Source organism: Ovis aries, chromosome 14 (genome assembly GCF_016772045.2).
Source record: "Ovis aries strain OAR_USU_Benz2616 breed Rambouillet chromosome 14, ARS-UI_Ramb_v3.0, whole genome shotgun sequence".
NCBI classification, from domain to species: Eukaryota; Metazoa; Chordata; class Mammalia; order Artiodactyla; family Bovidae; genus Ovis; species Ovis aries.
In genome coordinates, this window is record NC_056067.1 from 65,147,300 (window position 1) to 65,248,808 (window position 101,509).

Here is a 101,509-nt window from a genome sequence, read left to right on the forward strand (position 1 = left end):
CATAAACCACACCAGTACACAGCTTGAGCACACTGAGCCACCCATTTGTGGGAAATCCTCCAAAATCTAAGGTCTCAAACCACAGCCCAGGGTAAACCTGCTAGCTCAAGAGAATATCGGTCTTGGGCCTGCTCTGTTAGGTCATCATAGCAACTTACATGGAACTAAGATGCTGATTAATAAATTCGGACTTCTGTAATGGTAAGCACAGTTCCCTAAAAGAGTCATAATTTTGAAGCAAAGTCATTATAACCAAAAAAATTTTTTAAGATATCACTAAGCCAAAGTAGAACTTAACAAACTAGCCAGATTTAATTTAGTGATGACAACATACAGAGGAAGTCTGGTGACAAGGACCTTGGCTCTTTCTGATAACTGATACACGTGTGTGTGTGTATACACCACTTGAGGCCATATATATGTACATAGATGTGTAGACACCCAGTACATGTGTATCTTTATAGGTGAATGGCTTCAAGTGGTCTGATGAGCAATATACCAGCTGTTTCCCTTTATAAAGATGTAAATGCCAGATCAGGGCTGTGTTTCTGAGGCACATGAGTCAGCAGTTGCTCATGTCTCTCTTCCTGCTGTTGATACTCTGCCTCTGTCTTCAGCAAAGAGAAATAAGGAATGTTTGCGTCATCCTGCGCGCCTCATTTGAAACTGGACTACCTTTTGTCAGGCTGGGTCACCTTCACCATCTGGGGGTTTCACCTGGAGCGAGGGGGGGCAGGTGGTTCCTGCAGGGACGGCTTCGCTAAAGAGGTGCTGGAGACGGGCAGGAACCTGGTCTCCAGGGGCATCTCCGCTCCCTGGGCGCTCGGGCTCTGACCCGCAGACCGCCTTTCCCTCTCAGTCCTGGGATGCCCGGCAGCCTCTGGGATGTTCAGTGATGTCATGCTTGAGGTTTGAGGGCTGAAGACTTGTCATGTCTGCTCACGGGTGTGTTACGGAAGTAAAGTATAAACAGGCAGCCTAGCAGGCCTCCCTCAGAGCCGTGTCAGGGCCATGGGCCCTCCTGTCATACTTCTGACCTCTGGCTTACCTGCTGGGAGACTTTAAAACCTTTCTGGCACTCTCCTCCTCCCCCTTATTTTGGATACTTAATGTTGAAGCATGTGTTTTTATTCTGAAGTTCTAGGATTTGGGACCCCGCTGATCCTGTGGAGACTGCCCCTAGAGCTAGCTAATCTCTCCGGATAATTTTCCCTGTGGCCTGTGCCCTCTGTAGACAAACCAGCCCTTCCAGAGCCAGAGCCCTCAACGACTGCCTTTATCATGTTCGCATGCTTCAAGACCCTTCCCCAGATAACCAGGCAGTTGAGGGCAGCCCTTGCCCCTTGAGCTGTGCCGGCATGAACCAAACTAGCAAATCCTGAACCTTTGGCTTGCCTGCGTCACCAGGCCCATGGCCTGCAGTGAAGATCACTATCTGCAGTCTCCACCCTCCCCTCCACCTCTTTGCCTCTGACTGTCCTCGGGGGTTGCCCTATGTGGCCCCGTGGAGCACAGCAGGCCCTTGTCTTAACTGGAGCCGTAAGTAACTCTTCAAAGGCCTCGTATCAGGATAGCAAATCCTACCCTTTAAAACAATGCCTGAAAGTGTTCATGAGATGATAAATACTAAGAATTTAGTGGCAGATCAGCCACTTCGAGAAGTGAGGGTGCCAGTGCACCCAGCCACATGCGATCTTTGAGTTGGACAGGTGTGGGGAGCCACGGACGAGAGCGCCAGCCAGGGGCTGTCCAGGTGAGCAAGTAGAAAGCAGGTATCCAGGGGGCCGAGAGGTCCCTTAGTAAGGTCACACTCAGTCTCCCCTGGTGTCTGTATTTTAGGAAGATGGTGTCAGATGCCTGCACAGCCCCACACGTCAGACGGTGACAAAGCGCGACTAACGGGGCCACAAACTCCTTAATGACAACTTAGTCTCCGTGTATCGTCTCCCAGGTTTCTGGGATGTGAAGGAAGAAGCGCCTCTCGTGTGCCGAGTGCCAGGTCCTGCTACGTCATTTGTTCTCTCGGCCATCTCCCAGCTGACGGGCACCATCATCACTCTCCTCCCTCCTCCCTCACGGCCTCTGTAGGTCCATGAGCAGCAGCTCTCACTCTTGCTTGTTCCAGCGTCATCTCGTGTGCTTGCTGTCAGGATAAGTCACACACGTTTGAAGTGCCTTGCTTGCACCTAGGCAGTTACCACCGTTTTCCCCACCACCGAGTGTGCCCATTGTTTGTGTCGCCTGTGACCTCACCTGCCTAAAGCCTGTTTTCCATCTGCTCTGTCCCTCACCCTTTCTGACTTGTCCTCATCCACTGCCCTGAGCGTCCAGCGCCACCGTCTTCGCCATGTCTCACTTATTCACCTCTTTATTCCTCCCTCTTCCTTTGAGGAGTGCCCTAGGGATGCTCTTCGTTTCCTTGTGATAATTGCACTTCACCGTTGCCTCATCCTGTCTTTTTCCTCCATTTCCCAAACCTCCCTGCCTTGTGAACCTCCTTCCTAGAGTCCTGCCGTCTTCATCACCCTGGCCAAGATCAGCAGTGACTCCCGTATTTATATAACATAAGCCCTGGTCTTGAGACTGAAAATCATCTCACAGACCATTCTTGAAAGACACTCTTTTTCTTTAGTTCCTTATCATCACTCTCCTGGCTTTCTCCCTCCTTTCTGTTTTCCTTCCATGCTGACTCATCCATTTCTAGCCACCCATGCAGTTTTGAGATTCCTAAACACTTTTCACAGTCCCTTTTCTTTCTCTGTGGTCTCTCCCTAGGCTTCATCCGCATCCTTCATCTGGCTTCGCTCATCTTCATTGTCGTCGTTTAGTGACTCAGCCTTGTCCAAGTCATTGTGACCCCGTGGGCTGCAGCACGCCAGGCTTCCCTGTCCTTCACCGTCCCCCAGGAACCTGCTCAAACTCACGCCCATCGAGGCCATCCGACCATCTCACCCTCTGTTGTCCCCTCTCCCACCTGCAGGCTTTCCCAGCATCAGGGTCTTTTCTAATGTGTCAGCTCTTTGCATCAGGTGGCCAAAGTACTAGAGCTTCAGCTTCATCGTCAGTCCTTCCAATGAGTATTCAGAGTTGATTTCCTTCAGGATAGACTGGTTTGATCTTGCAGTCCAAGGGACTCTCAAGAGTTTTCTAACACTAAAGTTCGGAAGCATCAGTTCTTTGGCGCTCAGCCTTCTTTGGCACTCAGCCTTCTTTATGGTCCAACACACACATCCGTACATGACTACTGGAAAAACCATAGTTTTGATTATACAGACCTTTGTTACTTTGAACAAATTGAAGTTTATTTTCCCCGTCCTGACTTCTTGGGGCTCTAGACCTGAATTCCTGATTACTGTTCCCACTGGAATGTTTCGAAGATGTCAGTCTCCACTTGACTCTTTAGAGCCCGAACACGGCTCCCACCTCTCCCTGACGCTGACCCACTCTTAGCTTTGCTTCTGCACTGCGTGGCGCTGTTTGGTGACCGAGGATGGAAACCCCTGGCTCAGCCTTGTACCCTCTGTTTCCTTACGCTCCACGTGCCAAGTTGCCAGTCTCACCTCTTAAATGCCTCTCAGGTGTGTCTTCTGTCATCTACCGCTTCCTTCTAGACCATAGCACATTATCTATCACTTCAGCTTCCGCTCAGTAACTAGGTCTTTTTTCACCTGTGTTTCTGCTCCAGTCCATTCCCCACACTGAAGCTAGAGGTGCAGCGCAGGTTAGACTGCCACCTGCCCGACGCACATGCCCTTCAGTCGTTTCATGACTCGCCTTACGAAGCCCATCCATGGGGCCCTACCTGGTGTGGGACACGTCTAATTGGCGGCCTTTTCTCTTGCACGATCCCACTGCTCTGCTCTTGACTTGTGTTTCCTTTTTTCTCCCCACCCGTTTCTAGGCTCTTCCCTACACTTTGGCTGGAGAATGAATGCTTACCCTTCACAGTTCAGTTCAGTTCAGTCGCTCAGTTGTGTTCAACTCCTTGCGACCCTATGAATCACAGCACGCCAGGCCTCCCTGTCCATCACCATCTCCCGGAGTTCACTCAGACTCACGTCCATCGAGTCCGTGATGCCATCCAGCCATCTCATCCTCAGTCGTCCCCTTTTCCTCCTGCCCCCAATCCCTCCCAGCATCAGAGTCTTTTCCAATGAGTCAACTCTTCGCATGAGGTGGCCAAAGTACTGGAGTTTCAGCTTTAGCATCATTCCTTCCCAAGAACACCCAGGACTGATCTCCTTGCAGTCCAAGGGACTCTCAAGAGTCTTCTCCAACACCACAGTTCAAAAACATCAGTTTTTAGGCATTCAGCTTTCTTCACAGTCCAACTTTCATATCCATACATGACCACTGCAAAATCACATCTTACAACAAATAGCAGTTCCCCAGGGAAGCCTTTACTGGTATTCCCATCTAGGTCAGTACTTTCCTTTTTCCAGGAGACTTTCATGTCTGCCCAAGACCACCTTCAGGCTTGGTGTCACCATAGAAAGACAGAGACCGTGATCCGCAAAGGGAAGAGGCAGCTAGAATAAAATGCAAGAGGAACCGAGCACCTCGCCCAGGTGACTCCCCCTGTGCAAATCCACAGAGCTGTGTGACAGCGTGTTCATCAACACTAACAAGGGAAGTCACCCCAGCTTCCCGGCCCACAGATGCCTTTATCGAGGCAGCGACCACAGAGACGCAGGATCCGCAGAAGGCAAAACGTAGTGTAGTCGCAGGTAGACAAAACCCACCCTTCACTGTGAGTCACACTGTTAGCATAGACTTTCTGGTCTTAATGATATAGTGGGGCCCACAGACATAAGCAGATAAACCACTCTTACCAGGCAAGACCGTCTAAGGATGCAGAGGGAAAAGGCAAGTCTTGTTTTTTTTCTGCCATGCCACATGGGATATTGGTTCCCTGACCAGGGATGGAACCCAGACCCCAACCGTGAAAGCACTGGTCCAGTAATGACCTCACTGGACCACCAGGGAGTTCCCCCACAGGTACATTTTAGAACATGTTCAGGAGCATACGAGAACCTCCCTACAGTGGCTGACAAGGTTCTGTACAGTTTGCCTCTGTTTTCTCTCCAAGTTTATCTCGCACCATTCTAATCCCTGCAAATTATGGCTAAGCCACACTAGCCTTGCTTTTACTCAAACACCCCAATACCCTCCCAACCCAGGAATGTCTTTCTCAAAGAGCCAGGGGTCCATTTCTATGAAATGAAGTCATCAAAGGAGATAGCATCTTTCTGTCCCAGTGGCTCAGCTGGTAAACAATCTGCCTGCAGTGCAGGAGACCTGGGTTCAATCCCTGGGTCAGGAAGATCCCCTGGAGAAGGGAATGGCAACTCACTCCAGTATTCTTGCTTAGAGGGTTCCACGGACAGAGGAGCCTGGCAGGCTAAGATCCATGGGGGTCGCAAAGAGTCAAACATGACTGAGCGACTGTCACTCACGCATCCCAGTTTCTTGTGGGGCAGGGGTGAGGGCAGGAGCCCAAATTGCTCCAAGTAGCAAAACTACCTCCCATCATATGAGAAGTTAGTTTTCCCCTATAGAAAGCCAGCGTAACAGCAAGTAATTACCCCCATTACTGGGTTAGTGTAGCATGAACTATGTGTAGCAAATGGTGCTGTTCTTACTTTATAGGACTAATTGTTTATTTGAAAACGTAGGTAATGGTTTGTGTCTGTTTGGCTATATGAAGGGGTGAGTGTTCTTCTTTGAAGTCTCAACAACCATCCACATCAGATTCTGGTCTAATACAACTTTAAACTTTTATTTCTTTACTGTCTTTGCAGTGACTTTTCTGAATGGGAAGGAGGCTTTTTCTTTTTAAATTGTAGTTCTCCAGCAATTTACCCTATTTCCTATCTTAAAGAGTTCAGTTGCAATTGTTTTGAAATTTCTGTATATGTCAAACAAATATGTGGGCTGATTTTACTAGTTGAGACCCAAAGTGGAAACCAATGACTGAGTCCAACAAATAGAGTTGACCCTTGAACAACAGGGGTTTGAACTGCATAGGTCCACTTATATGCAGATTTCTCTTCCAATATACTAGAGTACTATACCATCTGGGGTTGGTAGAGTCCCTCCCTAGATGCAGAAGCAAGGATACAGAGGAATGGCAAATGCTGATAAGATAGGCTGGAACTCTCCCTGCAGGACTTTCAGCTGGACAAACATCTCCTCCAGCAACAAAATACAAAGAAACTGTAAGAGACTAAAAACACCTGCTTGCATGTGCAGATTTAGAGCAATAAGATACAAAAAGACCAAAAACTCAACTGCCGTTTCTGATGAGCTGGGAACAAAAGGACCTTGACAGGAGCAAAAACAGTGTACTGGCATGCTCCCTGCACACAGCACCAGCCAGGGGGTGGCAGACAACCTAAGCCACGTCTCCATCCCCACCCCTGGGCCCACCCCGGGCCCACCCCTACCCTCACCTGGTTTAAGAGACCAACTCGGCCCCTGCCCTCCAGGCAGCGAGTCAGGGAACCTGTTACTTGTTTTCTCCCTCCTGCAGCAGGAATCTTGCCTGAATTTCTTCTCAAGCCTCTTTGTTATCGCCAAGGTTATGACTTTGTCTATACACCAATGCCAAATGAAAAATACAGAGATAGAGTTTAGAGGATATAGAAAGATGGTTTTAATTCTCTGCCTGGTGAGGGGAGAATACAGCAGGCTAGCACCTCAAGAGCTCTTTCAGGCCCATCCAAGTTTCTTCTCTAGACTATTCACTATTCCCTTTATTTTTCTGTTCTTAGAGGAGGAAAAACTTCATTTCTATTTTTTCTATAACACTCATCCATTTCTATTGATTAAGGCGTCCAAGAACCCTGGTGGTAAGACCAGGGGCTAACACTGCATGCCACATGAATAGTCCCCAATGAGGGATCGATCCTGTACCCCCTGCAGTGGAAGCACGGAGTCTTAACCACGGGACCTTCGAGGAAGTCCGACGTGTGGATTTTTGACAGTGCTGAATGTCAGCCCCACCCCAGCCTTCATTTAAGGATCAGCTGTACTGTAGTGAGTACATGAGAGGGGAGCAGTTAGTGCAGCTATGGGTCCCTGCCCCATGCCAATGGCCTGGGCAGTCCTGGGCTGGGGGAGGCCGGTGTGTTGAGAGGGGGCACACAAGCCATATGACATCTGGAGACAGAAGCAGATGTCAGGGAGCTCCACCGTGGTGACCCTCATGCATGTGAGTGGTTGAGGAGGAACCTGCGGAATGGCCTGAACAGGACAGGACCCTCAAGCTGGGGCAGCTTGAGTTGCACTTGGTCCTGGTGTGTGCCAACAGCATAACATGTCCCTGTTACCGAGTCTAAGCTCACTCTGCTCACCGCACAACAGGCCAATAAAATCAAAGACAGGTATTGAGGCAAGGAATACGACGTTATTTAGAAAGCTGGCTGACAGAGAGGATGGCAGACTAATGTCTCAAAATAATCATCTTATCTTGGTCTGGATGCCAGGTTCTTCTCTAAAACAGAGAGGGAGAGGATGTGAGGAAGTAAAGTAAACCGGCCTTTTATCTTGCAAAACAATACTGGATGTGTTCATTTCTTCTTTCAGTTCAGTTCAGTTCAGTTGCTCAGTCCTGTCCGACTCTTTGCGACCCCATGCATCGCAGCACGCCAGGCCTCCCTATCCATCACCATCTCCCAGAGTTCACTCAGACTCACGTCCATCAAGTCAGTGGTGCCATCCAGCCATCTCATCCTCTGTCGTCCCCTTCTCCTCCTGCCCCCAGTCCCTCCCAGAATCAGAGTCTTTTCCATTGAGTCAACTCTTCGCATGAGTGGCCAAAGTACTGGAGCTTCAGCTTTAGCATCATTCCTTCCAAAGAAATCCCAGGGCTGATTTCCTTCAGAATGGACTGGTTGGATCTCCTTGCAGTCCACGGGACTCTCAACAGCCTTCTCCAACACCACAGTTCAAAAGCGTCAATTCTTTGGTGCTCAGCTTTCTTCACATTCCAACTCTCACATCCATACATGACCACAAGAAAAACCATAGCCTTGACTAGACGGATCTTTGTTGGCAAAGTAATGTCTCTACTTTTCAATATGCTGTCTAGGTTGCTCATAACTTTTCTTCCAAGGAGTAAGCGTCTTTTATTTCTTTAGTGCAACCATTCACAGGTGGGCTGGGTCAGATTGTCTCTCTGTTAGCTGAATAAAGGTACTTTAGTTTAACAGTCAGGCTGAGGGGAGGGTTCCCCAAGGCAGGCTATTATGTATGATTATACTAACAAAAGCAAACACGCCAAAACAACTAAAAGCAAAGGTTAAAGTCAAAGAAACAGATCCAACACGGAGCCAAAACTGGCTCTTCTGTGCAACACTCTGGCAGCTTCCTGCAGTCAGTCACCCCGGCCATTTGGCTTCCCAGGTGGCACTAGTGGTAAAGAACAGGCTGACATTGCAGGAAACGTAAGAGACGCAGGTTTGATCCCTGGGTTAGGGGCGATCCCCTGGAGAAGGGATTGGTTACACATTCCAGTATTCTTGCCTGGAGAATCCTATGGACAGAGGAGCCTGGCGGGCTACAGTCCATGGGGTGGCGAAGAGTTGAATGAAGAATCTAAGCTACTCCATTTTGTAAGGTTCCGGGAAAAGAGCCTTTGGAAATCCCCTGACCTCACCCCACCACCTGAGAACCAATCAGAACCCTTGGCCAGCCCAGGAAATTCGAGTCAAGCCTGGGAAAGCAGGACCAATCAGAACTCAACACCTAACCCTTCACCAGAAGGTGACCAATCAGACCCGGAGACTCCCGTTTTTTGAATTTTTCGTGCGATTTAATACCCTATATAAGCAATGTAACCCGGAGCTCAGGGCTCCTCCCTATAGCTGCTGCGTGGGATCCCCACCTTGAGCTTGGTAATAAAAACTCTCTTGCTTTTGCATCGGTATCGGCTCCCTGGTGGTCATTGGGAGATTTCATGACTTGGGCATAACATTTGGGGGCTCGTCCAGGATCTCCCACCGGCTCCACGGGAAGACCAATCCGGAGAGTCATCTGCAGCCGGTAAGCTTTTTTCTGTCCTTCTTTTCACTCCTGGTAGGGCCTGGTTTCTGAGACCGGTATATGACTCAGGCGGACGCGCCGGAGGGTCACCGGTGGGGGTCGTTGGGAGACATCCCCGACCCCGGCGTGGGGGGACGGAGTACCCCTGTTCTCTGCAGATGATAGCGGGTCGCTCCCGCTGAATGGCCGGAGGCTGTCGTCATTCGGTTTTACCTCCGGACTCCCGGAGGTGTATTTCTCCTGTCTCTCTTTCTGTTTGTGTGGCTGTTCGTATTGTCTATGTTAATTTACCAACATCTGACTGACCCAGGGACGCTGGGGCAACGCCATTCTAGCCCCACACCTCTATCCTTGGTAACTGATAATTTTAAGGAGGTCAAGATGCGCGCTCATGACCTCAGTGTAGAAATTAAAAGGAATAAATTAATCACTTTTTGCAGCGCAGAATGGCCGACCTTCCACGTAGGCTGGCCCTCAGAAGGCACCTCTGACTTGGGAACTGTACACCGAGTCCGAGATATAATCTTCTGACCACGGATCGGACACCCTGACCAAGTTCCCTTTGTCAGCACATGTGTCTCCTCGGACAATTCATTTCCGAGTGTTAGACAAGAGCCCAGTTTCGGGCCCTGGAAGGGGTCCCTCTTCCTGCAACAAATGGTGACTCTGGCGGGGACTCTTCTTCGCCGAGACTGATATCCTGATCACTCGGGGTACTCAGGGGCCAGCTTGCCTGCCAATGGACCAGACCCAGCGGCCGCAACTGGGACCCTTTTGTCCCTGGTCTCCTCCTGACGCGGACAACTGGCCAGAGTGCCCCGACCGGTAAGGAACAAGAGACTTTATTGACCTCTCTCCCCTTCCCTCTCTCTTTCCTCTCCTTAACCCTTCCTATCCTTCCCTGTTTTTCTAGTCCCCCGGTCCTGGACGTAGGAATCTGGTCCAAGGGCCCTCAGCCTGAGCTGAGGATTGGAGACTGATCACCTCGTCTTGGCAGAGAACTCGAATTCTGGTCCTGATTTCTGGTAGGGCCGAGTTCCAGTCCTCCCTTCTGAGGCCCAGGGAAAAGTCCCGTGACGCCTGGGTATCTGTAGGTGGCAGGAGACGTCTGTAAGGCCACCCCTCTTGCCCCCCCTCTCCTGCCTCCTCTCCCTTCTTTTTCAACCTGGCTTCCTTTCCTTCCTTGAAATCTTTGATGTTAGTACTTGGATCTGAAGTTCTGTGTCTCTATAGGAGGTTTTCTGAGAGACTGTATTTTTGTATTTAATGGCTTCTCTGGTGGAGCCGAGGTTAAAGCGTCTGCCTGCAATATGGGAGACCTGGGTTTGATCCCTGGTTCGAGAAGATCCCCTGGAGAAGGAAATTTTGCTTTGTCTGGCAACCATGTGGTTTAGACCTGCTGCCATTTTGTTAGAACTTGATTTTCTTTCCCTGTGCCTTGAGACCAGGGCTCTCAGGAACACTTATCTAGACCATCTCTAACTCCTGACACTGAGGAAAAAAAAAAAAAAAAAAGCTAGATCTTACACTGTGTCTGTCTAAATATGTCTTGGTAATATTTTTGTATATGATCTCTATTTATTTGGCTTAAAAAAAGGTAAGCGCTTACAAATCAAGTAATTCTAAATTAAACAACAAATTCCAGGTTTATGTGAACTGGGAAATATTCAGTGTTAAATACCTGATATTAATGTTTGTTTGTTGACCTATTTAATATAGACATGTCTTAGAGTGCTTAACGTTAAGGAAAATATTTTCATTGTACCTAGGTTTAATATGAGTTAAATATTATATCTGTTACAAGTTTGTCAACAAGAAAATTACCTCAAGTAAAAAAACTTCTAAAAAATGTAAATGAGATATGAGCTTTTATATAAACTCTATTAAGAATAATTATTCTTTAAAAATATCCATCTAAAATAGTCTCTCCAGATTGGTGTAACTTAAAATCTGACCAAATGTTCTAAACCCTTTTAATTGATCTCTTTGATAAAACTTCCTAAATAGAACTCTTTTGAAGTTCTTATGATCTCTAGCTAACTTTGGGATGTTTCAGAGGGCCCCTGGAACATCTCAAAGAGAGATATTAAACCGTGCTTATTTGGTTGGTTAAATTACATGGAAAAGATTATCAGATGAGTAATAAATCCACTCAGGTTATAATGTATGGTAAAATTACTAATACAGATATCCTAAAAATTATATGGAGTTTTAAACATTCTGATATGTCCTGGTATTTTAATGGAAAACCTGATGACTTCACAAAAGTTAGCAAAAGGACTGAATGAACCAGTGAATATGCTTATAACTTTTATGGTTTCTATCTGAAAAATTATGGGGTTGAATCTTACGTTTTCAGGGAGTAGGGGAAATCTTCCTCTCAAACTAATTATGACAACACTTTGGTAAAATTAAACATTATAAACAAAACAATTATATTTTCTATCTGACTCCTCCAAAAATTGGAAGTTCTTAGGTTTCCAGTAAGTTTATCAAATGAGTTAGGAAGGTTATCTCACGGATACAAAAATCTCAAGAAATTTTTGAGACCTTAGAAAGGGAAGAATTCACCTAGATTTGTTAGGCAAAATCTGTGATAAGCCTTTGGTGTGAGTTTCCCAGCCCTGTTTTATTTTAAAAGTTCAGTCTGAGACTCTATAAATGTTTCAGCAAAATAAAAAGCCTATGATCAATTATGGTTATAAAAATCATCAGACCAAAATCAGTGATAACAGACCTATTTTGCAAACAAACTAGCCTTAATTTGGTTATATTTAATAAAAATAAGGGTCACTTTAAGGAGAAAAAGATATTTCAAAACGTTAAATACCAGTTTGTTAATGGAGGTCTGCATCTAGTAAGACTCATCTCTTAGACAGTTCTTTGCTGTTATGTGATATTGATGTAAAATTTAATTGAATTCTTGAAGCACACCCTAAGTTTGTTTCTGAAGCTTATCTCAGTAAGCTATCTTTGGATGAAGATCAGATGCCTCATGACCTGCAGCCAGGACTGGAAAAAGACATAATTTAAGGGACTGTCTCCAACATGGATGGAAGGACTTTTTTATCAGGAGAAACTACACTACACGAGGATGAGAAGACGACGACATCGGAGGGAGACAGCTTCCCCGAGATGCGGGACCTGACTCGTATGATCATTTATGTTTTCTTGACTTCTTAGACCTTTGCATATAAGTCAAATGCTTTTCTATCATAGGCCTGATCCTATGCTAGTTTTAAAAATCAATCCAATTGTTGGGTTTGTGGCCAATAACCTGTGTCTAGTTCTGGGTTACCTTGGTAAATTTCTCTACTACCAGACTCTAACTGGTTGGCCCTGAGAAAATTTACTTAAAAATTAAATCATACTAAAGATAATCAGTCTAGTGACACTAGAAAACTGGGCTATGTTCCTTATAGATGGTGCCAATATATAATTTCCCTGGAAGATAAAGATTCTACAGGGCAGACTAAGTCAGATGACCTGAAGATATACTGGGCTACATCTAATGGAAGTTCTTAACATAAGTCTTCCTTGTGACTTTACTAATACTGCTGGCTATGTTATTTGTATTTCACCTGTTTTACAAAATTGCTGTTTCTTACACTGTATGTGTGTGAGGCCTCTAATAAAATAATGTATAGTCCCATATGAGATCGATGATGGTAACAGTGTAACTCTGGATATGGCAAGAAGAAATAGGGAATATTTTCCTGGACCAAAAAGCTAGTAAGACAGGTGGTCCAGAGAATTTTAGATACTGTTTTATGGCCTAGTCCAGTAACAGCACACTGAGTGGCCTGTTTACCTGAGAATGGACACTCTCAGCACCATGGGATAAAATGGTCATGAAGTGCCCCCCTCATAATCATGGTCAAGTTTATGAGCAAAATGGGGCTCTGCCAACTGAAGACTGACACTCGCCATCTGCATCTACAAAGATTAAATCATGGCTGCTGCAACTGCTGACTTTCAACGCCCCTGAAAGGAGTTCAGGGTGAAAATCAGGAATGAGGCACTCTGTGCTCTGGGAAAAACTGGCAGAACAGGCCTTCAGATAGATCTTTTCAGGAGAAGATTTTATGAGTCCCAATTCTTGCATCTTCTCATACCTAGAGAAACACTGACGTCATTAACGGTGAAATCTGCTTTGGCTATTAAGGAAAAGTTTACAATTAAAAGTCAAAATAGAGTAGCTATGGTTCAGATATCCTGGGAAATAACTAGGTGATGCTATGGGTGTACTTTCAGATTAGACCTTGTATTGCTAAACACTTGAGTTTTCTGAGTCGTGTCAGGCTTGGATGCCACCATTTTCAAAACAATGTCTGCTGGAAGCTAGTAACCTTACTTTTTATAAAACTAGGCAACTGGCTACATGGCTACAAGTCTCCCTGAAGTGCCAGGTCCAGACTGGGTTTCAGACCTATTCTTCTAAAAAGAAATGAGATTAAGATTTTAATCATACAAGACTCAGATCTAAAACTTGGAACTCAGAAATACTTCCAATTCAGTGTCTATACTCCAAGCTGGGGCAGTCCTATGCCCCATTTTGACAGGAAGTTATCACAGTCATAGCTGCCTAGTTCCTAAAATTAAACCTGAGCGGGACTCTGTGGGGCTCTGGAGTGCAGATCTGTTCTGTGTTCTCCATTTCTTATCTGTAGGATATAGACTTTGTTCAGCCTCCTTGGCCTTCCCTGAATTCTAAAGCATGGATTCAAACAATTGCTAATCAGGGAAGGGAAGGTCTACAAAACCAGAAACAATCAAAGGTTGGTACAGCCTCCAGACAGAGTCCTGGTTCCTACTCAAAGAAATATGCATAACAATGTCTTTGAGCCCCCACCCAGGTGGAAGATGGTAACTTCAGACTGAACACAAGATTCCTGGAGCACAGCTCTGTTGCCTCACCACCAGCCAATCAGAAGGGGTCACAAACCCTACAACCCTCACCCCAAATGTTGCCTTCTGTTTCCGGAGACCAGAGATGACCATCCTGTTAGGTCTCCTGTTTGGCCCTTGTCTATTTCATCTCTGAGAGGGCCAACTAAATTGCTGTTACTACAAGGGTAGAAGCTGGTTTCAGATGTGGAAAACCGCAACTTAGATCAGGTAGAGAGAGACTTCTGCTCTGCTAGGCAGGCCTACGCCCATGCACAGCAGGAAGAAGTTAGAGAAGAAAGAGACCTCCGCCCCAATTCCCAAGAAGTATCTTGAGTATGAAGTCTCTCAGAGGGCCTATGTGCTGTGTTAGGGGAAGAACGTTGTTTTTATGTGAATCACTCAGGGGTAGTCAAGGAGTCCCTGGCCAAGATAAGAAAAGGGCTGAGTCAGAGAAAAAGAAAAAGAAAAATATCTCAAACCTGGATTGAATCCTGGTTCAACTCATCCCCCTGGTTCACAACTCTCATATCCTCTTTGGTGGGGCCCCTGATTATCTTGTTACTGCTACTCACCCTCAGGCCATGCTTACTAAACTAACTAGTGGCCTTCATTAAAAACTGCATCAACACGGTGCAGCTCATAGTACTCAGATCCCAATATGCAGCCCTGCCAACGGTCCCCTTAGCAGGAGACAATATAGAGCTGACCTCAGACCCATGATTGTGTCTGTCCTGGATCCTAGAGAAGGGGGGAATGAAGAATCAAAGCTACTCCATTTTGTAAGGTTCCGGGAAAAGAGCCTTTGGAAATCCCCTGACCTCACCCCACCACCTGCAAACCAATCAGAACCCTTGGCCAGCTCAGGAAATTCGAGTCAAGCTTGGGAAAGCAGAACCAATCAGAACTCAACACCTAACCCTTCACCAGAAGGTGACCAATCAGACCCGGAGACTCCCGTTTTTTGAATTTTTTGCGAGATAATACCATATATAAGCAATGTAACCCAGAGCTCAGGGCTCCTCCCTATAGCTGCTGCATCGGTATCGGTGGGAGCCCCAGCTTGAGCTTGGTAATAAAAACTCTCTTGCTTTTGCATCGGCTCCCTGGTGGTTGTTGGGAGATTTCACGACTTGGGCATAACATTGAACACAACTGAAAGGACTTAGCACACATACCTCCTTATGTCACTGACTTTCTTAACTCAGTCAGAGATTTATATACATGTTCATTCATTCAGATAGTATACAGTCCATGGAATTCTCCAGGCCAGAATACTGGAGTGGGTAGTCTTTCCCTTCTCCGGGGGATCTTCCTGACCCAGGGATCGAACCCAGGTCTCCCACATTTCAGGTGGATTCTTTACCAGCTGAGCCACAAGGGAAGCCAAAATCAGATACTATGCCTTCCATGGAATATTCTTAGGTTCTTAAAGAGATGGGAATACCAGACCACCTGACCTGCCTCCTGAGAAATCCATATGCAGGTCAGGAAGTAACAGTTAGAACCGGACAAGGAACAGTGGACTGATTCCAAATTGGGGAAGGAGTCTGTCAAGGCTCTAAGTACATCATGCAAAATGCCAGGCTGGATGAAGCACAAGCTGGAATCAAGATTGCCAGGAGAAATATCAATAACCTCAGATACACAGATGACACCACTCTTATGGCAGAAAACAAAGAAGAACTAAAGAGCCTCTTGATGAAAGTGAAAGAGGAGAGTGAAAAAGGTGGCTTAAAACTCACATTCCTAAAGCTAAGATCATGGCATTTGGTCCCATCACTTCATGGCTAATAGATGGGGAAACAAAGGAAACAGTGAGAGACTTTATTTTTTTGGACTTCAAAATCACTGCAGATAGTGGCTGCAGGCAAAAAACAACAACAAAAAAAAACCCCAAAAAACAAAAAAAACAACCTACAAAGAAATATCTCTTAGGAATAGGATGAAAAAACCCTGCACAAAATATTAGCAAAACAAATTAAGTACCATATCAAAAGGATCATATACCATGACCAAATGCAGTTTACTCCTGTAATGGAAGGACAACAGAATGAAAGATAAAAGCCCACATGATCATCTCAATTGATGTCATAAAAGCCTTTGACAGATTCATGATTAAAAAAAAAAATCCACAAACTAGGAGTAGAAAGAAAGTACCTGAACATATGACAGACTTTATTTTCTTGAACTCCAAAATCACTGCAGAGGGTGAGCGCAGCCATGAAATTAAAAGACACTTATTCCTTGGAAGAAAAGCTATGAGCAACCTAGACAGCATATAAAAAAGCAGAGACATTACTTTGCCAGCAAAGGTCTGTCTAGTCTAAGCTATGATTTTTCCCATAATCATATATGGATGTGAGAGTTGCACTATAAAGAAAGCTGAGCGCCAAAGAATTGATGCCTTTGAACTGTGGTGTTGGAGAAGACTCTTGAGAGTCCCTTGGACTTCAAGGAGATCCAGCCAGTCAATCCTAAAGGAAATTAATCCTTAATATTCATTGGAAGGACTGATGCTGAAGCTGAAGCTCCAATACCTAGGCCACCAGATGAGAAGAACTGACTCATTTGAAAAGACCCCGATGCTGGGAAAGATTGAAGGCGGAGGAGAAAGAGACGGCAGAGGATGAGATGCTTGGATGGCATTACTGACTCGACGGACGTGAGTCTGAGTGAACTCCGGGAGTTGGTGATGGACAGGGAGGCTTGGCGTGCTGCGAGTCATGGGGTCGCAAAGAGTCAGATACGACTGAGCGACTGAACGGAACTGAACTGAACAGCACAGACTCTGCACACCACTCCCCGCTTGATGCCTTTCTCTCCACTTGTGCCTTTCTGGGGCGTTTCCCGCTTTCTTGGCTCCATGCCCGGCCCTCTCATTGGCCCAGTGCCCTAAGTCCCGCCCCCAATCACCGGACCGGAAGCTCTCATTGCCTCTTCCATAGAGCATGCTTCCTAATCGTCAGAAATTTTAACCAATGGGAGCCAACCAGGAACTACCCGCTCGGCCAATGGGGCCAGCGCACTTAGTATAAAGAGCCTAGCCTTCGTAGCCAGAAAGTCGCCCCGATTCAGTCCCTGAGAGGCTCTCCCGAGAGTAGGTTGTCGCGCAGCTGGTTCCCCGAGTCTGTGAGGGAGCAAGTGGCGACTACAGGAGCCTCAACCTGAATGTTACCTCCTGCCTGGACACCCAGCTCCGCAGGGCGTTCTCCTCCGCACCGTCTCTGGTCATGAGCCATCGAGGAACTTCGAGGAAGGCGGGCGGGATGCAGCCCGCAGGTGGAAGGGTAGAGGGTGTTTAGAAGACAGGCCTGGGGTCGGCTTTTGGGGGTGAGGGGTGCACAGAACAAAGGATGGACATCTCTTTTCTCTTTTCCGTAGCTGCAGCAGGTCAATCGGTGCCCGGAGCCCCAGCCGCGTGAGCGCCTTTGCTTTTTTATCAGGAAGAGGAAGGGAAGTGGGACCGAGGGTTGAAGAGCTAGCCGCACGTGTGAAGTGTTGCCTTAGGGGACCGACAGTTACGGACCCAACTCCCTGACTGAACCCTTAAGAAGGAAAAGGCGCCCGGGGAGGGAAACCGTGAAAGCAGAAGGCGAGCACGAGGGACCCCTGACTCTCCACCCACCTCCGAAACAGGCGCTCTGCTTTCTTTCCTGTCAGGCGGCGTTTCACAATTGATGATTTTGAAATCGGGCGTCCTCTAGGCAAGGGAAAATTTGGGAATGTGTACCTGGCTCGCCTGAAGAAAAACCATTTCATCGTGGCCCTGAAAGTCCTGTTCAAGTCCCAGATAGAGAAGGAAGGCCTGGAACACCAGCTGCGCAGGGAAGTTGAAATCCAGGCTCATCTCCAGTAAGGAGTCTTACGAGTTTCCTGTGCCGGTTCTTATTTTTTTCTCTTTCTAGTTTTCCTGTTCGGTCTCTGACATCTGAACTCAGCGTTTCCCCCAGTACTACCTCCAAATAAGCCCTTTGCTTTCATCTTAAAGTTTTTTCCCCCTCTGCAGTTCATTCCAGTTATACCATGTAAAGCTCCCTGCATCAGACACTCGAATTCTGACACCCGCTTCGTTTTCCGCTCACAAATTTACAGATGGAGCAGTTCCTATACTGGTCCCAGAACAATTTGCCCCGCTGTGTGACCACTTATAATAGCATCATGAGTTGGGCCTCGGGGAGTTGTGTTTTGTTTTTTTTTAGGGAGCAGTCTTGACACTTACTCCTTCTGTCCTCCAGACACCCCAATATCCTGCGCCTGTACAACTACTTCCATGATGCGCGCCGGGTGTACCTGATTTTAGAATATGCCCCGAAGGGCGAGCTCTACAAGGCGCTGCAAAGGAGTCACACGTTTGATGAACAGCGTACAGCCACGGTGAGGCGGGGGGAGGGGCGGGGGCTCAGGTTCACGAGTTTACTATGGGCTGGTGTGGGGGTCATTGCTTGAGGCTTTCATGAGTGTCCACGTGGCTTCTTTCTTTATTTCATTCTATAAATTATATATAGTGACTCTATATATATAGTGACACTAAATTATATATAGTGACTTACATCCTACAACTTCATATTTGGATACCCTAATGCTCAGTCGTGTCCAATTCTTTGCGACCCCATGGACTGTAGCCCCCACCAGACCCCTCTGTCCAAGGGGTTTCCCCAGCAAGAATACTGGAGTGAGTTGCCATTTCCTCCTCCAGGTGGATGCCCTAATAATTACCCCCAGAATATTAATAAGTACTGTGTATAAGTTTGGATTCTTTGGTTGTGAGCAACAGAATCTAACTGCACTACCTTATGGAAAGAAACGTGAAATGCTCTGAGGGAGTTCACTGAACAAATGAGTGGAACTGACCTAGAGATAGGAAGCAAGAAATTTTGGGAGGGCTCCAGATGGGTAATCAAGCATCAGTCATCATCGTCTTGTGGCTGGCTTCATTTCCAGACTGCCTTTTCATTTGTCACACAGATAATAGAGGAGTTGGCAGACGCTCTGATCTACTGCCATGAAAAGAAGGTGATTCACAGGGACATTAAGCCAGAGAACCTGCTGCTGGGGCTCATGGGTGAAGTGAAGATCGCAGACTTCGGCTGGTCTGTGCACACCCCCTCTCTGAGGTAGGTCCGGTGGGTGCCAGTTAAGATGGTCTAGTTTAAGTCATCTCACATGTAAGACTCAGACACAAACTGAGTTTGTATTTAAATACTGCCTTTTGAAATGCATATTCTAATATATGTTGACTTAAGAATGGGGTTCCACTATACCTTTTGTTTTAAATCCTCTTAACATTTAAGTTTATCAATAAATTTCCATGTAAATACATCAAGAACTATTGTGCCCTAATTCCACAAATTTTACTCTATCAACAAAGCATAATTATACATGTATATAGGGTTTCACAGGTGGCGCTAGCGGTAAAGAACCTGCCTACCCATGCGAAAGATGTGGGTTTCATCCCTGGGTCGTGAAGATCCTTTGGAGGAGGGCATGGCGACCCACTCCAGTATTCTTGCCTGGAGAATCCCATGGACAGAGGAGCCTGTCAGGCTACAGTCCATGGAGCTGCAAAGAGCTAGAAGTGACTGAAGTGACTTAACACACACACACACATGCACATAAATACATGTATACATATGGTTGGGTCCCTTCGATGTTCACCTCAAACTACCACAACATTGTTAACCAGCTATATGAGTGAAAGTCACTCAGCCGTGTCTGACTCTTTGCAACCCCATGGACTGTAGCCCGCCAAGCTCCTTTGTCCATGGAATTCTCCAGGCAAGAATACTGAAGTGAAGGTTGATATTTCCTTTTCCAGAGGATCTTCCTGACCCAGGAAGTGAAGCCAGGTCTCCTGCATTGCAGGCAGATTCTTTAATCAGCTATACCCCAGTACAAAATAAAAAGTTTAAAATTTGAAAAAGAAAAAAAAAAGCATAACTAATTTACTTGGTCTCTCTTGTTGCACCATCAGTTTGTTCCAAATCTTCCTTGTGAAAACTTCCTGGATCATGAGCTAAATATAAATAATTGTAGAAAGAATCTCAGAATATGGAATTGATGGGTCCCAGTACTTGTGTTCTCCAAACCTTGATGCATGTTAATTCCTGTGCTTGGGAGGGGACTGCCTGGGCCTGGAAGCTGGGCACGGACAGCTTCTCTTGTACTTAGTGCCCCTTTCTCTGCAACTCTCTAGGAGAAGGACCACGTGTGGGACGTTGGACTACTTGCCCCCAGAAATGATCGAGGGGAGAACATACGATGAGAAGGTGGATCTATGGTGCATTGGGGTGCTCTGCTACGAGTTGCTGGTAGGAAATCCACCCTTTGAGAGTGCCTCCACTAGTGAGACCTACAGACGCATCCTCAAGGTGGGATGGCCACACTCTCGGCATTCATGTGGCAGCTGGCTGGTAGGGCGTGGGGAGGTGGGCGGGCCTGTGGAGCCTGGGGCACACACAGTGGTGGTCTACTAACATCTAGGACAGTGCCTTGAGTGGATCAAGGAAATTAACCACACTTCTCCTTCTCTGGCCTCATCAGGTAGATTTAAGGTTTCCTCCATCAATGTCTTCAGGGGCTCGGGACCTGATCTCCAAGCTTCTCAGATTCCAACCCTTGGAGAGGCTGCCCTTGGTCCGGGTCTTGGAGCACCCATGGATCCGGGCCCACTCTCAGAGGGTGCTGCCCCCATCGGTTCAGAGGGCTTTCTGAGCCCCGTCCAGCCCTATCCCTTTGGTATTGCTCATGGAGCACTGTTGGCTCTGGTATCTCACTTGCCTTTTGTTTCTTCTCTTTTAAGATGCATCATTTTATTATCATACTTAATAAAAGTTGAATCATTTTGTACCAAGTCTCTTTAAAACATCCGTTTGGCTGCGTCTGGTCTTAGTTGCACCAACTCCCAGAGTCCACCCAAACCCATGTGCATTGTGTCAGTGACGCCATCCAACCATCTCCTCCTGTCATGCCCTTCTCCTCCTGCCCTTAATCTTTCCCAGCATCAGGGTCTTTTCAAATGAATCAGCTCTTCACATCAGGTGGCCAAAGTATTGGAGTTTCAGCTTCAACATCAGTCCTTCCAATGAACACCCAGGACTGATCTCCCTTAGGATGGACTGGTTGTGTCTCCTTGCAGTCCAAGGATGCATTACCTACCCCCTATCTCAGGAGCCCCTAGGTTCACTTTACTCGTCCCCAGGTTTTCAGGAGAATGTCCTTTGTAAAACAGGACTAATTAACCCAGTGATCACACATTCCACTCTCTTTATACTGACATCCAACATGCTGCCGTCTCTAAGAGAAAATGTGTTGCTGCACATCAGTGCCACCCGATTCTCAAATGAATTCACTAGCATTTGTATGCTGTTGTCATATTCTGATTCCATTAGGAAAAACCAATCTCCAGACTCTTCTGAAATCTAACCTCTGCGTGCAGCAGTTGCAGAAGTGCTCTTCCAGCCTCGCCGCCTCGTCCTCCTGGTGGCAGCTCCTCCCTCCATCTACCAAAAACTGACTGTTGTTCAGTTGCTAAGTCATGTCTGACTCCTTGTGACTCCATGGACTGCAGCACACCCGGTCTCCCTGTCCTCCACCATCTCCCAGGGTTTGCTCAGATTCATGTCCATTGAGTCAGTGATGCCATCCAACCATCTCATCCTCTGTCACCGCCTTCTCCTCCTGTCCTCTCCATCTTTCCCAGCATTCGGGTCTTTTTCAGTGAGTTAGCGCTTCAGATCAGATGGCCAAAGTACTGGAGCTTCAGCATCAGTCCTTCTGATGAATATTTACAGTTGATGTTCTTTAAGATTGACAGGTTCGATCTTGCAGTCCAGGGGACTCTCAGGAGTCATCCTCAGCACCACAATTCGAAAGCAAGAGTAAATATCCAGACTACCTAGTGGGGAGCTCAAACATGTTCTTTGCTCACTGCAGGTGCTTTTTTCCCCCTAAATAATTGTTTATTTGGCTGTGGCAGGTCTTAGGGCACTCAGGATCTCTGATCTCCTTGGGGCATTCAACCTCTTAGTTACAGCTGTGGGATCTAGTTCCCTGACCAGGGATGGAATCCCGGGTCCCCTCCATTGGGATCGCCAAGTCTAAGCTACTGGACCACCAGGGAAGTCCTCCACCCTTGCAGGCATCTTTTTCACCTCTGTGTCTTCTGACTAAAAATCACTCCATGTAGAGTTTGCCCTGTTATTCCCACCACCATATTCAATATTCTTCTCAATATGAAATGTCCAGCAGAGGCGGGACCACATCTCTGTAAGACTAGAACCACTAAGGAAATACAAACAATTCGGCCACTCCTCTCTCGGATGAACAGTCCCATCATTGCAGATTTATCATTTAAATGCTCCAAGGGAATTCCTTGGCGGTCCAGTAGTTAGGACTCTGAACAGTGTGCCCAGCCAAAAAAAGAAAAAAGAAAAAAAATGCTCCAATACGTTGATTCATGGTTTTTCACCTGCACCTCGCTCCTCCCGAGCTGTGCGCGCTGTGAAGCGGGTCTGATTCGGGGCTTCGGATCTCCTAAATATTTTACATCGAGGTAGAGTGGCTCTTTTTGCCTTTTCATACTGTTCATGGGGTTCGCCGATTCGATGGACATAAGTTTGAGCAAGCTCTGGGAGTTGGTGATGGACAGGGAAGCCTGGCGTGCTGCAGTCCGTGGGATCGCAGAGTGGAACACTGGGAGCAGCTTTGGAACACGCTCCACTGCCTATTGTCTGCACAGAAAAAACTACATTACCCAGAAAGTGCTACACGGCGCGACTGCAGCAGGCGCTGGGCCAATGACGGCCCAGGGAGGGGACATTTCCTGAGGAGAGGTGGGACTTCCGGCCCCACCGGTGGCGGACGTCATTTGCGTGCGACGGCTCGGTCCACGCCAGCTGTCGGGAGGGGTAAAGCTATTCTGTGGCCTCTTCCAGTGCCGTCTTCGCAAATGAGCAGAAAGGTGGCTTGGGTTCCCTTGCGCGCGTTCGAGCTGGCTGTGAGCCTCCGCGTGATCGGCCACCTCACCCAGAGCAAGGAACGAGCGGCGGTCGGCTGAACCCGCGGGACTCGCCTCTGTCGCCGCCTCTCCGGGTCCCGCGATCTCCTCAGGGGCCCATGATGGCGGCGGCGTGGATGGACCCGGCGCGGGTGAGTGGACGGTGTTTCTGGCGTTGCTGATTCGGAGAGAGCTCCTGAGCTGGGTGGAATTCAGGAGAGGCATTGAGTTTCTCTGCAGTTGTGTTTGTGTGAGACCAGTGGAGCTGGCTCGTCACTCACTTTATCTCTAGTCCTAGAACGCGCAAGCCTGAATATACAAATGGGAAACAGATGGCGTATAAAATTGAAGCTTTGGCAAATAACCTGCCTAGGAACCCAGCCCGTCATCTACAGTCAATAACCCAGGAGTCCTGCCCAGTCTAAGTCAGACTTGCCTGAAGTCAAATTCCTATCTCTAGAGAGAGCTTCCAGGAGGAGAAGCAGTGACAGTTGTATCCCCACTTCTAACTTAGACCAACCAGAGAAAGCCCATCCATAGGTGCACGCTTAAACAATCATGGAGGGTGCTGTTGGATTATATGCCAGAGAGTTTTGAGTTATTTTTTTATTTAGGTACACCAGCATGTGGGATCACAGTTCCCTAGCCAGGGATGGAACTTGCATTGGGAGCACTGAGTCTTAGCCACTGGACCACCAGGGAAGTCCCCTGTCCCCTTCCTTAGAGAGTTTTAATTAATTAAACATATCATCTGATAGTCATTGTTGAGGCCCAGGTTAATTTTGTTTCTCTTTACCTACCTGCCCCAAATGTCCCTAGTGATCACAGTTTATCTAACACCAGCAATGAGTAATATTGCAGGATTCCTATGTATGAACAGTTTATTAGGAATTTCCACATCTTTAATTGAAGTATTAACTCAAGAAAACTAATGGGATTCCCTGCTGGTCCAGGGGTTAGGACTCCGCGCTCTCATTGCCAAGGGCCTGGGTTTGATCCCTGGTTGGGGAGCTAGGGTCTCACAAGCTGAGCAGTGCGGCAAACAAAACACAACACTTGATACACAAAGATGTGAGCACTGAATGTGTAAGGTGAAAAAACCGTGAGCCAATGTCTTGGAGCGTTTAAATGGTGGGTCTGCAGTAGTAGGGCTCTTCATCTGAGAGTGGGGTGGCTAAATTGTTTATGTTTCCTTAGTGGTTCTGATCATACAGGGATGTGGTCCTGCATCTGCTGCACGTTTCAGGAGAAGGTGCAGAATGTGTCCAGTATATGGTGGTGGGAGTAAGATGAACAAGGCAGACTCTGTGGAGTGTTTTTAGTTAGGAGTCACTGGTGAAAATGATGACTTGAGAGCTAGGGGCTTAGTTGCTTTTTTTTTTTTAATGTTTGTTTGTTTGGCTATGCAGGTTCTTAGCTGCGGCACGTGAACTCTTAGTTGTGGCATGTGGGGTCTAGTTCCTTGACCAGGGGTTGATCCTGGGACCTGTGCACTGGGAGTGTGGAGTATTAGCCACTGGACAGCTAGGGAAGTCCTTTTAGTTGCTTTTAGACATGACATAATGCTCTCAGCATGGGGTAGGCAACTAGCAGGACCAGTGAAGCTCAGGTTGTTGTTGTTCAGTTGCTCAGCTCTGTCTCACACTTCGTGACCCCATGGGACTGTAGCCTGCCAGGCTCCTCTGTCCATGGATTTCCCACCAAAGATACTGGAGTGGGTTGCCTTTTCCTTCTCCAGGGATCTTCCTGACCCAGGGATTGAACCCGAGTCTCCTGTATTGGCAGGTGGGTTCTTTAACACTGAGCCACCTGGGTAGCCCCTACTGCTGTTCTTAACATTATTTGTATTATTATTATCACCATGCATGCATTCCTCTGACATTGAAGCACCCTTTCTGTCTGCATCTCTTAGTCCTAGTGTTGTTTTCATTGACTTTTGTCATTTTCCAAGGGTTCCTGCCTAGGAGGCTTCTCTTTTACACTGTGATCATACTTTTCTTTATTGTGCTTTGTAGATTCTGTGGTTTTTTGTTTGTTTTTATTGCAGATTGAAGGTTTGTGGCAACCTTGCATCCAGCAAGTTTTTCATCATTTGCTTTCCTGGTGTCTTTGTGTCACATTTTGGTAGTTCTTAGAGTAGTTGAGATGTTCCACCCGCAACAAGGTTACAGCTCAAGATGATGGTTAGCATTTTTTAGCAATAAAGTACTTTTTAATTAAGGTATCCAAAGTATTGTCTTAGACATGGTGCTGTTGCACCCTTAGTAGACCGCAGTCCGGTGTAAGCATTGGAAAACTGTTATTTATTTTTGGCTGCACTGGCTCTTTGTTGCTGTACAGGCTTTCTCTCGTTGCAGCGAGCAGGGTGGCTACTCTTTGGTGTTGTGCGTGGACTTACTGCGGTGGCTTCTCTTGTTGCGGAGCAGGGCCTCTAGGGCTCACGGGCTTCAGTAGTTGTGGCACACGGGTCTACTTGCCCCGAAGCATGCGACATCTTCTTGGACCAGGGATTAAACCCGTGTCCCCTGCATTGGTAGGTGGATTCTTAAGCACTGGACACCAGGGAAGTCCTAAACGTAACTTTTATTTGCAGTGGGAAGCCAAAAACATCATGTGACTTGATTTTTTGGAGTGCTGGGGAACCACACTCCCAGTATCTCTGAAGTAGGGCTGTATTGTGTTATGTCCACAGCATTGTCCACCTCCCCTCCAGCCTAGTGCAGAGGAGGTGCCCGGTGATGAGGGCCTCAACCTTGCTGCTCCTTTACCAGCGGTGCAGAGACAAGCTCTGATCCCACCGAGTCGTCCCAAAGCTGATGCTAGTATCTGTATTTGACATTCCAGCTGTCTGTGACCTTCGATGACGTGGCTGTGACCTTCACCCAGGAGGAGTGGGGGCATCTGGAGCCTGCCCAGAGGACCCTGTACCGGGAGGTGATGCTGGAGAACTGCGGCCTCCTGGTGTCTCTGGGTAAGGCCCCCGCTCTGCTGTGCCGGCCCTGGCCACCTCCTTCATCCCAGACCCTAGCTCCATCTTGTCTTGTCAGGAAGGACTCAGGAATCCTCCCTCCCTCCTGCTTCCTCACAGCTTCACTCACGTTTGAGAGTCACCTCCTCTTGCTTCCTGTCTCTGTGTCTCTTTGAATAAAGTTCCCCTTTGGCTCTTAGAAAGTGGTGGAAGGAAATGAATGTTCAGCAGAACCCAAAGACAGCATTTCCAGTCGGGCCACATGGGACTGAAATAGGAGAACCAGGGTTCCACCCTGGCTTCTGAGTCTCCCGTCCTGGCTGCTTTCTCTGGCTTTGCTCACGTCCCTGTTTTTCAGAATGGTTTTTGGACCCCAGCAAGTTTGACAGGAGTGACCACACCAATCCCTGCTCTCCAGGGCTCCCAGATGCCTTGTTTCTACTGCTTTGTGTGTTTATATTGTTGCTCTTTCTCTGCCGCAGGGCTCTGGTTGGCGGGGGTGGAGGTGGGGGTGTCCGTGAGGCGGAAGTGACCACCTGAGCCTCTCAGCCCAGGGCCCAGCACAGACCGGCCACATTCCAGAGAGGGAGCGGACCGAATGAGACCGGTTCCCAAGCGTCCCCTACAGCCGAGTGCACAGGATGTGGATGACAGGCTGTTCTCCAGGAAGAGGGTGCGCAGCCGGGGCCCCAGGAGGCCTTTGCCTTCAGTGCCAGCAGGTCCTGTCTAACTGCAGGGTCTCGGTCAGGGGGCTTCTCTGTCCTCCTGCGCCTTCACGGGTGTCTCATGTTCACCCTGTCTCGGCCGGGATCGTCTGCTGGTCCGAGAAGGAGAAGCTGGGAGAGGAGCGCGTCTCGGCATATGGCGATTTTGTGCCCAGGAGATACCGGGCAGCGTCTGCAGCCGCGTCTGCCCGTCACCTGTGGGGGTGGGTGGTCCCAGGGTCTGATGATGAGTCCAGAGATGCCCCTCAGCACCAGAGGGTGGACACAGCCCCGCTCAGCCGAGGATGACCCAGTCCACACGGGCCGGAGAGCCACGGTGGAGAAACAGCAGCTCGGGGACGGCCCCGTCATGCCGCTCAGTTTGAGGGAAGGGAGGGCTGTAAAGCCAGGGCTTCGGTGAGACAGGCGTGTTCTTGGAGGCCTGGGATTGTGTTCTGCGTCAGTGAGAGGAGGTTGAACAAAATCAGGAAAAGCTTGACATATTTAGATACTTTATAACAAAATTAAACAAAAATGTCCACCATGGACCCCGGATCCCTCCACCCGGCTCCCCAGGCTCTCCCCGCGCGCGCGGCTCCGGGCCCACTGGCGTCTTGCTGTTTCCGCACACACTTGACATGTTTGCCTCAGGCCTCTGAGCTGCTGTTCTGTTTTCCTGGTGGGTGCTCTTGGGCATTTCGACTTCTCACATGGCCATCTCCTCTCTGCACATGGCCACCTTGCTTCCTCACCAACTGTTTCCTGACCATAAACTCTCTTAGCAGCCCCTCCCCATCACTCTAGCTCTCCCCGTCACCTGATTTATATCCTCTAAGCCAGCAGTTCTCCTTCCCCAGGGGCACTTGGCCCCATCTGGAGACATAGGTTGTCACCGCTGGGATGGAGTTGCTACAGGCACCTACTGAGTGAAGACCCGGAGCGCCTCCACACATCCTTACACTATGCAGGGGAGACACATTCTCTCCCCTTCTCAGCAAAGAACTTTCTGGATCTGAATGTCTGTTGTCCAGAGGCTGAGAAGCCCCGTTTCTGAAGGCTCATGGACATTTCATCAGGGGCACTGGGAACGGCCCTGAGGAAGGCCTTTGTTTATTCTTTTTCCTGCCTCCTGATTTTTTAGGGAAAATCTGGTTCCGTACTTAACTCTTCTTCCCCCCAGCTGTTGCTGATTTCCCCTCTTCAACAGGGGGGGCATCCCTGAGCAGCGGTGCAAGCTCGCTGGCCCTTAACCCTCACTGTTGGGTCCCTGGGCTGCATTTTCAGGTTGAATTATCATCAGCTTGTCAGCCTCTGGGCTTCTGTATCCCACTCACCAGGGCTGTGCAGGAATCCCTTTCTGAAGGGATGTGAGAAACAGAAGAAGCGCGTCACTTGTAGCACCGGTGTTGCTGTGAATACTAGTCAGAGCCCACCCTGGCCGCTGACTGACCGCACAGCAGGCCCAGTCCGGGCACTGTCCTGCTCCTCCCGTGTGACCCTCGGGCTCGCCTGGCCCTCAGCAGAGTCAGGGGAATTTGGCTTCGGTGGTGAGCCTCGTACAGTGGAACCTTAACAGTAAGGAACATATACCTTCACTTTATGAAGCTGTCCTCTGTGGGGTTCCTTTGATGTAAAAATCCTTCTTTTAGTGAAATATTGATGGCAGTAGATGTGACCATGTCACTGTGCAGAAGTCTCGGTTTTATTATTTTCTCCCAGTTCATGAAATGCTGAAGTCTCCTGAGTCTGCCCCTCTCTGGCCCTGCTCCCAGTGGTTGCACTTTGGTGCTCACATCCCTCCCTCACAGCTGCCCCGCACTTGGCCTCAGAATGCTGGCCCCACTCAGGGGTGTCTGCTGTTTCCTCCTCCGTGTGGTGTTGGGGAGACCAGGGTCAGAGCCAGACTCTGGTGCTCAGTCCCCGCTTTGCACCTTAAAAACTGTGTGGTCCTGGGCAATTACAGACCCCGTCTGGGCCTCGGGGCTCTCCCTGGTAAACTGGAGTAAGGTGGAGTTTAATTCCCAGGTCTGCAACAGGGGTAAGTGGGTCACTTTCTGGAAAGGGTCAGAACAGTGCCTTGAGTGACCAGGTTTTGTGCAGGGTAGCATTGCGAACCTCACCACCACCGCTCCTGTCGTTACTCATCAGGATTGTCATCGTCTCAGGCCTGGACTCAGCACCTTCGGGAGCAGGCTTGTGTAGCTTTGTGGTGGAACAGCACACAGAGCCGAGATGGTTAGGCCTGGGCTCCGTGTCAGCCCAGCTGTTCACCAGTTGTGGGCTCTTTGGCAGATCACATTATCTGCCTGATTGTTGCTTTCTGTATGATTTTTATCTATAAAATGGTGCTACTCACAGACTCAGAAAACAAACTTATGGTTACGAAAGAGGAAAGCAGGTGTGGTGAGGGATAAATTAAGAGTTTAGGATCAACAGATACACACCTCTGTATATAATAATAGATAAATAACAAGGTTCTAATATAGCGTAGGGAACTATATTTAATATCTTATAATAACTTATAATGGAAAAGAATCTGAAAAGCAATGTGGGTATTTGTGTATGTGAATCACTTTTCTTGTATACCTGAAACAAACATGACATTGTAAATGAACTTTAATTTTTAAAAAAATAGTGGTTCAATGATTAAGTCTCTGCCCTCCCAATTCAAAGGGTGATGGTTTGATCGCTGGTCACTGAACTAGGGTCGTACATGGCTAAGAAAAGAAAAAGTGCTGATCGTAATGTGTACTTGCTGAGAATGCTGTGAGGAAACCCTAGGATAAACTCATCTGTGGTCTGTAGGAAGAACGATACAAAACTTTGCTTGTGTTCTAAAAACAGAACTAATCAATGGAGACACGTAACCTTGTTTTGAACGAAAAGAGTCAATATTTTAAATATGTCAGTTGTTTGAATGACATCATAAATTTATTTCAATTTTGAAGTAATGTAGTGCATTTAAGTTGCTTGAACACAGTCCTTTGACTATGATTGTTAACTGTATATTAGCTTTTGATTTAGTATCAGGAATAAAAGCTCCCTGGCAGTGTGGCATGTCTTTGGTTTTTGGGTCGCAGTTCCGCATTTTGTGTGCCTGGGAGCAGCTTCATTCTGAGGTCCACATCCTGAAGTCTCACACGAGACTGAGAGGTTTTCCCAGTTTTCACAGAAGCCCCCGTGTCTTCCTTTTTTCTCCATGCCCAGGGTGTCCTGTCCCCAGACCTGAGCTGATCTACCAGCTGGAGCACGGGCAGGAGCTGTGGACGGTGAAGAGAGACCTCTCCCGAAGCACCTGTCCAGGTAGGAGCCAAGCTGTGGGCAGAGACCCTGCCGGAAGCCGCTGGCCCTGGTTCCCTGGGAGGCGTCTTGTTGGGGCCTCTAGTGGTCTGGAAGCCACAGAGCCCTTTGATCCCAGTCTCCTCTGTCCTCGCCGAGGACAGCGGTGTACGAGCTCAGATGTGTCCTGGGCTTCAGGCCTGGGTGCCGACCATGAACTCGGTGGTCCCAGTGGAATTCGGGATCTCCTTGTGTCTGCACGTAAGTTCGGGTGAGTTACAGCCTGGCTGCTGTGTCAGAGGGACTCTGGCATCTCGGTGCTCAAGCACGTGGAGGCGCTGTTTCTGACTCACGCCCGGTCCCTGTGGGTCACGGGGAGCCCTGCAGCACATGGGGAGCCCTGTGGGTCACGGGGAGCCCTGCAGCACACGGGGAGCTCTGCAGCACACGGGGAGCCCTGCAGCACAGGGGGAGCCCTGTGGGTCACGGGGAGCCCTGTGGGTCACGGGGAGCCCTGCAGCACACGGGGAGCCCTGCGGGTCACGGGGAGCTCTGCAGCACACGGGGAGCTCTGCAGCACACGGCCGCTTGGGGCCGCGGGCTTGTTCTGTCGTCAGTGTGTGACTTCAGGTAGTCCTGACCCCCTGCAGCCAGCAGAGAAGTGGGGGAATGACGCTGCTCTGACTCCCATAAACACCAGCCCTCTGATGGCTCCACCGCAAGGCACTGGGCTCTTGGCCACACTGGCGGGGTGGGCAGGGAGCTGTGACTGAGCCCTCTGTCCCAGGAGAGGAGCAGGAGGTTGGTGAGGGGGGTCTGCTCCTGAAGGCGCCAGTCGCGATAGTCGCTCTGTCCTGGGGTTGCTGGGGGTTGCAGTTTTAGAACATAAAAGCGCTCAGCACAGGGTCTGTGCCGTAGTCGGTGTCTCGTGGGAAGTGAGCTGCTGGTACCGCCATGTCCCCTTAGTCATGATGAGCAGTGTGGCTCACGTCTTCCCCTCCCAGCGCCTCTCCAGCCCTCCTCTGCTTCCCCTTTCCCGAACTATGGTTTCAGACACTTAGGAGCCCTCCCTTGTCCCCTGTCGCCCGTCCCCTCCTGTTGGGTAAAGCCTCCCAGTGACGTTTGTCCTGTGTGCCCTCGTCTGGGCTGCTGAGGGCACTGGCGCCGTCGTGTGGTGCTGGGGCTGCTGCAGAGGCGTGCTCTTTCCACTCCTAGTCACTCGGTGGCCCGGCTGGCCTGTGAGCGTCTGTGTGTGGCCTTCGGCGGCCCCTCAGAGGGGCCTCCCAGCCTCTGCCCCCTGCTCTCCACACACCTCCACCTGAGGATCTCAGAGGCAGCCAATGAGCACATTGCCTGGCAGAGAACCCATCCCGGTGCTCACTCCTCCCCTCCCACGCTCGAGCACATGGTCCTGCCGTCCGCGCAGGTTGGAGACTGGAAGCCTCCCCAGACCCTCGCCCCCACCTCCAGCAGCCCTGCATCCGGCCGTCCCGACAGTGACTGCCTCCCCAGTGCAGATGTCTCGGCGCATGACCCTGGGGTGTCAGCAAGTCTCCACAGTAAACTCTTGCTTGGTCCTCAGCCCTTCTGCACTCAGGTTCCCAGGCTGTAGTTTTCCTTTCACCTGGCGGAAGAGATCTTGGCACACTTCATGGCCAGTTCTTGAACCAGAGTCTAGGTTACACCTTTTAGGGAAAGTATTTCTTATTTACTGCTTGTTTAGTAACTTTAAAAGTGAAAAGTGAAGTCACTCAGTCGTGTCCGACTCTTGGAGACCCCAGGGACTGTAGCCCGCCAGGCTCCTCTGTCCATGGGATTTTCCAGGCAAGAATACTGGAGTGGGTGGCCATTTCCTTCTCCAGGGGATCTTCCTGACCCAGGGATCGAACCCAGGTCTCCCGCATTGCAGGCAGATGCTTTACCTTCTGAGCCACCAGGGAAGCCCCTTAGTAACTATCCTTTGTCTACTCAACAGAAAAATGTGCCCACGTTTCTTCCACTTGAAGCAAGTAAATAAAAAAATATTCCTGTTCCATATTCATCCACTCTCTAGGGCATTTCATTGTTTACATTTCGTCCCTCACAAACAGTGCTGCCAAGAACATTCGTATGTATTGGCCATCTTGCTCACGATTAGGCCTGTCTTTTGTTATTTCTAGGAGTAAAATTGTTGGCTTGTAGCCTGTGCAGACTTCCAGGCTTAGGTGACAATTGCAGTGGTTTTCTAAAAGAGATCTGCCTCTCCAGAATTCTCTAGCTTCCACTGACCATGTCCTGTTCTGTCCTTCATGCTCTCAGGCACGTTTATTTTTGCTTAACTGACAAAATTGTGTCTTAGGTGAGCTTGCCTTGCATTTCCTTAATTGTTCACAAGCTTTAGCTTCTCATCATGTAATTATCGGCCCATTTGTACAGTTGTCCTCCTCATCTGCAGGTTCTGGATTCATCAAGCAGGGATTGAAGAGACTGGGGGAAAAGAATAATCCCAGAAAGCTCGAAAAAGCAAAACTTAAGTTTGCCTTGTGCTGGCAGTTATTTACATAGCATTTACATTGTATTAGATATTACAAGCACTCTAGAGATGATTTAAAGTACACAGGAGGATGTGTGTAGGTTATGTTCAAAAACTGCCATTTTAAGTAAAGGACTTCAGCATCTTTGGATTTGGGTGTTGAACAGGAGTGTCTGATACCAGTTATTCCCCTGTGGATACTGACGAACAACTGTATTTTCTTCTGTGAAATGTCAGTTCATCGAAAATGCCAAGTGTTAACTTTGACTTTTGTTTTTAGGGATTTTTGTACGTTACTGATACTTTTATCAGTTACGGGTGCTGTTTCATCCCTAATATCAAAAAGATGTTCTCATTATAAGATGTTCTAAGCTCGGCACCTGACATTAACTCTTTCTGGTGTGAGGTGGAATTTGAGGACAGTGTGAGACAGGAAGATGGTATTCTTCTTTCCAATGTGTCACTCATTTTTCTAGCTCCATTTAATTTATATTCTTTGCTTTTACTGTGAGCTCCTCCCTTCTCTTCCATTCCCCAGAACCCATGTGTGTGTATTTCTTGGACTCTCTGTTATTTTTCCATTGCCTGTTTTCTTTACTTTGGGTTTAATTTGTCTTTCTTTTCCTGCTAAAGTTGTTAAGTTAGGCTGTTGACTTGAGATCTTTTTTGTTTTTCACTGAAAGTGTTTATAGCTACAAATCTCCCTCTTAACAACTGCACTCACTGCATCCTGTAAGTTTTGGTGTTTTGTTTTGTTTTCATTGGAAACAAATCATACTTTGTTTGATATCTTTTAAAATCTGTTGAGATTTAATTTGTGATTTAACCTGTGGTCTGTTTTGGAAAATGTTCCATGTATACTTGAGAAGAATGTGTATGCTATTGTTGTTGTGTAGAATGTTCTGTATGTATCTGTTAGATACGGTTGGTTTATGTTAAGTCTTCTGTTTCTTTACGTATCCTTGGTCTGGTTGTGTTCTCCATTGTTCAGAATGGGATATTGAAGTCTCCATTTTTTTTGTAGTGTTGTCTTTTCTCTCGTCCATTCTTTCATTCTTTGGTTCATGTATTTTGATGTTCTTTCATTATATAGTTGTTTACAATTATATTTTCTTGCTGTATTATAGCTTTTACTTATATAATATCTTTCATTGTTGCTTGTAATCTTTTTGGATTTAAAGTCTGTTTTGTCTGATTTTAATGTAGACAGTTTTGTCTGCTCTCTTTTTGTTAGTATTTGTACAGAATCTTCTTCCACCTTTTGACTTTCAGTCTGTTTGTGTCTTTGTATCTGAAGTGAGTCTCTAGTGGAAAGCATATAGTTGGATCGTGTGTTCTCAATTCTGCTAATCTCTGTCTTTTAATTGAAGAGCTTATCCATTTACATTTAAAGTGATTGTTGATATGGAGAGACTTCTGTCATTTTGATATTTGATTTCTGTGTGTATTCTCATTCTTGCTTTATAGTCTGGTTGATATTTTGTAGTGAAACATTTAAATTCATTTTTCATTTCCTTCTGCACACGTTCTCTAGGTATTTATGGCTATCATGGGATTTTATTTGATGTCTGTATTAAAGTTTTAACATTAATATGATTTTATACCAGCCTCACTTCAGCAACAACAGAAATCCTTTACAGCTCTGCCATTGCCCCTTTCAAGTGTTTGTGTCACAAAACTACATCTTTATGTGTTGTACGTCTAGAAACTTAAAACTGCTAATGCTTTTAAATGTGTTAGTGTTTTAAATTTCTAGGAAGCTACACATGGACTTAGAAACTAAAGTTATAATAATACTAGCCTTTAGGTTAACAGTTTTAAAAAACAATCTTCTAAATCATGTAAATACACAATGTAGAGCTATAAAATAATTCTGTCTTTTATAACTGCCCATGTATTTACTGTTATAAAGCTCTTTATTTCTTCATATGGCTTTGAATTACTGGCTAGTGTTCTTACATTTGACCCTGGAAGTCCTCCTGAAGAATTTCTTACAGAGCAGACCCCATGGTAACAAACCCTTCCAACTTTTGTATATTGAGACATCTTAATTTCTTCCTTGCTCTTTCCAAGGACAGTTTTGCTGGATACAGGATTCTTACTTGACACTTTTTGTTTGTTTTACACTTGAATATATTGAACCACTGCTTTGTGGCCTCCCAGGTTTCTGATGAGAAATCTGATAATCGTATTGAGAATCGCTTGTATATAACAGGTTGCTTCATACTTGCTATACTTTTTCTTTGGCTTACAAAAGTTTGTTTACAGTTTCCTCAGTGTGTGTCTGAGTTTATTTTTCTTGGAATTCATTGAACTTCTTGGATGTTTCATCCATTTTGGGACGTCTTCAGCTCTTCAGATGCTGTCTTTGATCCTTTATCTCTTGTCTTTCTGGGAATGTCTCAGTGAGTATGTTGGTTCATTAAGTGTATCACAGGTGCCTTAGGCTCTACTCAGTATTGTTCAATCTTTTCTTTTTGTCTGTTTGTTAGACTCAATATTTAACATTATTCTATCTTCAACTTGGCAGATTATTTCTTTTTTCTATGTAAATTTTCATTTGAATCATTCCAGTGAGTTTTTCACTTCAGTTAATGAAGTTTTTGCTCCTGAGTTTCCTTCTCATTTCTTTTGCTCTCTTCTTTTTCTGACTGCACTTTGTGGCTTGTGAGATCTTAATTCTCTGACCAGGGATTGAACCTGGGTCCCTGGCAGTGAGAGCCTGGAGTCTTAACTACTGAACCTGCGGGAATTCCCTCTTTTTCATTTCTTTTTAGGTTTTCTTTCTTTGTATTGAGAGTTCCATTTTGTTTTTACCTAGTTTTCTTGACTTTTTCTGTATCTTTCTTTCACTCCTTGAGCTTTTATAAGATAGTTGTTGCAAAGCCTTTGTCCAGTAAGTTTTCAGTAGATTTTTTTTTTTTTTAACAGATTTTGGAGGGCTTCTAGACATTAGCTACCATCATCAGACTCATTAGCCTCTTGGCATTGATGTATGGCAATATATGCATGGAGTATTGCCAACATAAGAATTCCACTGAGTCTCATTACATAAACACAACTGATTAAGTCAGTGCCTGTGTGACTCAGTGCCTTGCCTTCCCTTTGTCTGTTTCCTAGTTGTTATCTTATGGCTCAAACCTTAGCCTTCTGATCATATAGTTGGTCTTTCAGGTTTTGAACTGAGTCATCTCTTCAGCATAAACTGTCTGGACCCACAGGCATTATTTATTTGCATAACTATCCAGTCTGGAATTGACTGTGTCTTTTTCCAGCACCCCATCCCCTCACACAGCCACTCCTCTGGGCCCCTCTTTCAAAGTTTTAACAGTCCAAGATCAGGAGAGAAATAAATTGTTATCCTGGGATTCAGAGGTAGGGAAACATGGCAGACACAGAGGCACTATTTTCATCTTCAGTTTTTACACTGAAATATTGATCTTCCATGCTGGCATCATTAACAGGTCTTTCTGTATGTTGAATTTCTTTCAGGTGACAAAGGAAAACCCAAGACCAGAGAATCTACCACTTCTGAGCCATCTCTGTTTGAGGGAGCCTCAGTCCAAGAACAGCTAACACAAAGAGTTTCAGAGGACTCCCAGTTGGGCCAAATCAGTGATCAAGAAGAGCCATTGGAAAGGCATGAAGGATGCTTGAGACCAGAGATAGAACCCCAGAACGGGAAGCTCCCTGGGAATCCAAGCTGTGTACTTGGCAGCTTAGGGACAGCTGGTGGTGTGTGTTCAAGGATCGTAGAGGAGCCAGTCCCTCCAGGGGGTGCTGTCCATGACCGTGACTCCTGTGAATCAGTTACAGATCCCCTGATTCAGGAAGAGGAAAGTCTCTTCAAATGCAATGAGTGTGGGAAAGTTTTTAATAAGAAACGCCTCCTTGCTCGACATGAGAGGATTCATTCTGGAGTGAAGCCCTATGAATGCACAGAGTGTGGGAAAACCTTTAGTAAGAGCACTTATCTCCTTCAACACCACATGGTCCACACCGGAGAGAAGCCCTATAAGTGCATGGAGTGCGGCAAGGCCTTCAACCGCAAGTCGCACCTGACACAACACCAGCGGATTCACAGTGGGGAGAAGCCCTACAAGTGCAGTGAGTGTGGAAAGGCCTTCACCCACCGCTCCACTTTTGTTTTGCATAACAGGAGCCACACTGGAGAAAAACCGTTTGTGTGCAAAGAATGTGGAAAAGCCTTCCGAGATAGGCCGGGTTTCATTCGACATTACATCATCCACAGTGGTGAGAATCCATATGAGTGCTTCGAGTGTGGCAAGGTCTTCAAACACAGGTCATACCTCATGTGGCACCAGCAGACCCACACTGGGGAGAAGCCCTATGAGTGCAGTGAATGTGGGAAAGCCTTCTGTGAGAGCGCAGCCCTCATTCACCACTACGTCATCCACACCGGGGAGAAGCCCTTCGAGTGCCTCGAGTGCGGGAAGGCCTTCAACCACAGGTCATACCTCAAGAGGCACCAGCGGATCCACACTGGGGAGAAGCCCTATGTGTGCACCGAGTGTGGAAAGGCCTTCACCCACTGTTCCACTTTTATCTTACATAAAAGAGCCCACACTGGCGAGAAACCTTTTGAGTGCAAAGAATGTGGAAAAGCCTTTAGCAATCGGGCAGACCTCATTCGGCACTTCAGCATCCACACTGGAGAGAAGCCTTATGAGTGCACGGAATGTGGGAAGGCCTTCAACCGCAGGTCTGGCCTCACCAGACACCAGCGGATTCACAGTGGAGAGAAGCCCTATGAATGCATGGAGTGTGGGAAAACCTTCTGCTGGAGCACAAACCTCATTCGACACTCCATCATCCACACTGGAGAGAAGCCCTATGAGTGCAGTGAGTGTGGAAAGGCCTTCAGTCGCAGCTCGTCCCTCACTCAGCACCAGAGGGTTCATACTGGGAGAGACCCTGTCAGTGTGACAGAAGTGGGAAGACCCTTTACAAGTGGGCAAACCTCAGTCAACCTTCAAGAACTCCTATTGGGGAAAGACTTTTTGAATGTAACCACTGAGGAAAATCTTTTGCCAGAAGAAACATGTTACTCAGAATCTGATCATTCATACCAAAGAGAAACGCCACAGTTTTCTTCCCTGTGAGAAAAACTATTGCAGGATATTAATTATCGTCTAAAGACTCATATTGGAAATTGACCCAACCTAGAGCCTTATTCTGCACGTGAGAATTCATCAAGGAGAGAGACCCAGTGGTTATGCACTTCCATCTTCTTAGTTTACATTTCACTATTATCTCAGGAATTTTTTTTCAAAAAGAAGGGAGAGACTTAGAAAATGAACTGCAAAAAAGTTTCTTTCAGATGTCCTTGCCAAACTGGCGCTTTGTCATAGATTTCTTAGTTAACTGATAGGAAGAGTGTTTTGTTTCCATGGTAAAGAACCTATACTATGTGTCTTGTATATACATTCGTTGCTATCCAGTGTAAGGTGAGTTAGACAGGTCTGGAACCTTTCATCGAACATCTTTGTTCTAAAACACTGTCTCTATTCTTAAGGAACTTAAATTTTGATTTGAGCCACTAAATACTTTTATATTTAAGGAGCTAAGAATTCACATATGAATGGGCATGTTGTTTTGCACCGTTTAAGACTAGGCTTTTATTTTTTAAAGACAAACCTTTTTTATATGGTTTTAAAGAGCTAATACGCAGACTTTTTCTTGGTCCTGTACTAATCCTGGTTTACTGATTGTTCTAGTTATATGGTAAGTCTTTTAATTGGGTAAAGTGATTCCTCTTTACCCAGTTCAGTCTTCTTATTTAAAACTTCAGTCTTCTTATTTAAAACTGATTTAGCATTCTTATTATTTTGAATTTCCATATAAAGTTTTATGTGTTTACTAGAAAAATTGAATTTTAAAAGAAATGGAGTTAAATTGGCAGAATAATATGTTTAGAGTTAGCATGTTTGCTGTCTTGAGTCTTCCAGTTTATGAATGTATTATGTCTGTATATTTATTTGCTATCTCTTGATTTATTTCATTATTGTTTAATAAGTCTCAATAATAGGTCCTATACAGTTTTTATAAGATTTATATATAGATGTGGGTTTTTTGTTTGGTTATTTTTAGTAATTATAGATTGCATTGATTTAAAAATTTTCAACTTCCATATAGTCTTTAGTATATATATATTTTTCATATCCTACAATCTTGCTATTTCTTTTGATAGAATGCTTTGGATTTTCTACATAGAAATATCATCTGCAAGTAGAGAAGTTTTATTTATTTCTTCTCATCTATATACCTGTCATTTCCTTTTCTTGTCTCGTTGGACTAGCTAGGACTTCCAATATGATTTTGAATACTGGTAGTGAGAAAACATGTCCTTGGCTGGTTCCTGATATTAGGGGGAAAACATTCAGATTTTCATCATAAACTATGGTGTTAGTTGTAAGGTTTTCTTCATAGAGCTTTCTTTATCAAGCTTAGAAAGTTTCCCATATTCCTAATTGGCTGAGAATTTTTGTTGCTATGAATGAGTATTGAATTTGTCAAATGGTTTTCTTTTAATCAACTGATAGAATCTTGGTGTTTTTTTTCCTCTGTAGCCTGTTGTTATATATTACGTTTATTTGAGTTTTGAATGCTGAGCCAGGCTTGTATCCTTGGAATAAGCCCTACTTGGTCATGGAGTACAGTTAATTTTATATATATTACTGTATTTAATATGCTGGTATTTTGTTGAGGAAGTTTTCCTTTCATTTTATGAGTGACAGTGGTACGTATTAAGTAGTTTTATTTATTTCTTTTTTTTTTCTTTCTTTTTCCATTGTCATTGTCTGAGTTTGGTGTCTAGGTGATTCTGGCCTTTTAACGTATGTTAAAAGGTGTTCTATTATTCAGAAGACAGTGTATAGTATAGAATTGGTTTGGTGTGTTCTTTTAATGATTGGTAGTATTCTCCAGTAAACCATTTAGTCTTGAAGAGTTTCCTTTTGAATGCTTCTTAATTACTTATTTATTTTATTTAATATGTATGGAACTATTCAGTTTCTATTTCATATTGGATACGTTTTTATAGTTTATCTTTTTCTAGAAATTGTCCCATTTCATCTAAATGTTCTTATTTGTTCAAAGTGTTCCTTTATTATCATTCTGATGGCAGCAGAATCTGTATTTATAACCCATATTTTATTCCTGATGTTGGAAATGTGTTCTCTTTTATCTTTGTCTTCTCAGACATTTATCAATTTTTAAAATCATTTACAAAAAAACAGCACTTTATATCATTTTTTCCTCTGTCTTTTCCTGATTTCACCGATTTTTTTCCCCCCTGATCCTTATTACATCATTTCTTCTATTTGCTTTGGTACTATTTTCCTCTGCAGTTTCTTGAGGCGGGTGCTTAGATTATTGATTGAGGGTTTTGTTTTTTTTTTTTCACTTTATTAATATAAGCATTAAATTCCATAAATTTCCCTCAGTACTGTTGTAGTTTATTATGTTCTAATTACATTTCATCCAGGTCTAAATATTTCTTTATTCAGGACTGTCTGTGTAACCCATTGATCATTTAGAAGTATGTCGTTACATTTTGCAGTGTTTGGAGTATTTTGTGCTTTCTTCTTGTTTTTGATTTCATTTGTTTTATATTTGATTTGACTGTTTAAATTTGTTGTGGTTTGTTTCATGATCCGAGATATAGTCTATCTTGAATGCTCAATAAGGCTGCTGGGAAAGAATGTGTGTCCTGCTGTCATTGGGTGGAGTCTGTACGTGTGTGTTCCTGGTCCTGTTCATTGATGAGGTTTCCCCGATTTTGTCTGCTGATTTCCTGCCTCGAATTTCTATCGATAGCTGAAAAGGGGGGTGTTGTCCTGGAGTTTAATTCTAGAACTGTCTCTTCCTCCTTGAAGTTCTATCAGTTTTCACTTCTTGCATTTCAAAGCTCTGCTACTTGGTACAGATGCATTTAGGACTGCTATGTTATCCTGCTGTATTGACCCTTTTATCATTATTCTTTGTTTTCTTTTTGCTCCTGTGAAATTTTTTTGCTTTGAAGTATACTTTATCTGATATTAATATAGTCACTATTGAGATTTTTGGTTAATGTTTGCATGGTTTATATTTTTCCATAATAATTATATTTTCAACCTTATCTATATTGTTACATTGCAAGTAATGTAATATGTGAAGAGCATATACTTGCCTCATTTTTTAATGTCCATTTTACTGATTTCTTTTTAAAAATTGGTATGTTTAGGTCATTTAACTTTAAAATAATTATTGATATTTTCAGGGCTTACACTTACATTTTATGATGTTTTTGTTACCTGGTTTTTGTTGCCCTGTTATTTGGTTTTGGGAGGTACTTTTGTTTGTTTTGCCTTCTTTTGAGTTACTTTAATGTTAGGAATTCCACTTGGTATATCTGTGATGTTTTTGAGAATATGTCTTGTTTTTTAGTGGTTACTTTAGGTATTCTATTATACATACATATCAGAGTGTACAGTATCAACACTTTAGCACTTTGACATATAGAGACTTACTTCCATTGGGTACATTATTCCTCATTCTTTAATGTAACTGTCTATAAAGTATTGCCTTTTTGTATGCTGAGCACCATATTGGATTTTTTTTTTTTTTTTTTTGCTTCAGCTGTCAGACCACTTTTGCAAAACTCATAAGAAGCACAGTCTGTTTACTTTTACTCATTACATTGTTCTTTTCTTTCTTCTTAAAATCCCAGGTTTCTTCCATGAACAGTTTTCTTTTTAAATTTTTTACCCCAGGAACACCTGTAGCCTGTCTTTTGTGGTAGGTTTTCTGGTAACAAATGTTTTTGTTTTCCCTCTTCTAAGAATGTCTTTGTTTCTCCTTCATTCCCAAAGGGTGGTTTTGTGGGCTATAGGATTCAGGGTCAACAGTGCTTTTCTTTTAGTGCTTGAAAGGCAAGTCATCTCCTTTGTCTTCCATGGTTTCAGATGAGAAATCTGCTGCCATTTGACTCATTATTTCTGTATCTGTACTATATCCATTTTGTCAAGTACTTTGAGTATTTTTTCTTTGTATATAGAGTTCAGAAGCTTGATCATGATGCAACCTGCCATAACATTTGGGGGGCTTATCCTGCCTGGTGTTTGCTTAACTTTTAAAATTTTGTAGTATATGCCATTTTGAAAAATTAGGACATTTTTAGTTGTGCTTCAAAGAGTTTTTTCAGCCCTTCTCTTTCAGGGGCTCCAGTAACATGAATGGTGTGCTCTTGTTCTTGTTCCATAGGACCCTCAGATTTGTACCTTTTGTTTCCCCAGGGTGTTTTTCTCTGTTGCTTATATTTATTAATTTCCATTGAGCTCTCTTTGAGCTCACTGATTCCTTATCTCTCATGTATAATCTACTATTGAGCCCACCCAGTGAATTTTCATTTTGGTTTTTCAATTTTTCAGTTGTTTGATTTTCTGTTTTGTTCTTTTATACATCTTCTATTTCTTTGCCTAGTTTATGATGCCAAAGAAGGACTCAGAACACAGCAAAACTTGTAGTCCAAAGTCATTGGTCTCTGGTAGTTTATCTTAATTATTAGAAATCCTAAATTACCTGGAGGAATGGAAGACCTGCCGTCTTCTTTGTTGTTATCCATAAATAGTTCTCAAGAAAATAAAACTGGGCGACCTTCAGCTTGTTCAGAGTTCTGTTCCCCAGGGGAGATTTGTGTGTGAGGTTTCATTGCTCAGTAAGACTTGTCACAACCTGAAGAGTAGGGGCTACTCCTCTTCCGCAGTCACTGCTCCTCTTTGTGGTTGAACACATTCCCCCAGTTTGCCAACGTGTGTAGGACCTCTGTCTGTCTTTCATGCCTCTGTTTTTGGTCTTTAACTTCTCCCTCTTAATTCCCTTATGTGTCCATAATCTGTACCTGTGTTCTTCACCCCTAGGCACTTTATGGAGAAGGCAATGGCACCCCACTCCAGCGCCTGGAAAATCCTATGGATGGAGGAGCCTGGTAGGTTGCGGTCCATGGGGTCGCTAAGAGTCCGACACAACTGAGCGACCTCACTTGCACGCATTAGAGAAGCAAATGGCAACCCACTCCAGTGTTCTTGCCTGGAGAATCCCAGGGGCGGGGGAGCCTGGTGGGCTGCCATCTATGGGGTCGCACAGAGTTGGACACGACTGAAACCACTTAGCAGCAGCAGCAGCAGCAGCAGCGGGCACTTTATGCCTCGCTTGTTCATTGAGCTGTGCCCTTGTATTTTCTCTCGCAGACACACGCTGTGTGACCGTTCAGTCCACTAACTGTCCTCACCCCCTCATGTCCCTCTCACACCAGTGACAACTAAAGGGTGATTTCTATCACGGTCTCCTGGCTTAAGCAGGTCTTAGAGTTCCCTTCTGTCCTCTTCCCCCTACCTCCCAGCCCCCTTTGGACTGCTCCCCACCTCTCTGACTTCAGTGTCCTTCCCTGGTTTCTCAGTTCTTGCCCTTCTTCAGAGAATCTGTCTTCAGCCCCTGTTTAGTATTAAACAGTGTGCTTCCCGGGTTCCATCCAAGGCCACTGTGTTCTCACTTGCGATGTGTTCCATGAGTGAGTTAATTCCCATTGAAGGTATTTTACACTCAGTGAGCTACAGAGTTCCCCCAAATCTGTGTCTCCAGCGTGACTGTGTCTCATGTCTGTTGTCCATTGTTCATAATTCCACGCCTTCTGTGTGTCCATACACACTGAGTCCATGCACGTGTTGCTTGGCCAGAATCCGCGCCATGAGGGTGCACCCATAGAAACTGTAAGAGCAGGCCGGCACGTGGTGGTACTGTACATCCGCCACTGGCGTGAGTGTTTAAACACCTCAACTCTTAACCTTCCTAGCAAGTTGATGTGGTAGGTAATATTACCCTCATTTTACAATGAAAACCGAGGAATAGAAAGGAATTTGCCCAAAGTTGTACCGTTGTTACAAAGTATGAGGTTAGGGATTGGAGGCCATTTAGGCTGGCTACAGAGTCCATGCCCATATCCCTTCCCCAGATTCCTTCATATAGTGTGAACCCTTGTTTTCCTTGTCACTACTCATTTTTACTAAAATGGATCAAGTAATATGTGTTGATCTCTGACCCCCGTTTCTCATTCTGCAGTACGTCTTGGCCACCCTTTCAGTTTGAGTGGGAAACCATATCCAGTCATCAGTGCTTACATCATCTCATAACTTTGTCAAAGATATAGATAATCTCTTGAGTTTGAAGTAGCAGAGAGATCGAAGAAGGCTAAGGTTGATTTGGTTTTGGACACTGTTTGAGGTGCCTGAGAAACATCTCAGTGAATCCCGCTGTCTTGTGTCTGGTTGACCAAGCCACCTTACAGCCATTTTTCTTTCATCATCCTCACCTCCAGCCACTGTCCAATTCTGTTCCTTTAACCTTTTCGTTTCCCTCATCAGACACATTAACATTTTTGTTCCCTTCAGTATATGTGTGTGTTAGTGAATGGCCACACACAGCAGTGTATTTTTACATTGATTGCCTCTCTCCCTCACAGAGTGTTCACACAAAGCTGTGTATATAATGGGTACCGTGTATGACATACTGTTGACCACAGAGAGAAACCACATGTGCTTATATGAACAGAATGGTCAGACGTAAGAGTCATGATGAGTGACTGTTGAAAGTCCTCAGGATTATCCAGGTTACGATTACTAGGAAAACATCAAAGAACTCAGCATATTATCATGCTTAACATTGATGTTTTATGACAGCAAAAGATGACAAAGCGATCTCAGACAAGGGGAAAGGTACGAGGGTTGGAGTCCAGAGGAAGCCAGGAGCGAGCTTTAGGAGTTCTAGTGAAGTTGCTGTCATGTCCAACTCTGATCCCATTGACTGCAGCCTACCAGGCTCCTCCATCCATGGGATTTTCCAGGCAAGAGTACTGGAATGGGTGGCCATTTCCTCCTGCAGGGGATCTTCTGAGCCAGGGATCAAACCCAGGTGTCCCTCGTTGCAGGCAGATGCTTTACCGTCTGAGCCACCAGGGAAGCCTTGGAGTTCTGAGCACTCAGTTTAAGCTGTGTCGGTGAATGTCAAGAGCGTGTGTGAAATGGCTCCTGGGGGAACTCATTACAACCTCAGAGCCCAGTATTTTTACTGGGCACTCTGCTTGGAACGTAGCATTTTTGACCTTCAGAAGCATAGCAGGTCAGCAGCAAAATACAGAGACAGTACCTATACTGAGCCATTCATCCTGTCTGGGCATGACAGCAAACATCCCAAAGTCTAAGTCCCTAAACTTTAGCCAAGGGCAAACTGTGAAGTTCGAAGGATAGACTGCATGTCAACTCACTTTCACAGTGACTTAAATGATACCAAAATAGGGAAGAAGTTCAAATTTCTTTAACAAATACTAAGCAAATACAGTTTGCTATGACAAGAATAAGTCATAGCTTTGAGGTGAAGGTTTAAATATATATAAATCATTGTAACAATAGTTATATCACAGCAGAAATTCTACACGTGTTCAGGGTTTAATGATGACAAAATATACAGACTATCTGGTGAGAAAGAATCATGCCTCTCAATAAATCTTTTATCTATTTAGACACATTGCCAAGTGATTTGACTTGCAAATATTCCCTGTATTGGCCTCGATTTCTACAGAGATGTTAACAACCAAGTTAATGCCATGTATTTCCACTGCACATATGTCAACAGTTTCTCCTTTATTCTTTCTTCCTACTGTTGAAACTTGTAGCCTTTGACTTCAAGAAAGAGAAGATTAACGAATATGGGGTTATAATTCCTGCGTTGTTAAATGTGCATCACTAGAGATTAAAGACTGTGTTGTTGCAGGCTTAGTCAAGTTCATGGACCTGTCTTGAGTTTTACTGAGATGGTCATGGGAGGGTTTTTTTCAGCTGGGAGGGCCCTCTACAGAGGCGTGATACTGGAGACCTGTACGAATCTGGTCTCTGGTTGTACATGCTGCTCCCCTTTGTACTCAGGGTCTGACCCATAGACCACCTTTCCTGTCTCAGTTGTGGGATGCCCCACGGCCTCTGGGGTCAGTGACATCATCCTTGAAATTTGATGGTTAAAGATTTGTAATCTGTTCACAGGTATGTCACATACCTGACAATTGAATAGTCTAAGCTAAATTATAAATGGGTAATTTACTTTGCCTTCCTTGAAGCAGTGTGAAGAGCATAGGCCTCTAATCAGATCACCTCATTATGCTTCTGTCCTTGTTCTAACCAGATGGATGGCTTGAAGGAAGTTTCTGTCTACTGTGATTTTTTAATTTGGAGATCCATGTTTTAAGCATATACTTGCTGTTTTTGTTTCCCCTCTGCCTATTTTTTGGTCTCTCCCTCTCTACTGATTGTTTGATTGACTGCTGGGCCCCGGCAGCTTCCTGGATGTTAGTTCCCAGACCAGGGATCAAACCTGGACCCTCTGCACTGAGAGCACAGAGCCCTAACCATTAAACCACCAGAGGATTCCAAGACTGCCCCTCTCAGGGCTAGCCAGTTCTTAGAGGTAACAGACTACTCTTAGGGGCTATTCCTTTCATCTGTAAATCAAACAACCCCAAACCCCTAATAGAAACCCCTTCTCTTTCTGACTCTTACACTTCAATAGACTATACTTCTCATCCCCTAACGGCCTGTGCCAGGCAAATAAGGACGGCCTCCATGCTCCAAGGCCTGACAGTATTCAGACTGGCGAATACCAAGCCGTTCATCCTGCCTTGCCTTGCCTTTCCTGTCGAAAACAAGCTCTGGATCGCCCTTTGCTTGCTTCTGTCCCCTGAGCCGTCCCGATCTTCCCCCTTGGGCCCTTTGCAATGTTCCCCGTCTCAAGTTTTTAGGGATCTGTGGAGCATAAATTTGCCCCCTTGGGTCAGTTATTACCATTTCTGTGTATCTTACTGTGGTAGATTAAACAGTTCCTGGGTATATTTCTAGAACACGCACGAAACATATTACAACTTCCTCGTAAGGGCCTACAAGGCTCTACACAGGGAGCCTGAAAGTGATACTGGGGATGAACAGAAAGCAGCAGATGACAGAACTCCAGGGTCAGGACCCCAGTGTGACATTTCTTTGTGGTTTGCACGGAAGAAAACTACGTTACCCAGAAGTGTGAGCGCCGCGTGTTCGCGCCGGTCCTGGGCCAATGACGGCTGAGGATGGGGGCGGGAGTTCCGGGCCTTTAATGCCGGTGCGTCATCAGTCGGGGCCCAGCGCGTGCCTGGGGCTGTAAGGGCTGAGAAGCCGGCGCGGCCGCGTTTCCCCGGCAGGCGCTGGAAAGGCCGGCGAGGAAGCTGCGTCTCAGCTCCGCGTCGGTCAGTGCACGAGCCTGACGCGCGCCCCGGGTCCTCCGTCCCGGGGGTGACTCCTGAGCGCTCGCCGGGGTCCCGATCCGTCCCCGCGGCTCTGACGCGATAGCCTGGGCCTCTGCGCCTGGGCTACTGAGGCTCGGAGAGCGACGGTCCGCCTCGGCGGGCCCGCCCTAGGCAGGATTCGGGCGGCGGGCGGCGAATCCTGGAGCCGCCTCTGGGCCCCACGCTCTCCGCACGGCCCCGCGATGGCGGCGGCGTGGATGGAGCCGACGCGGGTGAGTGGACAGCGGTTTTAGCATTGCTGGTTCGGAGAGGACTCCTGGGCAAAGAGGAGGCTACGTAGCCATCGGGTTGCTCATTGTGCTTGTTGTTGATTTTCAACAACCGGCTTGTCATTTATCCTCAGTCTTGGCACCTTGCCGGGTCTCGGTCAGGTGTGTCATCATTGCGTGAAGGATAAATGAGGCTTTTGAGGTAGAAATTGCTAGGCAGTCAGTGTAGAACTCTGAGACCTGGGTCTTGTTTTCAATAAACGTCTCGCAACCCACTCCAGTACTCTTGCCTAGGAAATCCCATGGACGGAGGAGCGTTGTCCATGGGGTCACAAAGAGTCGAACATGACTGAGCGACTTCACTTTCACTTTCCGTTAGCCTAAAGTTTAAACCCTTTGTCCGGAATTCCTGGAATATGTCCTTAGTTTGATAAATGATCAGCACTCAGATCAGGGAAGTAATTAACTTCTGTTCCATATGCCTGAGAGCAAAACAACTGGTGATCATTAATCTTAAACCCATACATCTGATCCATTGTAAAATGGCCAGGAGGCATGAAAAAGGGTAGCGACTTAATCCGAGGAGCAAGAGAAGCCATAAAGATGTTAAACATTTTGACCTTTAAACTGACTGGTCACAAAAAACGTATTTTAAGGACAGGAGCTAACCAAAAATGTACAGATAAAGCACTCAGTTCAGTTCAGTCGTTCAGTCGTGTCTGACTGTTTGCAACCCCGTGGACTGCAGTACACCAGGCTTCCCTGTCCATCAGCAACTCCCCGGGCTTGCTCAAACTCATGTTATGGTCATGCCATCCAAACATCTCATACTCTGTTGTCCCCTGCTCCTCCTGCCCTCAGTCTTCCCCAGCATCGGGGTCTTTTCCAATGAGTCAGTTCTTGGCATCAGTCGGCCAAAGTATTGGAGTTTCAGCTTCAGCATCAGTCCTTCCAATGAACACCCAGGACTGATCTCCTTTAGGATGGACTGGTTGGATCTCCTTGCAGTCTAAGGGACTCTCAAGAGTCTTCTCCAACACCACAGTTCAAAAGCATCAATTCTTCAGCTCTCAGCTTTCTTCGCAGTCCAAATCTCACATCCATACGTGACCACTGGAAAAACCATAGCCTTGAATAGACGGACCTTAGTTGGCAAAGTAATGTCTCTGCTTTTCATTATGCTATCTAGGTTGGTCATCACTTTTCTTCCAAGGAGTAAGCATCTTAATTTCATGGCTGCAGTCACCATCTGCAGTGATTTTGGAGGCCCCCCCCCCCCCCGCCAAAATAAAGTCTGACACTGTTTCCACTGTTACCCCATCTATTTCCCATGAAGTGATGGGACCAGATGCCATGATCTTCATTTTCTGAATGTTGAGCTTTAAGCCAACTTTTTCACTCTCCTCTTTCACTTTCATCAGGAGGCTTTTAGTTCCTCTTCACTTTCTGCCATAAGGGTGGTGTCATCTGCATATCTGAGGTTACTGATATTTCTCCCGGCAATCTTGATTCCAGCTTGTGCTTCTTCCAGCCCAGCATTTCTCATGATGTACTCTGCAAATAAGTTAAATAAGCAGGGTGACAATATACAGTCTTGACGTACTCCTTTTCCTATTTGGATCCAGTCTGTTGTTCCATGTCCAGTTCTAACTGTTGTTTCCTGACCTGCGTATAGGTTTCTCAAGAGGTAAGTCTCTGGTATGGGACCACCTCATATACAGAATTTAATTTGTTTCAATTTTAGGTACTTTACTAAATTTTGAGGTACTTTAAAGTTCAAAGAATGTGTATCTTATATGTGGCTGACCATCATCAGTTCAGTTCAGTTGCTCAGTTGTGTCCAACTCTTTGTGACTCCATGAACCGCAGCACGCCAGGTCTCCCTGTCCATCACCAACTCCCGGAGTTTACCCAAACTCATGTTCATTGAGTTGGTGATGCCATCTAACCATCTCAACCTCTGTTGTCCCATTCTCCTCCTGCCTTCAGTCTTTCCCAACATCAGGGTCTTTTCAAATGAGTCAGCTCTTAGTATCAGGTGGCCAAAATACTAGAGTTTCAGCTTCAGCATCAGTCCTTCCAATGAACACCCAGGACTCATCTCCTTTAGGATGGACTGGTTAGATGTCCTTGCAGTCCAGGGGACTCTCAAGAGTCTTCTCCAACACCACAGTTCAAAAACGTCAATTCTTTGGCACTCAGCTTTCTTTATAGTCCAACTCTCACATCTGTACACAAATGGAGAAACCATAGCTCTGGTTAGGCAGACCTTTGTCGGCAAAGTAATGTCTCTGTTTTTTAATATGCTGTCTAGATTGGTCATAGCTTTTCTTCCAAGGAGCAAGCATCTCTTAATTTTATGGTTGTAGTCACCATCTGCAGTTATTTTGGAGGCCCCCGAAATAAAGTCTGTCACAGTTTCCCCATCTATTTGCCATGAAGTATTGGGACCGGATGCCATCCGTGATCTTAGTTTTTTGCCAGCTTTTTAGTCTCCTCTCACTTTCGTCAAGAGGCTCTTTAGTTCCTCTTCGTTTCTGCCATTAGAGTGATGTCATCTGTGTATCTGAGGTTATTGATATTTCTCCCAGCAATCTTGACCTAGGTTGTGCTTCACCCAGCCTGGAATTTCACATGATGTACTCTGCATATTAGTATTTAACTGCATATTTAAGTATTTAACTGTACAATTAACAATATACAGCCTTGACATACTCCTTTCCCAATTCAGAACCAGTCTGTTCCATGTCCAGTTCAAACTGTTGCTTCTTGACCTACATACAGATTTATCAGGAGCCAATAAGTTGGTCTGGTAGTCCCTTCTTTTTAATAATTTTCCACAGTTTATTGTGATCCACACAGTCAAAGGCTTTGGCATAGTCAATAAAGCAGAAGTAGATGTTTTTATAGAACTCTTTTGCTTTTTCTATGATCCAGTGGCTGTTGACAGTTTGATCTCTGGTTCCTCTGCGTTTTCTAAATTCAGTTTGAACATCTGGAATTTCTCAGTTCATGAACTGTTGAAGCCTGGGTTGGAGAACTTGGAGCATTACTTTGCTAACGTGTGAGATGAGTGCAATTGTGCAGTAGTTTGAGCATTCTTTGGCATTGCCTTTCTTTGGGATTGGGATGAAAACTGACCTTTTCCAGTCCTGTGGCCACTGCTGAGCTTTCCAAATTTGCTGACATATTGAGTGCAGCACTTTTGCAGCATTGAAAGCACGAATGGCACATCATTCCGTCACCTCCACTGGCTTTGTTCGTAGTGATGCTTCCTAAGGCGCACTTGACTTCACACTCCAGGATGTCTGGCTCTAGGTGAGTGGTCACACCATCGTGGTTATCTGGGTCATTAAGATCTCTTTTGTATAGTTCGTCTGTATTCTCTCTACCTCTTCTTAATATCCTCTGCTTCTATTAGGTCCATACTGTTTATGTCCTTTATTGTGCCCATCTTTGCATTAAATGTCCCCTTGGTATTTCTAATTTTCTTGAAGAGATCTCTAGTCTTTCCCATTCTATTGGTTTCCTCTATTTCTTTGCATGGATCACTGAGGAAGGCTTTCTTCTCTCTCCTTGCTGTTCTTTGAAACTCTGTATGTAGATGGATATATCTTTCCTTTTCTCCTTTGCCTTTCATTTCTCTTCTTTTCTCAGCTATTTGTAAGGCCTCCTCAGACAGCCATTTTGCCTTTTTGCATTTTTGTCTTTCTTGGGGATGGTCTTGATCACTGCTCCCTGTACAATGTCACGAACTTCCATCCATAGTTCTTCAGACACTCTGTCTATGACATCTAATTTCTTGGATCTGTTTCTCACTTCCACTGTATAATCGTAAGGGATTTGATTTAGGTCATACCTGAATGGTGTAATGGTTTTCCCTACTTCCTTCAATTTAAGTCTGAATTTGGCAATAAGGAGTCATGATCTGAGCCACAGTCAGCTCCAGGTCTTGTTTTTGCTGACTGAATAGAGCTTCTCCATCTTTGGCTGCAAAGAATATCGTCAAAGTGATTTCCATATTGACCATCTGGTGATGTCCATGTGTAGAGTCTTCTCTTGTGTTGTTGGAAAATGGTGTTTACCATGACCAGTGCGTTCTCTTGGCAAGACTCTGTTAGCCTTTGGCCTGCTTCATTCTGTACTCCAAGGCCAAACTTGCCTGTTACTCCAGGTATCTCTTGACTTCCTACTTTTGCATTCCAGTCCCCCGTGATGAAAAGGACATCTTTTCTGGTGTTAGTTCTAGAAGGTCTTGTAGGTCTTCATGGAACCGTTCAGCTTCAGCTTCTTCGGCATTAGTGGTTGGGGTATAGACTTGCATTACTGTGATAGTGAATGGTTTGCCTTGGAAACAGATCATTCTGTCGTTTTTGAGATGCACCCATGTGCTGGATTTCGGACCCTTGTTGACTATGAGGACTACTCCATTTCTTCTAAAGGGATTCTTTTCCCAGAGTAGTAGATATAATAGTCATCTGAATTAAATTCACCCAAATCAGTCCATTTCAGTTCACTGATTCCTAAAATGTCGATGTTCATTCTTGCTGTTTCTTTGGCCACTTCCAATTTGCCTTGATTCATGGACCTAACATTCCAGGTTCCTATGCAATATTGCTCTTTACAGCCTCGGACTTTACTTCTATCACCAGTCATCCACAGCTGGTCCTTGTTTTTGCTTTCACTCAGCCTCTTCATTCTTTCTGGAGTTTTTTCTCCACTCTTCTCCAACAGCATATTGGACACCTACCACCTTGGGGGCTTCATCTTTCAGTGTCATATCTTTTTGCCTTTTCATACTGTTTATGGGGTTCTCAAGGCAAGAATACTGAAGTGGTTTGCCATTCCCTTCTCCAGTGGGCCACGTTTTGTCAGAACTCTCCGCCATGACCCATCCGTCTTGGGTGGCCCTACCCGGCATGGCTCATAGTTTCAATGAGTTAAACAAGGCTGTGATCCATGTGATCAGTTTGATTAGTTTTCTGTGATTCAGTGCGGTGGCTTTTCTCGTTTTGGAGCACAGGCTCAGTGGTTGTGGTGCACGGGCTTAGTGGCTCCAAGGCATGAAGGGATCTTCCAAGGCCAGGGATCAAACCCATGTCCCTTGCATTGCAAGGTGGATTCTTAACCACTGGACCCTCAGGGAGGCCCTATTGCAGCTCTTTAGTAGAAACTAACATACGTTAGGTCCCACCACAGCCTGCACGTTCACTCTCTCCGCTGTGAACTGTGTGTGGGGTGCCTGGAGATGATACCCATAAAGGAAACTTTGCACGCCAGGCAGGCTTCTTTCTGGTAGACAGTTTTGGCATGAGCCAGAAACATAGCATTTCAGGAGGTGGAAGTGTGTGGACCAAAAGAAAAGCATATTGGTTGTTCTGGAAGCCCCCAGAGGGCCTATACAGTTGCCAGAATCCCTCTCACTCCCCCATCTGCTGAGACATATGAGAAAGATATGATCTTTTCTATCAAAGGAGAAGTTATAAGAAATAGAAAGCGGTTCATTCTTAGGATACTTCAACAGAAAGGTAGAAAGTGAAGTCGCTCAGTCGTGTCCGACTCTTTGCGACCCCATGGACACCAGGCTCCTCTGTCCATGGGATTTTCTAGGCAAGAGTACTGGAGTGGGTTGCCATTTCCTTCTCCAGGGAACTTCCTGACCCAGGGATCGAACCCAGGTCTCCCACATTGTAGACAGATGCTTTACCGTCTGAGCCACCAGGGAAATAAGATTCCTAAAATGGCAGCTAGTTGCCAATCCTTTGTTCTTTTCACTTCCTGATTCTCCTTCCTCACCAGCACATTTTGGCAGGCTAATTCCACGGGCTTTATCCTGGACATGAGAAAAGAACTAAAAGGGTGGGGAAAATAGTTACTATAAATCATCCAATCAAAAACTTAGATGGCCTCCAGGAAGATTGTAACTGTGTCACTCTCAGCCTGTGAGCAGCTGGAGGAGGGGACCTGCATTTTAGGAATAAAACCAGCGGGTTTCCCACTCCGTGCGCTTGCTCCCAGACCTTTGCAGAAGTAAAGACCACCTCATGGAGCCATCTTCGGTTGTCTGTCTTACTCCCGCAATACTGTTTGAGAGCATTTCCAGCAGGAGTGTCCTGGGAGGGCCAGACAGTGCACTCATTTGCTGGAGGCTCCATCTTGCTCAGCCAGGACAGACAGCCCATCTGAGGCCTGACTAGAGCCTGCACGGTCCTCAGCAGCTCCTGGTCCCTGGTCCCGAGGCATTTCCTCCAGGACATGTGCGGTCAGGTCTCAGGTAGAGATGAACAGGCATGACTCCTGTGAATTCTCCCTGGGAGTCTCCAGGATTCAGACAGCAACGGGAGCCCATCCAGGCCCGTCCACTTCCATGCAGGTATCACCGCCTCGGGTGACGCTCCTGTGAGGTGGGCGATGATGAGTCTGCTCTTCTGCCCACGTCTGCAGAACTACTTTCAACGGTGGCTGAAGTGAATATAACTTCGAAGTTTACTTAAAACATCTCACGTCTTCGTTAACTGGGGTTTTACTTTGCCAGTGGGTCGAGAGAACCTGGGTATAAATCCCGCCTCTGATCTCAGCTCATGTAAATTCTGGGTGAGCTCGTTGAGCTCCCTGGGCCTCAGATCCCATTACTAACATGAATTTGATGGCAGCACCCACCCCGTGGGCTCTGGCCAGTCACCCAGTTTTTCTGCTATAAATATTTTTTCTTTTGTTCTCATAAATATCATTCAATGAGAGTCTTTGTATTGACTCAGAAATTATTCAAGGTTCAGAGAAAGTAAGCGAGGCCCCCAAGTTCGTTCCACAGGAAGTGTTGATTTAGGACTTTGAATTCAGACCTCAGAAATGGGGCTTCAGAGCTGGGGACTTGCAGGCACTTTAACAAAACATGCAAAGCGCCCCCCATGAGGAGGCACGCAGTGGGGGCCATTGGGTCCGGCGTGCTGTCTCTGTGACTGTCATGGTGTTGGGATGTCATGTACCTTTTCACCTTTCCTTTCTCATGTTTCTGACATCGTCATGCCCTTACCGTCTGTGCCCCACAGCCCCTGCAGATGGTGCCGACCTCGTGTCATTCTCTGTTGGCTCCCACACGGGAGGCTTCCGTCTCCTCCGTGGCTGTGGTCACCCCTGGGTGGTGGCCGCCTCCTTGCGTCCCGCACCGAGCTCAGCCCTCAGGAGGTGTCCGGTCTGTGCGTCTTCGCCATGGAGAGGAATGGGCTCTGATCCCACTTAGAGCCCCAAGACCAACCCCACTGCCTCTGTTGACTTTCCAGGTGCCTGTTACTTATGAGGACGTGGCTGTGACCTTCACCCAGGAGGAGTGGGGGCATCTGGGCCCCGTCCAGAGGATGCTGTACTGGGAGGTGATGCTGGAGACCTGCAGGCTCCTGGTGTCTCTGGGTAAGGCCCCCGCTCTGCTTCTCTTCTCCCTCTGGCTCCAGGTCCAGCGGGCTGAGAAGGCCTCTGCGGCCCAGCCAGCCTCCTCCCCGAGAGCTGCGGTTGCTTTCTGTTCTCACCCCTTCCTGCCTGGCCCCGTAGGCCTCACTCAGGGAGGGTTGGACCAGAAGCCTAGTTTGCTTTTGGTCACAGCCAAAGGAGAAGGGTGTATCGGGACGGCATGGGGGCGTCTCACAGAACCCGGAGGTCGGAATCCCCGCTGGGCTCCCTGAGGGGCTGATGCAGTGACTTAGAGAAGCGTGTTCTGCCCCGGCTTCTGGGGCTCCCGTTCTGCCTCTCTGTGGGTGTGCCGTGTCGCTTTCTTTTTGCAGCGCTTCCTTTTTCTTTTGCTGCTGCAGCTACTTTGCAGAAGGAAGTGAGTCCCCAAGTGCTTGCTGTCTGACTCCCGCACCGCCCTCCCCTCTGTTTCCTTCTGGGTGTCTGTCTTGTGCCTCTGTCCATGCTCTCCTCATGTCATCGTCCCACACACTATCCTCAGAGGGTAAGGGAAGGAGGGTTGTTGGCATGAGTCCCTCAGAAAGCTTGACCCACTCAAAAGGCACACCTTGATCGTGAAAATCTCTCCTTTGCAGTTTTTGGTGGCACGAGTCCTTTCTTTTGTGAAATCTTGACAAGAGTGATACTTGATGTTTGTACAGATGTCTCTATTTGATCCAATCATGGGGTGGGAGTCCCACCCCAAGTTTTATTTTTAGCAGTTTGTGAAAGACTGAATTCAGGTGGCCCCAGGTCTGCCCCTCCCTCCGGCCCCATTTCCTGAGCTCTGACTCGCCTGCTCGTGTTGCCCTCTCCCCACCACAGCCGCTTGTCTGAGGCTGCTGGCCTCACACCCACTGTTTGCCGTTCCCCTCTTACTGGAGCTCTTGGGAGACCAGATCTGGTGCTGGGCCCCTGGCAGCTCGTCCCTGCTCTGCTGCCCTGTCCATGAGCGGCGTGTCCCTGGGCAGGTGACTGGACCCCGCCGTGGGCCCATCATCGCATAGGCTGTGTCTCCTGAAGTCATCCAGCGTCTTCCTCTCGTGGCCGGCGGTCCGGAGGGTGAGTGCGCGCGGGGTCAGCCATTGCGGACCCTGCTGCCGCCACTGCCGTTAGTGACGCCATCACCCTCCTTGTCGTGGCCGCACGCTCGGCCTCAGCGTTTCCTGAAACAGTGTGGGGTGGCTTTGTGCGTACGTAGGCCGGGTGCCAGGGCTGAGTAGACCTTGGTCTTCACCTTGGCTCAGCCACTGATTGTGTCACGGCTGCAGCGGGCCATGACATCTCGTCTGCCCGAGCCCCCATTTCTCCACCTGTAAAGTGGTGCTTATTGCAGTGTGTACCTCACGTGGGTGCCGCAAGGAGACCCTGCGATCGGATTTTTCATGCAGAGTCCACAAGGACGGTCAAAATAGTCCTTTGCTTAGGACCTTTTTAGGACACAGATCCGTGCAGGCATTTACCTTGTTCTTGAATGAACAGACTCGATATTTTAGGTGTGTATGTCGTTTCTTGTCTAAATTAGTTCTTAAACTTAATTCATTTTTTTTTAATGCATTTAAGTTAAATTGCTTGGCATAGTCCCTGGAATATGGTTATACCTGTAAATAATGCTTTTTTAAGACTTTTTAAAGTTGTTTTAGGTTCACAAAATTGAGAGGGAGTACAGAGACTTCCCACAGTCTGCTCCCTGCACAGGTGCATTGGTGGTGGTTTAGACCCTCAGCCGTGTCCGACTCTCTGTGACCCCGTGGACTGTAGCCCGTCAGGCTCCTCTGTCCATGGGATCCTCCAGGCAAGAACACTGGAGTGGGTTGCCATTTCCTCCTCCAAGGGATCATTGCCCCCTTCATTATCTGTGTTCTCCCTACATGGTACATTCGTTACAGCTGATGTATCTACATTTCTTGGTAGTCAATGAGTTTGGACGGATGACATGTATCCATCATAGTATCGTACAGATTATTTCTGTGGCCCTAAAAGTCCTCTCTGTTCACCCCCAACCCTCACCAGCCACTGATCTTTTTTGACTGTCTTCATTTGTATTTTCCAGAATGTCATATAGCAGTAATCTTATAGTACTTTGGCTTTTCAGGTTGGCCTCTTTCACTCAGTAATGGGCATCTGTTTCTTCAGGTCTTTTCATGGCTTTTTGATGCTGAATAATATTGTCTGGACGTGCCATAGTTCATCCACGTACCCACTGAAGAAATCTGAAGTGAAAGTGAAAGTCACTCAGTCATGTCCAACTCTTTGCGACCCCATGGACTGTCCACGGAACTCTCCAGGCCAGAATCCTGGAGTGGGCAGCCTTTCCCTTCTCCAAGGGATCTTCCCAACCCAGGGATCGAACCCAGGTCTCCCGCACTGCAGGCGGATTCTTTACCAGCTGAGCCACGGGGAAGCACATCTAAGTTGCTTCCAAATTTTGGCGGTGATGAGAACAGCTGCTGTAAATGTCCATGTGCAGGAGTGCAGGCGGACGTACATTTTCAGGACCTTTGGGTAAAGAGTGAGGACTGTGACTCATGGGTCCTGTGGTGAAGGTATGCTTAGTTTTTTGAGAGCCCACCAGACTTCAGAATGGTGGCACCGTTTACATCCCCACCAGCGTGGAGTCAGGGCTCCTGGCGCTCAGCATCCTCCACAGCGTTTGGTGCTGTCAGCGCTCCTGTTTTATCCCTTCCCATAGGTGTGCACTGGTGTCCAGTTTTAATTTGCGTTTCCCTGGTAACAGGCTAAAGGTAATCAGTCCTGAGTATTCATTGGAAGGACTGATGCTGAAGCTCCAATACTTTGGCCACCTGATGTGAAGAAGCAACTCATTGGAAAAGACCCTGATGCTGGGAAAGATTGAAGGCAGGAGGAGAAGGGGACGACAGAGGATGAGATGGCTGGATGGCATCACCAAGTCGATGGACAAGAGTGTGAGCAAGCTCTGGGAGTTGGTGATGGACAGGAAAGCTTGGTGTGCTGCAGTCCATGGGGTCACAAAGAGTCGGACACAACTGAGCGACTTAACTGATGACAGTCTGCGGAGCGTCTTTTCATGTGCTTATTTGCCATCTGTATGTTGTCTTTGGTGAGATGTCTTTTAAGGTCTTTGCTCTTGCCTTTGGGGAGGTGTCTGATAAGGTATTTGGCTCATTTTAAAATGGGCTTTTCTTACTGTCTAATTTTAAGAAATATTTGTATTTTTGGACAACTGTCCTTTATGAGGTATGTCTTTGGCAAATATTTTCTGCTATCTGTGTGTGGCTTGTCCTCTCATATCTCTTGGCAGAGCAGAAGTTTATAATTTTTATGAAGTGCAGCTTATCAATCATTTCCTTCATGGGTTATGCCTTTGGTATTACATCTAGGAAGGTATCACGTACCTGTAGTCGCCTAGGTTTTCTCCTGTAATATCTTACAGGAGTTTTACGGGTTTGTGTTACATTTAGAGCTGTGATCCACTTTGAGTTAATTTTTGTGAAGGGGATAAGGTCTCTGTCGAAATACTGCTTTTTCACATGCGGATGTTCTGTTGTTCCGCCGTTTGTGGAAGAGACTAGCTTTGCTCTGTCGTGTTGCTTTTGCACGTTTGTCAGCAGTCAGTTGAGTGTATCATGTGAGTCCGTTTCTGAGCTTTCAGTGCTATCCCATTTATCTTTCACCAGTTTCACACTGTCTGCATTACTGTAGTTTTATTGTAAGTCTTGAGGCTGGGTAGCATCCATTCTCACGTCCAGTCTGCTAATGAGTTCATCAAAGGCCATTCATCAGTGGTGTTTGATCTGTAGCATTTCTTTTCGCTTCTTAACTAGGATTTCCTTCTGTCTGCTTACATTGCCCATCTGTTTCTGGATGCTGTCTGCTTTGTTCATTAAAGCCCTTGGCGTATTAATCATTGCCATTTAAAATCCCCGATCTGGTGATTGCAGTACCCCTGGCCTGTCAGGTTCCGGTGCTTGCGCTGCCTCTTCAGATCATGTCCTTTGACTTTTAGCACGGCTCATAAGTTCTTCCTGACAGCTGCACGTGACGTGGAGGTGACTCTCGGGCCTGCCTGTTACTGAGTCCCACTTGCCTTCTTTTGCTCTCAGAGCGGTCTGCTCTGAACCTGCAGCAGCCCTTCAATTATAATTCAGGTTTCCTCACCTGGCGCTGCTCCCCGTGGCAGCTGCTGCTCACGTGACTCACTGTATGCCCTCTGTCTCCAGTCTTGGGGACAGAAGTCTACGCTGTTCCCTCGCTTCTGTTATTGACCCAGGATGACTCAGTTTTTCTGTCTGTTCAGCTTTCCGCTTGTTGTTAAGATGGATTGCAGATTTGGAAGCTCCTTACGGGCATGACTGGAAATAGCAAGTCCACTAAACATGACTTTTGACTTCCCTTAGGGTTAAAGAAATGCCATGGCGACGTGGCAGATGAAGCTCCTAGACTCAGAAGCCTCAGTGCAGTGAAATCTTCTCAGGAAGTGACATTTGAGCTGAGACCCAAAGAATGAATAGCAAGCTAGCTGGAGCAAACTGGGAAAAAACAGCCTGCCAGCTGGCAGGGCAGCGCATGCAAAGGCCCTGAGGTCCTAGGGGGCGTGGCTCCTGACAGCCAAAGGCCAGGCTCCTTAACTTGCATTGCCCTGTCCCTGAGCACATAAGCAGATGGGACGAGCATCTGCTGAGTCCTGGCTCTGCTTTAGGGTCCGCAGCTGCACTTTCTGTGTGGGTCCCGGTACCTCTGCCAGCGACTTATCTGCGTCCCTGACCCCTCATTTGTTGATGTGTGTTTGGCTGCACGTGGCAGACCAGCTTCAAGCAGTCTGTGCCCCGAAGGAAATGTATCATGTTGTCCAAGAAGCTCAGAGGTGATGCTGGCTCCCAGGCGGGGGGTGCCAACTCAGGTGTCTGTTTCTCCACATCCTTGGTCAGGCCAGTCTCCTCACAGACATCGCAAGATGCTTCCCGAGGGCAGGAGCAGCTGACGTGGGTCACCTGTGGGCCTTAGCTGCTGTCTGTGGGGCGATGGAGACCAGGCTCCACAGCCTGCCGGGTTGGCCGCCAGCACCCGGGGAGCATTTAAGTCCACTGGTGCTTGGACCTTTCCCCACAGACTTTGTCTGACCTGTTCTGTGCTGGTAACAGGACATCCTGGGTGTTCCTGGTGTTCAGGGAGGTAGCAGAGGACCCTGACTCCACTGAATTAGGTAAAGTCTTCAGGAAATAGTCTGAGCGGTGTGGGGTTCTGGGGATGGAGATCAGGGAGGGGTCCTGTCCGTGCAGCTGGCAGTCACATCTGCCGTCTTTGGGGAGTGAGGGTGGTGTTCTCACATGTTTCCCAGGCGCAGGGTTCTGTTTGCCTGGAGGGGAGCAGCCACATGTTGGGGTCTCTTCCAAACCCTGCAGTCCTGGTCTCGATTGAGAGGCTTCTTTCTTCCTCCCACATATTCCCCACATTCTCTTTTTTTCTCTGTGAGCAGGATGTCCTTTGCCTGAGCCAGAGCTGATCTCCCCAGCGGAGCCCGGCCCTGAGTCACAGACATCGAGGAGAGGGCCCACCCCCGGTTCCTGCTCGGGTGAGTACCCATAGCTGGCCAGGGGGTCACAGCAACATGCATACCTCACGGGGGCTGTGGCCCGTCTGCTATGTGAGAATGTTCCTGTCGTGGCTGCTCTGGGCGCGGGGGATCCCTGCAGCCTTTGAACCCATGCTTGCCCTACCCTGTGACGCTGCTGGGAGGCGTGGGGTGTGTCAGGTAAGTTCAGGCTCTCGGCTCCACGAGCTTGGGCTTAAAGACTAGGTGTAACACAGCACACAGCCTTGTGGTCCAAGGATGTTCCGTGGTCTTTGTATGTGAGTTTGGCCAAGGTAAACCTAGCTGCTTGAGCAGGCATATTCCCGAATCTCCATGGCACAATGTATGGAAAAGTGTTCTTCTTGAGCCAAGGACCACGTGGGTCCGTGGGGATGTGTGAGCAGGCAGCTTTTCAGGGACCCGGCTGCCTCCTGTCGTTCGTGTGGGCCCGCCAGGGTTCCTGGTGTCCTCCGGCTGGCGGAGGGGAGACAGAAGAAGGGAAAGTGTCACAGCCACTCCCAACACGGTGTTTTCCCTCACATTCCACTGACTCAAGACTTGGCCTTGTCATCTGGTACCCGTGGCTGGGAAGAGAGGCTGAGTGTGTCCACGGAGAGGAAGGACGTGGTTTGGTGAGCGTGGTTGGTTACACTGTCCGGTCCTGGAAAATTACAGTTGTCCTGGTTTCTGCCTCATTGGGTGGTTAGAGAATGTAATAGATCGTGTGTGAACTTGCTCCTCACTGGGCCTGACCGTAGAGTGGCTCAGCAGACGTGAGCTGTTGGTGTCATGGGACTAGTGCTTGCGCGTCAGGGCAGTGTCTCACGGTTCCTCCTGGGCAGCGGGAGCTGTTCTCACCTTCTCCACCACCGTCACTCCCCGCACCGAGCGGACAGATGCACCCCCTTGCTCTCGTCTTCTGTCCTCTTTGCCTAAACCTCAAGGCCCCTCACACTCAACACGCCCGAGAGCGAGCTCGGACCTTGCCCATTCCTCCTGCCTCGCGTGCAGGTCAGGAGGCCGGCGCACCCCAGACGGCTCCTCGGCGCCCCCGGCCCCACCAGCGCCTCCATCCAGGAGGCACCAAACCCTGCCCATTCCGCACACACGCCTCCAGTGCGCCACCTCCAGCAGCTGCACGAGACCCGCGCCCCCACTCTCAGTGCAGCTCTCGGCTTCTGCCTTGGTGGCGCCCGCGCGCTCCTGGCCGGTCTCCCTGTCTCTGCCCTGTGCCCCTCTGTCTGTCCTGTCTCGCACACTGACCCCCACAGCCTCTCCCCAGCCCCCGAGGTCTCAGCCCGTCTTCATGTCACAATCAGAGCCTGGCCCTTGCGCTGCTTCATCCTCGCCCCTCCCCTGTCACTGAGTGTCCTGTGTGTGGCTTCCATGCTCGCCGCCCACTGGCCGCTCTTTTCCACACGGCGATGTCTGTGTTCCAGTACTGCTCTCGCCCTCTCCCTCCCCGTTTCCACACGTCTGTTCTCTGCCTGAGTCTCCACTGCTGCCCTGCGTGCAGGGTCATCTTTTTGTTCCTAAATAACTCTCCAAGGTTAACCCACACATTCGTAGTCTCACACCTTCAACTTTTTTCTGAATGTTGACCTTTAAGCCAACTTTTTCACTCTCCTCTTTCACTTTCATCAAGAGGCTTTTTAGCTCCTCTTCACTTTCTGCCATAAGGGTGGTGTCATCTGCATATCTGAGGTTATTGAGATTTCTCCCGGGAATCTTGATTCCAGCTTGTGTTTCTTCCAGTCCAGTGTTTCTCATGATGTACTCTGCATAGAAGTGAAATAAGCAGGGTGACGATATACAGCCTTGACATACTCCTTTTCCTATTTGGAACCAGTCTGTTGTTCCATGTCCAGTTCTAACTGTTGCTTCCTGACCTGCATACAGACTTCTCAAGAGGCAGGTTAGGTGGTCTGGTATTCCCATCTCAGAATTTTCCACAGTTTATTGTGATCCACACAGTCAAAGGCTTTGACATAGTCAATAAAGCAGAAATAGATGTTTTTCTGGAACTCTCTTGCTTTTCCATGATCCAGCAGATGTTGGCAATTTGATCTCTGGTTCCTCTGCCTTTTCTAAAACCAGCTTCAACATCAGGGAGTTCACGGTTCACGTATTGCTGAAGCCTGGCTTGGAGAATTTTGAGCATTACTTTACTAGCATGTGAGATGAGTGCAATTTTGAGGTAGTTTGAGCATTCTTTGGCATTGCCTTTCTTTGGGATTGGAATGAAAACTGACCTTTTCCAGTGCTGTGGCCACTGCTGAGTTTTCCAAATTTGCTGGCATATTGAGTGCAGCGCTTTGACAACATCATCTTTCAGGATTTGAAACAGCTCCACTGGAATTCCATCACCTCCACAAGCTTTGTTGGTAGTGCTGCTTTCTAAGGCCCACTTGACTTCACATTCCAAGATGTCTGGCTCTAGATTAGTGATCACATCATCGTGATTATCTGGGTCGTGAAGATCTTTTTTGTACAGTTCTTCCGTGTATTCTTGCCACCTCTTCTTAATATCTTCTGCTTCTGTTAGGTCCAGACCATTTCTGTCCTTTATCGAGCCCATCTTTGCATGAAATGTTCCTGTGGTATCTCTAATTTTCTTGAAGAGATCTCTAGTCTTTGCCATTCTGTTGTTTTCCTCTATTTCTTTTCATTGATCGCTGAAGAAGGCTTTCTTATCTCTTCTTGCTATTCTTTGGAACTCTGCATTCAGATGCTTATATCTTTCCTTTTCTCCTTTGCTTTTCGCCTCTTTAATTTTCACAGCTATTTGTTAGGCCTCCCCAGACAGCCATTTTGCTTTTTTGCATTTCTTTTCCGTGGGGATGGTCTTGATCCCTGTCTCCTGTACAATGTCACGAACCTCATTCCATAGTTCATCAGGCACTCTATCTATCAGATCTAGGCCCTTAAATCTATTTCTCACTTCCACTGTATAATCATAAGGGATTTGATTTAGGTCATACCTGAATGGTCTAGTGGTTTCCCCTACTTTCTTCAATTTGAGTCTGAATTTGGTAATAAGGAGTTCATGATCTGAGCCACAGTCAGCTCCCAGTCTTGTTTTTGTTGACTGTATAGAGCTTCTCCATCTTTGGCTGCATAGAATATAATCAATCTGATTTCAGCGTTGGCCATCTGGTGATGTCCATGTGTAGAGTCTTCTCTTGTGTTGTTGGAAGAGGGTGTTTGCTATGACCAGTGCATTTTCTTGGCAAAACTCTATTAGTCTTTGCCCTGCCTCATTCCGCATTCCAAGGCCAAATTTGCCTGTTGCTGCAGGTGTTTCTTGACTTCCTACTTTTGCATTCCAGACCCCTATAATGAAAAGGACATCTGTTTTGCGTGTTAGTTCTAAAAGGTCTTGTAGGTCTTCATAGAACCGTTCAACTTCAGCTTCTTCAGTGTTACTGCTTGTGGCATAGACTTGGATAACTGTGATATTGAATGATTTGCCTTGGAGACGAACAGAGATCATTCTGTCATTTTTGAGATTGCATCCAAGTACTGCATTTTGGACTCTTGTTGACCATGATGTCTACTCCATTTCTTCTGAGGGATTCCTGCCCGCAGTAGTAGATAATGATGGTCATCTGAGTTAAATTCACCCATTCCAGTCCATTTCAATTTGCATGCTTCCTGGTTAGGTCCCGGTGCACATATTGGACTAATCCATAATGAAAAGTTAAATCTGATTGATTGGCGTTTTTGCCCTGTGTCTGGTCCTCTACTGGGCACGGCATAGGCAGTGTGTCATTTCATCTTCACAGCAGTCCTGCAAGACAAGTTCTCACTTTAGCTTTAATTTTCAAAAGGGGAAAGTGAAGGCCTGTGACATTTGAGTACCTTGCCAGATGCCGTAAAGCTAACATTGAGTTCTTTTGGAATTCAGGCCTAGGTGTTTGTGGTCAGAGACCATAATACTCACATGACCTCTAACTTCTGTTCGGTGGAGCCCAGGTACAGGTTTCACTTCATCGTTCTATGGGCTTGCTGTCATCACTGATTCATAAATGACCTTGGCTAATTGATGTAGGAATGAAATTATTTCTCTGCTCATTCGTTTCTTTTTGAACATAATGCACTGAACATCCCTAGACTCCAATATGAGAACCTTGCTCATGCCCTCCTGTCTCAGCGTGGGCTGCTATAACAAGAAAGCCACAGCCCAGGCAGCTCAAGCAGCAGGCTTTTGTGTCTGTCAGTTCAGGAGTCTGGGAAGACCTGGATCAAGGTACTGGCAGATCCTGGCTGAGGAGGGCCCACTCCTCTGTGTGCAGATGGCAGCTTTCTTGTTCTGTCCTCATGTGGCAGAGAAAAGGAGCAAGCTGTCTCATCTCTCTTCTCGTAAGGACGCTGATCCCATCTCAGGAACCCTCCTCTCTCCAACCTTGTGTTCTCATGCAGGGCAGCTCCCTGGTTCTGGAAGACTCTATGCGTTTGTTCGTTCTCTTTCCCAAGGCTGAAAGAACCTCCTAATTTTCTCTATACTGCAGCTTCTACCGCATCCATAGGTCTGCCCTTACCAGGAAGCCTCCGCAGCCCATTCCTGTCTCCCATCTGGGCAGCACTAGGTACCCCTTCGCTGGCTTCCCTGCGCATAGCACCATGAGGTGTTGTGGTTTGGAGCAGACTCACCACACGCAGTGTCAGCATCCCTCTGTCTGCCCTCCTTGTCTCCAGACATTCTGTCCCCTGTCCATACTCTCCCCCTGGGGACATACCCTCCCTTTAAAATTTTCAAGAATTCAAACAGTAGAAAGAAAGAAATTGCAAACCTGAGTTTCAGAGACCTGAAAAGACAGCAGGCTGGTAAGATGGCCACTGTCTTCATCTTATTCTCGCTGACATGGTGATTTAGTTTCTTCTACACTGCCTTCACTTAAGAGCCTTTTTGTGTATTATCTTCCCTCCAGGTGACAACACAAAACCTGAGGCCCCACAGCCTGCCCCTTCCCCGCCAGCCTCATCTGAGGAAGTCTCGCCCCAGAAACGACCGACTCAGCGGGCCTCAGGGCACTCCCAGCTGGGGCACACCAAGGATGGGGATGGGCCATTGGAGATGCAGGAAGGTCCCGTGAGACCAGGGACAGGCCCCCAGGGGAAGGAACTCCCTGGGAAAGTGAACCCTGATCATCATGGTTTAGGGACAGATGACTGTCTGCCCTCGAGGACTGCACAGCAGCGAGTCCCTCCAGGAGACTTTCTCTATGAACAGAAGTCACGTGGGCTGGTGCAAGGACCCCTGACTCATGAAGGGAACTTTCCCTGTAAGTGTGGGGAATGTGGGAAAGCTTTCAACACACATGGCTTCCTTGTTCGAGACGAGCAGCTTCACTCTGGAGTGAAGCCCTATGGATGCACAGAGTATGGGAGAGCCTTCAGCAAGAGCGCATACCTCCTCCGGCACCACCTGATCCCCACCAGGCAGAGGCCCTACGAGTGCAGCGAGTGTGGGAAGGCCTTCCACCGCAGGTCGCAGCTCACAGCACACCAGTGGATCCACACCGGGGAGAAGCCCTATGAGTGCAGCGAGTGTGGGAAAGCCTTCCACCGCAGGTCACAGCTCACGACGCACCAGCTGATCCACACCAGGGAGAAGCCCTATGAGTGCAGCGAGTGTGGGATGGGCTTCTGTGACAGCACTAGGCTCATGAAGCACTCCGTCATCCACACCGGGGAGAAGCCCTACAAGTGCCTCGAGTGCGGGAAGGCCTTCTACCGCAAGTCATACCTCAAGGAGCACCAGCGGGTCCACACTGGGGAGAAGCCCTACGTGTGCCCCGAGTGTGGAAGGGCCTTCATCTACTGCTCCACTTTCATCTTGCATAAAAGGGCCCACACTGGCGAGAAACCCTATGTGTGCAAAGAATGTGGGAAGGCCTTTAGCAGTAGGTCAAGCCTTAACCGACACTTCACCATCCACAGTGAAGAGAAGCCGTACAAGTGCACGGACTGTGGGAAAGCCTTCAACCGCAGATCGTACCTCAGCAGCCACCAGCGGATTCACGGCGGAGAGAAGCCCTACAAGTGCGTGGAGTGTGGGAAGGCCTTCTGGTGGAGCTCAAGCCTCGTCCGACACGCCGTCATCCACACTGGAGAGAAGCCGTGTGAGTGCAGTGAGTGTGGAAAGGCCTTCAGTCGCAGCTCCTCCCTCACTCAGCATCAAAGGGTTCATACTGAGGGAAGGCCTGTCTCTGTGACAGATGGGGGGGGCGACTCTGCACACTTATGTCGTTCCACGTTTAGAGTTGAACCTCTAAGAACTCTTTCTGGGGAAAGACTTCTGCGTGTAACCCCTGCTGCTAATGCTAAGTCGCTTCAGTCGTGTCCGACTCTGTGCGACCCCATAGACAGCAGCCCGCTAGGCTCTTCTGTCCCTGGGATTCTCCAGGCAAGAAAGCTGGAGTGGGTTGCCATTTCCTTCTCCAATGCATGAAAGTGAAAAGTGAAAGTGAAGTGGCTAAGTTGGCCCGACTCTTAGCGACCCCATGGACTGCAGCCTACCAGGCTCCTCCATCCTTGGGATTTTCCAGGCAAGAGTACTGGAGTGAGGTGCCATTGCCTTCTCCTGTAACCCCTGAGGGAAATCTTTTGCCAAGGAAATACCTTACTCAGAATCTGATTATTCATACCAAAGAGAAATCCCCTCATTTTTCTTCCCTGTGAGAAGACCTGTTTGCAGGATATCAGTTGTCATCTAAAGAATCATGTTAGAAATGGAGTCAGCCTAGAAACTTAATTGTATATCTGAAAATTCATGTGGGAGAGTGAGCCAATCTGTACTGTGCACTTAGCGAAGCCTTCAGGCACGTCTTCCTCCTCAGTTTACACTGCAAAATTATCTCAGGGATATTTAAACAAAAGAGGAAGAGACATGGAAGAGAAGAAGAAATGCAAACACAGCTTCCAGATTTCCATGACGGGCCTGTGGCAGTTTGTCATCCCTTAGTTTATCTGAGGTAAGAGGAGTGTTGTTGCAGAGATCAGAGGACCTCGTTCCTTTTATCTCGTATACACGTGTGCTGCTGTCCACTGTCAGGAGAGTTAAACAGTTGAGGGTGCATCTGAAAAGCTTTACTGAAAGTCACCTTTGCTTCCCTAGTAGCTCAGACAGTAAAGCATCCACCTACAATGCAGGAGACCCAGGTTCGATCCCTGGGTCGGGAAGATCCTCTGGAGCAGGAACTGGCAACCCACTGCAGTATTCTTGCCCAGAGAATTTCACGGACAGAGAGGCCTAGCGGGCTACAGTCCATGGCGTTGCAAAGAGTCGGACGTGACTGAGCAGCTGACATACACACCTTTGTTCTACAGCCTTGTCTCTACCCTTGAGTAGCCTGTGTCTTCATGAGGAATATGAAGCCTTGACTTAACAATGCACTTTCATATTTAAGGGGATAAAAATGTATGTATGAATGAGCCCATTTTACTGAAATGATTGATGCTTTTGAAACATAATGTGTCATGTGTCTTTAACCAGCTGACACTCATGCTTAGTCTGTTTCTCTATTTGTCTGTCGGGTGAGGAGGACAGCATGACTGTGCACCCTTCCCGGATGGATCCCACTGCTTCCCTCTGATTCTTCCTTAGAGAGGCTTCACGAACACGTCAGTGGTTTTCTAGAGGTTGAATTGCAGCCGCAACAGAACAAAACACACAGCTAAATTAAGCTAAATGATAGCAATACGTTCAGAGAAGGAATCTCATTTTTAATCTTACAAAAGATTGTGTGAAGATTCACTGTCAAGTAGAGTGACTAGAATTTTACCGATTGAAATGAGCTTGTGTCAGTACAGGTATAGGTGAGTTCCACAGTGTCGCCGTTGGCTTAGTCCCAGTGTAAGGACTAATGACTAATATCATTTGTCAGGGTATTTTGAGATTCCTTCCTTTTATTTTTTTAAGCAACATGTGATAGTATTATTATCTCACGTTAAGAAATATACTGTACAGAAAGACATAAAAATAATCATGTATTCACTCTGAACCCTTCTCAGGGCTTTTCAAATGACTACACGTCTAGTTTTGTATGGCCATTGTAGGCCATGTCATTTCTGTTGTGTTACTGCTAAGTCGCTTCAGTCGTGTCCGACTCTGTGCGACCCCATAGACGGCAGCCCACGAGGCTCCCCCATCCCTGGGATTCTCCAGGCAAGAACACTGGGTTGCCATTTCCTTCTCCAATGCATGAGAGTGAAAGTGAAGTCGCTCAGTCACGTCTGACTCTTAGCGACCCCATGGACTGCGGCCCACCAGGCTCCTCCATCCATGGGATTTTCCAGGCACACTCTGGCATTATTGTGAAGGCCACTCTTTATCCTTTTCATGTCTTGTCTAAGAAGTCTTGAGCAAGCTCTAGGTTCTTAAGTCTCTGATACATATTGAGTTACTTTTTGTATTAACCGTGTGCAGTTTAGGTTGTGGTTTTGTTGCCTAAGGATGTTCAGTTGTTCTGGCACTGTTTGAATAGTTGAAAAGACTATCCTGCCTCTATTGAACTGAACTTAGTGGGAAAAAAATCTATTGGGCATACTAATTTTTGGACTGTTTCTGAGTTCTTTATGTTATCCTACTGATCTGTGTATTTAAACCTCTGCCAATACATTATGTTGAATACTGTAGCTATCATTAAACCTTAAAACTGGGTAAAGTACTTCCATCTTCTTTATAGTTTTTTTTTTCTTTATAGTTTTTAAAATTGATTTAGTTTCCCATGTCAATTTTTCCTTTGGTTTTCTGTGTAAGTTTTAACATGTGCTGGTCTATATATTAAAAACATCTTGTGGGATTTTTATAGAAATTCCATTAATCTATGGATCATTTTTGGTGAGATTTGGCATCTTTATTATGTTGAGTCTTCCACTCCATGAACATGGTATGTCTCTTCATTTATTTGGATCTCTGATTTATTTTATAAGTGTTTTATAATTTTCAGCTTACAGATCCTGAGCATATTTGTTAGGTTTTTATTGAGTTTTTAACTTCAGTTTTATCATTGTCATTACTGTTGTTGAGAAATATAATTAATGTTTATATGTTGACTTTGTATCCTATGCCCTTGCTGGACTCATTTATTAGTTCTAGCGAGTTTGTTTGTTGGCAGATTCCTCAGGATTTTCTTCATAAGCAATAAGTTACCTATCTGCAGCTCAGCTCAGATGGTAAAGAACTTGCCTGCAATGCAGGGGGCCCAGGTTCAATCACTGGGTTGGGAAGATCCCTGGAGCAGGAAAGTGGCAACCCACTCCAGTGTTCTTGCTTGGGAAATCCATGGAGAGAGGAACTTGGTGGGCTACAATCCCTGGGGTCACAAAGAGTTGGACACAACTGAGTGAATAACACTTACCTGTGAATATTGAACATCTTATTTCTTCTTCCTTAGGTATATCTCTTTTATTTCCTTTTTCTTTCTTTATTCTGCTAGCTAGAATTTCCAGTACAATGTTGAATAGAAATGATGAAAGAGGATACCCATGTCTTATTCTTAATGTTAAGGGGAAAGCATTCAGTTGCTTGACCATTAAATAAGATGACAGTATGGGTTTTTATACAGATGTTTTAAAACCAAGTTTGGTAGGTTTCCCTCCTAATTTGCAAAGAGCTTTCATTATGAATTGGTGTTGAATTTTGTCAAATACCTTTTCTCTTTCAGCTGATGTGATCATATGACTTTTCTTCTGTAGCCTGTTTATATGATGGATTGTCTGACTGGATTTGAATGTTGACCCAGCCTTGCATTTCTGCAGTAAACCCTGTAGTTTATGGAACACACACACACACACACACACACACACTTCTTTTGCCAGTATTTTGTCGAGAAATTTTATGCATAAAATCGAGCATATTGGCCTTTTTTTTTTTTTTTTTTTTTGCACTGCTGTCTGAATAATACTAGCCTCCTAAAATGAACTTTGAGTGTTTCTCCCTTTTCCCCTCCCAGCTGGTTGAGATTTTGAGAGTTTGTTTTTTTTCTTCTCTAAATATTTGGTAGAATTCTCTGGTGAAACCATTTTGGCCTGGAGATTCCATTTAATGGAATTCATTAACTTCACTTCATGAGAATATGTAGGGATGTCATTAGCTTTGATACATTGTAAGGCAAAGTTTCAAGTTGAATATCTTACAATGATTTAAAACCAGCAAAATTATGCTTTGAATAATAGGACTTGAACACTTTAAAGGACCATAGAGACCCTCTTCAATTTAATGATGAGAAAACTCAGGTGCAGAGAAGGCAGGTGACTAGTGCAAGCCCATATTCTCAAGATAAGGCCAGATGGTGTCCGTTTCTCCTAGCCTGTTGGAATTCTGCCCTTTATACTGCTTATAAAAGCCCTATCCAGTTGGCATTGAGGATGTGATTATTTTCAAAAAGCACATTTTGATGATCTTTGCTTCCTTCAGGCATAGGTTATTCTGTAACAATTTTAAGCACATCTTTAGATGTTTTCATTGAGACTTCTGTTACTAATCTGTGTCCTGTTTTATTTCATTCTCTGTTTTAGTTCATCCTATGCAAATTAGATTTATCTTTTTATGGTCCTGTGTATTGTCAGTTTTATATATATTTATTTTGCGCTAACTCTAATGTATTTATTTTCCAGATTTTTATTTGCTTTATCTCTGTAACATATCTTCAAAACTGTGACTTATAAACTGAATATTGCTGGATAGTTTTCAGCCTACTAAAAACTACTGACAACCAATTCAAACATTCATGACATATCCATTTCATGCGATAGCTGGCATATTTGATTTAAAATGCATCTTCCTGTTGTGCTTTTCAGGTCTGTGTCTTAGGCATTCTTTTAAAAATTTCTGTAGATCATTTACATTCTAAACTTCACTTTTAGTTGGTAATGTATATACTTCTGTTTTATTAGTGTTTAAGTTTAAAAATTATATTCATGTCTTTAACGCAACAAAGTATAAGTTAATATCTTAATCTTTTGCACGACGTAGTGGATATTATTGAGGATCACATGGTAATTCCATTGTTCTCAACAAGATATTGTTCATGTTTGGCATAGATAATGAATTAACTGCATTTATTCACAGGTGCCCTTTCCTTGGATCTTCGGTCCTCGGTCACTGCAGGCCTCTCACCTGGGCTCATTTTCCTCTGGCCTTAAATGTAGTTCATTGGAGTATAGTTGCTTTGCAGTGTTGTGTTATGTGTGGGTTAGTTATCTACTATTTCATTCTCTTTTTGAGAAACATTTTCAGTATATCCTTCCACTATGTCCTGGACCCACCATGTTGTATGTGACTGGAGGTGATTTATTTTGTGTTAATAGTTTCCTGGTATTAAGGAACAGTATTTGAACATGGTACAAGAACAACACATCCTAGAAATTCTAGCAGGCTCAGTAATTAGATAGAGTTTTGAGTTCTTGGAATAATAAAAGGATGACTGTGTGGAATGCATAGGAGAAATAATATGTCTGGTAACCAAACTGATGGGTTGCGACATAAACTGACTAGATGGCTAACAAACCCCATTGTCTCTTTTTGGCTGCCTGGGCGGTCAGCGTGTCCCAGCTTTCCTTAACAGTTAACCCTGGGACCATGTGAATGGGTTGTGGCCGGATGATACATGCGGAAGTGGTTGTGGGTGCGTGTCTTAATTGTTCTTGCATTTGTGCACCGTTCTGGGAATCTCCTCAGTGGCTCTCAGTCTCAAACCTCCCCAGGACTTAGTGCTCCCTCGGGTGCTGTAGGTTCAGAAGGTGGGTTGATGGCAATGATGTCTTGATGAGGACAGGTCCTCATGACCTGAAAAGCCTCTGAGCTTCCAGCCGGGCCATCTCATCATCACATGTTTGTACCCAAGTCTGCCAGAAGAAGAGGACAGGAGGGCAAGAAGGAGGCCCACGTTACTGGGAACTTGATGACATGTCATCATGTCATAGACGTGAAACCATCAACTCCACTCCACTTGGACCTGAGGGCACTTAGTCCTGATGGTCCCAAGATCAGACTCTTACTTGTAATAATGCAACTCTGGGCATCGTGCCAGCTGTAGTTTAAGAAGTCTGTCTGCTCTTTAAGAGATAACTAAATATGGATAGAAAAAAAGGACTATGCAGAATAGTACATACAAATGAATGCTTTTTATGTAAAGCATTTAATCAGTACCTGAGAGTTTGAAACGTTTGAAAGTCTAGTTGCTCTTTGCGACCCCATGGATTGTAGACTACCAGGCTCCTCCGTCCTTAGGATTTTCCAGGCAAGAGTACTGGGGTAGGTTGCCATTTCGTTCTCTAGAGGATCTTCCCAACCCAGGGATCGAACCCAGGTCTCCCACATTGTAGGCAGACACTTTACCATCTGAGCCACCAGGGAAGTCCTGAGAGGCTACTTGCCAAGTCAAGGAATCATGTTTTCATAAATAATGCCAACATTCTTGCAAAGAGGTATCCATGGCTTAGCCTTTTCACAGCCTTGTATGTGAAAGCATTGTGTCTGCAATCCCACGGACTGCAGCTGGCCAGGCGCCTCTGTCCATGGAACTCTCCAGGCAAGGATCTGGGGTGGGTTGCCATTCCCTTCTCCAGGGGATCTTTCTGACTCAGGGATCGAACCTGTGTCTCAGACCCGCATTGCAGGCAGATTCATTACCATCTGAGCTAACAGGGAAGCGCCCTTCTCCAGGAGATCTTCCCAATCCAGGGATCGAACCTGGGTCTTCTGCACTGCAAGTAGATTCTGTACTGTCCTATTCACCAGGGAAGCCCCATGTTAATACTAATGACAGTAGTAACGTTCAGTCAGTCGTGTCCAACTCTTTGGGACCCCATGGACTGCAGCACCCCAGGCTTCCCTGTCATTCACCATCTCCCGGAGCTTACTCAAACCAGTCCATCAAGTCGGTGATGCCACCCAACCATCTCATCCTCTGTCATGCCCTTCTCCTGCCTTCAATCTTTCACAGCATCAGGGTCTTTTCTAATGAGACGGCTCTTTGCTTCACATGGCCAGGGTATTGGAGCTTCAGCCTCAGCATCAGTCCTTCCAATGAATATTCAGGATTGATTTGCTATAGGATTCACTGGTTTGATCCACTTGCAGTCCAAGGGACTCTCAAGAGTCCTCCAACACCACAGCTCAAAAGCATCAGTTGTTCAGCGCTCAGCCCTTTTTATGGTCCAACTCTTAAACCCATACGTGACTGCTGGAAACGATTTTGAACCAGTCTGTTGGTCCATGTCCATTGTTGCTTCTTGACCTGCATACAGATTTTGCAGGAGGCAGGTAAGCTGGTCTGGCATTCGCATCTCTTTAAGAATTATCCATAGCTTGTGAACTCAGCACCAGTCCAAGCTCATGCCCTGCGTCTGGATGGAGCCCTAAGTCCTGCAGTGATCAGAGAAGGCGGGGCACTGCCCCCAGGCCTGTGGCAATTTGGGCACTCTCCTTTAAGAGGGAACCGCGCCCTGTATTAGGAAAAGTGAAGCTAAGTTATCTTCTAGTCTCTCCGCCTGGTGCCGAGGGGCCATCGCCAACGAGAAGAGAAAAGGCGCACGCGCTCGGGCACGGGCTGGGAGTTAAGTATGTTCCACAGAAGCCGATGCCACCGGCACTTCCGCCTTCACCCCTGGGCCAATCACAATCCGGGAAGGGACGTTTCCGGCGGCTTCGGGGCGGGAGTTCCGGTCTCGTTGCGGTAGAGCCTCCTTCCGGGAGCGGTTGACGGTTGAGAGGCGACCACGTGGACCGGAGCACAGGTCCGGGACCGTGTCTCTAGGGCCGGGCGTGGAAGGCGAGCGAGACAGCGGGCCTGTCTCCGCACCCCGTCGGAGCCGTGACGCCCCAGCTCCGGCTCCTTCGCCGTGACACTGTGTCCCCGTCTATGGGACAGGAGGCTTCGCGCCTGGCGTTTGCCAGGCTCCGCCAAGACTGCACGTTTCTGCAGGCCTCCACCCGCGCTCAGTCGCCAAGGGCCCCGAGGACGGCGGCCTGGGCCTTTCGGGCATTTGACGTCATTTTTTTGGTTGTTGTTTGACTTCATTTTATAGCGAGCTTCGGAGTTTGAGGCGCGGCCCGAGGTGACCCTGCCCTGGTCTCCCGCCTCTCGGGGCCCCTTTCCGCCCACTGTGTCCCGTGGCAGTGGCAGGTGCGGCAGCACTGATGAACCCGGCGCAGGTGAGTGGAGGGTCACCCAGAGCCACGCCCCTGGCGGTAGCTGCTGCTGTTTTTCCTGGGACTCTGCCTTCCCTTCCCCCGGTTCTTGGTCGCGGGTCTCTGGAGGGAGTTACTTCTGGGGTAGGCTACCGAATTCAGGCATATGAATAGATTCCTGAAATGACAACTGCGGGGGTAAGTTTCGGCACCATGTGCCGACTCTCAGGGGTGAGCCAGAGTTGGGAGTGACCAAGGTCTACATTGTGCCTTAGGGGAACAGAGAGCACCCGGGCTGAGGCCAGGCCTGGAATGACAGACAGAGAAGCTAGACCTCCCCTCTGAAAGTTTGGAGAGAAGGTGGAGGTGATTTAACACGTTTCCTTACGTAGCTTTCCTCTGGCTGCACAGAGGAGGCTGTGGAAGTGAGGGAAGAGGCAGGGAGCCTGGGAGGATTGTGAGCCGAGAGCTTTAAGATCCAAGTCCAGGGGACTGGTGGGAGAAGGTGAGCCCGAGCTCACCTGGGAGATCCAGTTTGAATGACACCAGGACAACAGGCTGGCAGGAGAGAGTTTGAGGTCGGTCATACTGTACTTAGCTTAGGAAGTATTTTTTTCTGCCCACCTGCCTGGTTTTGCTCTGGGCTGCACACGTAATCAGAGGGAAAAGAGGAGAGAGCAGCTACCAGTGTGGTGCACAGTCGGGTGTCTCCTCTGAGTTGGGAGACTGGGGAAGAGAGGGACGTGGGGTGCTCTGGGGAGAGATGCTGCCTGCCAGCTTATCTGTCCCCATCGTGGCAGGGCAGTGTGACCTTCGAGGATGTGTTCGTGTATTTCTCCCGGGAGGAGTGGGAGCTGCTAGAGGAAGCTCAGAGACTCCTGTACCGCGATGTGATGCTGGAGAACTTTGCACTGGTGTCATCGCTGGGTAAGCCCCTCTTTTAGTTAGCTGTTGCTACCTGGTAAATTACCCCAAAGCTTAGTGCACTGAATAGACAAACATTTATCTTACAGTTGCTTTGGGTAAAGAATCAGGCGTATTCTACTTGGGTACCCCTAGCTTAGGGTCTTTCATGACCTTGCTGGCAAGCTGCCCAGGGTTTCCATCTGATCTGAAAGCTCAGCTGGTGGTGAATCTCCCTTCAGGGTCATGCACGTGACCAGGAGGCTGTTGGACGAAGCCCTCCCTCAGTTGCTCGCCATGTCGTGTTCTCCTTAGGCCAGTCACAACAAGGCAGCTGCTTTCTGAGATGACGGGCAAGAGACAGCATCCAGGAGAGAAACTGATATTTTTACAACCTGCCCTCAGAAGTGCCATCCCACAGTGTTTCATTATTTTCTAATGAACGAAATTATTTTCTGTTCATTATAAAATAGTGTTTAAACCCAGCCAGCACTCAGCTGGAAGGCATTAAAAGGGACGTGATTCCCAGTTTCCTGAGCTGAGTGTTGTTTTTCCTTATGGGCAGTTCTCGGTGTCTCACACTTCTGTCACGGTGCAGCTTCTTTCCTTGTTCCCTGGAGTAAGAGTGTGAGTCCCAGGGTGAGGGGCACCTCCCTCCTCTCCCAGAGCCGCCCCAACCTCTGCTGCCGGGAGCTTTGAGATGAAGGATTTGGGGGTGAGAAGTCTTGCAGTCTGCCCCCGACACGCCAGATCTCTGGTCTCCTGTGCCCCGGGTTCTGCCCCATTCCGCCATCTTCTCTGTGAAGGGGGTCTCCCAGGGTCACTACTGACCCCTCATCAGCTGTTCTTTCCCATTAGGACTTGCAGTTTCCAGGTCTCATGGGGCTACCCAGCTGGAGCCGGAGGGGAGCCTGGAGTGCCTGAGGAGGTAGACACTGCTCCGGTCAGAGCAGAGAAGACCTGGAGGAGGCCCAGGCCTGGTGAGCAGAGAGCGCGGGCAGCAGGGCTGGCCCAGGCCCGGTGAGTAGAGAGCGCGGGCAGCAGGGCTGGCTTTGCTTTATAACAGCAGTTTGCGCTGCGCCTGTGGTGTCTCCTCCCCCGTCTTTGATGCTTCGCTCGTTTGTCGCTGCTGCTCTGCCCTTAGGCACCTGCCTGTTGCACCCCCCTTTCTAGTCACACGTCTTACCTGACCTCTTGCTCCTCCACGCAGCGCTCCACAGCATTGGGTTTCTTTTAACATGTCGTGAGATGTGCACATATCTTTACATTTCCCTTAAACACTGTCAGGCCAGATATTCAGTTCTGGGCCAGGTTTGATATTCTGTCAGGCCAGGTTTTTCTGGCCCCTGGCTAGACCCTTTTTCATAGCACTCACCTGGAACAAGGAACCAAGAGCCTTGCTTCAGACCGTCTGCATGGTGCGGTTCAGAGTGCCCTTGGCCACACTGCCCCATCCTGGTATCCCCTCCTCTGAGGTTCCCTTCCTCTGTGACAGCCAGAGGCCCCCCCTCCTCCTGATCCTGGGCCCCATGTGAGGCCTGCAGTCCCACAGACCCATTGCCAGTTGTATCAGACGCACATTTGTTACTGGAGGCCACCAGCTGAACGTGCGCTTCAGCCACATCTGTCTTCCTTCAGGTTGTTGGCACGGAGTGGCGGGTGTGGCTGCATCTTCTGAGCAGGGGGTTCCTGTGAGCCAGCCGCAGATGAGAACTACCCAGGCTGAGCCCTCCACCCACACGGCTCACCCCTGCGACATGCATGGCCCAGTCTTGAAAGACAGTTTGGCCCCTGGCTGAGCCACAGGGAACTCCCAGCAGGTGAATCATGGGGAGAGATTTCGGGTATAGTGTAAACCTTGACCAGATGCAGAAGTGGTGGAATGGAATCTTCAGAAGAGAAAACCCAGGCTTCATTTGTAAAGCACTACGGATCCTGTACATCAGAGACAGCCTTCACTTGCAGAGAGGGTGGTGAGAAGTTCCCAGCCAGCTCCTGGCCCCTTGCCATGGGGAGAAGCCAGGTGGGCATGCTGGGAGCTTATTCTCTGCTGTCATCGCCACGGGGTCCTTTTGGGTGTTGGATTCCTGTTGGGCCGGGAAGCACAACTGAGGCCATAAAGCCTTCTGCCTCTCAGTGGCCCTTGGAGGGAATGTTGCTCCAGGGTCAGTTGACTCTGGGACTCTGGGTTGGAGCAAACTAGAAATCAGAAATGCGAAGGGCCCTGGAGCCCAGGAACAGCTTCCCACAAGCAGAGTCTTCAGGAGGATGAGCTGTGAACACCGTGGTGTGAGAACAGGTGACAGTCTGCACTCCAGCAGTCACTGGAGCAATCCTCCGGTAGATGCTTTTCGTAAACAGAACTCACGTGCACCAGGGAAGGCTTCCGTGATCTACACAGGCAAGTCTCTGCAAGTGGAAGAAAATGTGGGACGGTTTAACAAATGTTGATGTGCCTTTCTCCTGAGGGTGGGCCCAAGTCAGCACATGAGGATTCATGCTCAGCAGAACCACAGGAGTGGTCAGGCTCATGCAGCAATAGCGCATTCACTCTGAGAAGCCTTATAAATGCAAAGAATGTGGGAAAGTATCTTGTGTCTGCTCTGCTTTTGTTCTAAGTAACATGTCGCACTCCAGAAACAGTCATACTTTGAGTGCAAAGTATGTAGGTATACCTGCTGTGACAACTGTTTTTCCTCTCATCATGTGAGGGTTCTCACGAGAGAGGACCCCAGAGTACAGTGAGTGTGGAAAGGCCTTCATTCACCCTTATTTGTCTGGCCTAATAGGATCCATGCTGGAGAAAGAGAGCCTTTAGTTATAGTTCCTCCCTGATTCCATACGGGAAGGCTCACACGAGGGAGAAACGTGAATCTAGCGAATGTGGACAGTACCTCTTCATTCATTCATTCCTTACCAAGCCTCAGAGTGTTCATGCTGGGGAGAAACCCTGTGAGCGTGAGAAATGGGCCAAAGCCTTTTGCACGTGAACTTGTCTCAGGCACTGTCAGAGAACTCATACTGGGAAAAGACCTTTTGAATGTAACTCCTGGGGAAAATCTCCTGAACAGAGGAAGCTTTGTACTCTGAGGAATTATACCAAAGAGAAACAAGTGTTCGTATGCTGTGAGAAAATCTTCTGAGATCAGTTATCACTTATTGTCATTTGAAGAGTCATACAGGAAATTGGTCCATCCTAGGAGATTGCATCTGAGGATGTATAAAGGAGAGAGAACCAGTGGCTACTGTGCAGTTTCAAAAATCTTCAACCATAGCTCTGCCATTACAAGGCACTGAAAAATATAGCAGGCAAATAAATGTATTTATGACTTTTTTTCTGATTTTCCTGAGAAACCAATGACAGTTTATTCAGTTCAGTTCAATCACTCAGTCGTGTCCAACTCCTTGCGACCCCATGAATCGCAGCATGCCAGGACTCCCTGTCCATCACCATCTCCCGGAGTTCACTCAGACTCACGTCCATCGAGTCCATGATGCCATCCAGCCATCTCATCCTCTGTCGTCCCCTTCTCCTCCTGCCCTCAATCCCTCCCAGCATCAGAGTCTTTTCCAATGAGTCAACTCTTCGCATGAGGTGTCCAGAGTACTGGAGCTTCAGCTTTAGCATCATTCCTTCCAAAGAAATCCCAGGGGTGATCTCCTTCAGAATGGACTGGTTGGATCTCCTTGCAGTCCAAGGGACTCTCAAGAGTCTTCTCCAACACCACAATTCAAATGCATCAATTCTTTGGCGCTCAGCTTTCTTCACAGTCCAACTCTCGCATCCATACATGACCACAGGAAAAACCATAGCCTTGACTAGACGGACCTTAGTCTGCAACGTAATGTCTCTGCTTTTGAATATACTATCTAAGGTTGGTCATAACTTTTCTTCCATGGAGTAAGCATCTTAATTTCACGGCTGCAATCACCATCTGCAGTGATTTTGGAGCCCCCCAAAATAAAGTCTGACACTGTTTCCACTGTTTCCCTGTCTATTTCCCATGAAGTGATGGGACCAGATGCAATGATCTTCGTTTTCTGAATGTTGAGCTTTAAGCCAACTTTTTCACTCTCCTCTTGGCTGGCATTTTGTTGTTGTTGTTTTTGGGTGGCAGGGGAGGTGTTTGAGAGATTAAACACCTGAATTAATACGCACTGTGTGCCACGCCCCACCAGGAAAGCTGGGAGCTTGAGAACATCTCTGCAAATGTTACTTGTTACAAAACATCATCTTAGGTGACACCTTGGTTTATGAGGCCTTTAAAACTTAAGATACAAAAATGTTGTCTAAAATTGTAATCTAAAGACATAGGGGCACACTTATAAATGGGTACATTTTACTTTACTACTTGAAACAGTTTAAGTCTTCATTTTTATTTATCCATAATTATCGAGATATAATTGACATATAACTGTACATTTAAGATGTACATCATATTTATCTGATACATTTACACTGTAGTATGATTGCCATCGTAGCATCAGTTAGCCTCTGTTAGCCATAGAATTATCATCTCTTCTAGTGGTGGGAACAAATAAGATACCATCTCTTGGCAAGTTTAATGTTTATAATATAGTTTTATTGTCTGTAATCCCTGTACTGTATGTTAGATCTCTCGGAATTATTTGCCTATGAGGTGTAAGTGTATGCCCGTGAACATCTTCTCTCCCACCCCCTGACCCCACCCCCGGCCTTTGGTAACCATCACTGTAATGTTTTCCAGCTCAGTTTTTGGTTTTGTTTTGCTTTTTCCACATATGAGGGATATTATACAATATTTGATGTATATCACTTGGCATAATATCCTCAAGGTCCATCTGTATTGTTGAAAATGGCAGGATTTCCTTTTTTCTCAAGGCTGAGTCGTAGTCCGTTGTCGATGTATGTGTGTTTTTATTCCTTTATCCGTTGACGGGCGTTTTGGTTGCTTCCACATCTTCGCTGTTGTGAACTATAATAAACGTGGAAGTGCTCCTATCTCTTTAATGACCTGTTTTTATTTCTTCTGGAGCTTGAGGATGACATTGATTGGGATTACAACTTGTCTGCACCATGCCCATCCCCAGCCACACGGCCTTGGTCATATCACTTAGGCTTGGGCTTGAGTATTTGTGTGTGTAAAATAGAAACCTTGGTTACATAGAGTCAGGAGACCAGCAGGAGGGAGCTCTCACGCCCTGCCGCTGACAGCAGAGCCCAACAGGAAGGTCAAAGGTTCCTCTTCTTCCAGGAAAAGACGCAGTCAAGGAAAAGCCCTGGACTCTTTCTCCTGACTCACGTTTCCCCTCTGTGAAAGTGTTCCCTTGCCATGCAGGTCCTTGTTGGGTGGCGCGCCGTTATTGCAGGCTCCAAATCACAGTTCTCAGCTGATCTTGTGTAAGCCCCTCTTTGCTGGAGAAATAGCTGGCAGTCTTCATTTTAGGGGAACAGTGTTCAACAGGAAAAACCCAGAGTTCAGAGGTGAGTATCAGACTGGCTGCCTGATCCCCAGGGCCCCCTGAACTCTGCTGTTCCCCTTCCAATCACAGCCCTTCCATGGCATGTAATTTGAATCTGAGATACAGATAGAAATCAGCCCACACGTCGAATTCTAGACAGAGGGAACCTCCTGTACAGTGATGGGGAGCGGGGCACACGATGATCCTGAGGCACGTGAGAAATCGAAAGTTCAGTGTAGGGAGTTCTGAGGGTAGGGTCTGGGCACGGAGGTGGCTCACCTGAGGGGCTTGTCAGTGGGGTCTCCCAGAGAAGGTGAATTCTGCGTTGGGACAAGCCAAGGGCACATATATTCTGCAGGGATGCTGTTCAGGAGCGCCCAGCTGTTCGCGAAGCCCTCGCGGCAAGACTCCCTCAGGGTGACAAGGCCAGTGCAGAGCAGGAGACGTGGGTCCAGTGTGGGCGCCTTGTCACGGGCACCCAGCGGCAGGCACATGCAGGGCACACTCAGAGCAGCTATGGGGTTCACAGAGACTAGCAGGAGACTGCAGCGCCATCACACACAGGGTTCCACAAATATGAATCTGCAGACGTGCAACTTGGACACATGCGGGACACAAAATGCTATGCAGATGGACACACAGATAGCCGCCAGGACACAGAGAGGATTTGTTTATGTTGACCAAAGACACACACACTCATGAAAACAGACACAGGACGCCCAGGTACGTGTGCTCACAAGTCCCATACGTACCATGAACAGTGCTCACAGGGATGTGCACGTACAACACACAGATGCATCCACTGGCGCAAAGATACGTACATGCAGACGTGGGGCACTGGTGTGCGGAGATGGGGACACCCAGAGAGAAACTCCTGAACACACACACGCTACACAGGACACAAGCAGCAACAGGTACACAGAGAGGGGCACAGGGAGAGAGGCAAAGGTAGACACCTTTGTACAGCCACGTTGGCAGATGTACAGATGGTTGTACATGAATAGGGGGAACCATCCAGAGACACACAACAGCTCACCTGCTCACATGCACACACATTTACATGGGCATTCCCAAGTGCAGATAATCAGATGTATACACAGAGAATGTGATGATAAACATTTAACTCTGCTCTTAAGAAAACCATGGATCTAGTGAGGTGGATGAAACAAGCCGATTATACAGAGTGAAGTAAGCCAGAAAGAAAAACACCAATACAGTATACTAACGCGTATATATGGAATTCAGAAAGATGGTAACGATAACCCTGTATGAGAGACAGCAAAAGAGACACAGATGTATAGAACAGTCTTTTGGACTCTGTGGGAGAGGGAGAGGGTGGGATGATTTGGGAGAATGGCATTGAAACGTATAATATATATGAAACGAATCGCCAGTCCAGGTTCGATGCAGGATACAGGATGCTTGCGGCTGCCACACTGGGATGACCCAGAGGGATGGGATGGGGAGGGAGGTGGGAGGGGGGTTCAGGAGGGGGAACACGTGTGCAACCTGTGGTGGATTCATGTTGATGTATGGCAAAACCAATACAATGTTGTAAAGTAATTAGCCTCCAATGAAAATAAATTTGTATTTTTAAAAAGTGCATATAGATTATGTAAGTTGATTACAAATTTTATTGATACAAAGGGTGTGACATGCTTCCCAGGTGCTGCACTGGTAAAAATCCGCCTGCCAGGGCAGGAAATACAAGAGACGTGGACTTGATCTCTGGGTTGGGAAGATCACCCAGAGCAGGAAATGGCACCCCACTCCACTATTCTTGCCTAGAGAATTCCTTGGACAGGGGAGCCTGGAGGGCTACAGTCCGTAGGGTCAGAAACAGTCTCAGCATGTCCCAGTCATGCTCAGACATGACTGAGCAGTTGCTCACAATGCAGTTTACAAATGGTAATGGTACACCCAATGGTTTCTGTTGCAAATTCCACAAGCCAATTAATTAATTCTTACACAGTGCTTTCATTAATTTCAATTTTAACTCTTTATGTGTCAAGATTAAATTTCAACATATGTATATATGTTATATATTAGAAATAAGCAAATCCAATTCTAAGCATATAACCCATTTAAAATGAGGACTTTTTTTTTCTCCCAGATATATATACATGAAAGTTTACAACAAATTTATTGATAACAGCCAAGAGGTTGAAACAACCAACCCAACCATCAGTAGGAACATGCTTAAATAAATTATGATCTGGTCACATGAATGAAGATGTAAGAGTGTAGAATGCAGAAGATGAATAATAAAAATGGGCATCTGGTGATCTAATCAATATTTTGTGCTAGAAAACTGGCTACTTGTTCTCCAATACTCTTTTCTCCTTCTGGACACCCAGGAGGATAGGCATGTCCCACCACCCTCCCTAACATAACTTGGAAGCATGCAAATAAATTTTGGCCAATGGAAATGGGCTGGAGTGATTGTGAAAAATGTTTCTTCAATTTATCTTCTCATTTATACTCCTTCCTGGGGTACCTCTGTGGACCTCAATAGTTCCAGTTGTCACACCTCCCCGGGAATTATCACTTCTGTGGGAGCTGTAGCTCCAGGTGATGGAAAGATGATATCTTGAAGAGGACCATGACCTGAGCCACTAGATATGAGGCTGGGCCACCTGACGATCACACATTGGTACCAGGTCTGCCTGTTGAGGGTTATGGTGGAAGGCAGGAGGAGCCTGAGTTTGTTCTTCTGAATTAGGCGTGAATGATTCTTTTGTCATCTCACACAGTGAGCCATGATATGAGACTATGTTAACTCCACTGCCCCTTTAGGTCTAATAGAAATTACTCTTGATACTTCAACGTTTTGAATCATATGGTCTGTAGAAATGCATCTGTTTGACAATAGACCCAGTAGTTTATGACAATTGCCTGCATTTATTGTTTTAAAAAATAGAATGAACTTACAGGTATACAGCTGTGATCTATGTAAATGCTTGCCATTACCTATAATGCTACTTGGTGAGTCAAGACTGATTGTATTTATATTTTGAAAAATATGATCAGTGATTCTGCAAAGAGCCTCCGACATCCTCCTCTAGCTGTATGTGTAAGAAGTTGTGGTCATGATGAATAGTAACAGTCAGCTTGTGTGTTTTCAGCACCAGGTCTTGTGCTAAGCACTTTTCATCTCACTTCCCATTTGGAAGGTATTTTCTCATTTTAATTGCTGTAGTTGGGGTAAGGAGGTGGTCATGACTTTCAATTCCCACGCCCAGGGTTTTTGTGTCAGAAAGTGTACGTTGGATCCCAGAATGTGCTTTTTGAGCAAGTTCAGAAGGGATGCTGAGCCCGTTTTGGATATCAACGAATTGCAGGCACACTTCATGTTACTACAGGAAAACTGCACAAGAGAGGGGTATCGATCTTTTACATATATTTTTTCCTTTTGGCCGCGAGAGTAGCTTGGGGTTCGTAATTCCCGACTAGGGATCAAACCTGGGCCCCCTGTTGTGGAAGGGCAGATTCCTAACCCACTGGGCCACCAGAGAATTCCCTTCCATCCATTCAATTTAAATCTCAGTCTCCAAAACTCCCAAGAGGTGAAGCAGCTCTCCTAGGATGAAAGAATGCTCCACCTGCTGGAGACGTCGGAGGACGCCGCTTTTCCTACATATCACAGAAATGTGGGCGCGTCGCCTTTATGGGGAGGTCGGGCACTTCCCGGATGGCTCAGATGGCTATGCAGGAGACTCGGGTTCAATCCCTGGGTCAGGAAGTTTCCCTACAGGAGGGAATGGCAACCCACTCCAAGTAGTCTTGCCTGGAGAACTCCATGGACAGAGGAGCCTGGGGGGCTACAGGCCATGGGTCACAAAGAGTCGGATAGGACAGAAACTACCACCTTCTAGAACTTAAGGACGTAACTTTTCTCGGACCTTTTTCTCTCCACCTGCCTCCGCGCAGCTGTCGGGGACAACCAGAAATCGGCCTTTTCCCCGGCTGGATGTGGGCCACAGACTCCTTTCTCCAGAAGTCTGTTTCGCGGCGCATCCGCTCTGCGCCAATGGCAGCGCAGAAGAGGCGCGTTTCCGTCGGCCCTTTCAGACAGAGGCGGGACTTCCGGCGTCATGGTCGTGACGTATTTTGCTGGTGCCGGGAATGTCTAGAGTGGCTGCGGAAGCTGCGAGTCGGCCTGGGCGCCGCTTTCCGCGCGACTCTAGGGAAGCGAATAGGAAAGGACAGTAATAAGGCTGGGGCCTCCGTCCGCGCCCTTATGACGACCCATGGTCGCCGCCGTGGGACGGGCCGCCTAGCGCGGAGCAGCGGGCTGGGGCTGTACTCCTTCCCAGGCCTTGGCGCTCGCTCTCCGTCCTCGTTCGCTTCCGGAGGCGGCACCCGGAGCCTGCGCGCCGTTTTGGACCACGAGGAAGCCAAGGCTCCGAGCTCGACCATCGTCCAGCGCCCACCGCACCCGAGGGGGTGTGCGGGTCCCGCTGCTCCCACTGCAGTCGCCTTTCTCGACCTGGTTCTTCTCACAGGACCCCATGGCGGCTGCGGCGCTAACGAACTGGGCTCAGGTGAGTGGAGGGTCCCTCAAGCCCTCGCCGACTCAGGTGAGGGGGACGTTGTGTTCTCAGGCTTTCCGAACTTGGTCTTCGTCGCTCCCTTCTCTTGAGTAAGAAGGCGGTGAAGGGCGGTCATTGACGGTGAATACGTGGGGAGGATCCCGTTCCCAGTGTTGACGGGATGAGGTGCGAAATGGTTTCCAGGGCTTAGGAGCCCCCAGGTACCAACACTTGGAGGTGAGGTTGGGTTAGGTATGTTCTGGAAACGGCAGGTCGCTGCGGTTATGTGTGCTCAGAACAGAGAGCAGGCAGTCAGGAGTTGGACTGGAATGGCAGGCTGGGAAGCTGGACCTCTGTTCTGACGGTGATGGGAACCGCGGAAGGTTTATAACAGAGAAGGGAGGTGATCTGACGTTGGGTGTTAAAGGTTCCTCTGGTAGCACAATGGAAAGACTGGGGAAGCCTGAGGGTGGGACGTGAGACCAGGAGGGTGTCGACTGCAATAGTCCAAATGTGTTGATTGTGGGTGACTAGAGTGGTGGCTGTGGACGTTAGAGAAGTGTGTGAAATTTGTATGTTTTTAAAGTAGGGCCGATGGAGGTTTTCTGATGAGACGTATTGATGTTCTGGGGCTCTTCACCTGTCCTCCCCTCTGCGCTTGAGTCTGGGGACCTTAAAGGAGGAGTCCTTTCTAGCCCAGCACCCGGAATCTAAGCCAGGAGTTATATGAAGAGGCTCCTGCTTTGGGCAGCCGGTAGGAGGAAGACTGGACTGGTGCGTTAGACTCAGGAACATCTTATGCAAATGCTTAGAGGTAAGATTGAGTTGGGAGTCCTTAAGGAGCCGCGGGTCTTAGTCCCGTCTGTTGAGAAAAGGGTCAGGAGTCGGGAAGAATGGCAGGCTGAGGAACTGGGCTTCTTGTTTTGAAGGTGGTGAAAGACATGGGCTTCCCAGATGCCTCAGTGATAAAGAGTCTGCCTGCAGTGTAGAAGACGCAGGAGACATGGCTTTAATCCCTGGGTCAGGAAGATCCCCAGGAGGAGGGAATGGCAACCCATTCCCAGTAGTCCTGCCTGGGAAATCCCCTAGACAGAGGAATCAGGCAGGCTGCAGTCTTTAGGGTCCCAAAGAGGCAGACTCAACTAAGTGACTGAACATGTGGCATGCACAGAAGACGTGGAAGATTTGGAGCAGAAGAGAGATGCCCTGAATCAGATCTTAACAGGCTCCCTCTGGCGGCCGTCTGGTTGAGAATAGAATGTGGGCATTAGGGAGGAGGCTACTGCAGTGGTCCACAGAAGTGTTGATAGTTGCAAAGAAAGTCCCAGCTGGGCACTGAGGACTGGGTGTCTTGCTCAGGCACCGGGGTGGCAGTGGTGCCTGTCAAACAAAAAGGAGTTCTTCCTGGATGCTGTGTGCAGAGTGGCTTCAGGGGTGGGGTGTGCCTTGGAAGTGTGGACTGGAAAGTTTTCAGTCTTAATGGAGGGGGACCCCAGATATGAGGAAGGTGTGGTTCAGAGTGATGTACATGGTGGGAGGAGCCTGGACTGATGGCCTTAAAGCTGTTTCTGGGAGGCATGGTCAGGAGGACGCCACCGGGAGAGTGTTTGGTGCCCTTCCTGCTGGACCCATGGCTTACATAGTCTCTGTCTGCCCACCTGCCTGATTTTGCTCTGGGCTGCACACGGTGATCAGAGGGACAAGAAAGGGCAGCCAGGAGCGGTGTCACGGCCGAGTATCACCTCCGAGTTGGGAGGCTGGGGAGCAGAGGAGATGGGGTGGGAGGTGAGTGGGGGGCCTGGGGAGTCCTGTTGTCTGTGGGCTCAGCTGTCCCCTTCATGGCAGGGTGGTGTGACCTTCGAGGATGTGTTCGTGTACTTCTCCCGGGAGGAGTGGGAGCTGCTGGAGGAAGCTCAGAAACTCCTGTACCGCGATGTGATGCTGGAGAACTTTGCACACGTGGCTGCCTTGGGTGAGTCCCTGTTTCAGTTACCTATTGGTACATGTCAAACTACTCCAAAAGTGAGTGACGTAAAACAATAAAAAGGCCTTATGTAAGTTTCAGAGTGTCAGGAACTCAGCACACCTCACCTGGTGCTTTTCGCTCAGGGTCTGTCATGAGGCTTCAGTCAAGCTCCCAGCCAAGCTATTCTCATCTGAAGGCCATTCTTGGGAGGATCTCACTCACAAACTCGTGTTTTGTGTTTCCAAGAGGTCATTTCTTGTGGCTTGTTGGACTGTAAGCGTTAGTTCCTCGCTGGCTATTGGTCAGAGACCCCTGGCTTCCTTGTCACCGTAGCCTTTCTGTAGCGCATCTCACAGCAGGGAAGGAACCTTCTCTCTGAGCAGAGAGAATGTCCAGAACGGTAGCTGGTCTTTTTCTAAGCCAACCTGGAAACAATGATCTGATCATTTTTCCCTGTTCCGTTCTTAGAAATGGGTCAGTCAGTGTAGCCTCGGGTCAAGGAAAGTGGTTCATGCAAGGGCAAGACCACCAGGTGACAGGTCTTCCTGGGCCATCGGAGAGGCTGCCTGCCACAGGCCTACACGCCTGCTGCAGTGTCCTTGGGTTTGGTTTTTCCCTGGTGCCCTGGGGGCAGCTCTTCCTGTCCTGCCAGATCAGGGGCTCTTCCCCCTCCCATCTTGGTTCCCAGGGTAGGGGCTGTGGATGCTCAGGCAGAGCCGTGGTGGTGTCCCTTCCCTGAGCAGTCTGACACCTGCTGCACAAAGCCATTCTCGATCAGGTTAGGAGTTCAGGGCTCTGGCTGACAGTCTTGGGGACGGACTGTGCCAGGAGATATAGGTGCTGACATAGTCACTGCTTGTGGAGGACTTAGGGGTGTTCTGGCGAGTCCTTCGGGTTTTTGTTTTTTAACATTTTCTCTTCTCTGTGGGATGGGTCTATCTGGGCCTTTCATTTGCCCTGCCTTTTTTTTTTTTTAATTGGAGTAGGGCTGGTCCAGAATGTTGTTATTTTCTCCCCCGCCCCTTTTTTTTCCCACAACTTCCACCTTCCAGATCCCACGTAGTTGCCCAGTGGCAGATAGGCAGAAAGCGCCGGGTGCTAGTGGGTGGACCTGACTCCAGCCACACTGAGAGGCCAGAGAGCCTAGCACTGCCACATAGGAACTGAGAGAACCATCTGGGGGCAGGATTCACGTTGTACCATCAGCCTGTTCACCAGTGTTTTCTTGCCGAGGCCCTTGGCAGTACCTCACTTCTCCCTTTCCTCTCCATGCATTGCACTTGGTGTTTCTCCTGTCTTCCTTCCCTTGGCTGTTTTCCCACCTCTCTGGCCTCTGTCACTCACTCTCCTCAGCTTACTCCAAAATGCTCCGTAACATTGGCTGCTTTAACGTGCTACAAGTTGTGCACATATCTGTAAGTAGTCCAGAAGAGCCACCTACTTACTTGCAGTTAGATTTTCCTGGGCCTGGACACAGCCTTCTGCACCAGGCCCACCTGACAGCAGAAGCCAAGGCCCTGCCGAAACCCTTTGTAGAGGAGTGAGTTGGAGACCTCGCCTCTGCTTCCAGTACTGTCCACTGTCATTGTGTCTTTCCCCAGCATTAAAAGTCCTCCATACCTTCCAAGGCCCAGGAGTGACAGTGGGCCCTTTCCCACTGATCCTGGCCCCCTCATCCTGCCAAAGCCCAAGGACACACCCACTGGTGTGTCACACACTCAGAGGTGATGGACTTGCTGTTTCCCGCCAAAGTCAAGCGTGTCCTTCACTAGCCTCTCTTTGCTTTTAGGTTGTTGGTGTGAAGCAGACAATGAGGAGGCCCCTTCCGAGCAGAGTGTTTGTGTAGACGGAGTGTCAGAGGTCAGGACTCCTGGGTCCTGTCCACTTATCCGGAAAGTCCATCCATGTGAGAGAAGTGACCCGCTCTTAAAAGACATTTTCCACCTGGCTGAACACCAGGGTTCCTGCCCTGCACAGAACCTGGACACACGTGACCCCTGTGGGCAAGGATTCCTGCTGAGTGAAAACTTTAATCAGCACCAGAAACCACATAGTGGGAATGATCCCGTCCAGGGGGATGGTGATAAGGCCTCATGTGTGAAGAGCTGTGCCGTTTCCGAGTTAGGAAGACCTTTTATTTGCAGGGGGAAAGGGATGGATGTGCTGGATAGCTCTAGCCTTTTCCAGCACCAGAGCACTCACAGTGGACTGAGTCCACACAGACTAGCTGAGTTTGTGGAATCATTTGCACACAAGTCCAGTCTCAGTTGTCACCAGGGAGACAGTGATGAACTGATGTTTCTCAATTGCACTGATGATGAGAAAGCCTTCATGAACGCCTTCACTCTCCTCGACAACCAGATAACTCAGGCGGTTGAAGTGCGATCCCTTAGGTGCCTACCTTGTGGAGATCTGTTCAAGGAGAAATCCGCTCTTATTCGTCACAGAAAACTTTGTGGTGGGGAAACATCACATGTGTGTAAGGAGTGTGGAAAGGCCTTCATTCACTCGTCTCACCTAAAAAGTCACCAGAAATTTCACACTGGCAAAAGACAATATACGTGCAGTGAATGTGGCAAGGCCTTCAGCCGCAAAGACACACTTGTGCAGCACCAGAGAGTTCACACTGGAGAAAGGGCTTATGACTGCACTGAATGTGGAAAAGCCTACAGCAGAAGCTCCCACCTCGTGCAGCACCAGAGAATTCACACCGGAGAAAGGCCTTATAAGTGCAGTGAATGTGGGAAGGCCTTCAGTCGTAAAGATACACTTGTGCAGCACCAGAGATTTCACACAGGGGAAAGGCCTTATGAGTGCAGTGAATGTGGAAAATTCTTTAGCCAAAGCTCTCACCTTATTGAGCATTGGAGAATTCACACCGGGGCGAGGCCTTATGAGTGCATTGAATGTGGAAAATTCTTTAGCCATAACTCCAGCCTCATTAAACATAGGAGAGTCCACACAGGAGCAAAGTCTTATGTGTGTGGCAAATGTGGGAAGGCTTTTGGCTGCAAGGACACACTTGTTCAGCACCAGATAATTCACACTGGCGCACGGCCTTATGAGTGCAGTGAGTGTGGAAAGGCCTTTAGCCGTAAAGATACACTTGTGCAGCACCGGAAAATCCACACTGGAGAAAGGCCTTATGAGTGCAATGACTGTGGAAAATTCTTTAGCCATAGCTCCAACCTCATTGTGCACCAGAGAATTCATACTGGAGCAAAGCCTTATGAGTGCAGTGAATGTGGGAAATGCTTTAGCCACAATTCTAGCCTCATTCTACACCAGAGAGTTCACAGTGGAGCAAGGCCCTATGTATGTAGTGAATGTGGAAAAGCTTACATTAGTAGCTCCCACCTTGTTCAACACAAGAAAGTTCACACTGGAGCGAGACCTTATAAATGCAGTGAATGTGGGAAATTCTTTAGCCGCAACTCTAGCCTCATTCTACACCAGAGAGTTCACACTGGTGAAAAGCCTTATGTGTGCAATGAATGTGGGAAGGCCTATAGCAGAAGCTCCCATCTTGTTCGGCACCAGAAAGCTCACCCTGGAGAAGGACCTCATGAATGCAACAGTTTCGGTGACCCTTTGGCTGCATCTCTTAAACTTGTTTAACACCCAGAAACTTCACACGGGAGAAAGGCCTTATGAATGGAGTCAATGCACTGTGTCCCTGTTCAAGATTATAGGAGTCACACCAGCAAAGGTGGGAATCGTTGTTGGTACAGAGGCACTGAGCTAGTGGAGTGGGGATGACTGAGGCTCAGGAGAGGATGGGTGTCTATTCTTAAGGCGGCGTCTCTATATGTCTGCGATTTTGGCTCTGTGGCATGAAATTATACAGAAATTCTCAGGGCCTTGACATCTCCGAGTCTCCTGTGGCCACCACACTGTCTCAGTAAATAAAGGTCTGTGGATTCCTGTACCTCCCTGGGCTGCTGGTGCTCTGGCCATCACTGCACAGGCAGGAGCCCCAGCAGTGACAGCGGAGAGATCAGGGCTCAGGCTTCTCTGACCAGCCAGCCTTCCTCGTGACTGAGGTGGGCGTGAACTTTGTTGCTCTGCAGTTTTTGCTGATCCTGAGGCAGGGCTTATGCTCCTAAATTGTGTAGAGAGGGATAGAGTAGAACCAGAACAGCTGGCAGATGGGACTTGCCAAGAAGAATGGTACATATGGATATTTATGGGGACTATTTAGTTCTTAACGTCTTTGTTGAGGTATGGTGACGTGAAATAAGTGGCATGTATGTAAAGTGTAAAACGTTTTGTTTCAGCATGTGTATGTACTGACGAGACCACACACCAAGATAATGGAGATATCCAGCACAGCCAGGAGATTCCGTGGGTCCCTTTATAGTCCTTTCCTCCTTGTCCTTTCTAACCCCCCCTTTCCCACAATTCACATTTAGTAGCAAGCATATTCTAGAATTTCACATAAACAGAATTATATACTTTGTGGAGAGGGGGGACTCTGGCACTTTTCACCAACCATAACTTTTTTGACATAAGCCATATTATTGCATGTATCAGTTATTCACTTGTATTGTTGAGTGCTATTCCGTTGTATGGCTATACCACAATGGTTCTTTTATCCATTCACCTGTTGTTGGATGTTTGGGTTGTTTCTGGTTTGGCTGTTACAAATAAAGCAGCTGTGAAGATTTGTGTATTAGTTATCATTGAATTATATTGCATTGTATGGCTGGACCACAGTTTGCTTGTCCATTCGCTGACTGGAGAACACCTTGATTGCTTCCAAGTCTTGGCGTTTATGCAGAAACCTGCACCATGCAGTGTGTGTGAGTGCACGTAAGTATTCAGTCCATTTGCGTTCAAGCCAAGGCGTGTGATTTGCTGGGTCACAGTAAGAATACGTTTTCTTTCTTTAGAACGTTTCCATTGTTCGGCTGTGCTGCGTCTTCACTGCCATGCGCGGGCTTTCTCTGCCGTGGCAAGTCGCGGCTGCCCTTTGCCCTTTGCTGTGCTGCGCGGCTTCAGGCTTTGGTGGCCTCTCCTGTTGCAGAGCGTGGGCTCTAGGCTTGTGGGCTTCAGCAGGTGCAGCACATGGTCTCAGTGCTTCTGTTGTGCAGGCTCAGGAGTTGTGGTGCACTGGCTGAGGTGTTCAGTGGCATGTGGGATTCTTCCCAGACCAAGTATTGAACCCATGTCCCCCACATTGGCATGCAAATTCTTAACCACTAGACCACCAGGGAAGTCCAGTAAGAGCAAGACACTGTCTTCCAGAATGGCTGCAGAACATCATTCTGCATTCCCAGTAGCAATAGAGAAGAACTCTGTTACTCCGTGTCTTTGTCAGCATTTGGTGTCATCAGTGTTTGCCAGATAGGTGTGTAGTAATATCACGTTCTTGTTGCTCTAACTGCAGTTCTGTAATGACAATGACAAATATTTTTTCATATTCTTTTAACAGTGTCTTTTGCTTTCAGAGCAGAAATTTTAAATTTTAGTCAATTGCCGGGGGCCAGCGTGAGGAATTCCGCCCATGGCAAAGGTCATGAGGAAGGAGGCTTGGCATACGCAAAGGCGTGATCAAGCCTCAGGAAACCCCCTGTTCCCGAGCATCTAACCCCAAAACCAGAGTCTGTTTGATGCTCTCACCTATGCCTCTGACTTTACGGGGGCTCTCCCCCATAACCGTTTCTCTCGGAGAAGGAGTAAACGTGCAGCTCCAAGGCAATAAAAATTCCTGGGTGTGACAAGAGTGTTTCAGCTTACGGACTCCTCTGAAGGTTATCTAGCCCACCTGTATAGGTTCGTCCGGCCACATGTGATTGTCTACAGCCTCCTAACCTGAGAGGCACGAGATGTTTTAGACTTATTAAAGGCGAATTCTTTTGGGGAGTTAGAAATTATTAGTATAGTGTGTTGGTTAGGAACTATATTGGTGAAGGGTTTTTCATTTGTTGTGTCAATTGCTGCTAATTCCCTGCTCTGGGTGGGACAAGGATGTTTCAGGTCAAACCTCTCTGCTGACAGACTAGCTTGTGTGACAGGATTATTCATACTCCTGCCACATGATTGTTTACTACCTCTTAACCATAAACAGCACAGAGAGTTTTGGAGTACTTTGAGAGTCTTAATTAGCATAGGACTTTTTCTTGTTGAGTCAATGATTGCCGCCAGGCCTCTATATCCTTAGGCACCTGGGAATATATTAATCAATGTATTTGGAATATAGCAAAGGAAATATAGTAGTTTTTGATGTTAGCAATACTAGACTTTTTGAGTTAATGGATTTTCTCTTTTGTAATAGATCACTGTACTTTGTTATAAATCGCTGTGTCCTTGCTATGTAAAAATGTAACTTTATCATATCTTAAGACTAAATAGATCTTAAGGGGAGCATTGGTGAAAGGATTTTCACTTGTTGGGCTGATGTTTGCTGCTAAATCTCCATGTTCCCTACCCTTATAATGAATATAACTAACATATAGGAGAAATAAGTATTAACCTTTAAACATATAGGAGAAATAAGTATTAACCTTTAAGCATATAGGAGAAATAAGTATTAACCTTTAAGATTAATCATGTTAACCTTGGGTTAAATAAATTCCTTTCTTGATTGTAACTCACTACACCCTCACCCTATAGGAATGTAACTTTATTTGGAGGGTGGTGCCTGGTTTAAGAAAAAACACCCTTGGAAGAAATAAGTTTTTGGTTATCAGAAAGAAAGGATCATAAAATGTCAGCAGGTCTCACTCATGGCCAGAAGATGATGTAATATCCCTAAGACCTTTTTTATACATTTATGTGAAGCACCTGATTTTGATAAAGGTCAGGACTGCTGACCCCCACGTGACTGTATTCATCCCTATGTGTAACAAAAGGTATATAAGCAAACCCAAAAATAAAGACATTGGATCAGTTTCCGGAAAGACTGATTCCTCCATGTCGCTTCTTTCTTGCTTCCATTTTTCTGGCTGAATTCCCATCTGCAGCATGATGCTATTCCACGTAATCCAAGTTATTCAGCCTCCTTTTCTCCACTAATCTTCCTACTACACTATCCATTTCTAATCTCTCTATATCTGTAATTAAATATGTATTTTTCCAAAGACGCCGACTCTGTCCCCTCACCTTCGAATCACCCTGGATCCACCGGGGCAGGACCCCGGCAGTCAATTCCAAGGTACTCAGTTTTTCTTTAATGGATTGTGTTTTTGGTGTTGTAGCTAAAAACTCCTTGCCATACCTGAGGTCTTCATTATCTCCTGTGTTGTCTTCTAGATGTTCTGTAGTTTTGTATTTAGGTTTATTATCCATTTTCCAAAAATATTTGTGAAAAGTGGAAGATTTGTGTCTGGATCATTTTTTTTTAAACCCCGTTTGTTGAAAAGACTATCCTTTCTCCATTCCTTAGCCTTTGCTCACTTTTTAAAGATCACTTGACTATATTAGTGTGAATGTATTTCACACTAAGAATGTTAGTTCCACACTAAGTTATTTCACACTAAGAATGTTCCAGTTCTTGCCATTTATTGTGATAATCATCATATGGCTGTGGGGGCTTTTTTCTTGTGTGTTATTTACATGGTATATTTCATTGATATTCAAATGTTAAACCAACCTTGTATCCCACAATCCCACTGGATCATGTTGTATATCAGTAAAAACTTAGTATAGTTCTATACAAATTCTTTGTGTCAGAATTGATAATTAGTATCTTTCTAGGAATTTGTCCATTTTAACTAAATTGTCTCATTTGAGAGGGTTAGGATTGTTTATAATATTCCCTTATGAGATTTAATTTCTGTAGGGTCAACAGTGTCTTCACTCCTGATTTTGTTAATTTGTTATCTTCTTTTTTTGTCAGCCAACCTAGAGTTTTGTCAGTTTTGATCTTTTGAAAGAGAATTTTTCTTTAATTGATTTCTAGAAGAAATTTTTTTCCTGTGTTCTGTTTCAATGTTTTGTTCTGATCTCTTTTATTTCCTTTTTTAATACTTGCCTTGTGACTAGTTTTGTCTTATTTTCCAAGTTTCTTAACATGGAAGTTTAGGTCATCATTCTTCTTTTGTAATAAACTGTAAAGCTTTATGTTTCCCTCTAATCATTTAATTTGGTTATATCACATCAATTTTTATATGTAGCATTTTAATTTTTATCTAGTTAAAAATATTTTTGTTTTAAAAATTTCCCCTGTAATTAGGATATTGAGTATATATAATTTAACAAGTCTCTTCCTATTAAATTTGCAGGGGTAGTCAGAGAAAGGCACATAATTTTTCAGCCAGTGACCCAGGTGTTACTCTTGAAATGGGGCAAATCTGTGGGTTATTTGAAACATCTACTCTTAGGAAGGCATTGAGCTAAGGTGTTGGTGTTTAATGTAGAAAAAGTAGTCCCATATCTGCCAGGAACTGATGAGGATGACCAAATATAGTTAACTCATGTTTAGTGCTAAAGAATATGGCAGGTTGTTGGGTCCTGTTCCTTCCTCAGAGCAACCTGACTGTCCTGATAGGAGGGATTTTCTTTGTATTAGTTTTTCTTCATGAAATGGGACAACCTTTTAAGTTCTGTTTTTGTATTAGGTCTCCATCCTGAAGCTTAACATCATTGTAAAATGACATGACACAGATGCTCTTACATCAGCACCTCTGTGACTCCCAACTGTGGAAATTAGGAATTTTTCCTAGTCTGTTGTGACAGTCTCATATGGGTTAAAAAAAATCATTGTTTTAATGATTAAGTTATTATACAATCCACTTTTGCTGTTAATACTTAAGCTATGGCTTTTAGGAGACTTGGACCTACTCTCCTGACCTTTCTATGACCCTCAGGTTTATTGTGGAAACAAAACTCCTGTTGGTCCCTTCCTGATAAGTCCAGTTAGTTCTTGCCACCTTTGATTTACTATCTTAGCTTCTAACCAGGTTGTATAAGTTTGGTGACTGGTTAGATGTACCATAAAGAATTATAAAAAAAACTTTTTTAAAGGATTCTAAAAAATTTTAATAATCGCTGATTTTCCTTGGGTTGAAGAGAGTCTTTACTTATATCTCTTAATTCAGCTTACATCCAAGGTTTAAAATCTACAATTTCTTGCATTGCTGACTCGTGGCTGGCATTTATCTTTAGAGGTAACCGGCATTTGGGGTTTTAAGGGAGCTGTTAAGAAGCGGTGGTGAAACTGAGTCCCACTAACCCGAGTTCCTGTGCTGAGTTTTGATTAACCTCTATCCAAAACTGTTCCCTTTCTTTTCCGCTCTTAACTAAGTCTTATGCTAACTGAATACGAACCAGCCAGTCAGATGACTAAAATTGCTGTTGTTGCTATCATTGTTAACGTACAGACTGGGGTGTTTATCCAGGACAAGACGAGCTGACAACTTCTAGGTCACGGACCACCAGACCAGAAAATCATCAACCACAGGCATCCTTATTCCTGAAACTGTGATTAAGAAATGTCAAGATGGTGATCAACCCCAGCCTTTTCGTTCTTTCACGCCAGAAACCCCTACCAGAGACCCGCTTGCCGTGGGCCTAGTCTTCCCATTCTCTTGGTTAGTGCCCCACGACAGTCCTTGATTGGCGGCTGCAAACAGTGTCAATCTGACTTACGCTTAATAGTGGGGAGGCAGCAAGGAAAAGAGCAAGGCGAGAGGGGCGAAGAAGAGCGATCCGAAGGATAAGGGGCAGGAACAGACAGCTGAATGTGGGAGGGGAGAGGGCCGGATGTAGGGGGAGAGCCCGGGATGTGGGAGGAGAGAGAGCCGGATGTGGGGGGTGGGCCCCGGGTGTGGGAGGAGAGAGCCGGAAGTGGGGGGTGGGCCCCGGATGTGGGAGTGGAGAGAGCTGACTGTGGGAGGCAGCTGGAGGTCGTGGAGATGGCGGGTTTACAGGGCATTGAGTCTCCCTGTTCCTGCTGAAGCTTGTCTGCTTGCTCAGTAGGTTTAGCTAAGGAATCTTTAGCGATGTAACTTTTATTTCAGAATTGAATTTGGAGGTCTCTACGTACTAATAAAAAAGGCTATCCATTGGGCCTCAGAATTCTAATTATTTAAAGGATTCCTTCATTTTCAAAGGTGTCTCTCAGATGAACCTTTTTGTTCAGATCAGGTGTTCCCCTGAGTGGTCATTGAGGGCTTAAGTCATCCCTGGTACAGTTATCCTATTCAGCACGACAGGCACAGAATTAGGATTGTAACAGGGATAGGAAATACAGGGGGTTTTCAGGGGAGAGAAGATTCAGACTTAGACAACCCTGAGGCCAGGCAGTGGTCGCTAGGAATGTAACTTTTGTGGACCTTAGTTTCCTAACGTGATGTTTGGCCTCCTCACCCCACAGACCCGCAGTGATTCCCCTGGCATGTGGATACTGGAGAGAATGTTCTCTCTCTAATAGTGCCGAGCTCACACTACTATACAACAATTTCGAGAGGGAAGGAGACCTCATTTGGTTTATTGCTGACCCACAGGAGAGTTTGTCATGTGGCCTCCAGTAGTATGAGAACTGCAAACCCATTGGTCTGTGAAGGTGATCTGAACAGGTTTATAGGGCAGTACGTCTGTTCCCGCCATGATTCAACTCACAACAAAACTACAGTTTTTGACAGCACAGAAAACAATAACCAGTATCTCAAAGGACAACACAAAAGGTTTGAAAAGAAATGGCCTGATCCTCCAAGTATCTCAAACAACTAGGAACTAACAAATTCCAGGTGTCAGACTGAGAACGAAAAGCCAAGAAACAACACAAAGCAGTTTAGACCCACTGCTGATCTGCCGTGTCTTCAAGGACTCCAGTTGTCCTTGGGAAGCGAGGTACAGGGGACGGCTGCAGTGCCGCACCTGGGGTAGGCTGGGGTCTGCAGTGACAGGCGCTGCAGACCAGATCTTGGGGGGACTTCCACAGTAAACATGAAAGCTGTTACACAGCTTCTGCAGTGGATGCGTCCAGTTTATCTTGTTCCCTTCCCCACTGAGTGTTGATTAATGAGATACAGGCTCAACAGTAGTGCGAGCTGGAGGACTGATGATGATAATCAGTGTGGAAGCTCTTTACAACCTCTATTTCTTTTTTAACCTTGTTAATCTGAATTTTTCTTCAGTTCAGTTCAGCCGCTCAGTCGTGTCTGACTCTTTGTGACCCCATGAATCGCAGCATACCAGGCCTCCTTGTCCATCACCAACTCCCGGAGTTCACTCAGACTCGTGTCCATCGAGTCCGTGATGCCATCCAGCCATCTCATCCTCTGTCATCGCCTTCTCCTCCTGCCCCCAATCCCTCCCAGAATCAGAGTCTTTTCCAATGAGTCAACTCTTCGCATCAGGTGGCCAAAGGACTGGAGTTTCAGCTTTAGCATCAGTCCCTCCAAAGAAATCCCAGGGCTGATCTCCTTCGGAATGGACTGGTTGGATCTCCTTGCAGTCCAAGGGACTCTCAAGAGTCTTCTCCAACACCACAGTTCAAAAGCATTAATTCTTCCACGCTGAGCTTACTTCACAGGCCAACTGTCACATCCATACATGACCACTGGGAAAACCATAGCCTTGACTAGATGGACCTTTGTTGGCAAAGTAATGTCTCTGCTTTTCAATATGCTATCTAGGTTGGTCATAACTTTTCTTCCAAGGAGTAAGTGTCTTTTAATTTCATGGCTGCAGTCACCATCTGCAGTGATTTTGGAGCCCCCCAAAATAAAGTCTGCCACTGTTTCCACTGTTACCTCATCTATTTCCCATGAAGTGATGGGACCGGATGCCATGACCTTCGTTTTCTGAATGTTGAGCTTTAAGCCAACTTTTTCACTCTCCACTTTCACTTTCATCAAGAGGCTTTTGAGTTCCTCTTCACTTTCTGTCATAAGGGTGGTGTCATCTGCATATCTGAGGTTATTGGTATTTCTCCCAGCAATCTTGATTCCAGCTTGTGCTTCTTCCAGCCCAGCGTTTCTCATGATGTCCTCTGCATATAAGTGGAATAAGCAGGGTGACAATATACAGCCTTGACGTATTCCTTTTCCCATTTGGATCCAGTCTGTTGTTCCATGTCTGTTGTCTATCTGTTCTATGTCTGTTCCATAACTGTTGCTTCCTGACCTGCATATAGGTTTCTCAAGAGGCAGGTCAGGTGGTCTGGTATTCCCATCTCTTTCAGAATGTTCCACAGTTTCTTGTGATCCACACAGTCAAAGGCTTTGGCATAGTCAATAAAGCAGAAATAGATGTTTTCTGGAACTCTCTTGCTTTTTTGATGATCCAGCGGATGTTGGCAATTTGACCTCTGGTTCCTCTGCCTAAAACCAGCTTGAACATCTGGAAGTTCACAGTTCATATATTGCTGAAGCCTGGCTTGGAGAATTTTTAGCGTATATTTCTTACCAATTACTTTTTCACTTGCTTTAATGGTAGTTGAAGAAATCATACAGCTCTAATATTTCACTATAATGTTGTCCATCATTTTCAATATTGGATGAATAGTCGCATATCATTCAAAGACCTTGAAGAGGACTTTTACCACATTTAGGAAATAGCCACTCTTCATGAAATCTATCACAAAAAATGTATACTTGCATTTTTATATTCCGTTTATACAAAAAACAGATAATAGCAAGGTGAACAAGAATAGAAAACATTGCATTTTTCAATTACCCATGTGCATCAGTTTGTCACAAGTCCAAACTCATAACTGAGAGTTGAAAGGTTGAGCCTTTGAAATTTTTGCAAAGTTGTGAAATAACAGTGACTTGAACTTGATGTCTAGTACAAAGAAAGAAGGGGAGAGCTACCTGTTTTCCTGCCTGCAAGAAAGAGCTCTAGTTGTCAGGCAGTCACCTCAAAATGGGATTGAGGAGTTGGCACTTTCAAAAATTGGCATGTTTAAGGACCGATGAATTTCCAGGAGTATTACTGGTCTCTAAGTGGGGTTGCTATAGTGGGGCATTTGCTGATTGGTTGTTACCTTTTAAGCTACTTTGGGGCCTGAACACTGTTGGCTGAATTCTAGAAGGTTGGCACTGTCAATTATTTGCTAATTTCTGGAAGCTTGAGTTTACTGGCGTGAGGCTGTTGCTGACTGGTTTTCACAGATTCTCTGAAGTGATCTCTAATAAATTGTGTTTTCTTGTTCAAGATTTTGTAATTTGGCTAAAGGAAGTCTTTGCCTTCCACTTATGAAAAATAAACACATTAATTCTCAGTCCCCTCTTTTGTTCTTCCTTAGCCAGACGCTCAGAAGAGACCATAAGGCATTGTTGAGAAGGTTGTTTATGGGGATATGTTTATGAGCTAATGTTGCCCCTAAATTATTTAACTGGCAATTACAGTGAGAGAAAAATAGCTCTAACTGCTAACTTTTTGTAATGTTAAAAAACAAATAAGGTGAAATCAGAATATTTAGGGTGTTCTGACAGTATCAATACAGGACACAGAACATGTGCTCTCTACACAGAACAGCTGGAAGTCTTATTTCCAATGTATGTCATACAGCTACTCTTGTACCCAAATCCTTTTTAGTGCTAACTGGACATTTATAGGTTAGTAAGTACACAACAGCACAATTTCTTTATTTATTTTTACCTATCTGACAACTCTTTTAAAATATTGTCTTTACCTTTCCCTCCAAACTGTTAATGCATCATGTTTTCAAATATGAAAATAATCACATTTTTAAACCAAACTCTGAGTGTGTCTAAGGTTTCAGCAAGCCTTGAGGTCTTGGCTTCATTTTCTGACTTCTCAGACTCAGTGACTCTTACTCACACTTGATCTTAGCCTAAAGGCCGAGAAGCAATCAGTGACTCTTACTCAAACTTCATTGATTTCTTGTCACCCACTATCACAAATAAATTTCTCTAGAACCATTTCTGCCACTTCCCTTGAAAAACTATAAAATTATTATTAATAACATTTAATAACATCCATTTAACAAGTATTTTTCCAAAGACAAATCTCAACTGCCTGTGTATATACTGTTGCAATAATTAACAGGTGAAATGTTAAACCATTTCCCAGCAAAGAGATGAGATCATGGAATCACAAACCTTTACATCAGGGATAAGCTGGCCCCTTTGCGCACATGGTCAGATTCTGAGGGGCATACACTGTCCTGGCAGAAGATGGCATGAACTAAGTTCTGCTTCTGTTAGAGAGGTTTCACATTCTTAATTACTGACTATTCAGGCAGGAAAGACATTTTCTGTGGGAACCAGGGGCACTTCATAACCCTTTTAAGCTACTTTTGTGACTGCAAACATCCCTTTTCCATGTTTCCCATCCTAAGCCCCGTCTGAGGGCTTTTCATATTGTGTTTGAGTGAACCTACTGAAACATGGAAAGCAGAGTGTTCATGTTTTTGACAAGCAACAAGATAGCTGACAACTATGAGATGATGCTGAGTAACGTTACAGTATGGTGGACCCCTTTCTATGTGCAGTCATTGGAAGTTTGCTACGATTCATGCAGTCTGAAATACTAGGTTTCTAAACATTTCTGTGACATGCCCTAGATTACATTCCAAGGAACTCTCCGTATAAGCCCTTTGAGAGGCAGCAAAACCCCACTGGGTTTACAGCTTCA

General features: G+C 46.7%; 4 protein-coding genes across 15 annotated transcripts; all 4 read left to right on the forward strand.

The window, feature by feature from the left end:
• Positions 1 to 8,907: 8,907 nt before the first annotated feature.
• AURKC (aurora kinase C) lies at positions 8,908 to 20,781 on the forward strand. Of its 4 annotated transcripts, XM_042231285.2 has the most exons (8): positions 9,764 to 9,870; positions 10,691 to 12,196; positions 17,317 to 17,353; positions 17,596 to 17,787; positions 18,171 to 18,309; positions 18,901 to 19,049; positions 20,129 to 20,303; positions 20,476 to 20,781. In XM_042231285.2, exons 2-8 carry the CDS (start codon positions 12,094 to 12,096, stop codon positions 20,644 to 20,646), a joined length of 966 nt encoding a protein of 321 aa, XP_042087219.1. In that variant the 5' UTR covers positions 9,764 to 9,870; positions 10,691 to 12,093; the 3' UTR covers positions 20,647 to 20,781. The 4 variants fall into 4 exon arrangements, with proteins under 4 accessions (XP_060255163.1, XP_060255162.1, XP_042087219.1 ...); XM_060399180.1 differs by lacking the exons at positions 10,691 to 12,196; positions 17,317 to 17,353 and adding an exon at positions 8,908 to 9,045 and having other exon boundaries at positions 9,767 to 9,870; XM_004015443.5 differs by lacking the exons at positions 9,764 to 9,870; positions 10,691 to 12,196 and adding an exon at positions 16,995 to 17,214.
• A 2,036-nt stretch (positions 20,782 to 22,817) lies between these two features.
• On the forward strand, positions 22,818 to 45,228 carry LOC101104520 (zinc finger protein 805). Of its 4 annotated transcripts, none has more exons than XR_009596458.1 (5): positions 22,818 to 23,082; positions 25,775 to 25,901; positions 29,810 to 29,905; positions 35,886 to 41,192; positions 42,314 to 45,228. XR_009596458.1 is itself a non-coding variant. In XM_027978868.3 (4 exons), exons 1-4 carry the CDS (start codon positions 23,050 to 23,052, stop codon positions 37,514 to 37,516), a joined length of 1,887 nt encoding a protein of 628 aa, XP_027834669.1. In that variant the 5' UTR covers positions 22,818 to 23,049; the 3' UTR covers positions 37,517 to 42,055. The 4 variants fall into 4 exon arrangements, 1 of the variants encoding a protein (XP_027834669.1); XR_009596457.1 differs by having other exon boundaries at positions 35,886 to 38,138; XR_009596459.1 differs by having other exon boundaries at positions 35,886 to 37,861.
• LOC121816000 (zinc finger protein 264-like) lies at positions 42,232 to 80,009 on the forward strand. 4 transcript variants are annotated; one of them, XM_042231253.1, is made up of 7 exons: positions 42,232 to 42,381; positions 54,263 to 54,389; positions 59,881 to 59,976; positions 64,908 to 74,140; positions 74,917 to 75,043; positions 75,878 to 76,039; positions 76,658 to 80,009. In XM_042231253.1, the coding sequence occupies exons 1-4, from the start codon at positions 42,232 to 42,234 to the stop codon at positions 66,428 to 66,430; spliced, it is 1,896 nt and encodes a 631-aa protein (XP_042087187.1). In that variant the 3' UTR covers positions 66,431 to 74,140; positions 74,917 to 75,043; positions 75,878 to 76,039; positions 76,658 to 80,009. The 4 variants fall into 4 exon arrangements, with proteins under 4 accessions (XP_042087187.1, XP_042087189.1, XP_042087188.1 ...); XM_042231255.1 differs by having other exon boundaries at positions 75,878 to 75,999; XM_042231254.1 differs by having other exon boundaries at positions 74,922 to 75,043.
• A 4,554-nt stretch (positions 80,010 to 84,563) lies between these two features.
• On the forward strand, positions 84,564 to 91,625 carry ZNF304 (zinc finger protein 304). 3 transcript variants are annotated; one of them, XM_042231250.2, is made up of 4 exons: positions 84,564 to 85,005; positions 85,580 to 85,807; positions 86,839 to 86,965; positions 88,749 to 91,625. In XM_042231250.2, exons 3-4 carry the CDS (start codon positions 86,932 to 86,934, stop codon positions 90,575 to 90,577), a joined length of 1,863 nt encoding a protein of 620 aa, XP_042087184.1. In that variant the 5' UTR covers positions 84,564 to 85,005; positions 85,580 to 85,807; positions 86,839 to 86,931; the 3' UTR covers positions 90,578 to 91,625. The 3 variants fall into 3 exon arrangements, with proteins under 3 accessions (XP_042087184.1, XP_042087185.1, XP_027834667.1); XM_042231251.2 differs by having other exon boundaries at positions 85,583 to 85,807; XM_027978866.3 differs by lacking the exon at positions 85,580 to 85,807.
• The last annotated feature ends 9,884 nt before the right edge of the window (positions 91,626 to 101,509 follow it).

Excerpts from the sequence above, each read along its gene's own strand:
- LOC101104520 (XM_027978868.3), top strand. The coding sequence starts at position 23,050 with ATGATGGCGGCGGCGTGGATGGACCCGGCGCGG. Across the intron at positions 25,902-29,809 it reads CGGCCTCCTGGTGTCTCTGG|GGTGTCCTGTCCCCAGACCT; the intron begins GTAAGGCCCCCG and ends CTCCATGCCCAG. Across the intron at positions 29,906-35,885 it reads CTCCCGAAGCACCTGTCCAG|GTGACAAAGGAAAACCCAAG; the intron begins GTAGGAGCCAAG and ends AATTTCTTTCAG.
- LOC121816000 (XM_042231253.1), top strand. The coding sequence starts at position 42,232 with ATGCCTCTGTTTTTGGTCTTTAACTTCTCCCTCTTAATTCCCTTATGT. Across the intron at positions 42,382-54,262 it reads CCTATGGATGGAGGAGCCTG|GTGCCTGTTACTTATGAGGA; the intron begins GTAGGTTGCGGT and ends TTGACTTTCCAG. Across the intron at positions 59,977-64,907 it reads CACCCCCGGTTCCTGCTCGG|GTGACAACACAAAACCTGAG; the intron begins GTGAGTACCCAT and ends TCTTCCCTCCAG.
- AURKC (XM_042231285.2), top strand. The coding sequence starts at position 12,094 with ATGGATGGAAGGACTTTTTTATCAGGAGAAACTACACTACACGAGGAT. Across the intron at positions 12,197-17,316 it reads CGAGATGCGGGACCTGACTC|CTGCAGCAGGTCAATCGGTG; the intron begins GTATGATCATTT and ends TCTTTTCCGTAG. Across the intron at positions 20,304-20,475 it reads CCTACAGACGCATCCTCAAG|GTAGATTTAAGGTTTCCTCC; the intron begins GTGGGATGGCCA and ends TGGCCTCATCAG.
- ZNF304 (XM_027978866.3), top strand. The coding sequence starts at position 84,973 with ATGGCGGCTGCGGCGCTAACGAACTGGGCTCAG. Across the intron at positions 85,006-86,838 it reads CGCTAACGAACTGGGCTCAG|GGTGGTGTGACCTTCGAGGA; the intron begins GTGAGTGGAGGG and ends CCTTCATGGCAG. Across the intron at positions 86,966-88,748 it reads TGCACACGTGGCTGCCTTGG|GTTGTTGGTGTGAAGCAGAC; the intron begins GTGAGTCCCTGT and ends CTTTGCTTTTAG.